A 122,505-nucleotide genomic window follows, 5' to 3' on the forward strand; every position below is an offset into this window, starting at 1 on the left:
GAGTCCCCAACCTCTGACAAATATTTATTGAACTGTCCTTGGCCATGGAAATAGGTGAATCTGCATGCTAAAAAAAGCCTCAAGTTCATGGGACAGATTGAAAGCCACCCACTTCCTTTCAGAATTCCAACGATGGCTGTGATCCTCTGCAATGAGCCTCAGCAAGCCTTGTCCTGAGAATACAAAAGCAGAAAATATGTATCATGCTCTTAAAAGTACCTGCACACCAACAGGTGTCAATGTTGTTGCCTGTATTTTTTTCAATGTACACACAATGGCAACTTTGCCTCTGACCCTCACAGCAGGAGCAGAATTAAATTAGGTAATTCTAAAGTATTTCTTCAATGTTTTTAATTTTTAAGGGGCCTTGAGGCCCTGTAAGGCTCGAAGGGGTTGTTATTGTTGTTGTTGCCCTTTGTACAGCAATCAGAGGTATGTTTTAAATTTGATTTTCTCTGCATCAGGAGTAGTATATCTGTATTGAATTATTCAAGAATATGTAGACTCAGTGCTTTTTATGTACTGAGCTATTACCAGACTGAATATCTGTCTGAACCCTGTTCAGACCAAAAATGGTCTGTATTAGTGTTGGCATGTTGCTTCAGGTAGCAGTGAGATGAGGAAATATGATACAAGAAGTCCAGTTTAAGGGATAGATCCATGTGTTTTGAGACTATTCAGATGCCAAAACACTGCATAGCACTTTATAATACTGCAAGTCAGTATTTTATAACCCTGGCAAGTTTGTAAAGTCTGGAAACATGACCGCAAACATTTTTATATATATAATTCTCAAACACTGGCTTGGGCAACGATGGTTGTTTAAAAAAAAATGTTTTAAAAAAAACAGAACCATCATAATTATATATTTTTTTGGAAATTACATTAGTCGTACTGTTACACTGTTTTGTGCTTGATGTTTGTGTGATGTATAATTAGTTGTGTAATAACCATTCCAGCTGCTCTCAGATGTTCAGGTAAACCAACGACATCATGACATCATGTCTCCTGATGACATCACAGAGTAACTTATATAGATTAAAAAGTAGTGGCCCTAAAATCCATCCTCGGGAAACCCCACAAGTTATTTTTTAGAAGTGCCGGAGAAATTATCATCTTTTGCTACAAAAACTCTCTGGAACTGGTTTAACTGGTTTACATCTTATCTTTCTGGCAGACAGTCCAATGTGATCCCTCAGTCTATTTAAAAGAATGTTGTGATCAACTGTGTTAAAAACAGCGCTCACATTAAGTAGTTCCAAGACTCAAGAATTTATTTTTACTTTCTTTTTTTCTATATGAGTGACAGATGTACATTTAATATTTTTTCAGTGTAAATAAACCAGTGATGTACTGTACTTAACCAGACTGAAGTTACTGCTGTTTGTTTTACAAATCTAAGAAGAATGACACATTTTTGTTAAGTGCACACCAGTTTTTAAATAAAACATCTGATGAGGTTAAAGTGCTGACATTCAGCTTTAATTTAATTGTGTTCACACCATAGAGGCAGAGGAGGTTGCTCCTCTCATGTTTTTGGGGAAGCAAGAGGGAGATCAAAATATAAAAAGAATATTTGGTTTAAATAAACCACTAACAAATCTCAGTATTATTTATAAAATATTTTTTCTCTTTGGAAAAAATCCATTATTGAAATTCTGATTAAAATGCTTCAACAGTGACACCTGCAGGGTGGGAGGGGAAAAGGCAATGTGTGAAGTGGTGGTGGGAAGCAGTGGAGGGGGAGTGGGGGATTTGGCATTGGCAGAGAAGATTTGGCAAATTTTTCATGGGTACAATCCACATACTCAGCTCTGCTGCTCATCCCACAAATGCATGTTCCTTACAAATGTCACACCATTTAAAAGGGAAATAAACAGGCTTTCCAACGGTATAAGGTTTATTGCCAAGAAGTATTGTTACAACAAAGAAATAATCTACCAAACACAAATTTCCTTACTTTTTGTGCTAAGTTTATCATCTTATTATTTATTGTGGACAGAAACAGATACGTTTCAGCCAGAAGTCATCATCAGTGTTGATGTTTCTGTCCACAAAAATATATATGTTTCACACATCTAAACTTGAAAACAGATTAATTTTGACCCAAACACAATAGGAGGGTTACTCTGTTTTAAGTCAGTTCACCTAAATTTAAAGAATCATATCTTCTGTCTTTCTAGTGGTGTCTGTTTTGAGATATTTGTCTCCATCCTGATACGATGCAGGTGAATGAATTTAGTGTCTCTGAGCTGTTTTGATGTGTTGCAGCAGTCTGTGTGTCAGGTGCAATAACAGGATGTGGTCGATGGACAGATGGAAAACTTTAATGTGTCAAAGTCACGACCACATTTCATGGGTGTAGAAACACAACATACTGGTCTACTTTTAACCATTCATGCCCTTTTTCTCTGAAATGAGGAAATGTGAAGGTTTAGTTCCTGTTTGAGGTGTTCATCGCTCTTCATGTTGTGTCTCTCAGCTCTGCTCACCAGCTCATAAACACTCCACAGATTCAGTTCTCTCAGTCTGCAGGAGAATCTACAATCAACAGGACTTCAGTCAGGAAAAAGACAGCTGTTGTTTCTCTGTGAGTGTTAAATACATTTCTATCTCTTCACTGTTTTAGGGAGTGGTCGACCTCATTCAAGCTAACCAACCTGCATGTTGTGGTGCTTTGTTGAGTCCTGTAGTATTAATGTCAGTAACTCTGCTGAGACAGTATGAGACCTTTTGTTTACAAAAATACGGAATCACCAAATGTACTTCTTGGAAATTTTCCTGAAACTTTTCATGAAGAAAACGGAATTGTCATAATGTGTGCTATCGTCTTAATGATTCACCACACATTCATCAAACAATCTGACAAACTTCCTCAAACTGATATCATACAGTCTGAAACAGATTCTGACCAAGACTTTATTGGAACTGTCTCACACAGTGTGACTCACAATAAACAACTGATGTTGTTAAAGAGTCTAAAGGCACCTTTAGTCTCAGTGGCAGCAGGTTAATGTGAGGTGCCGCCCCCGTTCCAATTATCCAGAGAAGAAAGGCTGTAATGTTAAACATAAATTAATAATGTACAAAAAAATAACTATGAAATAAAAAAATGTTTATTCTTAGTCTGTGTCTCGTAGTCATACCAGCATTAATTAAAAATTGTTTTCAAATTTAATTTGGTTAATTTGGTGTGACACTTCCTGTGTGAGGGGTGATCCGGCCAAATGAGGCTGCGTTTCATTAGTTGTGCAACATGCCCTCGTTAACTTCCCCTCAGCACATGACCTCAGGGGAATCCCTGTTGCCATGACGAGTGTTGTTTCAGTAATCTGAAAAATTCAAGTGAACTTTGAGATTGACCCATTTGACCATTGTTTAGTGTTGTTGACACCTTGATTTCACATGAGTCATTTATTTCTGTACTGTTTGTAAATTACATGTGAGATTCATTTTTGATTTTCCAATGTTTCTGGTAGGTGATGTTTGGACTCATAGGCAAGACTCAGCAACATAGGAGGTAAGATAAAAGTAAAAAAAACTGTTTTTTGATTCAAGGCAGAGGTTGATAACAAGGCAGTAGTCAGCAGAATCCAAAAGGAAAGCAGGCAGGATCAGAGACTTAAATACAATGACCATGGGGACACAATAGAACATCTGGCTGTAGACTGTTGTTTGTGCAAATGGCAAGTCCTTCGTGTTGACAATATTCTGTGATTTTAACAGGGAGATATGAAGACGAAGGAGGACCTACTGAACACTCTGGAGGATTTGATAGAGAAGGACTTTGAGCACTTTAAGTGGTTCCTCAAGGATGAAAGTCTGGAGGGCCACCAAGCCATCAAAGCATCCCAGCTGGAGAAGGCAGAGAGACGGGACACTGTGGATCTGATGGTGCAGACCTACCAACTTCCTGGAGCTGTGGAGGTGACCAAGAAGCTTTTAAAGAAGATCAACAGGAATGATCTGCTGCAGAGTTTATCAGACAGCAGCTCAGGACCAGAAGGTCAGTCACAGGAAGAGAGAAACATGATGTCACTGCAGGGTGAGAGGTGCATTTTGATACTGGAACGATCTTATGCAAACAAGATATTTACTTGTTCACACAAGATGCCATCTGTCACATCCAGACTGTGGAGGTCAAACAGAAACGCTACAGATGTTACTCGTTTCATTTATCTGCTAGCTAGTTTTTCCTTTTTTCTATTGGGATTTCCCATTGTATTAATATGTTCTTAGCATCATGCTAAGCATCCTGTCAGCCTGTTCAGTTTGTAACGTTAAATGTCATGTTGTGAAACAACTTTATTAAAGCAAAAGTCCTGCATTCAAAACGTATATAACAGTAAAAATATTTATCAGTTAAATATAATTTAAATATCATCAGGTAAAGTCTTCAACTGTTTCCTACTGTTGGAGGAAAATCTCTGTTAACATACTGTTAAATTTAAATTCAAACTTAGTGGTAAACATCTACTCCTTCTAAAAGATTATTTATGATTTCTCATAAACAGACACTAACTCATTGTGCCAACATTTAACATAATTCGGTATTAATTTTATCTTCATGTAAAGTGAATAAACGTGATGTTTCCCAGATAATGCTCATCTGCTTTAACAACTCAGTTTAAACAGTTTTGTTGACTGCTGATTTATTAAATCGAAGTTCTACTGAGTGAAACATGATGCTGAGACGCAGGAGGTTTTCTGTGAATGATACACATCCAGAGCATTTTGGAGTTCGTTTAGCACTGAATATTGAGGGAACAAATGAAAGACATTTGAAAGACATGCTGTCTTTATTTCTCTTAAATGTCCAACTGAAGCCATTTATGAGAAGACAGCTTGAGCATGAGCCATATTTGAGAAATATGAGAAACAATTAAGAATTTAATTAATTATCTGTAGTAATTACAATCAGAAATACTTTATTGATCCCTAGGGGAAATAAGTTTATGTTACAGTTGCTTACATTCTAGAAGAGAATGATATATAAACAAAGAGAGATTATAAGAAACAAAGACTACAGTGAATGCACAAACTATGATATCCATCTTCCACAAGCACCCAAAACCTGTCCGTTAAACCGTTAGCTGACTGTTTTGCTGGTTGGCTCAGATTCAGTTGTCTCTGTGTTGAGAGCTGAGATGTTTCAGCTTTTATTTGAGCTGTTTACTGTCTCAAATATTTCCATCGCTGCTCTGACGTTCACTTTTTTCTGACTGCTGAGCTCCTGCAAAACTCACAAGCCCGAAAGCGTGTTGTGTTACTATGACAACCTGCAACTGTGAGTTTTCATGTTAGCTGCAACTACCTGCATATGAAAGAGTTTTTAATATGGAGATTTTGATATTTATTGCTTATTTACTCTGTTTTGCTATGTTCAAAAATTACATTTACTAGTTAATGTAAATGTCCCTAATTTTTTTTAATGTGGTGAAATCGCACAATCAAGGGCCAAATCCTTAGTCAGGGGGCGGGGGGACCAAGTGGGTATTGGGTGGTAGGCTTGGACTTTTAGCTACTTAAAATAAAAACGTCCTGACAGCCCTGATGGAGCTCAGTATTCATCCATAAGGCTGCTTTATTACAAGCAGTTCCACTGTATAAAGCTCGAGGCTGTGTAGCAGAACACAGAACATTAATTACTCAGATCCTGACTGATCTGGTGCTAATGAAGTTGCAGCTGCTGTGCCATGTGCATAAATGCACATATCACTCACAATTTAAAGACGCACTTATCATTGTAAACATTGGAGGCAGCTGCAGAACCCACTCCACTCACTGAAAAGTAACAAAAAAAGTAACACCCTCCCACCCCCCCAAAAACAACTCCATATTAGGTTCTGCTCTGTTACATTAAAATATGCTTTTTTTCAGCTTCTGGGAGAATCTGATGTCCAGTCAATTACAAATATTGGAGGGAGGAGATTTCCGTGTTTCATATATTGAGGTCTAAAGTGTTTTGATGGATCGTTGGTTTTGATGTCATTCAGAAATATATAAAAATACATCATAAACAACGTTGCTTCTACAACGTTGATTTGCTTCTTCTTCTGCTCGTGGAGTCAACGAGCGGAAATATGGACAGCGCTACTCTGCCATTGCAACCCACATTGTAATCGGAGTTGGGATTACATCAGTAGTGATAATGACTTAAAGCGTTTGAAAATGTTTAAGAGACTTAATCTCTATTATTGAACTGTGTAATGTTATTGTGAACGAAACTTGGCATGTACGTTAAAGACTTAGCGCTGGATGTCTCAGGCAAGTTCAGAAATATATAAAAATACCTAATTTGCTTCTTCTTCTGCCTGTGGAGTCAATGAGCAGAAATACAGACAGCTCTACTCTGCCATTGCAACCCACATTGTGGTCGGAGATAGGATTACATCCGTAGTGCTAAGAACTACCATAGAGAATGAACTGAAAAAGTTTAGAGAATTAAGCTCTATTCCCATGCTCCAAACATAGTGCAGAATGTCTCAGGCACGTTTTGAAAGGGCACTACAGTTCATCCGATCAACTTCAGCTCAACTCAAAATTGTAGTCTCTGCGTGTATTCTGCGTGTGAGGCATTTAGGGAGCATCGGTAAATTATAGCATCTATTGATAGCCTGCATGTGAGGTGTTTAGGGAACATGGGTAAATTATAGCGTTTGCTGACAGCCTGGGTGTAAGGCGTTTAGGGGACATCGATAAATTGTAGAGTCTACCGGAAGCCTGCATCTCAGGCGTTTAGGGAGCATTGGTAAATTGTAACATCTATCAATAGTCTGCATGAGAGGCATTTAGATGAGGGGCACAACTTTCTCTAGGTACAGATTTGAGACGTGTGACTCTGGAAAAACTACATATATTGAAGTAAGCAGCACATAAATCCTTTCACATTTGGTGATTTTGGTGCAGGGGATTTATCATGGCTCTTTGCTTAGTGACCTCAGTGTGTATTCTGATGACTCCCTGCACACTGTAAGGTGTGCTGTATTAAGCACCACCCTTCAGTCTTGGTGTCAACAATGATCTGAACTGCTCGGAGCAGGTCAACAGCTCAGCGTGCACTATACACCAGAGTTCTGTAATATTTGTTGTGATATTTAGTGAAGACACACTCACATAAACCTCTTTAAAAATCACACCACCTCTTTTTACACTTTTGGCTGTTTAATTTTCATCCTTCATTCTTCCACAAGCTGACAGAGCTCACAAAAATGCATACCATGCTTAAAGGTACTACAAAGGACTTTTAACAGTCTATGAACTAGTCTCATGATGCCTTTGATGCCTCTATCTGACCATCAATGAGAAGATTGGCTATTTCTATATAATTATTCTAAATGCCTGCCACTGGGTCAGTTTCCCTGTGAAATCAGACAAAATGATTTATGTGCGTACAGACCGGAAGACCCCGTGTTTACATTACATGTAGCATTGTAGCATTGGGGAATACAAAGACGTTACGAGAAGAGGTGGACATTTCTTTACGTTTGGTAATGTTAAAAGTAAAGTTAGACTTGTTGTCAGCTCCTTGATTCATTTTTTACAACCAAATATCTGAATATGAATGGAAAATAATTTTGGTCTGTGTGAATTTTTTGCTTGACTAAATGCTGAATTCATCTTATTATAAGCTTTAGTTTTCATATTCAGAAATGAATGGATGTGTTCTTAACAGAACATCATTCTTTGAAAGGCAAAACTTAAGTAAGAAAGCTTTTAACGCTGCTATCAAGGATATAGGCAAATAGATAAATAGACTAAGGTGGTGTTCAGACCGAAAGCAGCCCTGCCTTAAAACAATGCAAGGAACTGTGGTGGTGGGGGTGTGTTGCTTAAGGTACCAGTGAGACGATAAAATACAATTCAGGGGTTGAGTTGAAGCTACAGATTAATGCATTTTAAGACTTATCAGACACCAAAACACTGCACTTGTAAAACTCACAGACAGGATTTTACTACCCAGGAAAGTTAACACAGCGACAACTGTTCTTTTCATGTGACGATCGCAAGGTAAACAGTTGAATACGGTATTCACATTATAAAGGCCACCATGAACGTGTGCTTGCATTTCAGTGATTGGTCCATGCAGCACCTTGCTGGATGACATCGCATTGCAGCAAAAGTTGAGCCCAGTTCAACTTTTTTGCTGAACGACTGCTGCAGTGTGTTGCTGAGCCCTCTGTGATGGCACTGCCCCCATTCAAATGAATAAAAGGTCTGTGTTTTTTCATGCAGAGCTTAAATCAGTCTGAATGCCCCCTAATGCCTTGATTTTTATATTTATGTTTGACACAGATGTGATGGTTCCAGTACCAGAGCGAAAACCAATCACATATTACCAACACATGCTTCAATCAAACCTCCAAGACAGATTTATGTGTGCACAAGAGGGATTGACGGCAGATAAGCATCCTCTGGTTGACATCTACACAGAGCTGTACATCACAGCTGGTGGTGATGTACACATCAACACACAGCATGAGGTCAGACAGATTGAAACAGCAGGAAAACCAGCAGAAACAGATACTGTTAAACCCAGTGACTTGTTCAAACACCCTTCTGGAGAATGCAGACCCATAAGAACAGTTCTGACCAATGGAATTGCAGGAATTGGAAAAACATTCCTTGTACATAAGTTTGTGTTGGACTGGGCTGAAGGAAGAGCCAATCGAGATGTGCATCTCATTTTCCCCTTCACCTTCCGTGAGCTGAATCCACTGAAGGGAGAAAAGTTTCGTTTGGCTGAGCTTATTCATGAATGCATCCCAGAAACTAAAGACATCAAAGAGGAAGCTCTGAATCACATCTTTACAGCTCTGCAGTCATCAGGAAACACCAACTATGACAAGAGTAAATTCAAACTTCTGTTTGTGTTTGATGGACTGGATGAGAGCCGCCTTCAACTGGACCTTAAGGGCAATGACATTCGCTCCATTGATGTAGCAAAGTCAACTAGAGTAGAAGTACTGCTGAGGCAACTCATCAATGGGAAACTGCTACGCTCAACTCGCATCTGGATAACCACACGACCTGCAGCAGCCAATCAGATCCCTCAAGACTTTGTTGACAGCAGGACAGAGGTCCGAGGCTTCACTGACCCACAGAAGGAGGAGTACTTCAAGAAGAGATTCAGACATGAGGAGCAGGCCAGCACAATCATCTCCCACATTGAGACATCACGAAGCCTCCACATCATGTGCCACATCCCAGTCTTCTGCTGGATTATTGCTACAGTTCTGGAGGAGGTGTTGAAAAGCAGAGAGGGAGAAGAGCTGCCCAAGACCTTGACTGAGATGTACACAGAATTCCTGGTATTTCAGATTGATCAGACAAAAGAAAAATATGGCCCAGAAAAGTGTGTTCAGTACATTAAATCATTAGCAAAACTGGCTTTCCACCAGCTGGAAAAGGGCAACCTGATCTTCTGTGAGAAGGACCTGAGAGAGAGTGGCATTGATGTCAGTGGAGCCGCAGTGTGCTCAGGAGTGTTCACACAGATCTTTAAAAAGGAGCGTGGAAAGAAGAAGATGTTCAGTTTTGTCCATCTGAGTGTTCAGGAGTTTCTTGCTGCTCTCCATGTGAAAATGTCACTCATCAACAGCAACAAAAATGTGATGCCTTTTCCTCGACTGACAATCCAAAACCTGCAACTGCTTTTTAGGAAAATCTCTACAAGGAAGATCCACAGGATTGCTGTCATAAATGCCTTACAGAGTCCAGATGGACACCTGGACTTGTTCCTTCGCTTCCTCCTGGGCCTGTCACTGCAGACCAATCAGGACAAACTAGATGACCTGCTGATGAAGAGAGAAGGTAGCTCAGAGACCAATCAGAAAACAGTCAAGTACATCAAGAAGAAGATAAGTGAGGATCTGTCTGCAGAGAGAAGCATCAATCTGTTCCACTGTCTGAATGAACTGAATGATCGTTCTCTAGTGGAGGAGATCCAACAGTACCTGAGATCAGGAAGTCTCTCCACAGATAAACTGTCTCCTGCTCAGTGGTCAGCTCTTGTCTTCATCTTACTGTCATCGGGAAAAGATCTGGATGTGTTTGACCTGAAGAAATACTCTGCTTCAGAGCAGGCTCTTCTGAGGCTGCTGCCAGTGGTCAAAGCCTCCAACAAAGCTCTGTAGGTGCACAGATGACTGCAGATACTAACTGTATCACATGTGTAGAGTTGTTCTCAACTAATGAAAGTAGGGCTTTAGTCAATGAATTGATTAGTTGGTTTAATGGAAACATCCATTATATTGTTTCATCAGTGTTATTATACCTCTTCAAAAGAATGTAGCCACACTCATACAATCTAGTTCTTTTCTTTAAATTTTGGGGCATTTTATGCGTTTTATGCCTGATGTTGTGGTACATAGTTGGCATGGTAATGCATAAACCATGGGGACACCTCACTATCTAGTTGTTATTGATGGTCACAACATATTTGTCTAAATTATTTGATCCAGCAGGTATGACTTTCATTTTTGAAGTAATGACTTATCTTGTGTAATGTTAGTTTCCTTTTTTAAAAAAAATATAAAAAATAATCACTTGATTAAAATTCTATTACTTGACCAAGATCCTAATGACTTATTGATACAGAGAGAGAACTCTAAAATTGTGATTTTTTAAAACTTTGTAAACAACAGAAATAGTGTCAGTGTTTGTCTTTATCACTAACTCTCCTTCAGGTTGAGTGGCTGCAATCTGTCAGAGAGAAGCTGTGCAGCTTTGTCTTCAGTTCTCAGCTTTAAGTCTTCTAGTCTGAGAGAGTTGGATGTGAGTAACAATGACCTGCAGGATTCAGGAGTGAAGCTGCTCTCTGTTGGACTGGAGAGTCCACACTGTACATTGGAGACTCTCAGGTCAGATCACACTGTGACTGTGTCTTACATCAAAGATTAAATGGTCTATGGTTAAGTCTTTGTATTGAAACATACGATATGGCCTCATAATTAGAGAAAAATACATTTTCATGACAACTCTACTCATTACTGTAAGTGCAATAAAACTTTTGTGAATGAGTCATTTATCATATCACCACAAGCATAAATTTGCAATATTTTCATATGTAATGGCTGCAGTCTCCCATCCACCACCAGTATTTTTACACAGCCATAGCATGCTTGTCAGGTTAATAGAAAACTGTTATGAACAAGCTAAAACAGCTGTATGTAGCGATTGAAACTGAATTTATTATTTTTCTTGCACAGCAATAAAAAAGAACTGCTAAGAGTTTTGAAAAGTACTGGACCAATAAGGACTTTTTATGAGAGGATTGTAATTCACATTCACTTTCTGCCATGTGTGTTGGTGATGTATGTAGTCATAATGTCAATATGTGAACATGTCAGCACATTGCAATATTATTAATATCATGATGTAAGAAATATTTTTTATCACCAAAAGATTTGAATCTTAATAATATTATGAATGATATAAATGATACATGGGACCTCCATGTTCTCCAATGATGAAAACACTTCATTTTGCTGTGACAATGACAGTTTTTTTTCTGTGATTTCTACAATGTGCATAACCTTGACCATGTTCACATGTTTCACAAATTTATGAAGCATAGTGTTAATTCAACCGGAGACTCTCAGTTCAGGATTCAGCTTTAGTTAAACAGATGAGCATTTGAATGTTGCTGAACATACAGGTCAATGTCAGTGAAGAATCACAACATCTACCAACCTTCTGTGCTTTCATTTCTGGAAATTACATAATGGCAATGAGTTATTTTCTTATTTTTCTTAATTCTGATGAAAATTTAACACTTGACATATCAATAAGTCAACAGATTCTGTTGATGACAGGCTGTAGTGTCATTTGACTATATTGAACAGCACTGATAAACAAAAACACACAATCTGTGTGTGTGTGTGTGTGTGTGTGTGTGTGTCCAGACTGTCAGGCTGTCAAGTCACAGAAGAAGGCTGTGCTTCTCTGGCCTCAGCTCTGAGATCCAACCCCTACCATCTGAGAGAGCTGGATCTGAGCTACAATCATCCAGGAAACTCAGGAGTGAAGCTGCTGAGGGATCCACACTGCAGACTGGACACTCTAAGGTATGAACAGACAACACAAGCTCACACACTGTTTCTCTGTCACACTGACATGCTGAGGACTGTTGGTTCACAGTCTGTACAAGCAGCACTGCAACAGTGAAGACAATAAGTGATGTGCTGAGAGTCCCTCTCCCCACTGAGACTGAGAGCTGAACTAATATCAGACCAGGATTATGTGCTGATCATGTAGAAGCTCCTACAATACACAACATTCCTGTTTTAGCTGCAAATTAGAGCTTCATGACCTTAACTCATGCCTCTGTCTCATTCAGTCAACGATCTTACTCTTACCTGACAATAATCCTGATGTATATATATGTTAGCAGGGAGATCTGTTGTATCAAACTAAGCGCTCCCAGTCTCTCCCTAAACTGCATCAACAAATGACAAGTGTGTGTTAACATGTGAGAGACAGAGGAGTAAAATAGAGTGGATGAAAAATCTTTGTAGGAAACTCAAACTGAAGGAAACTCAGGGATGGAGAGGAAGAACAAATACATGTGTCCTCCCTCATTTCTGACATAAACACTGTAAAATAAGATCATATTATTTGTTTTGTCTGCATGAAGACAATACAAGTTTGTGTTCTTAAAGGGACAATATGCAATTTGATCACATATCTTAATGTGGAGAGGTGTTGTCAATGACTCCTCTAACCTCAGACTTACTTCCCTTCTAAAGTTTTCTACACAAGCCCTGTATTGACTAACCAATCAGTGAAGGCATTAGCTGCTGAGAGACGTCACTATATGACTGACTCATGGGCTAGCAGGCTCCTGATTCCTGCATTAGCTGAGACGACGTACACCACGAAGAGGGGCAAGAAGAAAAGCACAAAGAAACCAAAGGATTTATTTTGGCCCCCCTTTCACCAGATGGAGGGAGAGAGAAGAGGAATTTCCACACGGACACTGATTTAGCATTATTTCTACTTGAGTGGTAAGTTTTACAGCTTTGTTATAATAACATAATTTCATAATGATCAATAACGTTACTTCCACTGTCTGTGCTTGTAAATCATGCCAGAATATTGCAGTTACACTCGTGGTGTGTTTATGGCAGCAGCAGACTAAGCTAAGCAACGTCACTTTCTTTTTATTTCTAGTAATGAGAATCAACCAGCCACATCTACACAAGCCACCCTGTCTGCTGTCACTGTCCAGTATTAGAGCAGAATCAATTCACGATCAGTGAGTTATATTTTTTCAGGTCCATCAGTTGAATGTATTTTAGTAATGTTATCAACTAATTAGGTGCTTTTCCCCCAGGACTCTGGCTTTTGGTCAGCAGGTTGTGTGGCTTGTGTCGCTCTCTTCAATTTACACAATGATCTAGCCACAGTCAGGAGTAAGTTTTATTCCTTATCAGACATGATTTAAATCAGCAAGTGGTGGTTTTATGAGAGAAAACCCCGCCACCGGTAAAGACCAGTGCACAGCTGCTTCCTGAAACTTTTCACTGGGCTCATGCAGGGCTGTGGGCCATGTGATGGGAGAGACAGACCCGACCTGTGCTGCACAGCCGCCTGCAGCTCAAAAGCCTCTGTAAAAATGATACACATACCTGGACACACTGCTGGTCACAGAGAACACACAGGTTGTAAGTGAAACCAGAACGGCTGTGTTTGTAGTAGACGTTGTAAATCACAGAATAGGGAACCTACATACAGCTGAAATGCTAACTATAAAAACTGCTCATCATATCAGCTGTGAAAAGTGTCATGCTAGCATGTTATGTAGTGGAGTTTGCTATACTGTTGTGTTATTTTGTTTCTTGTTTGTCGATTCTGTTTCTTGTTTGACTAAACTGCAAAGTAATACTTATCTAAAACATAATCATTTGGAAATGCCTACGCATACATAAATACATCTGTCATGCATGTTTGTGTAATCAGGCTGCTAATTCCTAAACTGTTTTATTGTTGTTGTTGTTGTTTTTGACACCACAGGTAGCACACGATAATCTCCAGCAGTTGACCAGAACAGCAGCCTTCCAATCAACCTGGCAAATGAAAAAAAACCTTACAACACTAACCTATAACCTTGATAGGAAATGGACACTACTTTCACAGTATATCTTATTCTTAAAAATTGAAATTGTATTTATCATAATTGTAGTTGGTAAATCTTTCAAGTAGAGAGCTGAAACATTTGGATGTATTTATCTATAATAAGTGTAATAAAATCTAAAGTTTTGTAGCATATTGTCTGTCTCATGATTCAGCTCTGGATTATTTGAGTGCTGTAATAATGTTGTTTTGCACTGCAGGGCCTTTTTTGATGGTGCCTGAAAAAACAAGGTACAATATGAGTTGTTTTTAGCCAAAACAAGTACTATGAAACATTAAATCACTGTTTTAAACAAATTAAGACATCACAAAGACAGGTGCAGTCTTTCATTATAATGCAGTACAAAAAAAGGCAAGGAGGCAACAAGGCAATTCAGAGTAGTCTGCATAAAATATTAAAAGCATCAAGACAAAGTGCAAAAAATACACATTATAAAATTACATTTAAATACAGTTTAAAAAAGTAATTAAAAAACCAAGAGAATAGAAAATAAAAATGTAAAATACAAGAATAAAAGTTACATTGCAGTGTAAGAAATGAAATAAAAGGCAAACAGAAAAGTCTTCAGCCGTGATTTAAAAGTACTGAGAGTTGCAGCAGACCTGCAGTTTACTGGAAGTTTGTTAAGATATGTGGACCATAAAAACTGAACGGTGCTTCTCCATGTTTAGTTTTTACTCTGGGGACAGAAAGCAGACCTGATCCAGACGACCTGAGAGATCAAGATGCTTCATAACGTAGAAGCAGATCAGAAATGTATTTTGGCCCTAAATCATTCAGTGCTTTATAAACCAACAACAGTATTTTAAAATCAATTCCTTGACAGATAGGAAGCCAGTGTAAAGATCTGATAACTGGAGTGATATGATCCACTTTCTTAGTCTTAGTGAGGACGCGAGCAGCAGCGTTCTGAATCAGCTGCAGCTGTCTGATCGATTTTTTAGGGAGACCTGTCAAGACACCTTTACTGTAGTTTAGTCTATTGAAGATAAATGCATGGACAAGTTTTTCCAAATCTTGCTAAGACATAAGTCCTTTAATCCCTGACATATTCTTCAGGTGATAGAAGGCTTACTTTGTAATTGTCTTAATGTGGCTGTTGAAATTCAGGTCTGAGTCCATGACTACCAAAAGATTTCTGGCTTGGTTTGTGGTTTTTAACGTTACTGGTTGAAGCTGAGTACTGACCTGTACAAAGTGAAGACGAATGAGTCAAAATTACAAGTATGGGAGAAGTAAAAATGAATCCAGAGACAAATTTTCACAAAGCTATTTCCATAATGAAACTGTGTAGTGTCTATTGGCATGTCCCTACACCTCTGGCAGATACACCACTGGGATTGCTTGTCTGTCTCCCTCCCTAATGGCGAGGGCATCAGAAATGAGGCTGGGGTCTCGGGTCAGGCAGGTCTGCAGGACTTGGCGACAGCTGTCCAGGTTTTCAATGATGGTCTATTGGCAAAGAACAATGAAAATAAAACTCTATATGGAGAATTTCTCCAGAAAGACAAATTAGGACGCCAGATAGCGGCTCTTGTAAATGACAGCTGAATTACTTGGATGAACAATACAAATAGTAACTGCCATAAATAAGTTCAGTAACCTAGCAAAAACAAATGCAGTAGAATACAACAGTAAATCTTCACTTCATGAAGGTTACAATGTTCAGTTTTTGCAAGTTCCTGCTTGGCCTGTAGACTTAACATTGTGATGACATCATGGATTTTTAAATCGCTTTCTTAGCTCTAGCAAAGTTTTACAAATATAAAACCTCCATGAATCAAAAAATCATAATAGAAAGAGTCATAATTGACCTTGTTTGCAGTTCAAGGTGTCCTGTCAACAGTTTTACAGACGTCTCTTTTATAATGGCGGTCTATGGGGAAAATACTTTTTGGGCCACAGATGTATTTTTCGCTGCAGTGCTGCGAATGACCACTAGGAAAAACTGGCTGCAAGGCTGAGTGGTGGCGTCCTATCCAACGCTTATAATACATCCATGGTTTAAGTGCACAAGTTCTTGTTCTTCTGGTGTTTTGTCAGTTATCAAACAGCCTCAGGTGCATCAGCACCACCCTCTGGACTGAAGGAGAGCCGAGAATAACCAGTGATGCAGTGTCCAGTTGTTCTGAGAGTGAATTTGTTAAATAAATAAGAGAATACGGCAACAGGTAGTGTGATCAGTGATGTTGTGGTCCAGTTTGAACCCTGCAGACCTCTGAGGTCGGTCTGCTCTGATGCTTCTTCACAGAATCCAAACATGCTTAAGCTGCTTTTATGTGTTTTTAAATCCAGCTGTTTTGTCTTAATGTTGGATCTGAATGAAGATTTATGAAGATCATTGATGAGGAAACTTCTGAAGGTTCATTCTGACTTTGTTTCTTCCTCCAGGGTGGAACATTGTGGAGAGCAGAGACTGAAACCTGGTGTGAGGAAGTGTAAGTGTGTGTTCACTTTGATTCATGAAAACAAGGCAGCACATGTTAAAGTATTTTAAATCAAAAGCTTGTTTGCATTCAAATCTCAGTTTGAAAGAAAAAGATGAGTCATTATAAAGTTTAATAAGGTTAAGGTTAATAAAGCAACAAATAAATCATCAGGTGTGTTAGATATAAACTGCTGCTGTATTGTGTCTTGTTCTCTCCATCAGATGCCTGTGAACTCACACTGGACACAAACACAGTAAACAGAAAACTCAAACTGTCTGACAACAACAGGAAGGTGACGCATGTGGAGGAGGATCTGTTATATCCTGATCATCCAGAAAGATTTCATTACTGGCCTCAGCTGCTGTGTAGAAATGGTCTGACTGGTCGCTGTTACTGGGAGGTTGAGTGGAGAGGAGAGGTTTATATATCAGTGACTTACAAAGGAATCAGCAGGAGAGGATGCAGTTATGACTTTTTGTTTGGAAGGAATGATCTGTCCTGGAGTCTGATGTGCTGTGGTGGTGGTTATTTTTACTGTCACAATAACCAAGAGATATTTATCATCTCCTCCTCCTCCTCCTCCTCCTCCTCCTCCTCCTCCTCTGTCTCTAACAGAGTAGCAGTGTATGTGGACTGTCCTGCTGGCACTCTGTCCTTCTACAGAGTCTCCTCTGACACACTGATCCACCTCCACACCTTCAACACCACATTCACTGAACCTCTGTATCCTGGGTTTAGGTTATTGTCTGGTTCTTCAGTGTCTCTGTGTTCACTGTAGGAGGAAGAGTCTCCTCCTGTGTAGAGAAACACTCACACTGATGACAAAATAACATTTATTAGTCATACTAATCTTCTCTGCTCAATCTACTCAAAATATACAAGGAAATGTCTCCAGTTGTTTTGCTTTGGTGAATGCAATGTCTGTCCATGATTTTAAATGCTGTGAGACACCAAATTTGTTTTCAAGATTTTAGTTTTCTCTCTTTTTTCTTTGCAATCTGAAAATGTTCTCATATAAATATGTATATCCGCTAATATGAAGATCCACACATGCGTATGTTTTTTTCAAACAAATGTACCAATAATTTTACTTTGACTCCTCTTCAGAGACGCTATACACTGTCTTATGTCTCCAGCTGCAGGCATTAAACCAGGTAAACATGCTGCTGCATTCACTAGGGAGTATTCTGATTGGCTGGGGGTGAAGGTTGGGGCCACACCTCCAGCCAATCAGAGTAGGTCCATTAATAATGTAGATTTTATGTAAATAGATTCAGAATACAGTGGAATAAAAATGGACGTAAAACATTTGTTAAAATCCAGACTGAAGAGATGAGTTTAAGTTTACGTTTAAAGACTTCAACACTTCCAGCTGCTCTCAGATGTTCAGGTAAACCAACAACATCATGACATCATGTCTCCTGATGACATCACAGAGGGGTAACTTATATATATTAAAAAGTAGTGGCCCTGAAATCCATCCTCAAGGAACCCCACAACTTATTTTTTAGAGGTGCTGGAGAAATGATCATCTTTTGCTACAGAAACTCTCTGGAACTGGTTTACATCTTATCTTTCTGGCAGACAGTCCAATGTGATCCCTCAGTCTGTTTAAAAGAATGTTGTGATCAACTGTGTTAAAAACAGCACTCACATTAAGTAGTTCCAAGTTTCTATATAAGTGATAGATGTACATTTTATATTTTTTCAGTTTAAATAAACCAGTGATATACTGTATTTAACCAGAATGAATTATTGTTGTTTGTATTACAAATCTAAGAAGAATGACACATTTTTATTAAGTGCTTTGAACTCTGACACATCAGCTTTTAAATAAAACATCTTATAAGGTTAAAGTGCTGACATTCAGCTTTAATTTGAGTGTGTTCACAACCATATTTGGTGAACAGTATTTGATTCATTTCCCTTTTTATACACAGTCCTCCAGTTTTAGGGAACAGAAAGTAATTGGACAAGTTAAACATAAAGTTGAAAAGTCATCTTTAATATGTGGTTTTACTGTCCAAGTTTGGACTGAAGACACTTTCACTTCCTGCTTGTTTATTATCTTCAGCAGTGAATCACGTGATAATTGGACTGACCAGTCAAGAACATTGAACTGTTTGACCATAAAAACACTTGGTTGTCTGGTCTGTTTGCTTAAGATCATAGTCCTGCTACTTTGTCCAAACATTGAGGGACTGAGTATAAAAAGAATCAAACTGTTGTGTGAGATTCTAGTTGAGAGGGAAATATAGAACTTTTTAATCCATCCATCCAGATTTTACATTCAGTTATCAGATAAACTCATCAAATCTGTGACATCATCTTTATTATTTTTCATCCAGACACAGAGAAACACACCAACAAAAATAATAACAATAACAATGGTAGTAATAATAGAAATATGACTTGTAATGAAAATAATCTCTTAACTATCAGATCCCTGCATAACTCAAAATACAGGTCGTTTTTGATCCAATGTAAATGTAAACAAGCAACCTACGGCCTAAAAGTATATTTAAAACTCTAATTTAGCTGTCACATACTATCAATCATTGTATCAATAACTTGATCAAATTGAAAATGAAAATTGCCTATCCAATGAAATAATACCTTATTTTAATGTCAGTAGGGCTACCATGGCACCGAAGAGGGTATTAAATTTGCACTTCAGATACACCTTTAACAAGTCAATTCTACTATCAATCCCATGAGCAGCTGTGAAAAATATTTGTCTAATGTCAATTTAAATATTGAGTTTTAGCTGTGCTAAATGTAACAGAACAGGCCAGACCGGTCACTGGACATCCATTCTTGCATCCAGCTCAAAACTATGTGATACAAGCCCAAAATTGAGAGATTCACAGGAGTGGGATGAGATGGGAGTGAAAAAGTCGGAAGCGGGCGAGAGTGAAATGCAGACTATTACAGATAGGACTTGCTCTGTGCACACTATCCAAAGACTATGGCCAATATCAATAGAAAAAAATAAGCTGTCATTGTGACACAGTTACATTGTCACTGTACAGTGATTATTAGATGTAGTTCTTTCAACATTGCTACTTTGTTAGGAAAAAATACGCAGAGATCTCATATTTGTAATTTAACAGTATGTTAACATAGTAGCGAGTACTACGTCAGTGAGCCCCTGCCTCTCTGTACCAGTCAGCTGAATTAATAATATTCAGACGAAGCACAAAGACAAAGTGCATAGACAGACAAAGTGAAAATTTATATTTCAACAAATCATTGTAAAATGTGTGTCCAGCCTATCTGTGGATTTATCCGTCAGTTACCTTTGTGCATGTTCCACTCTTGCCTCTCAGATAAGAAACATAATGAAAATAAAGTTTGCCTTTGCTTTTATAGGAAATATAGGCCCTTAACATTAATAATAAGGTGACAGAGGCAGGAAGTACAACCTGCACTAAACATTTCTTCATTTATGGTAAACATCTGCGAAAATTTTCATGAGAATGTTTCACTCACTCCCTGCAAAAGGGAAGTCAGATCTTTCTCCGCACATTATTAGCATCAGTTGTATATTTTTCACAGTGTGCTGTAGTTGACCTTTTGACCTATCAAATGAGATGGAGGCATAAAAATTAGATAAACTCTCTAACTTTTTGCTTCTATAATTGTAGTAATAACTAAGTTGAAGAAGGTTTATCTTGCTGAAGCAGAAGGAAGCATGTCTCCCACCATACATGTGACTTATGTTATGTTTTGTTTTCTTCTTGTATATCTTTTTGGAGGCGGTCTGATTCTTCATGCCTTTGCTCACGTAGACTGTCCCTGAATGAGGAAACTAAGCAGGTGGGTGGGAGGGGTGGGGGGTGCCTTTACAGAACTGAAAGATGACAAAAAGTGATGGTTTGTGAAAGATAGAAGTAAGCGTTTTAAGGGTGACTGGACATTCAACAGGAAGAAGAAAGAGCGAGAGTTTAGGTCAAAACAACATCTACCTCTCTGTGACTTAAAAGCAGAAACTTCATCTGGAAACTCAAAGGCGACTTTAAGTTGAAGTGTAAGATGGAATAATTTAACTGCATCGTTCATCTTTCCACATTCGAAAAACTTTGAATCCTGAATCTGAATGCTGTTTCTGCTTGGTGAGTTTTATTAAATGTAGCTTAAATTACACATTTGTCTAATATTTATATAAACAGATTGAAATATAAACTCTGTCGATACTGGTGGTCTTAAATTGTATACGTAATTCTCTTTGTCTCTGTATTTTTGTGAGGTTGAATTTGAGAAGATTACTTTTTCCAGTCTTGTCTGACCAGTTCTTGCTGTTCATCCCTTGTGAAGTTTATTTGATATTATTTTTATTTTCCACAAGTTGTTTACATCTGTAGAAATAAAATGTCAAAAGTAAATGGTAAGTACATGAGTGCGTTCCTCTGGTACTAATGATACTTAGGTCATAATTAAATGTTGTAAGCTAAGACTTATTTTTAAAGAAGGAGCGACTTCAAGATGTATTTTTTTATGGCAGGAAAAAAGTATTAAAATCTTTGAAAACTTTTTTGAAAATCAAAACAACAGAAAATGCTTGAGCTTTTGTTGTCTGTCTGATAAAGTCGCAGATGATTTGAGCTGCATTTACCATGCAGGTCTTGAATGGTTGCACTGGTGAGAAGGCATGAGATGAAATTATCATTAAATCCATATCTGTATATTTCACATCTTTATATTAACAAAGAATCTGAGTACTGTACATGTGATGTGAAAGGGGTTGCACATAGTGATGAACTCGCAGTGAATAATCACCAGACACTGCAGTTCCCCTCGGCGCCAATCAGCCTTTTAGAGTGTTTTCACTCATTGTTATGGTTTTACACATTGTTTTGTTATATGTAGGTGAAGAGCATTTTAGCATCTCCTAGTGGTTGCTTTGAAGATTACTGTCAGCTGATTGTACTTGTTCTCTATTGATGATCACAAGGGTAGGGTCGTAGTCTGAGACCGGCCATTTTTATTGAAATTTTGCGCAGCAAGGTGCTTCAGAACTCTCTCTGTGTATTCCTTTGCATCCACCTGTGTTAAACCTTGAAGAAACTTTGTTTGTAAGTTTATGTTACATGTTTTATCTTTATGGATAAGGATTGATGCATGTTTAATTTCATATTTGGGGAGATTTATAGATAATTACCTAAATCCCTTTTTTGGCAACATGTAGTGCAAACATTGGTTTAATTGTGTAGTATTAAGCAAGTATTTACATTTCTACACTTACATTAAGAACATTTTCTTGTGTATTTATTTTTAGTTTCACAGAGTTTGTGGAAAAGCATTGTAAGAAAGCAAGTTGACGAAGATATACAAGTAAACAGACCTCAACTTTACTTCCACGTCTGAGTCATCATTTAAACCTTTCAGTGCCTAGTACACCTATTTAGTTATCTGTCACTTTGTGTAGAGCCAACCACGCAGGGGACTGAACACACATTTAGAGACTTTTTGGTGAATAAAATGGAATAGCGGAGAGCAGTGGAGACAACTGGTGCCAGACACTCACACACTATTAGGATAAAACTTAACATTGCTGATAACCCCACTAATGTGAGTAAATTATAAGGCCTACATATTTAATGTGTCACAGATTTGATGACTTCATCATTATTTAAAAATATCAGGATTGACTGAGCAAGGATTTTTGCTCACATTAAGGGTCAAGCATCACTTAGCTAGCCAATCTGACACCTTGCTCATTGCAGCTGTCATTGGCATTTTGTGTTGTTGTGGCAATTCGCCTCTTGCACTTGACTTCAATGAAGAAAGAAACAATCTCTCATATTGTTGCACTTTCTTTAATGCTCAGAGCATGGCTCACTCATACTCAGTACCGACATACAAGCTGCTGCAGAGGAGTGAGACCTGAAGAGTGGGGTGAATACTCCTTCATCTCTTTCCTACCAACCTCTAGGAGTTGTTGTGACTACTGTATGCATGGTTATACCCATACAGACATGAACAGATGTTCTCTGTTTCTCTTTCACACAGGAACGTATTATTCAGATGCACAAACATGGTTTCTATGACTGTCACAAAGCTTTTTTAACCTTTCACAAGTTCACACAGGTATTTATACATATTCATACAATAATTTCCCTCACAGTACACAGATCAATACATGCGAACATAGATCTGTAAATTATTCAGCTTTGATCAAACACAGGGGGAAGTTTAAGTTACCTCTGTTTTGAGGTTTAAGGTCCTAAATTTATTCAACCACTGTAGCAAAAGTAACTGGTGTAAGTTTTAGCTATCATCCTCAAAATATAAATTTAATTTACTAACTTTCATATTACCTGCTATCATTCACCTGATGTGTTGGCTGACTGTGACAGCATGCAGTCCGGTGCAGGTTGCTAACTGAAAATATAGTTTGACTTGCAGACTGCTGTCACTAACATACAGATCTGTACAGCTTGTTGATAATAACATGTTTGTTTGCCAAACAGTAATTGTGGGTTGAAAAACATTTTTTTTATATTTTCAGACATCACACAAGGCTTCCTATAGGATAGTTACATCATTCAGTAATCAAGCCATTGTCTGTGTCACCTGTATTGAGGGTGATTTGGCACCAGCTTGTCATTAAATCAAAACAAAGCTAAATAATAACAGTTAAACTTAGCTTGTAAGGAAAATCTAGCTCTTCAGACACCAGGCTCCCGAAGGCAAACCCAGACATGGGGCCTCCCCTGTGCCTTATTCTCACCCTTTCCCTAACTGAGAATGTCATTGGTATTAAGGAGGTTGCTGAAGGCTACAGACGCAGGCATTTACCTTGGTTTTCCCTTTTGTTCCTACACATTAACGGTTCACTGGCTGCAGCACCAAGTGGTGTTCCTGAACAACCAGGTTCAAAAAGTGAGAAATCCAGTAGATGCTCTCTGACCCAGAATGTGTACCAGATGCAAGATGTCAGCTTCATTACTAAAACATCCCTCCGTTCAATCCACATCCACTCCGACCTCCACTGAAGAGTCACTGTCCTCAGAAGTGACTGATCTGTCAGCAGCACAGACAACCGTCTTCACCAGGCTGACTGAAGAAATTTCAACTGAAGAGCAGAGTTTTCAAATAAACTAAGCATTCAGGAAGAAAACAGCATTGTTTTCATTTACTGATTCAATTTTTACTGTTTTGCCTCACCTACTGAAAACACATATCTCATCACTACTGGCGGCCTTGCTTGATACAAATATAGTCAGTATTTTCACAACATAGCAGGAAATTTGTGTGCTTTGAATGCTGTCTAATGAGATTATGCTTCACAAAGAGTGTGAGAGAACAAAACAGGCTTGGAGGGTTAAAGAATGTGATGGGTGATGTTTATATTTATTTACATACAATATACCCTCCTGTCAATGATTTTACACTATTGCACTGCAGTAATGCACCAACAAATATAGGAAAGAAGAAGAATGCTAACTAGCTGACCATAGATGTAAACAAGGAATGATTTTAAATTCCTTTAAGAATTGACTTTGCAAGTGTTTTATGAAAAAGGAATTACATTCACTCCAAGGATAAACACAATGCATTTTTGTGAGAAACAATGAATATAAACATAACTTGTGTTTGTTTACAAGAAAACAACAGGGCACCTTTAAGTAAACATGCACTATGCATCACCCTTAAAAATTCCCTTGAAAAATGTAGTTTTCACAATACATAATTGGTTAAATGTTCTCTGATTTTTTCTAGTGAGCCACAATGACGGCGGTGGACCTCCTAGACATTCTGGATGATTTGGGAGAAGAAGAGTTTGAGCGTTTCAGGTGGTCCCTGCTGCAGGTTGAGAGCCCAAAAGGCTTCCCAAACATTAAGAAGGGCCGGCTAGAGAAGGCAAACAAATGTGACACAGTGGATCTGTTGGTGCAGACGTATGAACTTCCTGGAGCTGTGGAGGTGACCAAGAAGGTTTTAAAGAAGATCCCAAGAAATGATCTGGTGCAGCGTTTGTCACTTGCAAGATCTAGATCAAAAGGTCAGTCACAAGAAGAGAAATGTGAAAAATGTGATGCAACACAGTCTGAGAAATATATTTATCATACAGCAACAGAGGAGAAACAGCCAGCTGTTATTGTTTCATGATTTAAGATACATAACTGTATCTTTTCCTTATTAGGCCTTAGGTCTGAAAAGGAGCTGGTGAGCTGGGTTTCTACAGTTTACAGGAACTTTCTGAGGTTAGAAGAGTTAAGAAAAACATAATTCAACCGTAATTACATTTTCTTTCGACATAATGAGAAAATGTTGTTAACTGACGTATCTAGCAAGTTGTGAAAATGTTCATGATGAACGCATCTGACAACAAATTCAATTTGTTTTCCAATACCGTGGTACAATATCCGCTGGTAGTAAAAACAGCATTATTAAACTTTTTATGGTTATGTTTAGACACTGGCAGCACTTGGTTAATGTTAGAGAATGCTCATGGTCTTTAATTCAGAAAAAAGTCTGCAGTGACTTGAATCAGGAGACATGATGTGTTTATTAACATTTAACCAAAAACACAATCTTTCACTAAGCTGAACCAAAATGCTTTTGTTGCCTAAAACAAATCACACACAAGACTCATGATATGATCCGCACCAGTTTCAAGATCCTGCTTTTTGTACAGTACATAAATGTAGCTTCATTCATTCAAAAAATATGTTGCCTGTGAACATAAAACAGGCTGTGATTATGTTTGTCATTGCAACATAATTTGGAAAACAATTTAGGGAAAAGTGTGATAAGCCTATGGTTTTTGGAAGATTTTCCCATTACAAAGTTTTTTAATGATACCCTCAATTTCCCCAACAATGAGACACAATATTAGAAAGTGATCAGATTTTAACTGCTGAATGTTTTATTGGGCTTCTACTTCTAATTGTAAGCTTTAGTTTTAGCTTGAAGCTTGCAGTTAGTGGTGCATGTAAAAATTCTAAACTTGTACGTTTGACTTTTTGTCAAAGAACCAGACATTTTTCAACTCAGTTGTTCATCTTTTGTACTGATGATCTAATTGTCCATCCAAGACTTAAAATCCTGAGTCATCTAATATTTTCTGTGCAGAAAATTAACTTCTACCTCCAGAACCCCAAAGTAACTTCTCACACTGCAACTTCACTCAGTCAAATATGTTCTATTTACAAGAATGGACATCAGCCACTGTTGTAAAAGCAATTATACGATAAAACATAACAGCAACATGAAAATGAAAAATAAGAACTAGCATTAGCCAAACCGATTAACCAAATGATAAACAAAAGCAGTAATGAGTCAAAATATAACACATTATTTCTCTTTGTCTCACTAGATGTCAGTGATGTTGGAGAGACTTCAAAGAACAGCGGACCCTCCTTTTCTCAGACTCCTCCAGCATCTCCTCCTCCTCCTCATCTCTCAACCGACAGCGGTCAGACTGAAAACAAAACTGCTTTATTATCTGGTGCATATGGTAGCACTGAAAGAGGTAGCGTACTTTTAAGTTTAAAATGTTAATTGTAAGTATATTTATTTTTTGTTTGAGATATTATTACTCCAGTCTAGTTAAGTCAGAAAAAGGAGAGCTTGCTGAGATTTAGTCAATGGCAGCATCCACATTATCATCTCTAATCTTAAAATCACTCTACTGATCTTCACTTCAAACTCAAGCTGATAATATTAAGTTTATTAAATCAATATTTACTCTTCACTGCATGCGCACAAGCTCCACCAAACAACCACAGCCATTTTAAACATTTTCTTAATGAAAATTGATCACTGCAATCTAATATTACACCGCCTTACAGCCTGTGTCTCTGTCCCACATTTATGATGCAATCTCTCACACAAAGTCCACCACTTGCGCCCTGGACATTGTTTCTACATACTTTTTAAACAATGTATTGGACACTGTAGGTCCCATAATTTCTCTTATTATAAATAGCAGTCTTGTCAATGGAACAACCCTGTCCTGCTTTAAACATGTAATAATCCAACCTCTTCAAACAATAATAACAATAACAGCATCATTGAGAAACTTCAATCAGGCTTCAGGGCTTCAGGGCTGCTCTTCTCAAAGTCTCAAATGACCTACTGTTATCTTTAGACTGTGGTAAATGTGCCATTTCAATTTGTTAGACCTTAGCGCAGTTTTTGATACAGTTGATCATTGCATTCTATTAAACTTTCTCAAGGACCAGTTTGGCATCCAGGGCAGGACTTTCTCTGTTAAGATTGGCAGCCTCTCCTCCTCTACTGCACCCATCACTTGTGGAGTACCTCAAGGTTTTATTTTAGGGCCCATTTTATTTGCTCTGTATATGCTCCCTTTAGGCTCTGTCTTCTGCAAGCACAATGTTTCTTTTCACTGTTACACCAATGACACTCAAATATGCTTTCCACTGAATCCGGGGGATTCCAACTCTATTACATTCACCCATAATTGCCTCCATGATGTGAAATGCTGGATGGCAAAAAACTGTCTTCAATTGAATGATAGCAAGACAGACGTCATTGTTGGACCGCTCTTCAACACCACAGGGGATATAACTAGCCACTTAGGGCCACTGACATAAAATCTGATAAACAAATCAACTCTATAGTGAAAGATGCTACTTTCAGCTGAGGGACATTGCCAAGCTAAAGTCTATCCTATCTCTTTACGACATGAAGACCGTTACCACCACTTTAATTTCCTCAAGGCTGGACTACTGCAAATAAGTGTACCTTGGTGCTGGCTAGTCTTCTTTGTCTCATCTGCAGCTGGTACAGAATGCTGCAGCAAGACTCCTAAAACATACCAGAAAGAGAGACAGCATAACACCGGTACTAGCATCCTTGCACTGGCTACCTGTCAAATACAGGACTAAATTCAAGGTTCTTTTATTTGTTTTTAAAGCCATACATGGGTTGGCACCTCTGTACATGTCAGAACTTGTCTGCCTCTACTCCATCTCTAGGCCTCTTAGATCCTCAGAACAATTGTTTTGAATTCACAGTCAAGGCTAGTGGGTAAGGGAGATTGTGTCTTTGCAGCAGCTGCAACAAAGCTTTGAAATAGTCCTCTGCTTTCAATCAAGTGTTCCCCCTCCATTGGCACTTTTAAGACAAAACTCAAGACCAACATGTTTTAAATGGCCTTTAGTTGCTCTTAATGGTTTGGTAATGTATTTTTTTTTTTATAATTTTATAATCTTTTATTTATTTATAAATGTTTCATACAATACTAATTCTAAGAGTACTTATTAAATGAACTGTACTCAATTTACCTCATTTTACCTTTTGTCTCATATTCAATGTTTCCTTGGAAACTGTTTATTACTAACTTCATCATATTGTATTTGGTATCTTGGATTTTATAGTTGCTCAACAATGCAGTGCTTAAAAGGTCCATTTTTATTTTTGTTTGTTTGTTTTCTTGATCTTTGATATCATTCTGTAGCTTCCCAGTAGTGTTCCATATATATTTAAATCCAAACATTCAAATTTTGTTCTATGTACATATGTTTAAGTGTCAAAATGCTGTTTTCCCAAGCCCTTCTAAAAACGTTTTTTCATGTGACCTGACGTAGGTTTCTGCTGATGTTACTACATATAAACCCCCTAGACCGCCTAGCCACACAGACAGAGAACTCACTGTTGCTACTGCTCTACTAAATTTGCTCTAACATACAATGTTAGGAAGACACTGTTGGCAAACTGCATGTGTGTGTGTTTTTTTTTGTTTGAAAATCACTCGGCCAAAATAAAGGATGAAAATACCCGTACACATTGTCTAGGACAGCAGATGCAAAAATGAACTGATACAGATAATTTCCACTAAAACAGTACAGACCATTGTTTCCCATATCCAAGATGCAAAATACTACTCCATCATTCTCAACTGTACCCCAGATGTAAGCCATAAAGAGCAGATGTCAATCATTGTGTGCATTGTCTTTTTGGAGCCAAGACCAGATGTCAAGAAATACTTCCTTAGGGATGTGGATGTGGTGGAAACAACTGGCCTCAACCTGTCCAATGTCATTCTTCACAAATTGAAGGCACTCAGCATTCTGTTTGAAAATTGTAGAGGACAAGCCTATGAAAATGGAACTAAAGGAAAGAAGCAAGGTGTCCAGGCCCAACTGTTATAAATAAATTCAAAGCAATTAAGCTTAGGGTACCTAAATGGCCAGCACTGGCCCTGGGTGTTTTTCAGACTGAAAAGTTGATCTCAGTTCAACTTCTTTGCTGAACTGCTGCAGTGTCTTGCCAGGCCCTATGCAATGGCACTATAATGTACTGTGTTTATTTATCCAATCTATTGCATGTATCCAAACCAATGGAGCCTATTCAGATCAGGTGACCTGTCAGGTGACCTGGTGGCCTAGTAGGTAATTGAAGGTGTGTCTGTGTATTCTTCTTTGTCTGAAGAGCTTCACATTCAAAATGTCACTTGGTAGTATACCAATAAATGTTCATGGGAACATTAACTAGTGTGCAGACTCTATTTTTCCATTTTACCGCAATATACTGCCCCAATTTAATTGAATACGAGGGCTGCGTTTTGTCATACAGAGCTTAAATCAGTCTGAACACCCCCTAATGCTTTGATTTTTCTATTTATGTTTGACACAGATGTGATGGTTCCAGTACCAGAGCCAAAACCAATCACATATTACCAACACATGCTTCAATCAAACCTCCGAGACAGATTTATGTGTGCACAAGAGGGGTGGACAGTGGATAAGCAACATCTGGTTGATATCTACACAGAGCTGTACATCACAGCTGGTGGTGATGTACACATCAACACACAGCATGAGGTCAGACAGATTGAAACAGCAGGGAAGCCAGCACAAACAGATAAACCTCTTAAACCCAGTGATATGTTCAAACACCCGTCTGAAGAATACAGACCCATAAGAGGAGTTCTGACCAGTGGAATCGCAGGAGTAGGAAAAACATTCCTTGTGCGTAAATTTGTGTTGGACTGGGCTGAAGGAAGAACCAATCAAAATGTGCATCTCATTTTCCCCTTCACCTTCCGTCAGCTGAATCCACTGAAGGGAGAAAAGTTTTGTTTGGCTAAGCTCATTCATGAATACATCCCAGAAACTAAAGACATCAAAGAGGGAGCTCTGAATCACATCTTTAAAACTCTACAGTCATCAGGAAACATCAACTATGACAAGAGTAAATTCAAACTTCTGTTTGTGTTTGATGGACTGGATGAGAGCCGCCTGGACCTTAATGGCAATGACGTTCGCTCCATTGATGTAACAAAGTCAGCTAGAGTAGAAGTACTGCTGAGGCAACTCATCAATGGGAAACTGCTACGTTCAGCTCGCATCTGGATAACCACACGACCTGCAGCAGCCAATCAGATTCCTCGAGACTTTGTTGACAGCATGACAGAGGTCAGAGGGTTCACTGATCTGCAGAAGGAGGAGTACTTCAGGAAGAGATTCAGAGATGAGCAGCAAGCCAGCACAATCATCTCCCACATTGAGACATCACGAAGCCTCCACATCATGTGCCACATCCCAGTCTTTTGCTGGATCACTGCCACAGTTCTGGAGGATGTGTTAAGCAGAGAGGGAGGAGAGTTGCCCAAGACCCTGACTGAGATGTACAAAGAATTCCTGGTGTTTCAGATTGATCAGACGAAAGACAAATATGGAAGAGAAAAGTGCGTTCAGTACATTAAATCCTTAGCAAAACTGGCTTTCCACCAGCTGGAAAAGGGCAACCTGATCTTCTATGAGAAGGACCTGAGAGAGAGTGGAATTGATATCAGTGAGGCCTCAGTGTGCTCAGGAGTGTTCACACAGATCTTTAAAAATGAGCATGGGAAGAAGAAGGATGACAAAAGGATGTTCAGCTTTGTCCATCTAAGTGTTCAGGAGTTTCTTGCTGCTCTCCATGTGAAAATGGCACTTATCAACAGCAACAAAAATGTGATGCCTTTTCCACGACCAACAGTCAACAACCTGCAACTGCTTTTAAGGAAAACTTCTACAAAGAAGATCCACAGGATTGCTATCATAAATGCCTTACAGAGTCCAAATGGACACCTGGACTTGTTCCTTCGCTTCCTCCTAGGCCTTTCACTGCAGACCAATCAGGACAATCTAGAAGACCTGCTGATGAAGAGAGAAGGTAGCTCACAGGCCAATCAGGAAACGGTCAAGTACATCAAGAAAAAGATCAGTGAGGATCTGTCTGCAGAGAGAATCATCAATCTGTTCCACTGTCTGAATGAACTGAAGGAATGTTCTCTAGTGGAGGAGATCCAACAGTACCTGAGTTCAGGAAGTCTCTCCACAGATAAACTGTCTCCTGCTCAGTGGTCAGCTCTGGCCTACATCTTACTTTCATCAGAAAAAGATCTGGATGTGTTTGACCTGAAGAAGTATTCTGCTTCAGAGCAGGCTCTTCTAAGGCTGCTGCCAGTGGTCAAAGCCTCCAACAAAGCTCTGTAGGTGCACCGATAGCTGCATATATTAACTGTATCACATGTTTTATGCTTGATGTTACGGTACATGGTCGGCATCTTAAACCACAGGGTTGCCTTACTATCTAGTTCTAATTCTATCTAGTTCTTGATGATCAAAGCAAATTTGTCAAAGTTATAGCGATCGAAAAAGTGTGACTTTCATTTTTGAAGTAAGGACTTATCTTGTGTAATGTTAGTTTCCCTTAAAAAATAATCACTTGATTAAAATTCTCTTAACTCTAAAAATGTGATTTTTTACTTTGTAAACAACAGAAACAGTTTCAGTCTTTGTCTTCATCTCTAACTCTTCCTCAGGTTGAGTGGCTGTAATCTGTCAGAGAGAACCTGTGCAGCTTTGTCTTCAGTTCTCAGCTCCCAGTCCTCTAGTCTGAGAGAGCTGGATCTAAGTAACAATGACCTGCAGGATTCAGGAGTGAAGTTGCTCTCTGCTGGACTGGAGAGTCCACACTGTTCACTGGAGACTCTCAGGTCAGATCACACTGTAATGTTTTTGTGTAACACTGTGTCGTACCTCAAACATTAAGGGCCCTATCTTACCCTCGATGCAAGGTTGCACCAAGCGTGATGCAAGTGTCTTTGCTAGTTTAAGACTGACACAGTTGTCATTTTCCCATCCAACACCCATGCTGTTTAAATAGCAAATACACTATCACATGCTATCTTGAGGCAGCATAAAGTGATTGCATGATTGACCAACAAAAACCTGGTCTGAAGTCAGTGGCACAGTGTTTCACTGTTATTTTAAAGGCGCATTCTCAAGATAGTAATATGCGCCTACATAGGTGGGTGCACAAAAAGTGTATACTCTGCTTGTTACACACGGATGTGCAGCAGTGCACAAACATACAAAAAATTACAAATAAAAGGATTATAGTGTGAAAGGTTATTATTGTGCAATACACGTCATAATGGTTAGTCATGATATTTATCAGAATTAGCTAATCACAGTAATCATGGATGAAACTGTCTAATTATTTGACCAAATTGTGGCAATACATGTAGGTATTAAAACAGGCCCATCAGGTTGAGGGTGTCTGTCAAGACCCAGCAAACGGATATCAACAACGGATCAGACATGGATCAACTTTCCTGCTAAATCAATATATGAGGACATGAGGAACACAGGGGGAAATAAATGACATAAAAACAATGATTGAACTAAAGAAAGAAAGAACTCTGGACAGCTCCAAGCGGCTGCCAGCAGGATCAGCACTTTGGAGAGCTGATCAAGTCCTGACAACTGTGTATGATGATTTTTTACATGATTAAAATTAATGATTTACTTTTTGGACAATGTTTAACAAATATTCTTTAAAAGTTTTGAGATTACAGTGATGAGGTTTCCATACTTTCAGGAATTAAAACCCCGCTGATTTTACCTGTTACTCAGGGGAGGGAGGGTACAGGAGCAGTAGGGGTCAGTGTACTTGTAATGGATCGTGCGCTTTCAGTTTGTGCATGAGCAGATCTGTTTCCTCTGCAAAGAAGCATTCCTTCTTACTACTTGGCAAATGCACCATTATAATAGCAATGTGCCAAGGTACAATCACAGTTGGCTTGAGGATTTTTTTCTGTGATCTCTACAGTGGGCTTAACCTTGTTCATCATCATATGTCTGCACTTTGAATCATAAAAACATTTCACAAATTCATGAAGCATAGTTTTGGTTCAACTGGAGACTCTCAGGTCCTTTAACACATAACCATTTAAATGTTGCTGAACATACAGGTAAATGTCAGTGATGAGTCACCACGTCTGTTCACGTTCTGCAAGTAAATTACAGGAAATTACATGATGAAAATTCTTTGTTGTCTTAATTTTTCTTTAATTCTGCAGCAAATGTAACACTCAGCAGATCAGTAACTCAACAGATTCTGTTGATTCAGATTCTGTTCTGTTGTAGTGTAATTTGACTTTATTGAAACAACTGTTGTCGAAACTGATACACAAGGACAAATACATTATCTGTGTGTGTGTGTACATGCTTGTGGGTGTGCATGTACAATTGTGTGTATGTGTGTGTGTGTGTGTGTGTCTACAGGCTGTCAGGCTGTCTGGTCAGAGAAGAAGGCTGTACTTCTCTTGCCTCAGCTCTGAGATCCAACCCCTTCCAACTGAGAGAGCTTGACCTGAGCTACAATCATCCAGGAGACTCAGGAGTGACGCTGCTGTTTGCTGGACTGGAGGATCAACGTTGCAGACTGGACACGCTCAGGTGTGAACAGACAACAAGAGGTCATACACTGTTTCTCTGTTACACTGTTTCTTGCAGGCTTTAGCTATTTCCCACTGAAAATAGTTGGCAACACTGGGTGTTTCAGATTGGTCAGATGAAAGACAAATATGGCTCAGAAAAGTGCATCCAGTATATTAAATCTTTAGCAAAACTGCCTTTCCACAACCTGAAAAAAGGGCAACCTGACCTTCTATGAGAAATACCTGGAAGAGAGAGGCATTGATTTCAATTAGGCCTTAGTATGTTCAGAAGTGTTCACAGAGATCTTTAAAGATGAGGCTGGGAAGAAGAATGATGACAAAAAGATGTTCAGCTTTGTCCATCTGAGTGTTCAAGAGTTTCTTGCTGCTCTCCATGTGAAAATGGCACTCATCAACAGCAACAAAAATGTGATGCCTTTTCCAACTTCTTCTTCTTCTTCTTCTTCTTCTTCTTCTTCTTCTTCTTCTTCTTCTTCTTCTGGCTACTACCATTATGGGTCCTCACAGTAGATCATCCATTTCCATCATGTATCTTTGCTAACAAACTTTTTGGCTTACCATTTGCTATCATCAATCATCAGTTATCATCATTTGTCATTATCTGCTCCACTTACCACTGTCCTGCGTTCTTTTCTCCTCCTCCTCTTTCTTTCTCTTTCTTTCTTCACTCACTGATGGATAAAGTGTGTACATCTGTGACCAGCTCTGTGACTCATGCAATGGTACTGCAGTTAAGGGGGATTCCCACATTTTGAGACAGTGGTAGTCAGCCCTTGGGGCTTCAAAGGTGCTTAGTATGCTTATGCATGGGGTCAGCTCTGTGCCTTGCTCCTCTCCTTCTTCTTTGACGCCTTTTCCATGACCAACAGTTCAAATCCTGTGACTGCTTTTAAAGAACACCTCTACAAATAAAATTCACAAAATTTCCATCAACAAGGCTGTACAAGGTCCAAATGGACACCTGGACTTTTTTGCTTCATCCTGGGCTTTTCACTGCAGACCAATCAGGACAAATTAGAAGATGTGCTGATGAAGAGAGAAAGTAGCTCACAGACAAGTCAGGACACAGTCAAGTGCATCAAGAAAAAGATCATTAAGGATCTGTCTGCAGAAAGAATCATTAATCTGTCCCACTGTCTGAAGGAACTGAGGGAATGTTCTCTGGTGGAGATCCAAACTAAACTGTCTCCTCCTCCATGGTCAGCTCAGCTCTGGGCTTCATCTTACTGTTATTAGAAAAATATCTGGTAGTGTTTGACCTGAAAAAATACTCTGCCTCAGAGGAGACTCTTCACTATCTAATTCTTATTGATGATCAAAGCATATACCGACATGGCCTAAATTATTGGTACCCCTGCATTTTATTAAAATAATGCACCATTCTCCCTGATAAGTCTTGAAATTAAGACATTTTATTATCAGTGCACGTCAAAACAAAAAAGTTGTAAAAATAACTGAATTCATGCTCATTCTACAAAGACATTCAAAGACCATTTAGAAGAAATAATTGATTTGTAGTGATACTTTAAGTAGACTATTGTGTTTTAATTAGTATCACAGGTGTTTTCAATCTTATAATCACTCAGCAGCCAGTTTCAAAGGAAAAGAAATATTCTGCTGTTTTGTGCCACTGTGTACATCACATTGGATATGGAAAACAGAAGGAAAATGAGAGATTGTACTGAGGACATTAGAAAAAAAGTAATAGCTAAGCATGTTCAATGTAAAGGTTACAAGGCCATCTCCAAAGAGCTTGGTGTTCCTCTGACCACTGTTGCCAATATTTTTAAGAAGTTCAAGGGCCATGGAACTGTAGCCAACATCTCTGGACAGAAAGATTGCTCGAATGGTCGAGAAAGAACCAAGGAAAACATCAATACAGATACAAGCTGTTCTTCAAGTTCAAGGTACAATAGTTTCCTGTCACACCATCCATCAATGTCTGAATGAAAATGGGCTCCATGGTGGAAGACCCAGGAAGATGCCACTTCTAAGAGGGAGTCACAAAAAAGCCAGACTGGACCTTGCCAAAATGCATGTTGACAAGCCACAGTCCTTCTGGGAGAATATGCCTTGGACAGATGAAACAAAATGAGAGCTTTTTGGTAAATCTCACCAACCCTATGTTTTCAGAAGAAAAAATTAAGCCTTCAAAGAAAAGAACACCATGCCTACCTTGAAACATGGAGGAGGTTCAGTGATGTTTTGGGGTTGCTTTGCTGCCTTAGGCACTGGGTGCCTTGAATCTGTGCAGGGCACAATGAAATCAGAAGACTATCAAGGCATTTTGGAGTGAAACATGTAGGCCAGTGTCAGAAAGCTGTGTCTTAGTCACAGGTCACGGGTGTTCTAGCAGGATAATGACCCTGAACATACATCAAAAAGCACCCAAGAGTGGATGAGAAGAAAACATTTGAACATTCTGATGTGGCTTGCTATGAGTCCTGATCTGAATCCCACTGAACATCTGTGGAAAGAGCTGAAACTTGCAGTTGAGCTATGGCACCCATCAAACCTGAGAGAACTGGAGTAGTTTGCTCAAGAGGAATGGGCCAAACTACCGGTGGACATGTGTAGAAACCTTATTCAGAGTTACAGAAAGAGCTTCACTGCAGTTATTGTCTCCAAAGGCTGTGCAACAAAATATTAAGTTAAGGGTACCAATATTTTTGGCCATGCCATTTTCATTTGTTTTATTGTATTAAATAATTTGTGTAAGTTGTAAATCAAAAGAAAAGTTTCAGTTATAATTACTATGATTAAAAATATGACTTTAATTTCTGAAGTAATGACTTATCTTATTGGAACTCTCTTACCTGACCAAGATCCTAATGACTTTTAGAGAGATGGAGAAGGTAACACCAAAATTATGATTTTTACTTTGTAAACAACAGAAACAATATCTGTGTTTGTCCTTATCACTAATTCTCCTTCAGGCTGCGGGGCTGTAATCTATCAGAGAGAAGCTGTGCCACTCTGCCCTCAGTTCTCAGCTCCCAGTCCTCTAGTCTGAAGGAGCTGGACTTGAGTAACAACAACTTGCAGGATTCAGGAGTGAAGCTGCTCTCTGCTGGACTGGAGAGTCCACACTGTACACTGAAGACTCTCAGGTCAGATCACACTGCTTTTGTGTCATACCTCAAACATTAAATTGTATATAGTCAAGTTTTTGTGCTGCATGAAACATACAATATGTGATATGACATCTGTACTTGAGTGCAAAATTTTTTTGTGAATGAGTCATCAACTGAAACACTTTATTTTGCTGTGACAATGACAGTTTGATTGAGGATTTTTTTCCTATGATTTAACCATGTTCATCATCATATGTCTGCACTCTGAATCATAAAAACATGTCAAAAATGTATGAAGCATAGTGTTGGTTCAAATGGAGACTCTTAGTTCAGGATTTAACTTAAGTTACACAGATGAGCATTTTATACAAGTTAATGTCAGTGAAGAATCACAATGTCAACAGATTCTGTTGATGACAGTCTGTAGTGTCATTTGACTATACTGAACAGTGTGTGTGTGTGTGTGTGTGTGTGTGTCCAGGCTGTCGGGCTGTCTGGTCAGAGAGGAAGGCTGTGCTTCTCTGGCCTCAGCTCTGAGATCCAACCCCTCCCATCTGAGAGAGCTTGACCTGAGCTACAATCATCCAGGAGACTCAGGAGTGAGGCTGCTGTCTGCTGGACTGGAGGATCCACACTGGAGACTGGATACTCTCAGGTCTGAACAGACAACAACACACTTACAAAGCTTACACACATTTTCTCTGTCACACTAACAAGCTGAGGACTGTTGGTTCACAGTCTGTACCAGCAGCACTGCTGATAACAGTGAAGGCAGTAACTGATGTGCTGCAATACACAACATTCCTGTTTTACTACAAATTAGAGCTTCATGGTCTTTATTCATGCCACTATCTCATTCAGTCTATGATTGTATTCTTACATAATAATAGTAATAATAATAATAATAATAATAACTTTATTTGTATAGCACCTTTCATACAAAAAAATGCAGCTCAAAGTGCTGTACAACAAAAGAAATAACATGCACCAAGTGCTTCACATCAATAAAGACATAAAAGGCACAAAATGAACATAAAAACATGTAAATAGATAAGAGGGAAAATTGTGAAAAACAAAACAAAATGAAAAAACATTTTGATACCAATTGTATTATTATTATTATTATTATTATTATTATTATTATTATTATTATTAAGGCTGTAGTCTGTGGTATTGCTGAACTGTATTTCATTATAGAGAGGTGTTTTGTGTTATTTAGCCTAACCTCACTAATATAATGGGGAGGACACAATAATAGAAATCCCTGTCAGTATAGTACAATACATTTGAAGAGTAGTACAATCTGGATTCTCCTAAATGATCACAGATTTGAAACAACACTGAAAAAGTTTAAACAAAAACTGAACATTATCACCTCCATAAATGGAAGATTTGTTTACAGAACTGTTGTATCAGACTGCATTAGTTTTAGCTAGATGACCTACTATACTGGCAGCAGAGTGTCTAACTTTATTAGATGGTAGATGTACCTGCTCAAACTGAAATCTTTTAGCTCGCAACTGCTGCAGGTGATCCAGGTCCCCTTGGCTGAGGGGAACTGTGCCAGCGCCACAATCGCAGCCTCCTTAGGTCATAGCTAACCCCATCCTCTGGCACAACCACCAGAGGTTGTTGGGGCAATAAATTCCTCATCTGAAGCCTTCGTCTGCAAAATTTCCCTGTGTAAACTCCCTTTGATGAATGATGTTAAAGTTGATTACACTGCCATGCTAAATTAAAATGATTATACTAGCCATTTAGTGATGTTACTGATCAATGAGATGAAATTTGGCAACTCATATTAATCTTACTAGCAACATAGATTGCATTGCTAAACGTAACGCTAACTAGTTTTTTTCAAAATGTATGCCCCACTGCAGTCTATCATTTCATACTGTGGCAACTGTTTGTAAAATATGTTCTTACCTGTGAGGATGATGTTTTGCGGATGTTATAAAACCCAACAGCAGAGCTCCATGGCTTGCATTCCCCAGAGAGAAATCAAAACAGCGGTGTTCACAAGGACAGAGGGTGGGGCACGTTCAGGAGGACATAGGTGAAGGGTTGCGCTTGTTCACGAGGATGCAGGTGAAGGGTGGGGCACATTATGTGGATGGGTGGAGCACAACAGAGCAGAAACAGGGAGGGGAGGGGGGAGCAGAGTTGCTTCCATAGGAGTCTCATGGTACAACTAGCTTGATTTCCAGAAGTTGCATCTTTTACCTTCAAGAATCATGGGAGAAAATCATAATTTCAGTTCAAAGTGAAAAAACCTTTTCTTTTTTGTTTTTAAACCAGAATCATGCAGTCCTGTTACAAACAATTTTAAAACAGGATGTAAAAGAAGATATGAATCATCTTCTACCTCTTTTATCCTGACATCACTGTCATGTATCATCTCAGAACAATGACTTAATTTCCACTCAAGGTGTAATGTGCTGTTGTTGTGTTTATCTGATCCCTGATCAATTCAGACACTGAATGATGTGTGTGAAAGAGGAATGTGAGAGTCCACAAAGACGAGAAACTGTCTCACTCAAATGTCCATCCATGTGTTTGTGTTAGATTAAGTAGTTTTTAACTAGCTGCTAAACTGTTAGAGACAAGTTCCTCTTCTGGTGTTTTGTTTTGTTACCAACAGCCTCAGCTGCATCAGCACCACCTGCTGGACTGGAGGAGAGCTGACCCTGATTTGCACATAGCTGTGAAAACAAGGACTGATTATAATGATATGAGATCTGGTGAACAAAGACAGATATATGTGACTAAATGTAAACAAAAGCTTATTATACCTGATCTAGATTTTATCCAGATATGAGACTTTTGAAATGACGGGTGTCTATGGGACCAGAGTGCAGCTGAGCAGCTAGAATATCAAAAAAGTGCAGAACTGTAAAGAAAGTGCAAGAACTATTTATGTTTTTCACTTAAAAACCCCCAAATGAACCAGAATAACCAGTGATGCAGTACATACAGATACATCCATGGTTTAAGTGCACAAGTTCTTGTTCTTCTGGTGTTTTGTCAGTTATCAAACAGCCTCAGGTGCATCAGCACCACCCTCTGGACTGAAGGAGAGCCGAGAATAACCAGTGATGCAGTGTCCAGTTGTTCTGAGAGCACATTTGTTAAATTAAATAAGAGAATAAGGCAACAGGTAGTGTGATCAGTGATGTTGTGATCCAGTTTGAACCCTGCAGACCTCTGAGGTCGGTCAACTCTGATGCTTCTTCACAGAATCCAAACATGCTGAAGCTGCTTTTATGTTTATAAATCCAGCTTTTTTGTCTTAATGTTAGGTCTGGGTGAAGCTTTATAGAGATCACTGATGAGTAAACTTCTGAATTTTCATTCTGACTTTGTTTCTTCCTCCAGGGTGGAACATGGTGGAGAGCAGAGGCTGAAACCTGGTCTGAGAAAGTGTAAGTGTGTGTTCACTTTGATTCATGAAAACAAGGCAGCACATGTTAAAGTAGTTTAAATCAAAAGCTTGATCATCTGCATTCACTTCTTTCTTTGAAATAATATCCAAAAAATAGTCACTATTAAGTTTTCATCTTTATTAACAGTCGGTCTGTTAATAAAACAACAAATAAATCATCAGATGTGTTAGATGACAAACTGCTGCTGTATTGTGTCTCGTTCTCTCCACCAGATGCCTGTGAACTCACACTTGACACAAACACAGTAAACAGAAAACTCAAACTGTCTGACAACAACAGGAATGTGACACATGTGACAGAGGAGCAGCCATATCCTGATCATCCAGAGAGATTTGATGTGTGGTATCAGCTGCTGTGTAGAAATGGTCTGATTGGTCGCTGTTACTGGGAGGTCGAGTGGAGTGGATGGGTTCATATATCAGTGAGTTACAAAGGAATCAGAAGGAAAGGAAATAGCACTGACTGCAGGTTTGGAGAGAATAATCAATCCTGGAGTCTTAGCTGCTCTGATGATGGTCGTAACTCTGTCTGTCACAATAACACAAGAACAGACCTCACCTCCTCCTCCTCCTCTTTCTCCATTTCCTCCTACCTTGTATCTAACAGAGTAGCAGTGTATGTGGACTGTCCTGATGGCACTCTGTCCTTCTACAGAGTCTCCTCTGACACACTGATCCACCTCCACACCTTCAACACCACATTCACTGAACCTCTGTATCCTGGGTTCTTGGTTGGGTCTGGTTCCTCAGTGTATCTGTGTTCAGTGTAGGAGGAAGAGTCTCCTGTATAGAGAAACACTAATGACAAACACACTTTTTATCAGTCATACTAATCTACTCACAGAAAAATCTATGAGGAAACATCTCCAATTGTTTTGCTTTGGTGAATGCAATGTGTGTCCATGATTTTAACAGCTGCGAGACACCAAATATGTTGTCAAGATTTTAGTTGTCTTTTTTTGTAACCTTGCAATCCAAAACTGTTCTCATTTAAATAAGTATGTATATCCACTAAAATCAGATTCCACACACATGCATATATGTTTTCTTCAAACAAATGTACCAATAATTTTAGTTTGTTGAAATATGATTCCACAGTTTTTGTAAATGAGATGTTATCAGAAAATAAACCAGTCATATATTGAACCAGACAGAGTCACATTTGTTCTTGTTTATCTGTTGTTGATTATTGGAAGGTTGAAATACATTTAATTTCAGTATTTTACCAATCTACTGACCTTATAAGACATCCGTCTCCAGGAATTCAGGTTGAATTGATCAATGTTATTTTTAATTTAAAGGGCTGGTATTGTGGAAGACAATAAAAAATAGCTCTGAGATGGATTAAGGTGATGGTTTCTATCTCCTTATTTGAAATTTTGAAATTCACAGCTCAAGAGCAAGCAGTGTTGAATTGGTACTCGTTACTATGAAAGTCAAATCAAATCTGCAGAAAGCTTTAGCGTGACAAGGTGTGTTTTAAAATATACAGAAGACAATAATCTTATAGTTTGGAGCATCAGTTCAATCAGTTCATTAATGCACACATGGTTTCTTCAGTCCACAGGTGAACACACATTTAGCTAAGCTGTAACCAAACCAAGACCCTGAAAACTAGATTTCAAAGTTTTAATAACATTAAATATTCACAAAAAATGATAACAATCCAAGTTAAAGTTTGGGGGAAAAACATCTTAAGTTATTATTAATGAAGAGGTAAACATTAAATATACATCAATCAAACATCCCCACAACTGATTGAAATGTTGCTTAATTCTTATTGGTATACGGGAGTCTGTCAACCAATCAATCAATCAATCAACCTTTCATACAGGTCAGTGCAATTCAAAGTGCTTTACAGATGACTGACAAGCTGATACAACTAATGCACCCAAGAAATAAAATGATGAAAATGTAATAAAACAAATAAAATAGATTTTAAAAATTAATAAAAGATAATGACAAATAAAATACAAAAGAGGGAAAACATTTGACTGATAACATGAATACAGTGGAATAAAAAATAGAAATGAATTATTAAATTATTAATCAAGGCTGAAGAGATTAGTTTAAGTTTATGTTTAATGAATTCAACACTTTCAGCAGCTCTCAGGTAAACCTACAACATCATGACAACATATATCCTGATGACAGATGGGTAACTAATATAGATTAAAATGTAGTTGCTCTAATCCTCGGGGAACCCCACAAGTTATTTTTTAGAGGTGCTGGAGAAATTATCATCTTTTACAACAAAAACTCTCTTGAACTGTTTTTATGTTATCTTTCTGGCAGACAGTCCAATCTGATCCCTCAGTCTATTTAGAAGAATGTTATGATCAGCTGTGTTAAAAGCAGCACTCAGATCAAGTAGTTCAAAGACTCAAGAGTTTACTTTTTCCATTGGATAGATTTATATTTATTTTCTATATAAGTGATGGATGTACATCTGTCAAACAGCTGTGTGATGTGACTAGTGCACTGGTGAAGTGTTTCACATCCTTTTCAACATTAAGTACTGGGAGCTCTGCTATCATTGACGTTTCTACCATTTGTGTGTTACTGCCACCTTGCAGTTATCACTTCAGACCAGGGTCTGAATAAAGTACTACTGTATATCAAAATTAAAGCATTAATCAATCAATCAATCAATCAATTTTTATTTATATAGCGCCATATCACAACAGAAGTCATCTCAAGGCACTTTTCACATAGAGCAGGTCAAGACCGTACTCTTTAATTTACAGAGACCCAACAATTCCCCCATGAGCAAGCACTTGGCGACAGCGGTAAGGAAAAACTCCCCTTTAACGGGTAGAAACCTCAAGCAGACCCCGGCTCTTGGTGGGCGGCCATCTGCTTTGAGAGAGAGAAAGAGAGAGGGAAAGGGGGAGGGGGGACAGGAGAGCAACAATCACAACAACAACAACAAGCACAAGCATCAATAGACAGGGAAGGATGCCATCAGGACTGTGAAGGACTGCGAAGGTTTGGCCCGGGACTCAGGTTTTCCTGTGAGATGAGAAAGCACAAAAAACTCTGGGGAAGAAGCAAAGTTAGTGACATGCATTGATGTTACATGAATGCATACAGATGGAGAGGAGGAGGAGGAGAGAGGAGCTCAGTGCATCATGGGAAGTCCCCCAGCAGTCTAGGCCTATAGCAGCATAACTAAGGGCTGATCCAAGGTGAGCCTGGTCGGCCCTTACTATAAGCTTTATCAAAAAGGAAAGTTTTAAGCCTACTCTTAAACATAGAGAGGGTGTCTGCACCCCGGACTGAATCCGGTAGATGGTTCCATAGGAGAGGAGCCTGATAGCTGAAGGCTCTGCCTCCCATTCTACTTTTAAAGACTGTAGGGACCACCAGTAAGCCTGCATACTGGGAGCGCAGTGTTCTAGTGGGATAATACGGTACTATAGGCTCTTAAAGATACGATGGTGCCTGACCATTAAGGGCTTTGTAAGTTAGGAGAAGGATTTTAAATTCTATTCTAGATTTTACAGGAAGCCAATGCAGCAAAGCTAAAATGGGAGAAATGTGGGCTCTTTTTCTAGTTTTAGTCAATACACGTGCAGCTGCATTCTGGACCAGCTGGAGAGTCTTTAGAGACTTGTTAGGGCAGCCTGATAATAAGGAATTGCAATAATCCAGCCTAGAAGTAACAAATGCGTGAACTAGTTTTTCTGCATCTTTTAGGGACAGGATGTGCCTGATTTTTGTGATATTACGTAAGTGAAAAAAGGCAGTCCTTGAAATTTGATTTATGTGGGAGTTAAAGGACATATCCTGATCAAAGATAACTCCCAGATTCCTTACGGTGGTGCTGGAGGCCAGGGTAATGCCATCCAGTGTAGCTATATCATTAGATAATGTGTTTCTAAGGTGTTTAGGGCCAAGCACAATAACTTCAGTTTTATCTGAATTTAGTAGTAGAAAATTGCAGGTCATCCAGGTCTTTATGTCGTTAAGGCATGTTTGGAGTTTGTTTAACTGATTGGGTTCATCTGGCTTCACTGATAAATATAATTGGGTGTCATCTGCGAAACAATGAAAATTTATGGAGTGCTTCCTAATAATATTACCTAAAGGAAGCATATATAAGGTGAATAGAATTGGTCCAAGTACAGAACCTTGTGGAACTCCGTGTCTAACTTTTGCCTTCACGGAGGATTCATCATTAACATGTACAAACTGAAATCGGTCTGATAAATAGGACTTAAACCAGCTTAATGCAGTTCCTTTAATGCCAATTAAATGTTCCAGTCTCTGCAAAAGGATTTGATGGTCAATTGTGTCGAATGCAGCACTAAGATCTAACAGGACAAGTATAGAGACAAATCCTTTGTCCGATGCAGTTAAATAAAACAACACTGGAAAATATATATCTGCCAACATCTGTCAGAAGGGTTGACCCATTGACAGAGCATAGTGGAGCTTGAGTTTGATGATGGGGGCCATGGGGGCCTGCATCAGCCAGACCTTGAATACATTCTGTGAGGGCAATCCACTAGTCATTTTTGAGGGTGCACAGTTTGGAATGGAAGGTACTGCAGGCTTCTCAATAGATGTCTTTGGCAGCAAATACATGTTTGTGGCATGTGTGTTTCCTTTCCAGGAGTTGCTGTATTTCCGCGTCTGACTTGTCTAGCCAGTCCTGATATTTCCTGGTTGAGAAGCCTATGAATTCGGCTGAAGCCTCCTGCAGTGCTTTCTTGAGCTGCTATCATTGTTTGACAGGGCTTGCAGCAGGGTCTGACTCTTTTTCCAGCTTCTCCCTGATTTTGGCCTGAAGATTCTTTCACCTCAGGGCTCTGGAGTCACTGAACCTGGAGCTTCTTGATCTTGGTCTTGATCTTGATCTCTATCTTTCCTCTTGTGAGGGGTTTGTAAGTGAAGGAAGCTTTTTACATTATAACAAACATATAATTATAACAAATAATATTCAAAATTCCATGTTTCTACTGTAATTAACATAGCAATTCTAACTCACATATATAAAATAATTAATAGGCTACACAATTACATTTATTTTAAACCACAAAATAGGTATAACAATGTAGGTGAATGAATTTAGTCTCTGTGCTGTTTTGTGTCGCAGAAGTCTCTGTGTCAGCTGCAGTAACAGGATGTGGTCGTTGGACAGATGAGAGACTAAATGTGTCAGTCACAACCACATTTCATGGGAACAGCGACACAACATACTGGTGAAGGTAAAGTTCCTGTTTGAGGTGTTATTACTCTTCATGTTGTGGCTGTCAGTTCTGCTCACTGGCTCATAAAGACTCCACAGATTCAGTTCTGTAAGTCTGCAGGAGAATCTACAATCAACAAGACTTCAGTCTGGATAAAGACAGCTGTTCACTGTGAGTGTTAAATACATTTCTATCTCTTCACTGCTTTAGGGAGTGGCCAACCTCATTAAAGCTAACCAACCTGCAGCATTAATGTCATTAAAATTGCTGAGACAGCGGACAGCGGAATTGAACTGCCGATCTTCCAATTAGTGGATGACTCAATCTACCTATTGAGCCACAGCTGCCCCATATAGTAAGAATGACTATAATTTAGTCATTCATTCATTTATTTTGCCATTTTGTTTGCAAATGCAGAATTCAGATGAACGAACAGTTGAAAGCATCCCAACAGTGTCAACATATGAATGGTTCAATTTATGAATTTTATTAAGGCAATTACTTCCCTGTTTTCTCGATATTTTTTTACTGTGAATCATGTAAAACTACTCTAGTGGAGTCCAAAAATAAAAATTAGAGCTGAAATGAGGTCCTCTTTAATCATTTCTATTGCTTCAGTGATCCAGCTATGTGTGTTGCATTTATAATTTTCCAATGTTTCTGGTAGGTGATGTTTGGACTCAAAAGCAAGACTCAGCAACAGAGCAGGTAAATAAAAGTTTAAATACACAGTTTAAATGTTTTTTGATTCAAGGCAGTCAAGTCAGCAGTCAACAGAATCCAAAAGGGAAGCAGGCTGGATCAGAGACTTAAACACAATGACCATGGGGGCACAAGAGAAAATCTGGCTGTGGACTAGTGTTTGTGGAAATAGCAAGTCCTTCATGTTGACAATATTCTGTGATTTTAACAGGATTATGACAAAGTTGGACCTGTTGAACACTCTGGAGGATTTGATAGAGAAGGAATTTGAGGACTTCAAGTGGTTCCTAAAGGATGAAAGTCTGGAAGGCCACCAAGCCATCAAAGCATCCCGGCTGGAGAAGGCAGAGAGACGGGACACCGTGGATCTGATGGTGCAGACCTACCAACTTCCTGGAGCTGTGGAGGTGACCAAGAATCTTTTAAAGAAGATCAACAGAAATGATCTGCTGCTGAGTTTATCAGAAGGTGAGTCACAGGAAGAGAGAAACATGATGTCACTGCCAGGTGAGAGATGTATTTTAATACTGGACCGATCTTATGCAAACAAGATAATAATTTGTTAGCACAAGATGCCATCTCTCACTGGCAACGTTTATATTTTTACAGTCTATGGTTTTGAACTATAGTAAATGAAATATGAAAAACTGGGAAACAACATTGCAATGGCAATGTACAATCATGGTGCACAGTGTAAAGATAACAGAAGAATCATACAGCTTTAAACTTAACATTTGAATCCGATGAGCCCTTAATGACTACAGCGCAGCTTCATCGCAATCAACTCAACAAGAAACCACATTGAAAGTTTGTGTTATATAATCAAGCATTGATTAACCCAATAATAACAGCAAGAAGTGTGATTGAAAAAATATATAATGTCTCCCTCTATGTCTCAGTGGATGTCAGTGATGCTGGAGAGACTTCAGAGAATAGAGGACCTTCCTCTTCTCAGACTGAAGGTAAAAGTGCTGTGCTCTCTGGTATGTATGGGAGAAAAACTGTTGTTTTTACGTTTACAATAATTAAGTGTAAGTTTTACTTTCTGTGTGAGACTTTATGACTCCATTATAACTGTGTTAAAGCAAAAGCAGGGGAACTTGCTGAGATTTTGTTGATTGTAGCATCCATAGGATATACTAACAAAAAGTGTGTTCAAACTGAACTGGAAGCAAATTTTCAAAGGGACAAAAGACAAAACTGACTCAAAAAAGACAGGACTGACTCACCTAGCTTGCATTAAGCCAACCCCAACACATTAATGGCCAGCACCAATAGGCCACACCAAATGCTCAATCCTAACCTCTGATAGGACAATACACATGTAGTGACAGTACATGTGTTGTTCAGCCTTTCTCTATGGTCTTGTAGCAGACCCATATCTTCGTTGATGAGACAGTGGTCATCAGCAAACAACAGTTTGTTCACAGTCTCAGGTTCTGGTTACGGGTTTGCCTCCTTGGTGATGCTGTCCATGTAGGTTATGAACATCAGTGGGGACAGCGCATATCCATCTGTGACACCTGATGTTACATCAAAGCAGTCAGTGTTCCCCTCTGGAGAGCACATGGCACTTTTGCTGTCTCTGTACATGGCCCTGATTTTGTCCAGTAGTGGGCCTTTGTCCAGTTGGTTATACAGTAGTTCAAACTAGTTCCACCTCAAGCTCCACCAGTATCTACAATCTAATAATGTATAGATCATACAGGATACTATATCAGTCACAAAATATTCCATTACAAGAAAAGTCCTGCATTCAAAATCCTACTAAAGGGACTTACATAAAGTGAGCAGTTTGATGTTTAGTGCCTTGCTGAAGAAGACTTTAATATATGAAACAGGAGAAGTCAGGGATCAAAACTCCAAACTGACAACCAAAGGCCCACTGGCTCTAACACCTGAGCTACAGCTGCCCATGTCTCCTGAATGAACAGGGTACAAGGTAACAAACAATGAACTGATTTGTTGGTTTTCAATTCAATTCAATTCAATTCAATTCCATTCAATTTTATTTATATAGCGCCAAATCATAACAAAAGTTATCTCACAGCACTTTTTACATAGAGCAGGTATAGCCCATACTCTTTATTTTACCTAGACCCAACATTCCCCCATTAGCAAGCACTTGGCGACAGCAGCAAGGAAAAACTCCCCTTTAATGAAAAGAAACCTCGAGCAGAACTGGGCTCTTGGTGGGTGGTCATCTGTCTTGACCGGTTGGGTTGAGACAAGAGGGAGGGAGGGAGAGAGAGCCATAGAGAAGCATAATAACAATAATAACAATAATAACAATAACGACGATAATAATAATAGAAATATGACTAATACTAATAAAAGCAGGTTTGGGCATCAAGCAGGACCGTGTCAGCACAGGTTCCCCATAGCCATGGTCCATCGGACTCTGCCATGCATAACTAGAGGGTCCATGACCATGATCCATAGGAACATGTGAGATGAGAAAGCACAAAAACCAAGAAGAAGCCAAGTTAGTAAGATGCATTAATGGTACATGAATGCATACAGATGGAGAGGAGGAGGAGGAGAGAGGAGCTCAGTGCACCATGAGAAGTCCCCAGGCAGTCTAGGCTGCTATAGCAGCATAACTAGGGACTAATCCAAGGCAAGCCTGACTGGTTCTAACTATAAGCTTTATCAAAAATGAAAGTTTTAGCCTACTTTTAAATGTAGAGAGGGTGTCTGCCCCCCCGACCAAATCTGGAAGATGGTTCCACAGGAGATGAGCCTGATTGCTAAAAGGTCTACCTCCCATTCTATTTTTGGAAACTCTAGAAACCACAAGTAAGCCTGCATTCTGGGAATACAGTGTTCTAGTGGGATAACCGGGTACTATGAGTTCTTTAAGATAAGATGGTGCCTGACCATTAAAGGCTTTGTAGGTGAGGAGAAGTGATAACACATACTAAGTGTTATCAATTCTTAGCTGGACAACAGACACTACAACAATTATAAACTGGAAAAGTCTGCTCCATGAGTCTGAAAAGCAGCATAGTTAGAGCACAGAGTGAGATGTCTGTTCTCCCTCTTTCTCTTTGCTATAAACACATGTAACACTAGCTGTTAGCATGCAGCTGCTCTTATTTCTACCAGGGTCTCAGTGCTTGTTCTCTGCAGAAACTCTGCTGCTCTCTGCCTGCTCAACCTTCTTTCAGTTAGTCAGCGGGTTGCTCTGATAGCTGCAGCCTCGCATTCAAACACACGTGCTCTCTCTCTCAACCACACAGTCGCTATGTACTGAGCCATTCAGTAAAGGGGCTATGTTACTTGTTTGACACATTTTAGTTTAGGAAACATCTTAAAATACTTTTCTTTCATAAAATCCCTGATGTGTAGGCCCGGCAGGGGGTCAACCATGCCTTTACTGCTTTTTGTGAGAAAAAGACATCTAGTATGTTTTTTCTATTTGTCACACAGATGTGATGGTTCCAGTACCAGAGCCACAACCCATCTCCTATTACCAACACATGCTTCAGTCAAACCTCCAGGATAAGTTTATGTGTGCACAAGAGGGGTGGGCACAGAAAAAAGATGAGCAACGTCTGGATGATGTCTACACAGAGCTGTACATCACAGCCGGGGGGGACATACACATCAACACACAGCATGAGGTCAGACAGATTGAAAGGGCAGGGAAGCTAGCAGAAACACTTAAACCCAGTGACATTTTTAGAATCCCCACTGGAAGATATAAACCCATAAGAACAGTTCTGACTAATGGAAATGCAGGAATTGGCAAAACATTTCTTGTGCAAAAGTTTGTGTTGGATTGGGCTGAAGGAAGAGCCAATCAAGATGTGCATCTCATTTTCCCCTTTACCTTCCGTCAGCTGAATTTACTAAAGGGAGAAAAGTTTCGTTTGGCAGAGCTCATTCATGAATGCATCAGGGAGACCAGAGACATCAAGGAGGAGGCTCTTAATCACATCTTTACAACTCTACAGATGTCAGGAAACACCAACTATGACAAGAGTAAATTCAAACTTCTTTTTGTGTTTGATGGGCTGGATGAGAGCCGCCTTCATCTGAACCTTAATGTCAATGATATTGGCTATCTCGACATAACAAAGTCAACTGAAGTGGAAGTCCTGCTGAGGAAACTCATCAACAGAAAAGAGTTTTGCTCAGCACGTATCTGGATAACCACACGACCTGCAGCTGCTTATCAGATCCCTCGAGACTTTGTTGATAGCATGACAGAGGTCAGAGGGTTCACTGACCCACAAAAGGAGGAGTACTTCAGGAAAAGATTCAGAGATGAGGAGCAGGCCAGCACAATCATCTCCCACATCAAGACATCACCTAGTCTCCACATCATGTGCCACATGCCAGTCTTCTGCTGGATCACTGCTACAGTTCTGGAGGATGTGTTGAAAAGCAGAGAGGGAGGAGAGCTGCCCAAAACCCTGACTGAGATGTACACAGAATTCCTGGTGTTTCAGATTGAACAGACAAAACAAAAATATGGCCCAGAAAAGTGCATTCAGTATATTAAGTCATTAGCAAAACTGGCTTTCCACCAGCTGGAAAAGGGCAACCTGATCTTCTATGAGAGAGACCTGAGAGAGAGTGGAATTAATTTCAATGAGGCCTCAGTGTGCTCAGGAGTGTTCACACAGATCTTTAAAGAAGAGCGTGGGAAGAAGGATGACAAAAAGATGTTCAGCTTTGTCCATCTGAGTGTTCAGGAGTTTTTGGCAGCTTTTTATGTAGAGAAGTCTCTCATTAACAGACACAAGAATGTCATGTCTGAGCCAGGGCAAACTTGTGGCAAAAATGTACGAATGATTTTCAGCAAAACATCGATGAGAGAGCTCCACAGGTATGCTATTGACAAGGCCTTACAGAGTCCAAATGGACACCTGGACTTGTTCCTCCGCTTCCTCCTGGGTCTTTCACTACAGACCAATCATAATCTCTTACAAGGGCTACTAAAAAAGAAAAGAAGCTCACAGACAAGTCAGAAAACAGTTGAGTATATTAAGGAGAAGATCAGTGAGAATCTTTCTGCAGACAGAAGCATCAATCTGTTCCACTGTCTGAATGAACTGAATGATCATTCTCTAGTGGAGGAGATCCAACAGTACCTGAGTTCAGGAAGTCTCTCCACAGATGAACTGTCTCCTGCTCAGTGGTCAGCTCTGGTCTTCATTTTACTGTCATCAGAAAAAGATCTGGATGTGTTTGACCTGAAGAAATACTCTGCTTCAGAGGAGGGTCTTCTGAGGCTGCTTCCAGTGGTCAAAGCCTCCAACAAAGCTCTGTAGGTGCACAGAAAACTGCAGATACTAACTGTATCACCTGTAGAGTTGATCCCAGCTAATGAAAGTAGAGCTTTAGTCAATCTGCCTTGGCTGCCTTGCCAAAGTTTTAATCTGCCTTGACTGGTTGAGTTGAGAGAAAAAGAAGGGAGGGCGAGAGGAAAGAGACACAGAAAAGCATAACAACAACAACAACAATAATAATAATAATAACAACAACAATAATAACAATAATAGTGGGAGAAGACAAGTCAAGGAAGTACCCCCATAGGACCATGCTACCATCTCCGCACCATCCCACAACCATGGCCCACAACTCAGATTTTCCTGTGAGACTAGAAAGCACAGAAACTCTGGGTAAGAACATACAATAATGGTACATGAATGCGTACAGATGGAGAGAAGGAGAGAGGAGCTCAGTGCATCATGGAAAGTTCCCTGGCAGTCTAGGTCTATAGCAGCATAACTAAGGGCTGTTTCAAGGCAAGGCTGGCCAGTCCTAACTATAAGCTTTATCAAAAAGAATCATTTTAAGCTTACTCAGCTTAAGCTTAAGCTAAACGTAGAAAGGGTGTCTTCCCCCAGACCGAATCTGGAAGATGGTTCCACAGGAGAGGGCCCTGCTAGCTGAAGGTTCTGCCTCCCATTCTACTTTTGGAGACTCTAGGAACCACAAGTAAGCCTGCATTCTAGAAGCAGAGTGTTCTCGTGGGATAATAGGGTACTATAGGCTCTTAAAGATACGATGGTGCCTGACCATTAAGGGCTTTGTAGGTGTGGAGAAAGATTTTAAATTCTATTCTGGATTTTACAGGAAGCCAATGCAGCAAAGCTAAAATGGGACGCATTTTATCTCTTTTTTTTCAGTACATATGCAGCTGCATTCTGGACCAGCTGGAGAGTCGTTAGAGACTTATTAGGGCAGCCTGATAAAGAATTGCAATAATCCAGCCTAGAAGTAACAAATGCGTGGACTAATTTTTCTGTATCTTTTTGAGACAGGATGTGCCTGTTTTTTGCAATATCATCTAGGTGAAAAGGGCAGTCCTTGAAATTTGTTTTATGTGGGAGTTAAAGGACATATCCTGACCAAAGATAACTCCCAGATTCCTTACGGTGGTGCTGGAGGCCAGGGTAATGCCATTCAGAGTAGCTATATCATTAGATTATGTGTTTCTAAGGTGTTTAGAGCCAAGCACAATAACCTCAGCTTTGTTTGAATTTGGTGGCAAAGAATTGCAGGTCATCCAGGTCTAAATGTCTGGATGATTAGAGGATGTTTAGTTAACTGATAACTGACTCTGTGTCTAACTTTTGCATGCATGGAGGATTCTTTGTTAACATGTACAAACTGAAATCAATCTGATAAATAGGGTTTAAACCAGCTTAATGCAGTTCCTTTAATGCCAATTAAATGTTCCACTCTCTGTAATAAGATGTGATGGTCAATGGTGTCAAATGCAGCACTATGATCTAACAAGACAAGTACAGAAAGAAGTCCTTTGTCTGATGCATTTAGGAGATCATTTGTAAGTTTAACCAATGCTGTCTCTGTGCTATGATGTGCTCTGAATCCTGACTGAAAATCCTCAAATAAACTATTGTTATGTAGAAAGTCAAACAATTGATTGTTGACTGCTTTCTCAAGGATCTTAGACAGAGAGGGAAAATTAGACATAGGTCTATAGTTGGCTAAAACTGAACCTGAAACCTGAATCAAGAGTAGGCTTTTTAAGAAGAAGTTTAATTACAGCTACCTTAAAGGACTGTGGTACATAGCCTGTTGCTAAAGACAGATTGATCATATCTAGTGAGGAAGTGCTAACCAAGGGTAAGACTTCTTTAAGCAGCCTAGCTGGGATGGGGTCTAAGAGACAGGTTGATGGTTTAGATGAAGAAATAATTGAAGTTAGTTTGGGAGGATCAATTACAGAAAAACAGTCCAAATATATTTTACAGCTGATTCTAAGGTTCCTATGTTCGGGGATAAATGGGTGCCTGTTGAGGGCAGGACGTGATGAATTTTGTCTCTAAGGAAAATCCAGAATCCAAATTGTGGCCATGGCTGTGGGGATGGTGGCATGTTCCTGTGAGTGTCCTACCTGGTCACTTTCTCCTGTCATCATTGCTATTATTATTACTAGTCATATATCTATTATTATTATCATCATTGTTATTGTTATTATTGTTGTCATTATGCTTCTCTGTGTCTCTCTCCCCTCCCCCCCACCTTCTTTCTCTCTCAACTCAACCAGTCAAGGCAGATGGCTGCCCACCTAGAGTTCTACTTGAGATTTCTTCACGATAAAGGCAAGTTTTTCCTTGCCACTGTCACCAAGTGCTTGTTCATGTGGGAATTGTTGGGTATATAAATAGAGAGTATGGTCTAGACCATAGACTATATAAAAATATGGACATAGTTACCGTGACGTCACCTGTTGGTTTCTTAAGAGCGGTTTTGAAGCTCAAAGCGAGCTGCTCCGGTCGTCACCATCTTGGCAGCGCATGACGCTGCCTAACTCCCAGCCAATCAAAAATGGGCAAAGAGGCGGGCCGAATGGCTGAAACAAGCTACTGCACTCCGCAACTAGCAGCTGGCGGACCTGTCACTCAAAGCAGCCATGTCCTCCATTATGCATAACTTTATGGCTTAATAAAATGTAAACGGGTGAGTTATAAAAAGATTCACCCCCCGTACAGTTGTCATGAAAGGGGAAATTAGCTATAGAGGCCAAAATGTTTTTTTGTATCAGGCTGTAAACACGTTTATTTCTGCTGTAAAATTGGGCATTTTAACATGGGGGTCTATAGGAAATGACTCGCTTTTGCAGCCAGCCTCAAGTGGCCATTCAATGAACTGCAGTTTTTGGCACTTCCACATTGGCTTCATTTTACAGCCCCAGAGGTTGCTGCTTGGTCTAGACCTGCTCAATGTGAAAAGTGCCATGAGATAACTTTTGTTATGATTTGGTTCTATATAAATAAAATTGAGTTGAATTGAATCTAATAGTTAGAATTTTATCATTAAAGAAGCTCATGAAGTAATTACTACTGAGAGCTATAGGAGACATTCATTATATTGTTTCATTGTATACTGTTGTTATTATACCTCTTCTGATGAATGCATTTTGTTTAAGTTACTGTGATAAAAAAGGTGTGACATTCATTTTTGAAGTAATGACTCAATTTACTTGATTAAAATTCTCTTAATTGACCAAGATCCTTATGACTTATATATAGAGAGAAAGCAACTCTAACGTTGTGTTTTTTTACTTTGTAAACAGCAGAAATGTGTCAGTGTTTGTCTTTATCACTAACTCTCTTTTAGGTTGAGTGGCTGTAATCTGTCAGAGAGAAGCTGTGCAGCTCTGTCCTCAGTTCTCAGCTCCCAGTCCTCTAGTCTGAGAGAGCTGGATCTAAATAACAACGACCTGCAAGATTCAGGGGTGAAGCTGTTGTCTGTTGGACTGGAGAGCCCAAACTGTACACTGGATACTCTCAGGTCAGATCTCACTGTGATGCTTTTGTGTAACACTGTGTACCTCAAACATTAAATGGTGTATAGTCAAGTATTTGTATTGCATGAAACATACAATATGTGATATGGCCTCATAATTAGAGTAAAATTCATTTTCACAACTATAGTCATTACTTTAAGTGCAATAAAACGTTTTTGAATAAGAGACATTTATCAAATCATGCATGCCTTTGCATAAATGCAATATTTTCATCTGTAATAGTGGCCACAGTCTCCCATCCATCGTCAATATTTTTACACAGCCATAGGACACTTGTCAGGTTAATAGCCAATTGTTATGAACAAGCTGAAACAACTGTATGTAGTCCGCGCTCAGACTTATGGATATCTCGTTTTCCCAGGGACAGTAAAAAGAGCACCAAGGACACAACAGTACGGTGTCTGGGACAATTCCGGGACAGTAGAAAAAACATCTAAGTAAATTTTGAAATAGGTGTTATTTGAATAAATTGACCACATATGGGAATGTAAATGGTTACTTTCTTGCCTGAAAATATGTTAACACTTGATAAAGTGACATTTACAGTGAAAATATAACTTTTAGCCTGGTGCAATTTAATCTAACCCATGATGGCATCGCTGCAGGTGTTACACCATATTTGTTGACCCATCACATTCTGTGACCTGCCCTGATATTCATATCACTCCTCATGCCCAAACAAACCTAACCAACACTGCAGGTCACAGAATCTATTGGGTCAGCAAATATGTTGAATCATCTCTAAAGTTAAACTTAGTTATTACGTAGTGTATTACCTTCACTTGAGCTTTAACAGCGGGATGGTGATATCAAAGATGCATTAAGCCTGAGGTGTTAGATCCTTTAGCAGCAACTTCTCTTCAGCAAGTTTTACAAATTGGAGATCCTTCTCTTTGAACAACCCCCTGGCTATTCTTTATGTATCCAAAATGCTTCTTTGATGGGTCCCTCAGCCATTGTCAGAACACTTCTTGTCTCCTTTAGTTAATATAGCGCCCCTCAAATATAAATGAGAGGAGTTGCTCTCATGACAGCATGTGTAACTTTGTGTTCCTGAACTTGTTGCATCACAGAATTTTAAGCTGGTACACCAGGTTCCATCTGCAGTCTGCTGGTTGCACTTATGGACAAATTTTAATTTTGTTTAATTTTCCTCACAGTACAACACACAAAATAACATACCATACTGTCAATTTTTTGTGAAAATGCAATTAATAGTGAAATTGGTTAATCCTGCATTCCTAGTGTGTGAGTGTGTCTGTATGTGTGTGTGTGTCTTCAGACTGTCAGGCTGCCTGGTCACAAAGGAAGGCTGTGCTTCTCTGGCCTCAGCTCTGAGATCCAACCCTTCCTATCTGAGAGTGCTGGATCTGAGCTACAATCATCCAGGAAAGTCAGGAGTGAAGCTGCTTTCTGCTGGACTTAAGTATCCATATTGCAGACTGGACACTCTCAGGTATGAACAGACAACAAGAGCTCACACACTGTTTCTCTGTCACACTGACATGCTGAGGACTGTTGGTTGACAGTCTGTACCAGCAGCACTGCTGATAACAGTTGAGACATAACTGATGTACAGAGAATCCCTGTCCCTACTGAGACTGACATCCAAACTAATATCAGACCAGGATCATGTGCTAATCAAGTACCAGCACCTACCATACACCTCATTCCTGTTTTTACTGCAAATTAGAGCTAAATGATCTTATTGTATGCCTTTATCTCATTCATTCTATGATCTTATTCTTGCCTGACAATAATCCTGATGTATATGTGTGCAGAGAGATCTATTACATCAAACCACGCACTCCCAATCTCTCCCTCAACTGCATCAACAAATGATAAGTGTTTGTTAACAAAAATCAGTGAAACAATAATCTTTGTACGGAACAACAAAAATGAGTTTAATTAAAGATTAATTAATTTTTAATTTAACAGTTCAGCCTGTAATATGAAAAATTAGCCTAATTGGTTCACTAGTTCCTAAACAAGGGATATTTTACCTGTGTTAGTTCAGGTCACGTTGCATGGAACTTCAGATCACTGTCAGCACATTCTGGTTTGAATGTCTGATTGTGTCAAATAGAATCTACGCATTTACCTATCTGTGTTGTCGAGGAAGGCCCCCTCCGACCTTGGTTACCATGGCAATGCTGATTTACCCTTTACCAGAGAGGCCTCTGCTTTTTCCAAAACATCACAGAGGGTTCTGGAGTCTCAAGGAGAGGAAAGAATGTCTCCTTTCTGCTTAAGAATTACAGTGTCACCTCAAGGCCCAGACTTGATCCAATGTAACCCAATTTGTAACCCCTAAAGATGGAAAATTCCATAACAGAGGTGAGACATATACTTCGCCCTGGAGGTGCTGGCGGCAAGGATGTTGTCTAGATAGATGAATAGGAAAGGCAGGTCCCTCAGCATTGTGTCTATGAGGTGCTTTTGAGGCTGAATGGCATTCGCAGGAACTCAAACAGGTGAACTGTGCTCACTGCCGTCTTAGAGACATCCAACAGATCAATGGGCACCTGGTTGTAGCTACAGATGAGGTCCACCTTGGAGAATATAACCCTACCAGCCAGATGGGCAGGAAAGTCCTGAATGTGCGGGCCCAGGTCGTGGTCAGGCGTCATCGCATCATTGAGCCAGTGGTAATCGTGCCATGCGCCTGCTTCCCTGTTCTCAACAATGTGTTGCTATTTACAGCAGTCTCTTTCTCTGTCAGACAGGAGCTGTTACTGCTTCCCTGCTGGAAGAAGCAGCAGCAGTAGCTTCAGCGCAAGCTGGACAAATACTCACAAAACACCAACAGTATGAGTGACGCTGAGGCGGCCAGCTGGGTGGAGAGGAAGAGGAGGCACCTGCACCATGACTTGCTCTCCCCCGCTGCCTCCATTGTCTCTCCCTCTCTCTTAGCTCTCCTCATTTGACTGTGGTACCATGTGGTAACATTTATTTGAATTAATTTTAGTAATTGCTGCCACACAGCACTACATGATAATCTCCAGCAGTCAGCCAAAACAGCAGCCTTCCAATCAACTTGGCAAATGAAAAGAAAAGATAACCTTGATAGGAGGTGGACACTACTTTAACAATATAAGATAGTTTATAGTTTGACATTTTATTTATCATGGTTGTGGTTAGTAATTCTTTCAAGTAAAGAGCTAATACGTTTAGATGTAATTATCTCTATAATAAGTGTAATAAAATATAATGTCTTGTAGCATTTTGTCTGTCATGCTTTCGCATTTATACGTCACACATATATAGCTTTGGTAATGTTATGACACATAGTTACAATTTTAAGCAGTACAGTGTGATACAAACCAGTTAATTGTGAAACAGTTTTTAAAGCTTCAAGACTCCAATCTCTAATATGGTGGACAAAGACACATATATATGATTAAATGTAAACAAAAGTTTATTAACCTGATCCGGATTTTATCCAGATATAAGACTTGAAATGATGAGTGTACATGGGACCAGAGTGCAACTGAGCAGCTAAGCAGAATCAGAAAAGTGGCAATATCATAGTGATGTGCAGAAAAGTTTTTTCAATTGGAAAAAATCCCCAAAATCAACCAGAATAACCAGTGATGCAGCATCCAATTGTTCTGAGAGTGAATTAGTTAAATTAAATAAGAGAATAAGGCAACAGGTAGTGTGATCAGTGATGATGTGATCCAGTTTGAACCCTGCAGACCTCTGAGGTCGGTCAGCTCTGATGCCTCTTTACAGAATCCAAACATGCTGAAGCTGCTTTTATGTGTTTATAAATCCAGCTGAAACTTCTGATGGTTCATCTTTGTTTTTTCCTGCAGGGTGGATCATTGTGGGGAGCAGAGACTGAAACCTGGTGTGAGGAAGTGTAAGTATGTGTTCACTTTGATTCATGAAAACAAGGCAGCACATGTTAAAGTAGTTTAAATCAAAAGCTTGTTTATCTGCATTCAATTCTCAGTTTGAAAGAGAAAGATGAGTTATTATAAAGTTTACTGCTTTATTGTGTCTTGTTCTCTTCATCAGATGCCTGTGAACTCACACTGGACACAAACACAGTAAACAAATACCTCAAACTGTCTGACAACAACAGGAAGGTGACAGCAGTGACAGGGGAGCAGCCATATCCTGATCATCTGGAGAGATTTGACTACTGGGAACAGCTGTTGTGTAGAGATGGTCTGACTGGTCGCTGTTACTGGGAGGTCAAGTGGAGAGGAGAGGTTCTTATATCAATGAGTTACAGAGGAATCAGAAGGAAAGAAAACAGCACTGACTGCAGGTTTGGAGGGAATAATCAGTCCTGGAGTCTGAGGTGCTCTGATGGTGGTCATTACTCTGTCTGGCACAATAACACAAGAACAGACCTCCCCTCCTCCTCCTCCTCTGTCTCTAACAGAGTAGGAGTGTATGTGAACTATCCTGCTGGCACTCTGTCCTTCTACAGAGTCTCCTCCGACACACTGATCCACCTCCACACCTTCAACACCACATTCACTGAACCTCTGTATCCTGGGTTCTGGTTCTGGTCTGGTTCTTCAGTGTGTCTGTGTTCACTGTAGGAGGAAGAGTCTCCTCCTGTGTAGAGAAACACTCACACTGATGATAAACACATTTTTTATCAGTCATATAAATCCACTCAGACAAAAATCTCATACAAAATCTATGAGTCTAAGTCTCCATTTTTTTTGTTTTGGTGAATGCAATGTGTGTCCATGATTTTAAATGCTGAGAGATATGAGAATATGTTTTCAAGATTTTAGTTTTCTTTTTTTAAACTTTGCAGTCTGAAAATGTTTTCATATAATAAAAGAATAAAAAAAAGTATGTATATCCACTAAAATGAGGTTCCACACATGTACATACGTTTTTTTCAAACAAATGTGCCAATAATTTTATGTTGTAGAAATATGATTCCTTAGTTTTTGTAAATGAGATGTTATTAGAAAATAAACCAGTGATATATTGAACCAGACAGTCACATTCTTTCTTGTTTATCTGTATTGGAAGGTTAAAATATTTTTAATTTTTTACTAATCTTCTGATCCTATAAGACATCTGTCCCCAGGAATTTAGGTTGAATTGATTGAGCAATGATATTATTTTGTTTGATCAGATCTGTGTTTACCACATGACCACATGGCCCATACAAACACAAACAAGTCAAGGGACACTGATAAGACAGAGAATTAATGAATGTCATTCTGGCATAATGTAATCATAATGTGAACATTATTGTCAATGTTGGCTGTGATGTGTGTGTGTGTGTGTGTGTGTGTGTGTGTGTGTGTGTGTGTGTGTGTGTGTGTTTGTGTCTACAAGTTTGAATTTTGAAGCTGTACTGCAAGAGGGAAACGGAGAAAAAATGAATATTGTTGCTCCCTGTGCTAATTCTTTTAAAGCTCCATAATATCTGTATACTCCTGTCAGGGTTTTTCATGAGGTGTAAACTTCTCTTCTGCAGGTTTAAATGTGTAGCTGAACATAATGCATGCTTGCTCTGAGCCTTGGTTTTTATATATCAAAGATCATCATCTCTAAGTGGGTTTTTACAATCAGATTTTTCTCTGGAATTCTTTTTTCAAGATCAACAGCGTTTAGTATTGCATCTTTAAGTTTGTACCACGCAGTAATGTTGTTGTTCGGTGAGAACCTTTTCCTGTTGTAATGCTCCTTTTAGCTTATGTAATGGCCCTCACATGATTTGCTACATATTCTCCCTTTCCTAGGCAGACTTCTATTTCTTTTTGGGTAGATAGATCTTTTAGCTGGTTGATGCTTTCTTTGTACTCTGGTGTCACTGCTTTTCCAGTCTCTGTTATATCAAATCCTAGAAATTTCAGTAAATGTTTAGCTATCTCACATATTTTGAAACCTGCTTCAATGAGGCAAATGATAACTTTTTTCAGTAGATCCAAATGTTCCTCTTCACTGTCATTTGTAAAATATACATCATCAATGTAGATCTTAACGGGGAGCCCCTCTAAGATGTCTTTTACTACAGATTAAATGACATTGGGTGCAGAAGACAAACCTTGTACTAGTCTCTTCCATCCATAGCTGTGCCTTTTCCAAGTAAATGCAGTTTTTGCTGTTGAAGCTGGACACATTGGAATGGACCAAAAACTATTTGCCAAATCAAGAGTAGTTTAAAGCAAAAAAAAATATGAACCAATCTCCAGGTTTCATCTGTTTTTTTCACTCCCATAATAGGTGTGTTTGTGTCAGCATTTTCAAGGCGAGTTATTAAATCTAGTTTCCCTAGTTCCTCAATCGTCTTGCTCAACGCTTCTATGCACTCAGGAGGAAGCGGATGTTGTGGTTGTCGAGGGGGGACGCCCCCTCGAATGGTGTGCCAGAGTCATTTTTGAAACAAGAGGGATTCATTAACTCCAAAATTTCTTTTAAGTTATCTTTGAATTGGGTGTTGCTTTCTTCCACTAATTTACATTTTAATGCATCATTATCAATTTCTTTCATCCACTTAAATGGTATAGGTTCGCCATGATCTATATCTTTTAAGGAAACTAAAGCTTTTTCTGCTTGGACTCCTGTGAGTACTCCACGTTAAGCATTTCCTAATCCTATGTGTTTTTGTCTACCAGTTAACTCTTCTTCAGGAAAACAACTGATATGAGCACCTGTGTCCAAAACAAATTCCTCACCGTTAATGTTAGTATTTAACTGTGACTCTGCCTCAAAAGCTTTAGTTGCTATTTTGTACAAGATGGGTCTTTCATCTTTAGAGATGCTCACCGTTCCTAGTTTTTTGAAGATTGTGCCTCTTGTGGAGCTCTAGTGATTTTTTGCGCTTCCTGAATGGCTTTTTTTCTGATCTAGTGGGAGATTTGCCCATTCTATCTTCAGTGTAACTTCTAACTTGCAGAGTTTGTGGGGGTTTTTGAGATTTTTCATCAGTTAATTGTTGATATTTCCCCTGCTTGAATGCTCTAGGCTGATTCCTGCCCTGGCGATATACATCCTGCCTGACTGGATATGCTGCTTTAGACAGATTCTGTCCTCTCTGTCCCGGGTATTGATGTCTCTCATTTCTCTTTTTTCGAGCGATCTCTCACCTGCTGCATCTCGGATTTATCTATCGTGATCATCATCTACTGGGCATTGTGGACGGACGGGAATAATCAATATTCCTGCATTGTCTACGGGAACAAATTGCCCTACTCTCATTGTAGATACTCTGAGGTCATGCTCCGAATTCTCAATATGTTTTTAAATTAGAATAAAGCTTCCTCTTCTTTCTAGTTTTGACACAGTGTGAGCATTTTGAGCTGCAGATGGCTGCTCTGTGTTATCTTTTCTTTGAGTGAGAGAAGGGGCGGTTAACTTCCTCATTTCGGCTTGTGGCTGCTTGGTCTGAGATGGGTGCTGTATCACTGACTGTCTCTCTGGCTTCATGTGAGTTCAACTGAAAATCTGTTAAATCATTTGGTACTATTTGCCATCTAACTGAAGATTTGGTATCTGCAGTTTTAGGTGAATATTCTCTTGATGTCCCATACAATATTATTATTATTATTATTGTTATTATTATTATTATTATTATTATTATTATTATTATTATTATTATTATTATTATTATTGTGTCCTTGGTTTATCTGAAAGGTGCTTAAAATCAAATTTACTATCATTATTGTTTGCTGCCTATGTTTTGACCTGCCTTAGATGTTTGTCTCTTACATTTAGATTTGTTCAGTTTAGACTTCTGTGTTTTCTTTCTAGTGGTGTCGATCCAGACAGATTTGGTTCTATGTGTCCATGGTTTGAGATATTTGTCTCCATCCTGATACGATGCAGGTGAATAAATTTAGTGTCTCTGTGCTGTTTAGATGTGTTGCAGCAGTCTGTGTGTCAGCTACAGTAACAGGATGTGGTCACTGAACAGATGAGAAAAAAAAAACTTAAATAGGCCAAAGTCACACCCACATTTCATGAGTGTAGTGACACAACATACTGGTCGGCTTTTAACCAACCATGCTTTTTTTCTCGTATAAGGAAATGTTAAGGTTTAGTTCCTGTTTGAGGTGTTCATCATTCTTCATGTTGTGTCTCTCAGCTCTGCTCACCGGCTCATAAAGACTCCTCAGATTCAGCTCTCTCAGTCTGCAGGAGAATCAACAATCAACAAGACCTCAGTCAGGAAAAAGACAACTGTTTCTCTGTGAGTGTTAAATACATGTCTTTTTTTTTCTTTTTTTAAATTTTTATGTTTACTTTTTTTTTATTGTGAATAATGGTGGTTACAGAACAGGTGAGTTATGTGATGACCTTCTCCAGACAGACTTAGTCCTCTGTCTTAGTCCTTTGTCTGCCTACCTGGTTACCAATTTGAGTATCACATGAGTTTTATTCTGTTTTTGGGGAGAGCAAATATGTAGTCTTTTGTCCTTTTTTGTTTCATTCGGTTGAAATTTGGTAAGTGCTTATCTATTGTGCATTTTGGTTTAAGATGTCGATTGTTAATGGAGTTTTTCCCACTAAATTTTGGCTCTGGCAGAGTTTGTTTCAGCTTGACCTCTTAAAGTGGCAGTGAAAGTGGGTAGAGCTATATGCTCAGGATCATGTTTGTGGCTTTCTGGAAGTAACTGCATAGCAGGTGCTTATTGGACCCACTGGTTTACAGTGAATAAATACCCCTCATCACTAGCTTCCTGAAGATCAAGGTTGAGCTTAGTTAGTATTAGTTAGTACTTGTATTTATGAGCCTAGAGTGAGGAAGGCCCAGTTTAGTTGTGTGGACTACCTTTTGGTTTTGTTAATGCACATTAAGATTCTGCACTCTAGGTTCATGCTTTGTATCCAGTTTGTTTAATGGAAAGGGTTTGTTACCTTCCTGTTTGTGTGTCATGTAGTCAGGGATTGGGCCTAGATGCTGACACTCACCTAAGTCTTTAGTGCTGTGGAGTCAGGGAGTTGGCCTTGACACACGTTTGTCATTTGCACAGTGCTATCCCATATGGCTTATGCTCTGTCCTCTACCTCGGCTATCCAGTATATTCTTGTCTCCTTATTAGTCTAGTCTTACTTATATGAAAAAAATAGTTTACAAATAAACTGGATCCAGAAAAAAAGAAAGGGAGTAGCAATATCTGCATACACACAACAATTAAATGAATAAATAAACACATCTATTTTAGAGTAATAAACATTTTAAACTTTGAAATAAACAAACAAAGAAGAAGAAATGATAAATGATACTTGATACTTCTTGATTCCATGGCAAGAGGCAGGGAGGAAAAAAAGAGAAAAAAAAGAAAAAAAGAAAAAATAAACCAACAGACATTTATTAATGAAGAGTGATAAGTGAATAAGTGATAGTATCACATTTTTAGTCCATGTAATAGTCCACACAATTATTTTCCAATGTTACATAAGTTATCTACAGTAATCAATATCATAATCATCATTCTATAAACATATTTATTCAGTATAATAATATTTATATATCCTGTCATTCTTAACTTTATATCAATACTGGCCGGTGTACTAACTCACCTAATAACAGTTTCTATAATGGCATAAAGATGATGATAATAATAATATTTATCAACATGGAATGACAGTACATAATGTATGAACAGATAATATAGATATTAATAGTTGTCATATTTTTCAGATAGACAATGCTATAGGACACTATGTTAAAGTAAAAATATAAGCAAACCTGTAGATGAAGGCAAAACAGACTGATCAAGGCAAAATTCAAGGCAAAAAAGAAAAAAAAAAGAAGAAAGTGGGGGTGAAGATAGATTAGAGGGGGGCTTGGAGAGGTCTAATGTGCATGTGTTTGATATGTTTGTTGGGTACGTGTGTGATGCCTGTGTGTGTGCAAGTGCAGATCAGATTAAGAATTTGTAGGGATCACAATTAGAGGGTGACACGGGTGTGGGTTTTCACTCTTGTCAATCAATCAATCAATTTTTATTTATATGGTGCCAAATCACAACAAAAGTCATCTTAGAGCACTTTTCGCATAGAGCAGAGACTCAACAATACCCCCATGAGCAAGCACTTGGCGACAGCGGTAAGGAAAGCTGCCTTTTAATTGTTTAAGTTGATTTTCTCCCTGGAGTGACAGAATGGTTTCTCCATCATCCTACACATATTTTAAGCCTTAGTCTACTTTTAATATGTGGAAATTATTTCTATTGTTTTTACATCTTCTTATCCTGTTGTATGATTACTGGCTATTGTTTACATTTAACTTCATTGAAAAAGAAGTTTACCGCAGGTACTTGACAACCCTGCCTTTTTCACATGAATATGGTCATAGCTGGATAAGGAAGGAGTTGAATGACCAGGTTCATAGCCAGTATCATAGTACTGGTTATCTGGATGGCCAGTGTTAGGTTCGGTGAAGCTAGGTAACAAAAAGATATGCTTCGTGTACAGATCTCTGATCTGAGGGACTAATGATGAGTATACACATCTGAGCTGATCTGATCACGGCAATGTTTGTATATATTTAAGAACCTCTGTTTTACAATAACCTCTGCTCAATTCTGTTTGTTGTAAAGCACTCTGGCACAAACACCCTATTCTGTCTGTCTCGGGCCTGAATAACATCCTGAAAACACTTTTAGAATGTTGCTTTGAGAATGTTATTTCTTTGTTATCATGTAACATTGTGGGAATGTTTTATAAAAGAACATTTTATAATCTGTTACATCAACAATGTCCCTAAAACATCCTCAGAATGTTGTAATTAAAACATTATGTCTTAGTTAGCATTTAAAGTTTGATTATTTGAATTGATAAACATTCTTAAAACGGTATTTGAACATTAGATTAAATCACTTTCTTTAAACCATTATTAGATCTTGTAGGTAATATTAGCCAGTGTTATGGGAATGTTCCATGCTAGCTGGGTGCCTTTTCTAACTTAATCATTTCTATTGCCTCAGTGATCCATCCATGTGCAATACATTTATGATTTTCCAATGTTTCTGGTAGGTGATGTTTAGACTCAAAAGCAAGACTCAGCAACAGAGTAGGTAAGATAAAAGTTGTTTTTTTTTAAATGTGTTTTTATTCAAGGCAGAGGTTGATAACAAGCAGCAGTCAGCAGAATCCAGAAGGGAACTAGGCAGGATCAGAGATTAAACATATAGCGCTCCACCTCCAGCAGCTACAACAGTAACATGCTGCTCTAACACTGATGCTTCAGTATTAATGATCTAATGATGTCATATATAATAATATATCAGTCAGAGGGACCAAACCACTATTTTACTGCAATACTTCAACTACATCAAGCTCATAATACTTATGTACTTTTACTGTAGTAGTGTTTTTCATCAGGACTTTTACTTGTAAAGGTCTTTAGATGTTACCACTTTATTACCATAACACCTGATAGAGGGGGGGGGGCAAAAAGTCTCATTGTCCCCCCTATTCTGGCGCCAGTGTGTTGAGAACTGGACAAGTTCAACTCAGGATTACAAACTTCTGAGGATGAGAAGACACTTAATAAAATAAAACCAAATTTAATATAGACTGACCTATTTTAATACATTTATATTTCTGTAAATGTGGTGATATCAGTACACATAGAGCCCCATAGGCAGCGCTGCTGTTCTCTCCTGAAATAACATGAAGCTTCAGTTTACTTTCATACTAACGAGGCACCTATAATTCATCTGTGACGCCAACATTTATCTTCCAAGAGGAATTACAGTACAGACCAAAAGTTTGGACACACCTTCTCATTCAATGAGTTTCCTTTCTTTTCATGACTATTGACATTGTAGATTCACACTGAAGGCATCAAAACTATGAATTAACACATGTGGAAATATGTACTTAACAAAAAAGTGCAAAACAACCGCAAAACAGCCTTATATTCTAGTTTCTTCAAAGTAGCCACCTTTTGCTCTGATTACTGCTTTGCACACACTCTGCATTCTCTTGATGAGCTTCAAGAGGTAGTCAGCTGAAATGGTTTTCACTTCACAGGTGTGCCCTGTCAGGTTTAATAAGTGGGATTTCTTGCCTTATAAATGGGGTTGGGACCATCAGTTGTGTTGTGCAGAAGTCAGGTGGATACACAGCTGATAGTCCTACTGAATAGACTGTTAGGATTTGTATTATGGCAAGAAAAAAGCAGTTAAGTAAAGAAAAACGAGTGGCCATCATTACTTTAAGAACTGAAGGTCAGTCAGTCCGAAAAATTGGGAAAACTTTGAAAGTGTCCCCAAGTGCAGTTGCAAAAACCATCAAGCGGTACAAAGAAACTGGCTCACATGAGGACCGCCCCAGGAAAGGAAGACCAAGAGTCACCTCTGCTGCGGAGGATAAGTTCATCCGAGTCACCAGCCTCAGACATCGCAGGTTAACAGCAGCTCAGATTAGAGACCAGGTCAATGCCACACAGAGTTCTAGCAGCAGACACATCTCTAGAACAACTGTTAAGAGGAGACTGTGTGAATCAGGCCTTCATGGTAGAATAGCTGCTAGGAAACCATTGCTAAGGACAGGCAACAAGCAGAAGAGACTTGTTTGGGCTAAAGAACACAAGGAATGGACATTAAACCAGTGGAAATCTGTGCTTTGGTCTGATGAGTCCAAATTTGAGATCTTTGGTTCCAACCACCGTGTCTTTGTGCGACGCAGAAAAGGTGAACGGATGGACTCTACATGCCTGGTTCCCACCGTGAAGCATGGAGGAGGAGGTGTGATGGTGTGGGGGTGCTTTGCTGGTGACACTGTTGGGGATTTATTCCAAATTGAAGGCATACTGAACCAGCATGGCTACCACAGCATCTTGCAGCGGCATGCTATTCCATCCGGTTTGCGTTTAGTTGGACCATCATTTATTTTTCAACAGGAAAATGACCCCAAACACACCTCCAGGCTTTGTAAGGGCTATTTGACCAAGAAGGAGAGTGATGGGGTGCTGCGCCAGATGACCTGGCCTCCACAGTCACCAGACCTGAACCCAATCGAGATGGTTCGGGGTGAGCTGGACCACAGAGTGAAGGCAAAAGGGCCAACAAGTGCTAAGCATCTCTGGGAACTCCTTCAAGACTGTTGGAAGACCATTTCAGGTGACTACCTCTTGAAGCTCATCAAGAGAATGCCAAGAGTGTGCGAAGCAGTAATCAAAGCAAAAGGTGGCTACTTTGAAGAAACTAGAATATAAGACATATTTTCAGTTGTTTCACACTTTTTTGTTAAGTATATAATTCCACATGTGTTAATTCATAGTTTTGATGCCTTCAGTGTGAATCTACAATTTTCATAGTCATGAAAATAAAGAAAACTCTTTGAATGAGAAGGTGTGTCCAAACTTTTGGTCTGTACTGTATATCATATATCAAAATGCTGCGGAAACATTAGAACCAGCGGTGAATCACCAAAGAGCTGCACAGATCAGTTCATCCGATCATGTCATCCCCAAGATGACGCAGGACTCGGGCTGCTAGCAGATGAAATGACTGACTTACTGACTTACTTACTTACTGGCTTATTTGGATTAACTGACCACATATTTGGAATCTACATGGTTACTTTCTCACCTGAAAAAAAATTTAATCTTAATAAAGTGAGATATCCATGAGATACCATGATGCCATCACACTTGGGTATCTAATCTTTGTTGCACTGCAAGGCACACTGGGTAACGTAGGCCCAGTAAGGGCCCTCCTCTCTATGTCATAACGGTGACAGAAAGATGAAACTGAAAACCAGTGACACTGAATCTGTCACTGAAAAAAGACAGACATGAAGACAAAATCTGAAGATTGACATTGAAAAACACATCTTTATCCAAAAAATATCAAAATAAAATGAGATAATAATATTTTAAGATTGTAATTTTTTAATGTCTGTATTTTATTTTTCAGTGGAATTTTTTTTCAGTGCCAATACAATGTTTTTCAGTACAAATGTTTCAATGCCAAAGTTTTCTTTTTCAGTTCAGCTTTGTTTTGAATGCTAAATTTTATTTCCGATGCCAAAATGTAAATCTCACTGTTCTGGCCCCATACAAACATACATACAGACAGTATATATATACTTATGTTGAGAGATGACCATGGGGGCACAATAGAAAATATGGCTGTGGACTAGTGTTTGTGGAAATGGAATGTCATTCAAAATATTCTGTGATTTTTACAGGGAGAAATGAAGATGAAGGAGGACCTGTTGAACACTCTGGAGGATTTGATAGAGAAAGAATTTGAGGACTTCAAGTGATTCCTAAAGGATGAGAGTCTGGAAGGCCACCAAGCCATCAAAGCATCCCAGCTGGAGAAGGCAGAGAGACGGGACACTGTGGATCTGATGGTGCAGACCTACCAACTTCCTGGAGCTGTGGAGGTGACCAAGAAGCTTTTAAAGAAGATCAACAGGAATGATCTGCTGCAGAGTTTATCAGACAGCAGCTCAGGACCGGAAGGTCAGTCACAGGAAGAGAGAAACATGATATCACTGCTGGGTGAGACGTGAATTTTGATACTGCAACTATCTTATGCAACAAGATATTAACACACAAGATGCCATCTGTCACATCCAGACTGCAGAGGTTGGACAGAAATGCTACGTTGATGTTATTTATTTGTTTTAATACTGAAGAACTTCCACATTCACACAGACGACCTTCATCTGTCCACCATGATTAATACAAACAGCTCTGCTTTCACTATCAGTAAAAAAGTCTTCACTTCCCCTCTGATGGAGCAATTCTCCATTCGAAGCAGCTTTATTGACAAAAGTGCTGTTACATCATTGTCATAATTAAATTGCACATTATTATATTTTACTGATTACTGATGATCTTTCTCTCAGTAGATGTCAGTGATGATCGGGAGGCTTCAGAGAACAAAGGACCTTTTTCCTCTCAGACTCGTCCTCTTCATCCTCTTCCTGAACTTTCCACTGACAGCAGTCAGAGTGAAGGTAAAGCTGCTGTAATTTGTATTTGTTGGTGTGGTTTTCACATTGTTAACAGGTGAGAACTCCTCTGGAGCTCTCCTAAATATTTTTTGGGATAGGAATAATTTCCTAAGTTAAGAACACCGAAACTGCAGCATATTGAGTGAGGGTTGGGTGGGGTGGGGGGATGGGGGTGGGGCTAATAGCTTAAATGGCTTTAATGGTCCTCAGTTTAATGGCTCGGTGTAATTTGTCTTGCACATTCTGTCTACTTCCCATGGCAGCCAGTCACTCACCTCACCTGTCCTCATAGTCCCTATCATTCTCCACCCACCCATTTAGGTGTGGGAGTCAAGGAAGGAGTGGAGATACAATATGCACACACATAAATAGTGCAGCACACAGCCACCAGTCTTATAATATTATTAACGGAACAGGAATAACTAAATGGGCTTCAATGGAAATGAAAGGAAGATGGAGCAACATAATAAGATGTATCAAAGATGCCCAAAATATACACATGCCTCTGAAACTGAGTGAGAAAGAGCAGCAGGTTCAGCAGCTCTGATCAGAGAAGAAGGTGTTGATATCAAAGATGGCTCACTGGAATACTGAGGCAAATACAATAAGTTAGTAGTTAAATGAGTTTCCCCCGAGATATTTGTGGGGAGCACTCATTCTGTCTGATTTCTGAAGATAAAAGTTGATTTTAAACATTCCTTGTTTGTGATTTTCAAAGTCTTGTAGTCTGCATTTTATTCAACTCAGCATGAAGAGAGTGAGAGAGATGAGGAGGTTCAAGGAAACATTGGGAACAATGTAAACAGCTGAAAGCGCCTTTTTAACCAAAATATCTGAAATGAATGGAGAATAGCTTGATCTGCATAAATCCTTTGCTTGCCTAAATGCTGAAATCATGTTAACACCATAAGCTTTAGTTTTCTTATTCTGAAAGGAATGGATGTGTTGTTCACAGAACATCATTCTTTGAAGAGAAAAACCTTGGTAAGAAAGTTACAGGCAAATAGACAAGTAGACTAAGGTAGCGTTCAGACTGAAAACAGCCCTGAGTTAAAACAATGTAAGGGCTGTGTTGGTGGGAGCATGTCATTTAACACTGGTACCGCCAGCATTTTAGCACTCCCTGCAGGCGCTGCAACAGTAAATGTAATGTAATTGTTCATGTTGTTACAACCCTGCCTGCAGGTGTCTAGGAATAAGGGTAGCAACATGCAGAATTAGTCAGGCAAGCACTGCCATTTATTGTACCTCAAATATTAAAAATTTACGAGCTTTCTGCTCAAAAGGTAAATAAAGAGAAAGGAGTCAAGTGAGGCGAGGATCAAAGGGAGGGGCTGCCGGTGGCACCAAATCATTAAATAAATAAAACAAAACACTTCATAACCCAACAGATTCCCACTGACTCACTAAAGCTGAAAAACAGCTGACAGAAACTAAATAAATACCTAACTGGTGGCACTAATCTTACCTGTCAAAATGTAATACACTCTAGCAGCCACCCATAAGACCAACTAGACATTCAAATTACCGTGTGGTGCCAAAATAATAGACGTATGAAAATAACAAAGTAAACCTACTGTCCAGATCCTGAAACCTCTTATCCAGTGCCTCAGATGAGTTAACATTATTTTACACGCAATGAAAGACCTAATACCTCAGCCAAAGACTGAAGGAGGCCTGGGATTCCCCCTGGAAAAACACGCCACACATCAGGAGGGACTCCCCCCTGCGTGTTGACTGGCTCTAATTGACAGAGGCTGTAAAATCATGACAATATAAAGACTTGTCACCCGAAGACCATAATGTGTTCACAAGTACATCAATAATGCATTTGTTTGATGAAGTTACTGGAAATTTTCAATGTCCTGTGCCAATGTACAATTTTTTGTTTTTCTGCGTAATTTTTTCATAATTCGCATTGATTTATTTACTGCTGCATGTCTCCCGTCCAAATGGACAAATAAGTACAAGAGGGGGAAAAACTTACTTAATTTTGTAATAATGTGATATATAGTAAATGCAGTCAGAGGTATAAATGCTCAGAAATCTTGTAGGTTTTATTTGATCACCTTCTAGGCTTCAAAAAACATCAAAAACACATATTTAGGAAAAGTCGTGGGCTGAAAGGCTTGTAGTTTTCATTTAAACTGAGTTATTTGCATTATGAAAATGCAAATACAACCTAAAATATAGTTTCACATATTCACATAGTATAGTATCACATTATAAAGTCCACTATGAACGTGTGCTTGGATTTAAGTGATTAGTCCATCCAGCACTTCGCTGGATGACATTGCATTGTGACAAAACTTGAGCCCAGTTCAACTTTTTTGCTGAATGACCACAGCAGTGTTTTGCTGAGCTCTTTGTGATGGCACCCTCATTGCACAACATGCCGCCCCATTCAAATGATTGAAAGGGCTGTTTTTTCACATAGAGTTTAAAGCTCTCACAGAAGGAGAGTTAGTGAGAGAAAAAGATACTCTCAGCTCCCAGTCCTCTAGTCTGAGAGAGCTGGATCTGAGTAACAATGACTTGCAGGATTCAGGAGTGAAGCTACTCTCTGCTGGACTTGAGAATCCACACTGTACAATGGAAACTCTCAGGTCTGATTCAATTTCAGTTTAATAAATGGCTTTTTAAAAATTGCTGAACATACAGATTATTGTCAGTGAAGATTCTGAACATCTGAAGGATATACTGTAGTACTGATTCTCTGCAAAAATAAATCTAGAAATGACTGAAGAAATTTCATTATATTCTGTAATTCTGCAGGAATTGATGTGTGTGTGTGTGTGTGTGTGTGTGTGTGTGTGTGTGTGTGTGTGTGTGTGTATGTGTCCGTCTGTCTGTCTGTCTGTCTCTAGGCTGTCAGGCTGTCTGGTCACAGTGGAAGGCTGTACTTCTCTGGCCTCAGCTCTGAGATCCAACCCCACCCATCTGAGAGAGCTGGACCTGAGCTACAATCATCCAGGAGACTCAGGAGTGAAGCTGCTGTCTGCTGGACTGGAGGATCCACACTGGAGACTGGACACTCTCAGGTATGAACAGACAACAAGAGATCACACAGTTTATCTGTCACACTAACTGATGTGCTGAGAGGCCCTGTCCCCACTGAGAGTGACCTGCAAACTAATATCAGACCAGCAGAGTTTCTGCCAATGTATTGCAAGCCCAGCAGTCCATTGGGCCTCAGTTGACCTCCCCACTGGACATAAGCATCAGAGAAGTTTTTCAAATATGTGTTAAGATGTTTTCTAAACTATAATTTGTTATACAAGTTGGAATAGCTCAGTGCATAGTGAGTGTGCGGTCAAGAGAGAGAGCATGTGTGTGACAGTGAGGCTGTGGTGCACAGATGCAGGGACAAACAAGAGCATGACTGCTGCGCTAAGAGAGCTAATATGCAAAAATGAATTGAATGGGTTTTATTTCTATAAAAAAACGCAAAACAATGGCGGGGGCAGTGGGCAAGTTATGTAATCAGTGTATGCCCCAAAACCATGTAACACCCTAACATGTAGTGTGTAGGGATGTGTGGAGAGCCCATTATTTGTATTTGTATCTATATTTGTTGAGGCAGCAAAATTATTTATATTTGTGTTTGTATTTGAATAAAAGTGGAAATAGGTGTAAAAATAAAGTTTTTGTTTCTATTACACCTTTAATTTTAGGATATTAAAGTGTTAAAATAAGTATTTATGAATCTGAAGGTTCATTCTGACTCCTTCCAGGGTAGAACATGGTGGAGAGCAGAGGTTGAAACCTGGTGTGAGGAAGTGTAAGTGTGTGTTCATGAAAACAAGGCAATACATGTTAAAGTAGTTTAAATAAAAAAGCTTGTTTTTCTGCATTCAATTAATGGATTGAAAGAAGATCCAAAAAGATGAGTCATTAAGTTTTTATCTCACTCAGTCAGTCTGTTGATAAAGCAGCAAATAAAGCATCAAGTGTGTTAGGTGATAAACTGCTGCTGTATTGTGTCTTGTTCTCTTCATCAGATGTTTGTGAACTCACACTGGACACAAACACAGTGAACATAAGGCTCAAACTGTCTGACAACAACAGAAAGGTGACACGGGTGAGAGAGAAGCAGCCATACCCTGAGCATCCAGAAAGGTTTGAGTACTGTCAACAGCTGCTGTGTACAACTGGTCTGACTGGTCGCTGTTACTGGGAGGTCGAGTGGGAAGGAGAGGTTGATATAGCTGTGACATACAGAGGATTAAGAAGAAAAGGAGACAGCCCTGCCAGCAAGCTTGGAGGGAATGATCAGTCCTGGAGTCTGAGCTGCTCTCATGATTGTTACTCAATCTGGCATAAAAACAGAAGAACAGTCCTCCCCTCCTCCTCCTCTTTCTCCTCCTCCTCTGTCTCTAACAGAGTAGCAGTGAATGTGGACTGTCCTGCTGGCACTCTGTCTTTCTACAGAATATCCTCTGACACACTGATCCACCTCCACACCTTCAACACCACATTCACTGAACCTCTGTATCCTGGGTTTAGGTTCTGGTGGGCTGGTTCTTCAGTGTCTCTGTGTTCACTGTAGGAGGGAGAGTCTCGTCCTGTGTAGGGAAACACTCACACTGATGACAAACTTAATTAGTCATATTAATCATTCAAAAATCTCATCCAAACTCTAACAGGAATCATCCATCCTCCAACTTTTTTTGCTTTGGTCAATGCAGTGTGTGTCCATACATACGTGTGTCCGTGATTTTAAGTGCTGTGAGACACCAAATATGTTTTTAAGATTTTAGTTTTCTTTTCTTTTTTACTTTGCAATCTGAAATGTATATCCACTACAATCAGGTTCCACACACATGCATGTGTCATGATCCTGTCACAGTTTGGCTCTGTGTTCCTTAGTTGCCATTATTCACCAGCCCACCTCATGCCCTCAGACTTTTTCCCTGTTTGTTAAACTGGACTGAGTGGGAGAAAGCCCTTGTACAGGACATTGATGTTTGCTTTCACACTAGTTGTGTGAAATGTGACTAATGAGTTTAACATTTGTTTCTGTAGATTTCAATAATTTGCATTTACAGCCTCTGTGTGCCATGTTTGAAGAACTGCATCGTCATGAAATTGTAAATAAGAGAGTTTGCAGGTAATAGTGTACTTAGGTGCATTTAGGTTATATTCATGTATATTCTTTGACAGGTTTGTGTAAGTCGGTCAATTATGAGGAGGATTGTTTTCTCTAGATTTTTGGTTTTCTGTTGCTCTGGGTTTTTGCCTCCTGTGTTTCTGTTCTGATTTTCCCTCCATTACTCTGCATCAGCATTGTTAGCCCTGCCCTGTTCCCAGAGTTTTCCCCAGCCAATCAGCTACCTGCCTGTTCTCTGCCTATTCCATATTGTTCCATATTTTTTTCATTAGTTCTGTCTGTATTTAAGTCCTGTTGATCTGTTCAGTCTTGTTGGATCCTTTGTTCTGTCTTGTTTTGTTTGGTGCTCCTGTGCTTGAATGCCTGAATCTTGATTAAAGAGCTATTCTTTTGTTCATACTGGCTGTTTGTCTTGCATGTGGGTCCATCTCTTGCTACTCTCCTGACAGCAGCATCCAACTTGTCATGGACTCAGTGAAAACAAACCCTTTCCTGGAAACCTGTCTCGTACTGGGGGGACCTCAATTTGCCATACAAGCCTTCAAGCCTGTTGGTGAGCATCCCTGCATTTCCTTGGGCCATGTTGCCACTGTGCCAACCAGATCCATGTACAGTTGCTCACATCGATCTCTAATGTCAGCCCATGGGCCCCTCGTGCTAGCTCCATCCAGGCCAGTGCAAGCTCCAGTTTTCACTGTGCTGGTGTCGGCCTGGTGGTGTCTTCCCCATGTCATGGTTCTGTCATTGACTCTAGAGACTCTTGTGAATCTGTCTTTGAATTCCTGGGTTGCCATTATCAACTAGATGCCCTCAGGGCATAAAGGGTTGCCTTTATTGGTTGGACTGTGCTCATTGTGTTTTTGGTTTTCTGGTTTCATCTGGATCCATCTCATGCTATTCTACATGACAAGTTGTGGAGTAAACAATATTTTGTCCAAAGTTGTTTATTGTGTCATCCTCATCCTTTCACTGACCTTTCCAGATGACTTCACCAATTCCTTTACTGCTTCCTGCTTCACAGTGGTTAAGACACTGGTTTTATGTGGCTCATCCGTCCTCCGCACATGCTCAGGAGGAGGAGAATTACCAGTTTTGGCATTTTAATGTGGATGGAGGTATTTGCAGAAAGGAGTTTAAAATCTAGCTGTGGATGTATGTTGTTTTTGCTTTAAATCGGCGTTTTAGAATTTACCCAGCTTCATGAAGATGTAGTCATAGTGTCTGCTTAATGAGACTACACTGTGAAAGATGGAGGACAAAGTCCACTGTCCTCATTCTGTGTAAAATAGTCAGTCTGAGGTTGACAAATTAAGTGAGTATCTTCCAAAATTACAGTCAAATTCCCTGTGGCTCAGTAAGGAAACACAAAGATGACATTTTGTGATTAAAAAAGACAGCTGAAGCCTCATATTATCTTCAGCTGAACTAGAGGCAGTTTTAATGAGATGTGGCTTATAAGCTGGTCTGTGTTCAGAGTCTGAATGTGACCAAATCAAAAGGAAAAAAGGCAAGAACACAGAGGACAAACTGAGTTGCTTCCAGCAGCTCAACAGCAATAACAAACCAGAGTGAGTGAGTTTGACGGGTTTAACTCTGCAGGCTGTCTGTGAAGGTCACAGTGAGTTGATGTCATATATACACCGAACGTATCCTTGAACATATAGAGTGACCTCTGACCCCGTCTGTGCCTATGATAACCAGCTTCTGTGATATCAGATATAGTAGTACTGATTGTGCTGTGCTTTCAGGTACAGAGATGTTTTGCAGCACAAAACAATGTAATAAATGGAAAAGACCTACACATTTAATTGCATGTAGAGGGGTGAAATAACTTAAAATGATTAATGCGGAGAGATAACAAAAATAAACTAAAAGGATAATTTCTAACAGCTAACAAAAAGAAATAAACAATGAATATCTTTGTTTATCCTCCAAATGTAGAGAAGCTTCATTTGACTCTCTGTATCATGTTCTTGGCTGTCAATCATCCGGCATCTCTGGTATCAGCTGGCGTTCAGCCTGCAGAGGAAACAAGCAGCCAATCAGCATCACGTTTCTGTTCTCACACTGAAAACAACTCATCAGCGTCAGAGAGAAATAAAAAGCTGAGTCACTTCATCTGAAAACTCGACAACTACAAGAGCACATTCAAACACATGATGGTGACTCCAACACCTTCAATGAACTTGACAACATGTCACACTGTAGTATTAGAATAGGCACCTGTTAGTTAAAAATACCTACAGTATAAATCATTTTTAAGTTGCCAGATTGTTACCCACCTCACATGTTCTTCTCTTGTTGTCTACATGTATGTATTGGGAAGAATTTCACGGTACGTTGCAGGCTGAAATGTAAAGCGTTACCATGAACTTGATAAAACATTTTCTTCACTGTGTTTTCCTCCAATTTAGATTAGATTCTTTTTTGTGAACATATACAACAGCATAAACTGATAATATAAATGAAACAGATGAGACAGAAGAGATCAAGAAATCACAAGTTTATACAGTGAACTTCAATTCAACTTCAGAAAAAATTACACAAGCTGAGAATTCTAAACTAACAAATACAACATGATTTATCAAAATACACAGAAACTGAAATGAAGAGTTCACTGATGAGCTGACAATAATTATGTAAAAACAAAGAAATACATATATAATAGAAAATGAAATACAGAATTAAACATCATGAATCAAAATGTGATGACAACTTTTCAAAATGTTGAAAATAAAGCAAGTTCTTGATATCTGAGTGAGGAATGGCCATGTTTCATTCTGTCAAATGCAGTTCAAAGACATTCAAGCTGTCTAGTAGTATACCAAAGAATTAGAGAATTACAAGTTGCTTAAAGATGATTGTAGGGAAAATGGTAAGAATGCATTTACATATTAACACACATCTGATTAATATTCATGTTACATACCGAAAGACTTAAGTTTTCTGAACAGGACGACAGAGGTCTTCATGGAGTTTGAGATAGTCAACAATCTTACAAATCTTTTTTGCACCACATAAAACCTTTGGAGATTGGAGGAGTATCCTGTATGAGCCCAGATAATATACCATAAATCAAACAGGAACAAATAATGTAGAGTTAATAAACAAGACACACCAATCAAACTCAACAAAATCAAGTCAAATATCAAGTGTAAGAAACCTAAGAAATATCTATCCATCTGCCGACACAGTGTAAAATACCTTCTGCAAATATGAAATTTAAATTTTTAATATTAGTATTTTCATTTTTTTTTAATGAATAGGTAATGTTATGAAGCCAACCTTCCCGTCTCCTTTCTTTGACCCCTTTTTTATTGTTTTAGTGCGACCGATCACACACCTCAGCTGTTGTCACTAATATAATGCTGTCTCTGTTGTCATGTGAACTACAACAGAAATAATTAAGAAAGAAATTTAAAGCTGGACTGCAGGAATTTTGTCTCCCCCTTCTGGCAGTGAGAGTAAAGGGGGTGCTCGGCTGTGATTATCAAACAAAGAGAAATGTCCTCCCCTCATCCCAGTAACATCTTTGTTCTCAGGCAGTGTTGAAAGTACAGTCAGACCTTGCTGTTGGCTTCCCGACTCATTTTAAAAAAAGACGATAAAAAAAAAGAGAGAGAGAGAAGCTGTGGTTGAGTTAGCTAGAAGGTGAATGAAGAGAGGGAGTGGTGGTAACGAGATAGCTAGTGAATCAGATCAATAAAATGTCATTTTCTGATTGTTTCACAGCAGTTACATTCTAGAGCACAAACATCCCCACCCCTCCGCTTAACCCTGCAGCGGTGCACTGCAATGCCTGATTTGGTCTGAAGCAGCTCTCATGTGCACCCCGAATGACAGGCACACAGTGGGCCAGTAAAAACAGATATGTTTTGACTGTCCACCGGGATTTGTCCCCGTATAGCTGATGGCCAGTACATACTGGCCATAACCTACTGTTACAATTGTAAAAGGGTGGATAAATTGTTTTGAGCATCACAGAACCCCTGCTGAATGACTTGCTCCACTATCAGAACTTCATTCAATCACTCCTATAACATTTAGAAAGTCTAGAAGAGCTGCACGATTAACATCCAAACGGCCAGTATGGGAATGTCGCGCCTGCCATGATTTAAAAACTCTGTATACTTTGAAATACAGAGAGATTTATCTGGCAGTGATAGACATTCATTTATATGTAAATGTTCCGCACTGAAGGTTTAAGAGGCAGTTGTAAGCATTACAAAGACCAGAACACTACAAAACATCTTAACTCCACACACACACACACACACACACATGCTGGGGTAAAAATAAAGGCTATGGAGGAATGTCAGTGGTGATAATCAGTCAGCAGAGATAAACTCTGTCACCTCACTGCTCAAAGCTACTGGGAAACCAATTCACCAGTAAGACTGCTGATTTATCATTAAAGGACAGATTTACAGTTTCACAGCTTTTTTTTCTTAAAACAAGAGACATTAGAAGATCCCTTCATAATGACCTTACAATGGAAGTGATGGAGGACAAAATCCACCGTCCTCCTTCTGTGCAAAAATGTAGTTAAAAGTTAATCTGAAGCTAATATGAAGCATCAGCGTCCAAATGAGTCAAATCAAGTAGATATCTTTCAACGTTACAGTCTTTTTAGTGCCAAAGTCCCTCTTTTTGTTACTATATTTCCACTGCAGCTCAACAGGGAAACACTGTCCGAGGAAACACAAAGAGGGAATTTGATGCTAAAAAGACTGTAAATGTGTCAGATATCCACTTGATATGACTAACTCAGACTGCTGAAGCTGAATAGAAGCTTCACATCAACTTTTAAATGACTGTGTGGACACACTGTGTGTTTTGGCCTCCATCACTTATATTGAAAGCACATTTGAAGGATCTTTTAATATCCAGTATGAACAGGAGAAACAATTACAGCGAGAAAAACTTCTTTCACTGTTAATATGGACACCTGACTGCTGTTTTAACACACACTTGAAAAATTGTGAACCCGTCCTTTCACTCTCCACTAGGGTGGGAAAATTCGTCTTACTGTCAAGCTACCTTCATATTCACTCACTTATGAATCCTTCAACTGTTCTGCTGATCCAAACACACAGACATGAAACACACTGATATTATTAAGTGTGACTTAATACGCTTCCCGATCATCATCATCCTCCTCATCAGTGGTTGTGTTTCGCTGCCAGAAAGCTCTCTCAAAAATTGACCTTTAAACTGACTTTTTTCTGACTTTGAACTACTTTTTACATTTCATGTTTTTAGATATTGGTTGTTTTTAACAATATCTTTTATTGGATAATAGGATTTAGCCATGGGACATCTGGTTTTTAGGCTATTCAGAGGAACAAGCTGAGCAAACACAATGATTCCACTTACCTTGCCTTTTGGCTGTGAGAGCTGTCTCTGTCTCAGCGAGAAGTTCGCTGAGGTGGAGCAAATAATTCACAACCTCTATAAAATCCAAGAGGCTGAAAAACTCTTAGACACAATCATTTTTGGAGGTCCAGCACAGGGCACCATCACCAGTGCTGAAGAGCAGGCTCAAGGCTAAACCAAAATCCCTGATTAGCTGCTCCACTCCATTAAACCCAGAGCACTGGGAGGTGGTTGGTGACCGCAACAAGAAGAGGGAGAGACTCTCCCCTCCCTCCTCTCATGTTCCTGCAACACAGGACATCCAGTTGATGAACCTTTTTGACATCCTGGGTGAAGATTCCCCTTCACTAGCAGTGGGCCAGTGGTCTCTTCCATCTCTCTTACCTCCCAGGGTAAAACCCCAGCATTGGTGTCCAGCCAACTTCACTACACATCCACCTCGCAATGGGGATAAAGTTGTAGCCCCATCTCCACCCTAGCATGTCTCTGCTGGTCTGGAAGCCCTTGAAGAGGAGTCAGCTGCCCTGCCAGGACCAGCTGCCATCCAGCGACAGAGGTCTCAGCGCCAGGCTTCATCCCATCACCGCCATACCAAGCCAGTAACTAGTGAGGGAAAATGCCGAGCTGCTGTCCACTCCCACAGCCCCCATTAGCAGGTGCCATCTCCCCCATCAACTCTCATTATTGGTGACTCGATAATCAGAAATGAGAGTCAGCAGAGCACACATTTTCTGTTTCCCAGGCGCTACTGTACAAGACATTGCTGATAAACTCTCAGGCATCTTAAATCCCTATCCCAAGGTTGACAGGGTCCTCATTCATGTTGTTACAAATGGCATCTGAAATCAGCAGTCTGAGCTGTTATACTGAGACTTCACCCATCTACTTAACATCCTCAAACAGTCCCACAGAAATGTCTGAGGCTGTTCAGCCTCAACATCTGGCTCTCATCTGCCTGTGACACCAACAATGTGAAGTTTGTTGACAATTTCAACCTTTTCTGTAAACAAGGTCACCTCTTTGGTGCAGATGGTTTCCATTTGGGGCAGCTGTGGCTCAGCACGTGAAGCGAGTCGTCCACTAATCGGAAGATAAGCAGTTCGATTCCCGGCTCCTCCAGTCCGCATGTCGAAGTGTCCTTGGGCAAGATACTGAACCCCAAATTTCTCCTGATGGCTGTGCTATCAGTGTGTGAATGGTTAGATTCGTCTGATTGGCAGGTTGGGACCTTGCATGGTAGCCCCTGTACCCATTCAGCGTATGAATGTGTATGAATGGGTGAATGTGACTTGTAGTGTAAAAGCGCTTTGAGTGGTCGGAAAGACTAGAAAGGTGCTATACAAGTACAGTCCATTTACCATTTAAACAGAGCTGGCACACAGCTGCTTTCCGACAATCTGGAATACAGTTTTTTTCATTCCATAACACACCTGCTGCCCATAAAGTCATCACATTCCGTCCAGGGCTGACCTGTCCATCCCACGTGACTGATTACATCTCACACGTCCCTTCCGAAACCTCTATCTCCAGCTATAATAGTACTGAGTAGTAGTGCTGAGTACTGTTAGCTTTCTCCACCAGCCTCAACCGTCATTAACCCTCTCACAGGACTTTTTCTCTATACAGACAGTTAACAGGGACAGGGCATCCCGTTCACACTCCACTTTGTGCAGCAGATCAGACCTGTGGTACCTGTGCCCCTTGGCCTGGGCTGTTGTTAACAATGAGTCTGCGCCCCTCAGATCGCACTGTTCAGTGCTCACTCAATTTTTTCTGAGTGTTTCTGCCTGCGACTTGGCAGAGATGTATGGATTACAGCCCTTTAATCGAGAGCCTTTTATTTCAGAAACAGTCAATGAGAACTGAAGTTTTCTACCCTTTTGAATTGCAGTTAACCAAAGTTGGTCATTCTAATCCGTTTTATTCTATTTTAATTTACTGACCCCCTGATTTTAACATTTCTTTTATATCTGAATTCAGTGATTTTTTTCATCTTCCATCATAAGATTGAGAGTTATTATGGATGGTGATTTTAATATTCATGTGGATGACATCTCTCGCAGCTTGCTGTCTGGTCCCATACACACAAGGGACCTCTGGACCTTGTTTTTACATGTGGTTTAATTATTGAATCCATTTGCTCTGAGGTGCTGCCTGTTACTGACCATAATTGTGTTTTGTTTTGTTGTGTTTCTGCAGCTTTTGGCCCAAGCACAGTCTTGTTTTCCATGCAGCTGTAGATTGTCTAGTTCAATTCTTTGACACTCAGTCCTCCTCCGTTTTGAATAAAGTAGCTTCTTGTAAAATGTGACTTGTCCCCTCTGTAAATTCATCCTCCTGGTTAAATGACACCATTCATTGTTTTTGGTATAAATATTGGAGGGCAGAGCGACTGTGGAAATTCACTGAGCTCCATGTTCACCGTCTTTACTAAAAAGACCTTTTAACCGAGTTATACAACATGGATAAAGATGCGAGGGCTTCTTATTTTGCAATCATATTTCCACCAGTAAAGACAAACCCAAAGTCCTGTCTGACGCTACAAACAACATTGTCACTCCTGCACCTCCTTATGTGCCTGTTTTGTCAAATAAGGATTGCAGTAATTTTCTCTCCTTCTTGGTAGATGAGATTAGAGTGTCAGGAGTTCTGGAGCAGGTGGACCCAAATGCAGAGACCAAAAGCAGGGCTGAAGAAAACCTTCTTTAATTCTGGGAATGGCACACAGAAAGCAAAAGCTGGCTGAGCTTAGCAGGATGAACAGGACAGCGAAAACTTACAGAACAGACTTAACATAACAGGACTGAACTGAAAACTGAACTTAAAAACTGAACTAATCAGACAACAAGGAACAGGTGGGCAGGCCAGGAGCTGATAGGCTGGGGAAAACACAGAGGGGGGCATGGCTAACGAGGGTAATGCAGGGCAGGTGAGAGGAGGAGCACATGAACACAGGAGGAGTGAAGGAACACACAAGGGAAACACAGAGCAAACTGAAACCCAGAACAAACAACACTCAAACCAAAACCCAGCATAAATCGAACCATCTCAGAACACATAAACCTAGGTACACAACACCACAATCCAAGAGAATGCAAGAAAGTCTTACAAAGTCAAACAACATAAACAAGCTTTAACCAAATGACTAGGCAACATAAATGTAACACAGAAAACCCAAAGAACACAAAGAGTCCCAACCCATGAGTTTATGACATAGAGAAGTCAGGGCTTTATCCCCTCTTCTGCTCTCCTCTCCACTTATGCAACGGCTGTCAATTCTGGACTGTTTTTGTCCCATTTCCCCGCAAGACCTCACTGATCTGGTGGACAGTGTGAAAACCTCCTCCAGTCCTGTTGATATTTTACCCACATCCATGCTTAAAAATGCACTTGAGTCTTTTGGTCCATGCCTGGTCTCTATTACATACAGCTCCCTGCAATCTGGCTGTGTTCCAGCTTACTTCAAACATGCAGTTGTTCAGTCCTCCTGATCATCACACAAGCTGTGTGCACTTCAGCAGAATATGGATGCATGACAGCCACCCTCCTACCACACAAAACCAACAAAATTTAATAAGCCTACACATCACACACACACACACATCACAGCATACACACAGCCAACATTAACGACATTTGCATATTAATGACCATTTTTCCAAATAAAGTAACATACACAAAAGTGGCAGCAGCAGCCAGAATAATATCAGTCAGCACGGCGGCCGTTATTAGATTTAAAAAATGTACCCTTTGATGATCACATTAACGAAAGTTACTTGAAAACAAAATCCCGGTGTTGAAAAAAGTCTGCTAACTTGTTATTGGGTCCGCTTCATTTCAATGCGCCAGTGCACCACTGAACACATAACAGCGACGGCCAGGAAAACTGTTTAAACTATGTGTTTAAATGGAGTGTAATCTGCCTGTAATCTGAGTAATCTGTCAACCAGCAGCAGCAACCACATAATTGTCAGCTGACAAAACAAACAACAATGTTGGCCTATAGGGAAAAAGCCATGGTAGCTTTCCTAGCTGACAAATAACTGCCAGCATGGACAGTAATGTTCACAATAAGATTTTATGTCAGCCAGAATGACATTCATCTGTTCTCTGTTTTACCAGTCCCCCTTGACTTGTTTGTGTTTGTATGGGCCATGTAGTCATGGTGACGTAAACACCACTCTCATTGCTGAAATTTATTAGGCAGGTTTGAATGATTTATTTCCTCAGAAACGTTTTCTGAGTCCCATCACCAGACAGCAGTAAAACACGTATTTTGAAAAGAAAAAACAAATTTAAAATAAATACAAAATGCAACCATTTAAAGTTGTATGTCCCTCCTCTTATTCAAAATAAAAAACATAAGTCCCTCCCCAGTGCTTAAAAAATAATGTGATGTGCCTCCTCCGTTTTGCACCAACCCCCTCCCTCTCATAAATAGTGAACAGTCCCTTAGTGCAGCTTTTGACTCTGTTTGACAATTTTATATTATTCCCTATTTGATTGATGGTAATATTGTTAGAGCAAATACATACCCCTCCAATCTTCATAAACTTGATTTGCTGCTAAAACTGTTTGTAAGATTGGCAACTTTCTCAAACTCTAACGAGGCGTCTGTCCTGCTGTCCGGCCAGTAGCTGCCAGTAGTTCCTCATAGGACGCTGATTGGTCCAAACTACAGTTGGCCTGATGAGATGGATTCTCATGTGATCTCGCAAATCCAGCTGCCTTGCAAGGTAACCAAAAAGTAATCTTGGAAAAAAAAAAGAAACTGAACCTCTTTTCAGTATATGACATTAATATTCATCAGATGTGTGTGTATATATATAAATATATGTTCTTGCTTTTTTCTCAACCATCATTGTTTAGCAATTCTTCAAATTTAATTCCAAAATTCATTCATGTAATATGATATAATATTAGAAAGGTTGGTCATCTCTCTAAGCACCTTCCTTTTTACAAAACCAAACATGGCCAGTACTCCCTCAGATATTGTGGTGTACAGATACAGGAAGCCAAAGTATACGTTATCAAGAGCTTATTATCTTTAGAAAATTTTAAAAGGAAATTGGCATCACATTTAATCCATGATGTTTAATTATTTCTTGACATGTATACAGTATATAGTTTTTTTTTTTGTTTGCTTCTTTTTCCCCGTATTGTTTTTCATGCATTTCTTTGTTTTAAAAAATAAAAAAAATTATTAGCTTGATTTTTTTCTTCCTTTTTTGTTATTTTGTGTTTTTCTCTTTAAGTTGAGGGGAACTCTGTTGTATCAGCCTGTGGCTTTTTGACCTCTCCTGACAAATCTCATATTTTTCATCACCTGGATTTTACACAGTCTTATGTGTGTGCAAATAAAATAATTTTTAAAAAAGTAAAATAAAAAAAAATCATGGCTGTAGTACAAACAAGAGCTGCTAAAAGTTGATTCAGCAGACTTTTAATAGAGACTATGTCAAAATGTGAACAAATGTTTTTGTTTGTCTTTTTTTGCTTTTTACTGTTTGTTGTGCTGTTGTATGTTTTTTGTCGGGGACTACAGCTGCAAATTAGCTTCAAGCTAACTCTGGTGCAGTGCATCTTTAATGTTTGAAACTGCACACTGTCCCATTCAATAAATAAATAAATAAATAATATGGTGTAAAAACGTGTCTGACAGAGAGCAGCAGCACCTACCTGTAGCTGATGTTACAACCGCACATCTGATGAGGCTTTATGGGGGTTTACATGAATTATGTTTTCAGACACTTGTGTTTCGTCTCATATCTGTTCATTCAGAGGATGCACAGACACAATGTAACTGCTGCACCAGGACTGACTGTACTGTACGTGTGTGTGTGTGTGTGTGTGTGTGTGTGTGTGTGTGAGAGAGAGAGAGAGAGAGAGAGTGAGTGAGTGAGTGAGTGAGAAGGACTTTGGCAACATCAAGCTGGAATCTGTTTCTCATCCAGCAGCTGAAGATAGAACCATTCAGTTCACACTGAGGAGTCTGTAGTTTGTTTGTGAGTTCATGTTTTCACTGACGGGAAATAAAACTGTGTTGTGTTGAATCCTCTGCTGCAATAACCCTCCTGAGATTTACATGTTTTTATTTCAACCGGAGGTTTACACATTCTTTATTTCAAGTTCAAAAACTGTTCAGTGTGCACAGATGCATGTGAGTGTTATTTTAAGACATTTGTTTAGTAAGAAAAATGTGAACAAACCCTTGTGTCATGCATCTCTTAAAATGGAAGACCAGGCCAGTGAGAGACGTCAGAAACACTGCTGGCGCTGATCACTGTTAGCAGCAGGAGTAGACCTGGGCCACCATGTCACATTTTACCACAATTAAGTAAAGTAAGTAAAGTAATTAAAGTAAGTAAACATTTGATTTCTTAAATAAAACTGTCTTCATTTGTAGAGAAATGCATAGTATAGAACCCCGCATAAAATGTTATATAATGTTGGTATGGAAATTATTTTAAAAAATTATAATTGTTATTTATGCTGTATGAGATCAGATTCACAGAGCAAGGTCACAAACTGCTTCACAAGGGTAAAACTGTCAAAAAATAAGACCCTAAAACAGTAAAACACAAACAAACAATAAAACATAAGCGACAAAAGACCTTAAAAACACACAAAATACAAATACTGGACAGTACAGAATAAATGAGTCTTCAGCTGCTTTTTACGGGCGTCAACAGAGACCGCAGATTGTATGTTTATAGGAAGAGTGTTGAAGCCACCACTTCAAAGATCACCTTTTGCTCTCAGTAGAGAGTGAGGGACAGCCAGTAGGCCCTGGTCAGAAGACCTAAGTGACCTACTGGTGATGTAAGGATGGAGCAGGTCAGAGATGTACACAGCTGCCTGACCATGCAGGGCTCTATATGTGAAAACAAGAACCTTAAAACGAATCCTAAACTTGATGGGAAGCAAATGTAAAGATGATAAGATCTTGCTGGACCTGTTCAACAGCCTGCAGCAGCGTTCTGGACCATGTGTAGACGGTCCAGGAATCACTTGCTGAGGCAGCTGAAAAGGGAACTGCAGTAGTCCAGCCGGGATGATATGAAAGCATGAATAATCATCTCTAGCTCAGGTTGTGATACAACAGAGTTGAGTTTGGCAATGTTTCTTAAATGGAAGAAACATGAACAGCTTAATGATTTAATATATTTGAAGATTTCTAAGATTAGACTGACAGCTGAAGAAAGGGACCCAATACACAGAGCCACCTTGGAAGCTATGCTGCCTGAAGCAATGATAAGGCCCTCAGTCTTATCTGCGTTTGGCTGTAAAAAGTTGTTAGCCATCCAGTTTTTAATGGCAGTCAGACAATTGTGCAAAACAGACAGCATGTTGAGCTTCATGTCAAAAGTGCAGACAGCTAGCTATGTTGTGTAATGTCTAATATGTTAATTAACAAAATTTGTCATAACGTTGAGAGAAAATGTAATCCAGCAGCATTAAGTTTCCAGCAAAACATATTTGCTGTTCCATTTTAGTCGTATATGAACATAATTTTTTACTTCTTTTCTCTGAGTTTTTCATCTCCACCCTTTTTGTTTTGTTATTCATGTGAAATGAGTCAGCAACAGTTTGCAGCTGGGTTGGTTTGTGTTAAAACAATGTTAAAGTTACGTCCACAGAGCAGAGCTGCAGAACCAGACAGGAAACCGAACATGGAAAAAACAGGAAGTCAGATGAGAGGAGGCTACAGTCACCACAGCTCACCTCTCTTTAGGGGTTTTATTCCACTGCATCAGCTCAGTTTGTGCCCAAGAGGAAACTTGCTGGTTCTCCTGATGGCTTTATCTACCAAAAACAAAAGGTTTTGTTACAAACCGGCCTTCACCTTGTAATAAAAACCATTAATGCTTAAAGGATTGTAGAAACGGACTCACATTGACAGTTTTCATGATAGACATCTGTCATCAAGAGTGATTGTGAGCAGAGTCTTCTCTTGACTCTCTTGACTTTCTGTCAACAGTTTGATCTTTTTCCATCTTCCTGTTTTCTTTCTCTCTTTGTTTTAACTCTTCTTCCACCTCCCTCTTTGCTCTCTGTGTCTTTTCATCTCTCTCTCACAGACATTAACTACAGTAATGCAGTCAGTATGAAAATGCTGCCACACCTGATCTTCAGGTTTAGTTTTGGGGGTTTCAGGTGAATTTGTTTTTTGCGATTGTCATAAATGTTTCACCTTTATTACTGCAACAAGTCTGTCTGGTTGAGTCCCTCCTTCTGTCAGATGAACAACATTTATCTTTGAACATGTTTATTACAGACTGAGCTGTGCAAACACCTCGGGACCCTCTGGGGGCCTGCAGGTTTTTGGATACCTCCTCCTTGGGGTGGAAGTGGAAAATCGCTGCTGTGAAGGTTGCACAGATGTCATGTGTCGGGTGAGGAGGACACTTATCCCAGCATTCCTGCCTGTTAGGCTGCCACTAGCTGTTTGCTGTTATCTCCCCCACGTGTCGGTGGAGACGAGGAGCTGCTGGATGGCCCCGGGCCCCGCAGAGCCTTGTATGGCCATGGCCCGCTGGGAGAGGGACGATAAGCAGCGCACAGGCTGCTATGCGGCCATGTTTAGAACAATGTCTGTTTCTGTTAAATTTAGAGCAGTTATCGGACGCAGCTCTCCCTCCTGAACGCACTCTCTTCTCTTGCTGCTGCGGCGTCAGGACCAGCGGTGAGTACAGGCTCATAGTTGGGACAAAAAAGACCTGTTTCCTCTGAGTTTATGCGTAATGAGCAGATTTTCCTCCAGATGTGAAGGAGATGATCGATCTCTGATGCTGCTGTGATGTAATGTTAAAGTGAGGTGATGTAGTGCTGCAGCGGTCCCGTTGTAATGATGTGATGATGATGGCCGAGTAAATGATACCGTACTGTTGTAATAATGTTGAAATAATGTTTTTTCGTTGTCTTAATGTGCAGTGATGGTAATATATTGATGTCACTGTATTTAATGTTATATTGATTTTGCAATGATCTGATATTGACACATGACTGCAGTATTGTTGGAATAATGTTGGTCATTGTGATTTTGTATTGATGTAGAAAAGGTGTAATAATACTGTTCACTGATGGAGTTGTGTTGTAGTATTGTGGAAGTAGTAGTAGTGTTGTAGTAATGTCAGAATAATGTGAAAATGCAGTTTTGCAGTCACTTATAATGTAAATGCTATAAATTTATATTCATGAAGAAAGGTGGTAATGCCGCAAGTTTGTGGGGGTTATGTAACAGTATGGTGGTAGTAGAAGTAGTGTAATAATATTGTATTATTGTAGTTTTGCAGTGATGTGGTTATGGTCACATTGTTTCTGTATTGATATACAGGAGAAATAATGTAGGAGTTTATGTAGTAGTACGGTGATAGTAATAGTAGTTGTGATGTAATAGGTTTAAAGAGAGTAGCGGTATTGTACTGATGGTAGTAGTAGTAGTAGTGGAAGTTGTGATGTAATATTGTAATAATGTGGTGATGTAATGTGATAGGTTTAAAGGGAGTAGAGGTTTTTCACTGATGTATTTATGGTTTAGTGGTAGTAGTGTTAAGGTAGTAATTTCATAATAATGAGATAATGCAGTTAGTGTTAGTTGTTATGTTGTAGTACAGTGTATGGTAGTAGTAATGATGCTGTGTAGTACTGTGCAGGTACTGGTACTTCAGACATTATTGCTTCGATTGAACCTCCTCAGTTTATCAGATAATCAGTAACTTTCTGTCTGGAGTCAACGGTGAGCTGAGGCAGATATGACATCATTTAAATGTTTTTACACAAGATCACATTAGTTTGATGCTTATCTTCCTGTTGTCTTAACATGGTGAAAGATTTAAACTTTTAGAAGTTAATCAAATTATTTGAGCGGTAAGAATCTGCCTTTAGAGTGAGCTCTGTGACCTTAAGCCTCATTTAAAAGCAGGTCTGCACAGATTGATGTTAAACCTCCGATACAGCGACCTCTAGTGGTGTTCAGTGATTTCAGCTGACTTTAGACGGAGACGCAGGTGCAGATGAAACCACAGTGAGGTTTAAGAGACCAGCAGATGTTGGTTTAAACTTTAAACTGCAGCTGAACTGATGACAGAAGCAGCACCAAACTGTTAGTAGCGTTGTTTTGATGTTGAAATGACATCTTAATCTGACTTGTGATGTTGTCCAGTGGTGTATAGTTTTAGTGATGTGATATGACAGATCACAGGTTATCTCAGCTGGAGTGGGGTTTGGAGGTGTTGAGGGAGATGTTTTATGGTCGTGTTTGTGATATCGACTCTCAGCCTTCCTGACGCCTTCACTCTTCACTCTATCAGGGTATTTTTAACCTTCTGGATCTGCATATCAAACACACACCACCTTCTGGATGAGCTGCAGCAGCATTATTCTCAAACCTACACACAGTTTAATATCATTTCCAGTGTGAACAGTCTCAGCGTCAAAGTGCTGTTGACTCAATCTTTGGTCATATAGTTCTTGATTTAAATCAAAATTTTGTCATTTATGATGTAAATGACCGGCTCCAACACGACTCCATTAAAACGTCTGCAGGAAACGTTTCAGAAGTAGAGCGTTGGTTCTTCAACTGACACATTTTTAATAGAGTTCAGAGTTGTTTTTCTTCTTCATTTTTCTTGTTTTATAGCAGATTTAAAACACATTTGTAGCTCATTCAGATGTGATGACAGAAGCTTTCTCCTCTAATTTTCTCTGTGATCATTTTAAATGTCAATACAGTCGACCTGCTGTCATTAACCCGGATATTTATTTATTTGTCAGATGTTGCGATCATAAAATAATGAAGTGATCGGCTTGAGGATGACTCCCTGGTTAATACGTAGTGTACGATGAGATTTATTCATTTTATTCACGTTCATTGGGACGATATTCATAATGAACGGGTATATGTACTGTATTTAAATTGTTTTTATCTGTTTGTATATTGGGAACTACATGACACTGTGCACCTTGCCTGTGGTGTAGTAATCATTTAGATTAGCGGAGTGATACGCTGTAAAACAGTGAAGTGATGTATCATGTCTGTTGTCGGTAGACAATTTCGACAAATTCCATTGAAGAAGATGTTGCTGTGCTTTAACTTTATCCAAAACCAGCGGAGGAAAGTTACTAAGTACATTTACTCAAGTACTGTACTTAAGTACAGTTTTGAGGTACTTGTACTTTACTTGAGTATTTACATGTGATGCTACTTTCTACATTTCAGAGGGAAATATTGTACTTTCTACTCCACTACATTTATTTGACAGCTTTAGTTACTTTTCAGATGAAGATTTGACACAATGGATAATATAACAAGCTTTTAAAATACAACACACTGTTAAAGATGAAACCAGTGGTTTCCAACCTTTTTGGCTTTTGACGTCTTACAAAAAGCAGTGTGTAGTCAGGGTCACATTTCACATGTCTATGAGTTGTTAACAGCTCCACCAAATAGTGATTTTTCCCTCTAAACTTCTCACATGCTTTCATTTCAATAAATGTTCAAATGATCCAATATTTCAGCAAAAATCAAAGATTAGAGAAAAAGTCCAGAAACTGAAAACAGATTTGTGTATCAGAACTTTGTTTTTTCTTCTTTCCTCTCCCATTAATCATCTCACCACCCCTCAGATTTATCTGCTGACCCTTTGGAGGGGCCCGACCCCTAGGTTAAGAACCACTGGACTAAACTAGCTAACTGTATATAAAGTAGTTGAAACTAGTAGATTCATATAAGCTTCACATCAACCTTTAAATGACTGTGTAGACACACTGTGGATTTTGGTCCCCATCACTTACAGTTCTCTGTTGGACAGAAGCTCTGTTATAAATTGATATTTTATTCAGTTTTATGCCAGAATGTTATGACACACTTTTTTAGAATATTGTAATTTTAGGTCCAATATGGATATGAAAAATCGCTCCATATTAGTATTACTTCACTTAAGCGCAGCCTTTAATACAGTAGACCACACAATTCTTTTAGACAGACTTCAAAGTCTGATTGGCCTCTCTGGTGCTGTTTTTAACTGGTTTAAATCTTATATTACTGATAAGGAATTTTTTGTAAGCATTGATGAATGTTCATCTAAAAGTTATAAAATGAATTGTGGTGTTCCTCAAGGTTCAATTTTAGGTCCTACTCTTTTTAATCCTTACATGCTGCCACTTGGAAACATCATCAGGAGGCTCGGCATCAATTTCTAGCTAGCTATGCTGATGACACACAGCTTTACACTGTCATGTCTCCTGATGACTCAGGGCCAATCGATGCCCTTTTTAACTCTATTTTGATATCAAATTATGGATGACGGAAACTTTTTTACAGCTCAACCAGGACAAAACTGAAGTCTTGGTCATTGATACTGAAGCTCAGAGAGAGAAACTCAATGTGAAGCTAGAAGCACTGGCACTAAATTCTTGTCAACAGGTGAAAAACTTAGGAGTCAATTTTGACTCAGATCTCAGTTTTGAACCTCACATTAGAAATATAACTAAGAATGCATTTTATCATTTGAAAAAAATACTATTGTAAAGCACTTTGTGTTACATTGTATTTGTATGGAAAGTGCTATACAAATAAAGTCTGATTGATAGATTGATCTATTGAAATAACACTTATTGACGCATCGATATGTTTATTTATTTCATGACACATTTTGGTAACACTTTAGACACTTTACATCATTACTAACTTCCAAGAAAAATTTCTAATAATTTCCTGAAATGAGCTGCTATGTGATTCATTCCTGGAAAAGGTTAATGTTGATAAATATGTACTCGTTATGGAGTCGTTAAGAAAGAACCAAACATGGTTACCAGCAATTCAACACACAAAACTAAAACGTTTGATTGTGTTTTTAAATTACAGGTGAGCACATAATTAAGCAACATGAAGCTTGACGTCAGTACAAATGAAGACTGTTTACCAAATGGATCTCAGTCTTTAAGAATGTTTGTATATAAACAGTTTCTTATGAAACTTTACCAACCAACAGTGTCTCCTTTGTCTAATTTATTATCATTGAATAAAGCTTTATGCTTACCAAACACTATTTCCATTTCCCTTATCATTGGTGCCAAATCTCAACACACTTTCTACAAATTTACATATTAAGTTACCATAAATTACTATGAAACCTTCCAGGAAATTACTATGAAATTTAGGGACCTGTAATAAAGAATTAACTTTTTTTTTTTTAATGAAATATCATATCAGATTTTATAGTTGGAGTATCTTTGCAGTGTGTGCCTTTTAGACACTTTTTTAACAACACACTCTGACATCAAAAACATCAAATCCTCACATTCAAGTAGCTGGAATACACAATTCCAGCTATTATATTTGGCATTTTAGTTGAAAAATTAGGAAAATGAGAGATTTTAGCTGAAACAACTAATTTATTAATTGACTATACGTTGCAGCTCTAGTTCTGTATTTTTATCAGTAGGATTTTGAGTGAAGGACTTGTAATTAAGTATTTTTACACTGTTGCACTGGTCCCTTTATTTCAGAAAGGAATGTGAATACTTCTTCCACCCTGAGAGAGAGAGAGAGAGACACAGGGGAGAGATGAGGGAGGCAGGGTTGGATCATCACAGTCAGACAGTCGAACAGACAGCAGTGTGCTGCTTCAGTGGTGACACTGTTTCTCTCTCACCGTGTTGTTTCTGCTTCTCGTCACCTTCAGATCACCTAACAGATCGTCTGACGGGGTTTTTGTTGTTTTACTGGACATTTTATTGTCTTCTTCAGTTCTTCAGTGTTTCTACCTCCAGGATGAAAACTCTGCTCATGTCCTGAAAAACTTCAGTGATTGTTTTGTTTTTCTGTCAAAGATCCTGAAACAGTTTGAGTGACGGTATGTTTCATATTTTCTACTGACGCTTCAGGATAGTATAAGATACATTAATGTAGTCTAAAGTATACATGGTACACAAAAATGAGCTTTATATATAGTTTGATGTATAGGAGTGAGTCATTGTGAGGCATGACACTGTAGTAGAGCATGTAGTATAGCTGTACAGATATACTGTATTATGGCAGTATATTTGGTGTTGTATACAGATGTAATGTGTTACTGGTTTCTCATGTCCTTCGAGCTTTCAGGTTCATGTTAGTTTAATGAATAACTTTTAAATGATCGCTTATAAAAAAACTATATATAGTTTATATTTCTGATAATAATGTCAAGTCTGATTTGAGAGCGGTGCACATTAATGTGAGCGATGCACGCTCTAAACAAAACAAAATTAAATGAATTAATAAAACATATGATATAATAGCTCTTTAATGTCAATGAATGTCATGTAAAAAAGAAAAAAAAATCTATTGATCTGGTTCTAAAATAAAGTATCTTTGCCATTATCACTTAACCTATTGATTATCTATCAGTTAGGCAATTATTGTTGGATGAGTTCCCATCCAAAGAGTCCAAAGTGATTTTACAGTTTATGTTCATGATTAACAGTCTGAACACCTGAAATGATCTAATTAACAATGACTGTAACTCTGACGAGTATGTGACTTTTATTTGTACTTAATTATTCATGACTTAAATTATTGATTGAATGATTGATCTTTTTGACTAATCAACTAAAGATAATAATAATAATCACATAATAATCACAAATTAATAATAAAATAAGTATTAAAATAAACACTAAGCTTAATATAGTGCATGTTATGTCAAATACATTTATTTAAGATATATCATTTGGACTTTGTTGCTCAGCTAAGTTTGTTTACTATGTGTCTTTTAGAGTTAATCACCCCTGAACGTGTTCAGTTAGTTCAGGTTAACCTACGAGTCTACACAGGAGGTGTAGCATGAGCAGCATCAATACATTCAGAGTAAAGCCTTTAGCATACTGTGCTGTGAGCTGGATTGATTCAAGTAGATGCGTATCTGTTCGGTTAGACGCACAAGATGGAGACTGAAAAACGTGGCTGAAACACACAGTAACATGTTTTTATGCCATAGAGGAAATAAATTCCTCATGAGTGAAAATGAGAGCAAAGAATTACCAGTGAAACTAAATGTCATGATGCTTCCAAGAGCCCAACAGGAGAGTGCCAGTATGTGACTAATTAGAAGTTGGATTTTTTTGATCATCAATTAATCTGCCGATTATTTTTCGATTAATCAATGAATTATTTTGTCTATAAAATGTCAAAAAATTGTGAAAAATGCCTTTTATAATTTCCTAATACCCAAGATGACATCTTCACGTCTCTTTTTGTCAGATCAACAGTCTAAAACCCAAAGATATTCCGTTTTCTATCATGTATGACACAGAGAAGCTTCCGATCTTCACATTTGAGAAGCTGAAGCCACCGAATATTTGGCATTTTGATTATCAAAATAGTTGCTGGTTAATTTTCCAACTATCGACTAATCGATTAATCGCTCTAATAAGGAAAACAGAAGTAGATGCACCTGAAAACATACTTGGACAAGCTCCACAAATGTGGGATTTACTGCTTATCAAAGTACTTAATGTTTCATTTTTAGGAACTAAAAGTTTTCAATGATCAGGACTATTTTTGGTCTTATAGTATCTCAGGGAAGCTTTCCCAACCCAGTGACTCTGAAAATCTTCCTTATCTTAAAAAAGTCTGTCTCAGACACTCTGGAACGTAAGCTTGTAGAACTGAAGGAAGTCTTGACTCCTTACATGTTCATGTCAGCCCAGTTTCAACCATGGACATAAACTTAAACTCCTTCTGTGTCTTGCAGGGTAAAGGGAGCTCAAGCATCACCATGAGCCGAGCCAGGACCTTGTCGCTGTTTTCCAACTATCAGCTGCTTTTCTTGTTGACCATCATCTCAATTGAACTTCCATATTCAGCAGCAGGAGGATCTACTTTGACCCTCACATCCAACAGCACACTCAGCAACAATACCAAATGTGGTGGGAGTACCGAATGCGAAGTGGGCGTTATCCTGCCGATCTGGAAGCCAGACAATCCGGCCTTCACCGACCGCCTCGCCAGAGCTACCATTTACTTTGTGGGGTTGGCGTACATGTTCCTGGGTGTTTCCATCATCGCTGACCGCTTCATGTCATCCATCGAGGTCATTACCTCGCAGGAGAGACAGATCACCATCAAGAAGCCGAACGGTGAGAAGATCACCACGACGGTACGCATCTGGAATGAGACGGTGTCCAACTTGACCCTAATGGCGCTGGGTTCCTCCGCTCCTGAGATCCTCCTGTCAGTCGTGGAGGTTTGTGGTCATAACTTCAATGCTGGTCAGCTGGGCCCAAACACCATCGTAGGAAGTGCTGCCTTCAACATGTTCGTCATCATCGGCCTTTGTGTTTATGTCATCCCTGATGGACAGACCAGAAAGGTGAAGCACCTCCGGGTGTTCTTCATCACCGCCACCTGGAGCGTCTTTGCATACACCTGGCTTTACCTGATCCTGGCAGTCCTTTCTCCAGGGGTTGTTGAGATATGGGAGGGGCTCCTCACACTCTTCTTCTTCCCCATTTGTGTTGGATTAGCTTACGTGGCCGACCGAAGACTTCTTTTCTACAAATACATGTACAAGCGATACCGAGCAGGAAAGCAGAAAGGAATGATCATTGAGACTCAGGGAGAGCCGGAGCTTCCCTCGAAGGTCGACATCGAAATGGACGGCAAAATGCACAACTCCCATGGTGAGGAGTTCATCGACGGAGAGACGGGTTTTGATGTGAAGGAGCTGGAGGAGGATGAGGCCCGCAGAGAGGTGGCCAGGATCCTGAAGGAGTTGAAACAGAAACATCCCGAGAAGGAGATGGAGCAGCTGATGGAGCTAGCCAATTACCAAGTTTTAACCCAGCAGCAGAAGAGTCGTGCTTTCTATCGCTGTCAGGCAACCAGGATCATGACAGGAGCCGGAAACATCCTGAAGAAACATGCTGCCGATCAAGCCAAAAGAGCTGCACAGCATGATATCTGCACCGAGGTTTCAGGGAACGATTTTTCCTCCAAGCTTTTCTTCGACCCTGGCTCCTACCAGTGTCTGGAGAATTGCGGCAGTGTAGCACTGAACGTGGTGCGTCGTGGTGGAGACCTAACGAGCACAGTCTCAGTGGATTACCGGACTGAAGATGGCACCGCAAACGCCGGCTCAGACTACCAGTTCACTGAAGGAACTATTGTGTTCAAACCAGGTGAAACAGAAAAGGAAATCCGTATTGACATCATTGATGATGACATCTTTGAGGAAGACGAGCATTTCCTGGTTCACCTCAGCAATGTGAAGGTCATATCAGAAGGCGCTGGCTCAGATGAGGCTAACCACGTGGATGCCCTCGCCGGTTTGGGTCTGCCATGCACGGCCACTGTCACCATCTTCGATGATGACCACGCAGGGATCTTTACATTCGAGGAGCCCGTGGTGACCGTGAGTGAGAGCATCGGGATGATGGAGGTGAAGGTGATCCGGACATCAGGAGCTCGAGGTGTTGTGGTGCTGCCGTACAAAACCATGCAGGGGACAGCTAAAGGAGGCGGCGAGGACTTTGAGGATACGCATGGAGTCCTGGAGTTTGAGAACGATGAGATCTTGTAAGTACAAATCTTTTAACTTTAAGGTATACAGTGCTGAATGATGATGAGTTTTGAATGGGCTGAGAGCAATGCACGGTTCCCTGATAGTTCTAACAGGCATTCTGGGTATTAGAGTCTTTGTTAGTGTCAATACATATAAATTAAAATATCAGTATTTTCTACACATTTCAATATATCAACAGTAGACTAGGTGGGCATCATTTTATTATAGAAACAGATGGATGTATGAATATATTGGACCTCTCATGGATTGTGTGTGAAGTGACATTTTGACAAACGGTCCCAAATTTCATATATGTATATATAATGATGAAGGTTTTCACTCATATGAACAGATGTTACAAGTGTCTTATCACAATAATAATGATTTGTGTTCATGAGAAGGTGCTGCTTGTTGGACCAACAAACAAACTGAACCATCACAAGAAACCACAAAACTCTACAAAATATGTGATGTTTGTATCTCTGCACAGCTGTCTTCTCTCAGCTGTCTGTCTGTCTGTCTGTCCTTTTCTCTCATCTGTATCTGCTGCTTGCTCGCTGTTTGACATAATACTCACCATGGTGGTGATGGGACTCACCATTTTATACATAATGTATCTTTAAATTGAGATTTTTTCACACAGATATACAAACACACTTTATGACTGACAGCTCCTCTGCATTGGACACAGAGGCGAAAGTGTCTGATTGGGTTCAACGATCAATATAATATTTAAGGTACATTAAACTCATTAAAAAAATGTGAATTTGTGGCTAAATAAGTGTTAACTGTGGTTGTTGTTTTCTTGCCATCAGCTCATGAAGGTTTTAAGCCATGTCAGCTCCGGAAAACAGAAAAATGTATGTATGGAGCACAACAAGGTGTCTCCTCTGAAGTGTGATTAACATTCATCAGTCTAATTAATGTTGACAGGATGTGACTTCACGACTTCAGTGTTGTCAGATTGTTACAGGTGAAACATTTGGTAGATTTTTCACCATAAAACTTCTCAGTGCTCGGGTGGACATTATTGATACTCTGTTAGGGTTCAGCACAGAAAACTGTGATTCATCTGTTACCTTAAAGCTTCAGTCACACCAGCATTTAAAATGACAACATTTTTGCTGCAAATGCCATACATTTCATGGAATCGCTGTGAACAGTGGATTTTCCCACAGGGGGTAAACAAATCCACAAATTTTTTGTCATGTTCAACTTTGATGAAGCACAAATTTGTGCTGTTGACCGATAGCAAACCGTCTTTACAGAGCTGACCTCTGAGTGCACTGCGAGCTGGAGAGTCCAAAATGGAGGAAGCTATCGTGGCTTATTAGCTGGGTTGTTAACATTGAATTTTATTGACGCTCCTCTGTCAGACTGAAAACTGTTCCACAACAGAGAAATGGTTTACACACAGGCTGATACTAATACGTCTTTTTAGGGAACAATGTGAACATATTGTCCCATTAGTGACGGATGCAAAGCTAACAAGCTAATGAGTTTTCAAACTGACTGTTAGCAATCTTGTTAGCATTATTTTCCCTCATCAACAGCTTTTTATTGAATGAAATGGTGAGCACAGAGTGTCAGTAAACAGAATAGGACAGAAAAAATAGAAGATTGGAGAGTCGTTGTGACTGATTAGCTGGCTAGCTATTTGGCAATGAGCTTGCAGTTCACCATGTAGCCCTGCAAGGACTGACTACATTACTATGCTTCTACAACTAAATATTTCTCAAAAACTTGCAGATTCATTTTGCTGTACCACTTTCAGGTGTGACCTGGCAGGTATTGAACAGGGGTTTATTAAAAGAGAACTGTTCCTATTCTTGGTGCTACAATTGCTCCTCCTCCACAAGGTGATGTGACTGCTAGCTTCACATGCTTCACATACTGGCAGACTCTTTCCATGTCTGCGGGCAGCAGGAATGAAATGACAAGGGATTTATTTCCAGAGCATAAACACGGCCAGTCGGTGTGAAGGAAGAGGACGTATGTTGAAATGGAAAAGGTGCCAGGCTCATTCTTTGGTTTTAGTTTATTAATGAGGACGCTGCCCTACATTTACACACAATGAGCTGCTGGAGAGCCTTATATAGACCGCTGAAGTTTATCAGCCAGGTACCACTAATACATCAGCTGAACTTTATTTTGTCTGATATTGGATTACTATTATCAGTATCTCCATTTACTGTATATTCAGGGTGTTTATTTGGAACAGGTTTGTTCTCTTGTTTTATACATATATTTATAAATATATTTGATCATATTTTAGTAAGAACCCTCCCTGTTTTCTGATCTGCTCATATTTTAATCTGCTGTTGATAGAAATTCAACTGTTCATCCAAGAAAAATCTCAATTTAAAGGCAACAAACTTTAATAAAATATGTAAAAACATATATTTTTAACTTTTGTGGTAACACTATCATTTATAAGTACATAGACAGTTACTTTATAACACAAATGTAGTTATAAGCAGATATATGGACATTTTAAGTATTTATTATGTGCAATATTTATTATACCTTCTCCTATGAACACATGTTTTATATTATTACAGCTGTGTTTGACTATATTGTCATTCATTATCTGTTTGTACAGCAGTAAACACTTCTGGGTGTCCACAGGAGGAGTTATAGTCATTTATAAACACTTATATCTGTTGACAGCTATATTATATTGAGTTATAAAACATTTATTAACTGTATATATACTGATTATTATTGATAAATAGGAGGATTTACATCATTACCACTTTGGTTAACTTACTCTAAGTTAATTAAATCTGTATATGATGTTCTCACTTGGAATTTTCACTTGACTTAATTCTCTAAACAAGGATAAGAAATAGATTGTTTGTCCACAGACAACTTCAACTCAAATATCCTGCATCAGTGCATCTTTCTTTAATGATCAGAAGATTGGAGGATCACAGCAGGGATGTGAACGTCCGGTTCAGACAGCAGGATGAGGCCTGCAGACATGCTGAGGAGGCAGGGACGCCATCTGCTGCCCCTCCTCCAACATGTCGCCTTCTCGCCAACAGACACGAAACCAGCATCTAAAACTGAACCAGCCAAAGTTTCTGAGGCTCTTTTTATTCTGACAAGCGTGCGAGCCTCAGGGGTCAAACTGTGACCTGTTTCTGCATGCTGGGATGAACTGTAAAGACAGCAGAGCAAGCTATAAACACACTGATACATAATCACGTCAGAGAGTAGCAAACAGCAAACATTAGCTACTGCCACATCCAGCAGACACAGTTCGATATTCTCTCTTCTTTTGGCTCTGGTTTGGTTTTAACCAATTCCTGAGAAACATATCTGTCTATTTAGCTGCCAATTGTTCCATTTTTATGAACATTAAAACATTAAAGTCCAAATGTAGAGTCCACAAGTTACTTCTTGTCCCTCTCTGCATCATCTTTGTTGGACATTATGGAACAGCAGCAGAATTCACTAATAAATTGATGAATTAAATTTTAACTGAATTTCCACAGGAAAATGTAGTGATTTCTTGTTTCCATCCACTGCCGTTGTGTGAATATTAGCAGATAAACAGCAAGTGGCGCTAATTCTCCAGTCGGTGTAGAAGAAGAGGACACAACGAGATGACGTCATTAGAAGAGTGGCAGTCAAAGCTCAAACAATGGAAAACCATGTAGAAAACGTGATGGAAATATGACATTTCAAGTCATGTCTGTAAGATCTGAAATCAGCTGGAACTGGAAACCAGATTATTTTGAGTTGAATTAACTTGAAATCAATCAAACTGCAAAATTTGCAGATACGTTAATGAACAAAGGGCTTTCAAGTGCAGGGACACAGCATGAAAATGAAACAAATAAAACAGTTGAAAAACAAGACAAGACAACAGATCTGTACTATGTGGACAGACTGTTCCAAAGCATCAGGACAACAGAAGAGGAAACCGTCCAAATAATGTTTTTGACCCGTTGTGAATTTTTATTCATTCGTCTCATTTGTTTCTCTGCCTTTTAGTGGAATAAAAGTCTCTGTGTCTTCAGTCAGATCAACATCCTGCTGTATTCAAAATCATCATCACATGATGTGATTTCAGTCACATTTCCCTCCTTTAACTCAGCCGAACGTGTTTGGTATCTTTGGAAACTTCCCATTGAGGATCTGTGGGCTTGAACAGAGCTGCTGTGTGTGACCGGTGCTTCACTCCGCTGCTGTTTATGTGGACCAGAGTGTCTGAGTGTGATCAGGTTACAGAGCTGTGTTCTCTCAGCTGTTTGTGCAACATGACAGACGCTGCTGCTTCCATCAAACCTCCAGCATTTAACTAACCATCTGTTACATCTGATTGGTCAGGAACTAATGGACACAGGTGTTTCTCGTTAATTTCATGGAAAGCAGAGGTTTGTTCAGCGTGAATGATTCCAAAAGTTCAAAAATACACCTGCCAACATCTCTAAAGAGCACTAAGTAACACATTGACTCATATTTCTTTAATCCAGCTACAGACTGAAACATAAAAAAAAAAAAGTTTTTGTTTTACAGAGAGTTACATGCTGGAACTCCATCCGCCTGGCACTTCTTTACAGTGTACAAGTCCTCCTAAAACCACAAATTTATGTTTTCACATTTCAGTTTGTGTACATTTTAAACAAATGAGATATAATGTGTTAATCAGTGAGCTTTACAGGTGATGTTTGGTGTATTTTTTAACTTTAGACAGAGTCAGATTAGCTGTTTTCCCTGCTTCCAGTATTTATGCAAAGCTAAACTAACCATTTCCTGACTTCAGCTCTGTCCTGAACACACAGGCATGAGACTGATATAAATTTCAAATTCTTCTGAAAAAAGACAGAAAGCATGTTTTGAACATGCATGACCCCAGTGAACATGCATCCATGTTCTTTCACCTGTCGAGGTATATCACAACTTTTCAGAAAGGTGTTGTGTGGAGATCCTTTCAAGGGAAACTCCACCAGTTTTACACATCAGGCATACGTGTGCTTGTTGCTGAAATTTTGCCAGTGAAACATGAAACAGACTAAATACTGAAATAGTAGTTAGACAGGAAGTGCTAAAAGTAGTTTTAGTTTGGGTGTAAACATGGAATGACGTCAGGAAAGCAGTTGAAATGTCATTTGGAAAACAAGAGGTGTAAAAAGTTTGAAAGACACCGCTGTTTACCTGCAGGGAGGCTTTAATGAAAGACACTTTCCAGGTGCATTATGGGAAATTAAACTCAAACTAGGGACTGTAAGTCATATATCTCCACCTCTGCTGCACAAAGTGTGGCCATTCTTTTTTAAATCTGTTTCTTGTGATTCCCCCAACTTTATGGAGGTGACACTGAATCAGTGAAGTTCTATTTTAATGAGTTTCCTTCTTTTTTCCTGAAGTGGCCTGAAGGCTCTCTTCATTCTATCTTTTCCCAAACCTTGGGGCAGTGACTTGGAGTTTCAGATGGCTTTTGTCGTGCTGTTAGTCTGAACTGACCGAGCTGCTGGTGTGTCGGGCAGATAAACATCACGCAGCAGCCGATGTTCCTCTCTTCCTTATTAGGGCAGCCTCTGCTGAGCAGCAGCAGGATCCTGCTCATCGTCAGCCGGCCGCCGTGTTCCAGGATCAGCACATAAAACAGACAGATGACTGCAGCCTGTTCTTCTCAGGCCTCTGAGCCAACGACAGGGGAGGTCGCTGCTGGCCGGCAGCCACATCACCAACCTGACGACACTTTTTATTTCAACTTGTGTCTGTTTCCCTCCGCAGAAAACTGATCGGACTCTTGTGAAACTGCAGAGATAATAAGCAGACTGCACTGTCCTACTGTACCTGCAGCTCAGTATTTTATATTAATATTAAATCACATGACTGGTAGTTACGGGCGCACAGAGAAACAAAGTCAAAGAGAAGTTTTATTAACTTTCAGCTTCTTTTAGCTCCTAGTTTAAGTTTTCTGGCACATTGTCTATCTGATTCAGTTTTCTTGGAAACAAACTAAGTTTCTGTTTATCTTCAGTGTTTCTCATCATGACTCATGATGTGTCCCTGAAGTCAAACAAATGTATTCAATCAGTTTCATTTTCTGTCTCATAAAATATTTGCAAAATCTTGCATTGTTTACATTTGCGTTGCAGTCTTCTTCTCTCACTTTGTTGGCGCATTGCCATTGGGGCTGTGTATTGCGCAGCAAAACAGTGAATCACTCATACAAAAACTGTTCCAGTGAGGTACTATGCTACCAGAAGCCAGAAACTTCACGGGGAATCTTTAATTTGCTGTAGAGTTGAATGATATAATGATATTTACCATCGAAAATGTTGGCATACAGTTTACTCATCAAGGTAAAGATTGATCTTAACGTCTCCAGAAGGTGAACATTCTCTCAGACTGAAGGAATTGTTGCATAAAAACTGACGTGTCACAAGGTTTTAAATAACAACACACTTCTTCAAAAGGTGATGTACAATAAACCTGAAGCACAAACATTCTGCTTAAAGGCAGCTTCTTGTGGTTTTCACAATCAGCTTTTTGTGATTTTCTGGTATTTATATCCTGTTCTGATGTTGGATGTTAAATACGGTCAAAGTTTCAAAACTTGAGGTTAACGTATGTAGAAATGCTGCCTGCTAGTCAAAAATCAGGGCTTCAACCCGCTCTGATTCAGCTCCAACATGTACGGATGTATTAGAGAAGTTGACATTTGGAGTAAAGAAGGAGAAAAAGAAGCTACTATAGTTTGTTTACGTAGCCTCCAGAGCCAGAGGAATCTTCCTGAAGCTGACCAATCAGAACAGAGCGGGCTCATCAGGAGTCGGGCCTTAAAGAGACAGGAGCTAAAACGGCCTGTTTCAGACAGAGGCTGAACTGAGGGGCTGCGTAAAGGACCAGTATAAGCTAAATAAGGAGGTTTTAACTGGAAATCATGCAGAGATATTCCAGTAGAGCCCCAGAGTATAAATAAATAATATGTGTCCTTTAAGGTTTCTAAAACTACTTAACAATTGAGAACATTTGTGTCCTGAAATCATAGAGACTAAACCTTCAAACCATCATCTGCTGACATTAAAAAAACATGGCAATGGATGAAGGCGACATTCTGTTTCCACGCTGCTGGCACTGACACACACACACACACACACACACACACACACACACACACACACACACACACACACACACATACACACAGTCCTTGGATATGTCCAATCAGGGCTGCTGTAGCCTGCAGCCCAGTGAAGCCTCCAACACTTGAAGGCAGAACAAAATTCATGACAGTCTGTAACTGTGTCACCAGGTTTCTGAAGTCTGTTTCTGTTGGATCGTTAAATCATCTGTGATTCAAACTAATCTGACCTCAGACGTCCTTGTGTGTTCATTTCAGTGAGAATCAACTTGCTGCAGAGAGATAATCCATCTACATGAAATGATTTGTTATGTAATCATTTGTCATTTTTTTATTGTCGTATTGTGGTAATGCAGTTGAAACCTCTCCTGTACGTGCATTCTTGGATGCTTATCAGTAAACTGTATGAGAAAAAAACAGTGATGGAAAGTAACTAAGTACATTTCCTCAAGTATTTTACTTGAGTATAATTCTGAGGTACTTTTGGTGTTGCAACTGGCCAATCACAGCCCACCCTGAAACAATAGACAAACCTTGGTTTGTAGTGCATTTAACTGTCTGTACATACATCTTTGTTTATTTGTGAATATACTGTATGATCATTCTGTGTTAAAGACTGAGTGTATGTTGAGTATTTTAGAGCAACAGCTATTTTTGTTTTCAGATACTCATAGAAGAATCCTGGAGATCAGAATCACTGCTTACAGCTGAATGTTCACTTTGTTTTATTTCCTTTGTCTCGCCTGCACACTTCACTTCTCTCTCTGCAACCTCTTTCTGTTTTTTTCTGTTTCAGTAAAACTATTCAGATCAATATAATCGATGATGAAGAATACGAGAAAAACAAGAACTTCTTCCTAGAGATTGGAGAGCCTCGGCTGCTGGAGATGAGTGAGAGGAAAGGTGGGGGTGTCACCTTCCCAGTGCTGTAGCCCCACCCCTAACCCCACCCCTAATCATTAATAACCTTTGACCTCTGGGCCTCACAGGGAGGTCATCAGTCTGTTGTAGAAGTTTACACTAACTGTTAAAGTCACAATGAATGTCAGATGGCTATAAGAACAAAATATGTGGCCATGATTATGATTTCTACTCTTTAGTTTCTGCGGCAAAAATCAGAATCAGAAGCTCTGTGATTGGATGTTTGTTACTGAAATGCACCATGGGAGTCATAGTTTATTTACTGTCCCTCAGTTTTTATGATGTCCACAGGCTTGTTATACCTTTGTCTGTTTATCAAAGAACCAGATGTTTTGTGACTGAAGGACAACACAGGAGCACAGGAGCACAACAGGCAGCCTTATATAGAAATTTAAACAAATCTCACAAACACATGAACAGTTTGCATTCATCAAGTTGAGCTCAAGCAATTCAAGACAGGTTTGTGCAGTTAAGAGGGTTTACTGAATCTGATTTGGAACATTTGCACAAGCAAACCTGATGGGAGAAAGTCAGAGCAGTTTGGGAGAAGATGAAAATGTTCTTGCATGAGGCCAGTGTCTATGAGAATATGAACCGGACTACCGAACTACTACAAAGTGTTGAAGTTGTATTTTTGTCAATAAACCTAGTGGGAAAAGTTGTTTGTTTTGGTAATTTGGTTGAATAATCCTTTATAAGGTGTGTATTATGACAGAAAATTGGCCAATAAGGTGTGAAAGTCTATTTCTTTCATTGTGACTTTAACCTCAGAGCTCCTTCCTCCCTGCAGGCCAGAAGAGGTGAAGTCATCACATGTTGCCATGGTGACTCAGAGTCTTGTCAGATTGCATCTGGCAGCGTCTACAAGTGTGTTTGAATGTGTGAACTAATGCATGACCCCTGACCTCTGACCTCCCCTCCCACTGTTGTTGTCTGCACTCTTTCATCTGCAGGAAGACCATAACGGTTAGAATAATTGACCATGAGGAGTACGATAAGCAGGCCAGCTTCTACATAGAGCTGCAGGAGCCATATTGGAACAGCAGGAGATGGACAGGTGTGGGCGTGGCACCTTGACCTCTCCGATGACTTTTGAGCTTTCCTTCATCTACCTAAAGGCGCTATTTGTCTGCTTGTTCAGTTTACTCCTTCTGCTGTCTCTCTGCTGCCTCCTCCTTCACAACGCCCTCAGCTGTCTTCATATTGGTCAGAGCTATTACTGGAGGGATTATAGAAACAGTTGTGATTGGTTAAGACTGTTAAGGGCTGGTCAGTACTAGTTTGGACTAGTTAAAACAGATTATGATGGGTAAGAACCAGTCAAAAGACGCTAAGACTGGTGAGGACTGTTTAAAATAATTTAGGACAGATTAAGACTGGTTAGAACTGGTCAGGACCAGCTTGGGCCAGTTGGGACTACTTTGATACTTGTTTGGAGTGATTGGGACTACTTTGGACACATCAGGACTAATTTAGATTGGTCATAACTAGTTTGGACACATTGGGACACATTGGTTGAGACTGTTTAGGACATGTTGGGACAACTGGTTAGAGTAGGTAAGGACAGATTAGGACTGGGTAGAACAAGTTTGGACTGGTTGGGATGGACTAGGACTCTTTAGGAAAGGTTAGTTCAATTCAGGATGTGTTCGCACTAATTTGGATTTGTTGGGAGATGTCAGGACAGGGTGAGTCTGTCTAGATATGTTAGGACAGGATGGGACTGCTTTTGACTGGTAGGGACATGGTGGAATGGATGTTATGGTTATGATATGATGGGACAGGTTAGGACACATGCGAATGGTAAGAACTAGTCATGACTGGTTGGGATATGGTGTGACTGGTTAGGGCAGGAAGGGCCATGTCTGGAGAGGTTTAGAAAAGTTGGTCCTGTTGGAAGAGAGAAGAGCACTAGTTAGCTTGGGGCAACTTGGATTTGTTGGGACAGGTTAGAAAAGGTCTGAACATATTTGGTCAGATTGGGACTGTCTGGACAGTTTTGGACAGGTTGGGACTAGTTAGGAATGGTTGGTACAAGTTGGGACTGGTTGAGACTGGTTAGGAATGGTTGGGACAGGTTGGGACTGGTTAGGAATGGTTGGGATAGGTTGGGGCAGGTAGGAACTAGTTAGGAATGGTTGGCACAGGTTGGGACTGGTTGAGACTGGTTAGGAATGATTGGAACAGGTTGGGACTGGTTAGGAATGGTTGGGATAGGTTGGGGCAGGTAGGAACTAGTTAGGAATGGTTGGGACAGGTTGTGACTGGTTAGGAATGGTTGGGGCAGGTAGGGAATGGTTAGAAATGGTTGGGACAGGTTGGGGCAGGTCAGGAATGGTTGTGACATGGTGGGACACATGAGAGGAAGACGACTGCCACTAAACACACAAGTGTCTTTGATGATCTGAGCTCCTCTTTCTTTATCTACTTCCCTATTTCCATCCTTGTTTTTTTCCTGCATAGCTTTTCTGATTTCTCTCTCGTCTGTTTCTTCTCTTCAGCTCTGTTGCTTCAGGAAATCGGTAAGCACGTCTCATTTCCCCCTTTTTCTGTCCTGCTGACTGTTTGTCATCCTTTCTTATTCATTTATTACTGTGTCTGTTGGCCTAAAAACTTAAGCTTGTGTTTCCTCTGGACAGAAAGATTGGACTTTGAGAATTAAGCTTTTGAAAAGTTTAGTTTATGTCATATTGTATTTTATGGCAGTTTTTATGACTCATTGTTTCATATTTTCTGACCTTTTAGGTGGATTCGTCAAAACAGGTATGCAAACCCAAACACTTTGATTCTACACTCTCTCTTTTTTAATTATGTAATATGAGAATAGTCAGAGTTGGACCTGAGTTAATTCATACTTTTCCTGTGGCTTCTGACTAGACAAACAGCTGTATGGTAAGACCCCTCTCTGAGGTGTAAACGTTTGCTTTCAAGTGTTTCAACACTTAAAGCAACAACATGTACGATAACAGAGATGCAGCACTTTAATGACACAGTAACCTCTCAGCCGGCTCTCATTGATCACTCTGTGGTGGCAGCAGGTACCTGCCCCAAAATGTTCCCCCATAAAATCATGGCTGGATCAGTGCCAGTTTCTCATTTTCAGGAGAAGTTATAATAAATACTAAACATTAATAATCAAGCATACAAACATTCAAATCACATTCACCAGTCCATAGATAACTACTCATTTAATGTTGTTGTTTAACTAACTTGTGGAATTAATTGGCTCCAGCTGATAAATTCTATGAAGACATACTTTATATTATTACAACTGTGTTTTAATATATTGTCATTCATTATCTGTTCATACAGCAGTGATAAAAAAAAATCCCCTTCAGTACTCTATACAGCTCGGTTTAATGAGATAGGACCAACATCTGCGTCCTGACCGCATGTACTAACACTGCACGTCAACCACTGCTGACCTCACTGACCCTGTGGTGTGATGATGCTCTTCTCTTCGCTAACTGACTCAGCCTCTGACCTCCTCAACCGCTGAGGCAGATGGGAAATCATCTCTCGTGTGAGGTCGTCTCTCACTGAGCATGCTCTGTTTTACAGCTGGGGGGTTATGTTCATCGGTTCAGACATGATTCCTGTTGGTCATGTCAACGTTTTACTCACTGTATAATGTCATATTATACATGTTATTCACCATTCATTGTGGCTGTTTTCAGTTTGTTGCAGCTTCACCACCTCATGGCTGAGTGAAAACTCATCTGGGGCCAGTTTCACAAAGACAGACTTTGACTATAACTTAGATATAACAAATAGTCAGACTTCAGATAGATCTGTTGTACAAAGCAGTTAGTTCTTGACTATCTTAAACAGGAATACAGTACAACGAATTCTGGTTAAATTAAGACTTTTTCCAAAGTAAAAGAAAAAAGGCCAACCAAGTAACCGCATCCAATCCATGGATGTATTATAAGATCTTTTTATACATCTATGATCCAACTACACAGCTCTGTTTACCCCAGTAGAAAACGTTTTTGGAAGAATTCAGTTAGTCAACAGTTACAAGCTCATTTTACTTGGAAAACTGGGCAAAGAGTTTAACAATAAAAAAAAAAAAACCTAATATGGAAAAAAAATGCTGCAAGAATAAACAGTTAGTCCCATCAGACGTGCAAAAAAGATATAAAAATATGGTACAAGACTCAAAGAAAGAAATCTTCAAAAGGAGAAATCCTAAAACAGGAGGAGGACTACAGGGAAAGCTTAAAGATACTACAGATATGGTGCTGAAGATATCGCCTCTGGTTTGGGGGATAAACGGTGGACGGGAAAGTTGAGTATGTGGGGTCAACAGCTGCGTGACTACCCCCCCTCCCACACACACACACACACACCACCCGGTGCTGACACCGATAGCAGCCTAGCAAGGTAAGAGGGAGAGACAGGTAACATTAGGCCAATAAGAAAAAAAAGTTTTACTTTGTGATGGTGGTTTTGGTATGCTAATGTTGTAGATAGCTAGCAAACAATTTAACGATACAGTCTATGAGGAAGCTACCAGCAAATTACATGTCAACAAACCCTAACAAACAGACAGGCTTCAGAATAAGTAGTGCTTTCAGTATTTATTTTCCTTGGCGACCCTGTCTTTGAGTGGTCTGAATGAGACAGCAGAGGAGGAGAGGCAGGGAGCAGGAGAAAGAGAGCCAGCTGATAAGAGAGGGGAGAGGTCTGCCCTTCACTGCAACTCTGTCCATATCGCTAAACAAACAATACCAAAATATCCAACTTGAAGAAAGAAAATTTCTGCTTGAAATGGAAGTCTTAAAGCTTCAGCAAGAGAAACTGAACATGGAGGTAAATGGACTGTACTTGTATAGCGCCTTTCTAGTCTTCCGACGACACTTTTACACTACGAATCACATTCATACACTGAATGGGTACAGGGGCTACCATGCAAGGCCCCAACCTGCCCATCAGAGGAAATCTAATGATTCACACACTGATGGCACAGCCATCAGGGGCAATTTGGGGTTAAGTATCTTGCACATTGACATGTGGACTGGAGGAGCCAATCTTCCGATTAGTGGACGACCCGCTTTACCTCCTGAGCCACAGCCGCCAGGTGCAGTTAATGGAGGAGTAAAAATGTTGTGTACTTTGGGTTTTCATTGAGTAATTATTAATTAATTCATCAGAACAATCTATTGAATGAACATTATGTATATATGTTAATTGTCTTGTGAGAAAGTCAAAATGTTTTCTTTTTAAAAAGTAAACTGAAACAATATTATTTGTTATATTGTTTGTTAATTATTTAATTTCTTTATGTAACTGAATGGACAGGGGAGGCAGGCAACACAGTCGCTCAGTTTCATGTGATTTTTAGTTGTGATTTCAGGCAGAGAGAAGTATGTCAACATTCATCTGTCGTATATATCAATTAGTTCCATTCGGCTCCTCTGAATGTTCTCTGTCCTCCATAGTTTCATTACGATATTCATCTCTGATATCTTCGCCTTCTGGGTCAGGAAGCTGGAGATCCATAATGATTAATGAAGTAAACAATCTTAATTATAGTTGTAGCCTATATATGAAAAAAGTGATAATCAAGTATTTAATATTTGAAATAGCTTGCAATTAAAATGTTTTGGTCAGATACCTTACCAACTTATGCAGCGCAACAGTCGCACAGATGATGTCGCAGACCCTGTCAGGTGCCATCTGTAGTTCTCCATGGAAACAGTGAAAACACCTCTCCAGGACTCCAAAGGCCCTCTCTACTGGGTTATGAGTCGAACCGTGAACTGCATTGTAGTTCCTCTGTTCATGTGTGGTAGGCTTCAGGAAGGGAGTAAGGAGCCATGGTTTCAGAGGGTAACCCAAGTCCCCCAACAGGGCTCCATCAATGATGCCTTGCTCAAAGGTGAGGTAAAGTGGAGAGTTTTGCAATATTTGCAAGTCATGAACTGATCCAGGCCAACGGGCAACAGAGTTGAGGAACTGGAGATCGGGATCACAGACAGCCTGAATGTTTAGGCTGTGATATGCTGTCCTGCTTACAAACATGTTCATCAGCTGAGGAACCCACTTTTGATTTTGTTCAGCTCAGCAGGTTGGTTTGGAAACTGAGGGAACTATTTTGAAGGTGCCCTGTGTACAACCAGTGACACTGAAGATTTGCTGAGACCCACAGAATCACCTGTTGCATAAAATCTCAAACGCAGTGCAAACCTGTAAAAGAGCTGGGATGCTGTGGCTCCTTAATGTGGCAGTAATTCTTCAGTCAAGCTCAGGATAGTTTCCTTGGGCAAATGAAAACTGGCGATATCCCCACTGCTGTATATTTCCAGTGGGTTACTGCGGTCTCTTTCCCTTCTCATTGCTCTCTCCACAATTTAATAGCCATGTTTTCCTCTTTTTGTTGTTGGGTGCTACTGGTCAGTTGGTGTCACTGAATGTTGCCATGGTAATATGGTTCTTAGATCTTAGTTAGCCAGGGGGTGAGGCTTAAAATTAGTCAGTCTTTATTTTTGTGAAACAGTCTAACTTGTATTAGACTTATCTATGAGCAAAATGAAGGCTGGCCTAACTCTACAGACCAGTCTAAAATATCTTTGTGAAACTGGCCCCTGAAGTTAATATTCACTTGACTCAGCAGATATTCTTTCATCCAGTCAAAAACAGATTTTATACTGTCTGTGATCTTTCGGGATTTTCTCTTTGCTCTCGTTAAATTGCTGTTTTTGACTGTCAGGAATATCAGGTGTCTGGTTTCAGTAGAATGTTTCTGTTCATCTGTTTCCCACCTGCTCATATGTTAAATATTCACCTGTTTAGGCAGAGACATCTACAGGAAGGTCCAGGGACGAGACTACCCCGCCCCCTCTACCATCATCAACATCACAGGTACATCCATCTGTCTCCACCATTAGTCCATCCATCTACCTATACCTCCAGCTGTCCATACATCCATTCGTCATTCGTAAATCCTCCGTTCATTTGTCCATCAATCCATCTGTCCACCATCTATCTAGTCGTCCATTTATCTTTGCATACCTGTCTGTTCATCCATACATTCTTCCATTCTTCAGTCTGTCGATCCAATCATCCATCATTGGTCCATCCATCCATCTATCATCCAACCATCCTTCTATCTGTCTGTCCATTTGTCATTCATCCATCAATCCATCTGCCAATTCATTCTATTCATCCTCAAATTCAAATGTCCATTCTTCTGTCTGGAAATTTATCCATCCATCCAGCCAACCATTTGTCAACCCTGTCATCTGTCAATCAGTCATCTATCCATCCATCTCACACTTGTTTATTGATTCCTTGGTGATTGTGAAACATCAGTGATGAGTCCTACAAAGTCTCTCTCTGCCTCTTTCAGAGGAGGGGGGTGAGGAGGTTTTGACTAAGAAGGAGGAGGAGGAGAGGCGGATCGCAGAGATGGGCAGACCGATGCTCGGTGAACACGTCAAACTGGAGGTCATCATAGAGGAGTCATACGAGTTCAAGGTGGGATCAGTTTCAATTTAATTTATCTGTTTGCACAATTTAAACAGTCAAATCCATAGATGATCTAGTCTGGGAACAGGTGGGGGCCACACAAGCTCCTCCACAATACTGGAAAAAAGTCAATACCACCAGGTGAGGTGTACAGTAACTCTCCAGCAGTTATCACAGGATCCTACCAGAGATTTTTCTCTTTCTTCCCCTCTTCTTCTTGAGCTGGTGGTCAGTTTTCAGAAACAGTGATCACTACCGGATATCATCAATCAAATTTTATTTGTATAGCACCTTTCATACAGGTTATTGCATTTCAAAGTCCTTCACAGATGACTGACAAACCAATATAATAAGACAGAACAAATGTAAAACATTTTGAAACTAATGCAGATGAGAAATAAAAATCTATGAAAATGTAATAAAATAAAATAGATTTCAAAGCTATAATAATAATAATAAAATAGAACAAAATAAAAACGATATAAAATAGATTAAAAACACAACAAACAAAAACAAAATTGAAAAGTAAAAACTTCCTCCACACTGGATGTTTTCTTTGCTAAATATTTGTTGGATTAAATAGTGCCAAGATGTCATCAACAAGAAGAAAAACTTCTTCCATTCTTGTTGTTGCATCACTTGGATGTAGTCAAGGAGGGTAAGAAGCCCAGAGCCTCAAACTCAACAGAATCATTTAGATAGAGAAGCCGTCCACTGTTAAACATCTCAAACATCCACATTGTACCACTTCTTATTGACATTTTCCAAAGCATACCATCTTTTTCTAGCTTCAGAGAGGTGATAAAGCACTAAACTGATGGCATGAAATAGAAAATGATCATCAGGAACTTACAACTTGTTTGTAGGCCTCCAAAATCTTGTCATCTGGACTTGTTAGTGATTGACTGTTTGGTTTCTTGTGACCGGCTGTGTTTCAGAGCACTGTGGATAAACTCATCAAGAAGACCAACCTGGCTGTGCTGATCGGAACAAACAGCTGGAGGGAGCAGTTTGTGGAGGCCATCACAGTCAGCTCTGGTACAAACTCAGAAACTACACGGAAATGAAAATGTGAAGTTCTTGGAGAAACCCAACCAAGCTTTGAATATAAATCAGCGTTGCCTCCTTCTCCTCTCCAGGTGATGATGACGATGACGAGTGCGGTGAGGAGAAGGTGCCCTCCTGCTTCGACTACGTCATGCACTTCCTCACCGTCTTCTGGAAACTTCTGTTTGCCTTTGTTCCTCCCACCGACTACTGGAACGGCTGGGCCTGCTTCGTCGTCTCCATCTCCGTCATTGGCCTCCTGACGGCGGTGATCGGTGACCTGGCGTCGCATTTCGGCTGCACTGTCGGCCTCAAAGACTCCGTCACTGCTGTGGTGTTTGTAGCTTTGGGCACATCTGTCCCAGGTCTGACACAAATCCTGTTTCACACCTAACGGGGACTTTCAATCACACTACAGTACATTACATTAATTTGGCAGATGCTGTTCAAACTCCATGACAACAACAGATAAATGTCATCAAAAAGCTAAAAAGCTAAATCAGTGACTGACTACATTAATTCCCTAAACCATAAACCAAAATGCTGGGCAGACACTGTACAGATTAAGCACAATTTGAACCCCAAATTGTGTCCCCGACCAAAATCAGAATTGGGCTGAACTGAGGGAGGTTGCAACATCTGATAAACGTCCCCAACGATCAGTGATGAGATTTTCATCAGCTGTCTTGTAAACTTTATTGGGATGCCAATGGACACCAATTAGAAGTTCCATGTTTATGATCAGTGTGTGTGACCACATCATAATTGGTTGATCAAACTGCACAGTGTGAAGATATACAGATGGCAGTGAAAGTAGGATTATTAATCTGGGTGTAGTTACTTTATAAAGGGAAACTTGATTCAATGATTCAGTGTCTCTTCGATAAAGTAGTTTGACTTGTGCAAGAAGGAAAAAAAAAAAGAATCTGTGCAGCAGAGGAGATATTGTGGCATGACATCACTATGACATCATCAGTGTTATCTTGTCAGACTTGACAATGTTCTTCCGGAGACACAGACGACTTTAGGAAACAGTTTTCACAGGCTGAGGAGGACTAACCAGGACCAGTAAACTGACCCGTGTGTGTAAAATCAAGTAACCTGTTTTACTTTAATCATTTTACTTCCTTCCTCTTTTAAATGTATTTCACTATTTTAATTTGTTTAAATTATCTGCTCTTTTCTTTTTTTATTGAAGTACTTTTTTGTCTATTTAAATTAAGTTTATTTTATATTATTAAGGTAACACTACACGAGTTTTATCTAAATAAATGTAGCAGCTACATTCGTTAAGTTTGCAGCAACACAGCATTTCTCTTTACTTTCTCTGTCAGACACCTTCGCCAGTAAGGTGGCTGCCATCCAGGACCAATACGCCGACGCCTCCATTGGCAACGTGACAGGAAGTAATGCCGTCAACGTCTTCCTGGGTATTGGCGTGGCCTGGTCCATTGCTGCCATCTACCACTCCTCCAAGAACCAGCAATTCAAGGTCGACCCGGGCACACTGGCCTTCTCCGTCACACTCTTCACCATCTTCGCCTTCATCTGCATCGCTGTCCTCATCTACCGTCGCCGGCCCGAGATTGGCGGGGAGCTTGGCGGGCCCAGAATCCCAAAGATCCTCACCTCCTGCCTATTCTTCAGCCTGTGGTTAATGTACATCGTCTTCTCCTCGCTGGAGGCCTACTGCCACATACAGGGCTTCTAAAAGTTCTGTTCCTGACGGATCTAAACAGGTTCTTCATGAACAATTCTGATGGATTTCTAAAGGTTCCAACAGGTTCCTGCATATTGTGACAGGCTCCTGGCATTTCAGGTTTCTATACTTTCTGTTATTTGTGTTAAGAATTGGATAGATGTCTAAAGGTTGTACCAGGTTCCTGACAGTTGATCTCTAAAGGTTCTAATAGGTTCCTGCATATTCTGACAGGCTCCTGTCTATTCAGGTTTCTATACTTTTTGTTATTTGTCTAAAGATTCAGATAGACGTCTAAGGTTGTAAGAGCTTTCTGACAGTTGATTTCTAAAGGTTCTGATGGACATGTGTCAGTTTAAACAGGTGTCTGAATATTCTGACAGGTTTATGACATTTCTGAAGGCTTGGATGTACTTCTGATATGTTTTTGATATGTTTTATCAGACATGTTTCTAAAACCTTTGATGGATAAATAAATATTCTGATGGACTGTATAGTTCTGTTAGGTTTATTTTTCAACACTTTGTGATACAGTAAATTAAATTGTGAGTAGTTTGTAAGGAACAAGCAAGGAACAAGTCAGGAGCAACCTGATAATTGATTAATCATTCATTTGTGGTTCCTGAGTAGATCTGAATTGAGGAGCAGATAATGATGACTTACTAGAGAAAAGACTATATTAATCAATCATTAGATAATGATTAGTTCATGAATATCTGAGTCGATCATATACTTTCTTCATGAGTCGTTCCTGATTAACTTTGAATCAGACGCTGATCAGAACAAAACTAGTAATGACTCATCAATTACTAATTATCTAACAGTACTAATTAACAATTGTCAATTGAATTATCCTCAATTCCTCACTCATACCTGAGTAACTACTTATAGTTTTGTGCACCGTAGCGCAAAGTGTTACAGGTTTATTGAAGGATCATAACAACTTTGACGGGTCGCTAGAGTTTCTTATGGAACCTGAAGACTGCTGAAACTTCTTGGCTCACTCTGGTGTCCATATTGGACTGTTCTCTGGCTACTGAGTGCTGGTGTCCTCTATGGCAATAGTATCTTCATCAATACATACCTCCAGAACATCTGAACACATTTACTTCTATCATAAATCCTTAAACTGTACCTTAAAGCCATTTTTATTTAGATGTGTTTGGACTTTGAACCACAACCAGAGTGGAGTCACAAACAGCCATGGTGATGAAGAAGACAGTTCATGCTGTTGACCTCTGAAAAGCTGCAGGACTTTTGATGTCAAGGGCGACTGCAGCCAGGGCGTTGCACCTATATGAATATCTGCACTGAATATATTTGAAATAAATTTAATTTTGAAAAATAAATTAAACAAAGACGTGAAGGAGGATCCTGAGTTTGGTGTTTGTCGTTGCTGTACCACAAACTCTTTCAAACAGACGGACCTGAACTGCTACAGCAGTGGAATCTAACAGTTTGATAAAAAATAACAGTGTGTGTGTTTGTGTGTGAGTGTAACCTCAGAGATGGATGAAAAAATGGCTCCAGCTGGCGTCCATTACTGAACACTGAGAAGCAGAGACATCTGTCATGATTTCCTGTGTTGTGATTGATCATTTGGAAACAGCAGGTCTCTGTAAAATGGATGCTTATTGGATGATGTACACAAAAGAGCAGTTGCTTATTATCTGACTACAGAATGCAGTGTCTTTCCTTCAAATATTAAACTACAGTGAGTGACGTGTTGTGTTTCCTTTTAAAAGTTCATAAATCTTTTGTAGCTTTTCTTTTTTTTGTATAAAAACAATAGTGGGTCACGTGCCAGGAAGTTCATGAATCTTTCACCAGATGAGAAGTCAGAAGATCACCAAAGTAATTACAGTTCATCCTGAGGTGGACATGGATGTTTGAACTGAATTTCATGACAAGCCATCCAACAGTTGTAACACCAACAGTTAAAACATTTTCATTGTGAAATTTCAAAATAAAGCCAAAGTATTTTGATCCCTTCCTACTTCCAGTTGTACTGATGGTCCGGTTTCAATGCAGAGTTTGAAAAAATCCAAAGTATCTGTGATCTGATGGTCAGCAGATCCAACGGCTGCAAAGGGAAATTAGTTTGCTGTTGTCTGTCATTCACCCTTCATTGGTCTCTGCTAAGCTGACAAATCATCAAGTTGTGCAGCCAGAAGAATCCCTGCTGCTGTAGGGACCAAAACTAATATTCTAAAGTGCTGCTATGAAGCTGCAGTGTTCATCACAGACCAGTGGTGGAAAGGTACCAAGTACATGTACTCAACTTCTGTACTTAAATACAATTTTGAGGTACTTGTACTTTACTTGAGTATTTCCATGTGATGCTACTTTCTACATTTCAGAGGGAAATATTGTACTTTCTACTCCACTACATTTATTTGACAGCTTTAGTTACTTTTCAGATGAAGATTTGACACAATGGATAATATAACAAGCTTTTAAAATACAACACATTGTTAAAGATGAAACCAGTGGTTTCCAACCTTTTTGGCTTTTGACGTCTTACAAAAAACAGTGTGTAGTCGGGGTCACATTTCACATGTCTATGAGTTGTTAACAGCTCCACCAAATAGTGATTTTTCCCTCTAAACTTCTCACATGCTTTCATTTCAATAAATGTTCAAATGATCCAATATTTCAGCAAAAATCAAAGATTAGAGAAAAAGTCCAGAAATGGAAACAAATTTTTCTTCTTTCCTCTCTCATTAATCATCTCACGACCCCTCAGATTTATCTGCTGACCCTTTGGAGGGGCCCGACCCCTAGGTTGGGAACCAGTGGACTAAACTAGCTAACTGTAAATAAAGTAGTTGAAACTAGCTCCACCTCCAGCAGCTACAACAGTAACATGCTGCTCTAACACTGATGCTTCACTATTAATAATCTAATGATGTCATATATAATAATATATCAGTCAGAGGGACTAAATCACTACTTTTACTGCAATACTTTAACTACATCAAGCTCATAATACTTATGTACTTTTACTGCAATACTTTAACTACGTCAAGCTCATAATACTTATGTACTTTTACAGTAGTAGGATTGTTCATGCGGGACTTTTACTTGTAATGGAGTATTTTTACATTGTTGTATTGGTATTTGTCCTGCAGTAAAGGATCTGAGTACTTCTTCCACCACGGCCCCAGACACAACATGGAAGTGTTGGACAGAACACACTACATCCTGATGATTTAACTATTTTTAGGTTGTTTTTTTTTGTAAAGTTTGTCATTAAAATCTAAAGGGTTGTTCCTCTGGAGAGCAGGAATGTGATCAATACATTTACAGACAATCTGATCAGGAGGTGTGGACATTATCAGCCTCTGGACCAAAGTGTTGGACAGTCAACACCATCCTTCATCCTATAACTGTTTGGAACTTTTGAGTGGTCATGTGCTGGACTGTTCCTTATTTATCTCCGGAAGCAGTGCCTTCTGGAGTCTTGTCCAGGATTCAACTTGTCATTTTTGTATACTAATGAGATATCATGTGTTAATCAGTGAGTTTTAGAGGTGCTGGTAGGTGCAGTTTTAGACAGAGCCTGGCTAGCTGTCTCCCCATTGCCAGTCTTTATGTTAAACTGAGCTATATTGCTATAAGCTACACTGAAGGGACAGATGGTATCAATCTAATCTCAGTGAATAAGTGTTTCCCTCAAAATGTTTTGTTTTGTTAAATTTTTCTTTTAAAAGATTAACAAAAAACTACAAATAGAGTGAACTTAAAATCTGTTCTTTACTTATTTAAGAGCCTCCAAACTGTAAAAACTAAAGTTTCAGCAGATCAAATCAAGACAGTAATACAAGAGCTGGGAAGAATATGGAAATAACACTTTAAAACAGTAAAACAAAGAGACTTCAATTTTTAGTTTTGTTTATTGTTTCAAACACTCTAAAACTTTTCCACATATTTTACACAACCTGCTAACTGCCTTTTTAAAGGGTTGAAGCTCTGCAGCATGCAGCACTGAGCACTGACAGGCAGCGTGATGGTTAATAAACACAAACATAAGATGACAATATTACACAACAGATGATCTGATGTGAAGTTGTAGAACTTTGTTCCATAAATTCAGAGATGTTAATCTTTTCACTTCTAGATGAATTCAGCAGGTTGTCCTGTGTTGTTCCCGACTACAGTGATGACGCATCTCGAATATGACAACTCTGATTCCACAGAGTCTTCTCCATAGCATCAGACAGTGAGGCTCATGGGTAATGTAGTGTTAAGTGCCATACCACATTCCAAACTGGGACTACTTACACGTACCTGACACCACTCTGAGGGTAAATAACTTTCTGTTGATTCATGTCTTTCTAAAATTGGATAAACTCTTTCAGGACTTTATCCTCCACTTAAAGGCCCGCTGACACCAGCTAATTGACAGTTAGCAAGCTAGCTTTTCTCCTTCCTCAATAACTCCTTATTGAATGAAATGATGAACAACTGGACAAGTACAGAGAAAATAGAAGCTCAGAGAGCTGTTGTAACTGTTGTAATTAGTAATAGCATGTCCCAGTTAGTTCTATAGCTACAGTAATAGCGACTAAACACTGAACACTGTGCCACTTTCTAATGTGACCATTATAGCTTTGATTTGTTGACTTAGGATGAAGTTATCGTTAATAACATTGTGCTCTTATTTGTCTTATTTGTGCTCTTGTATATAAGTGGTAATCACATGACTGTACTCATGATTGGCTGACTTACTTTACAGAAGCGAGGTCCCTCCCCTTCCACTGTCCCTCATGGGATCTTATTTCTGAAAAAATATGTACAGTAGTCAACAGCAAGAGATAAATAATTTTTTGAATCTGTTTGAATTGTGCCATGAAGCGTAATAATAGTAAAGTGAAACCGCTGAGTGAACTACATCTCTCGTCTCGCACAATAGGCCTATACAAACATCAACATGGCTGTCACCTTGGACACTTCACCTCGTTCTTCCAAAACAAAGGTGAAAATAACTAGAAGTCAGTATGAAACACACAGGCATCGCGTTAACGTTAGCTTCAGCGGCTCTGGGCAACTTGTGGAAAGAGAAAATGATGTCACTCATGCAACTTTTGGGTGTGTAGTTCTAATTACATATTTTCACAGTATTTCAACAGTTTAACGACAATCTGCGACTTTCTTGACTTGCAAAATTATCTTTTAAAGTGACAGATATCATATGTGTAATTAATGGCTGTTGACCATTCATATATTTTGCAAAATAAGGTCCCATGGTGGTCCAGTGGAAGGGGAGGCTCTCTATTAATACAGACACAATAGGAGTTCATTTAAAGCTGAAGAACCACATTAAACATGTTCCAACCTCTCACAAATGTAATTAAACTTTAGAGATTTAATGTGAGATGTAGTTCCAGAAAACTGAGTTCAGTAATCAATCTTACTTAAATAATTTGCCAACAATTTAAAGGTGCAATAAATCATATTGAGCCTCACTGGACGTCAGCAAACAACTGTTTGTTATGTACAGATATAGTGGAGTAATGGTGACCTGAGCAGTGAATGAAGTCACACTCCCTCTGTGTGTGTTGTTTTCTGAGCTTCTCTGTTCTTTGTTTTGGTAGCTGCACCGGCCGCACAAACATGACAGTGCATGTGAGCGTGCATGTGAGTCCCTCCGTGTCCTCTATGTCCGTTTTCAACATGGCAGCTGCATCACAAACTTTCTCAAATTACTGCTAAACAATACACTAAAATATATTTCCAAAAACAGTTGAGGCAGAAATAGGCAACGCAGTAACAGTATGTTGATCCATATTTGTTCAGCACTGCCTGGTTTGACAGTTTGATCTGAGTTTCATGAGCTGTCTGCTTCCTTTTTTTCCCACAACTTTATTGAGTAAACGATGATGTTGGTGCTATAGTGCGACATCTAGTGGCTGAATGTCGTGTATTGCAACTTTAAGAAACGTATTCAAATTTAAACGCACAATATGTAATTTCAGCCTCTAGGGGTCTCAATCAAAACAATAACAAAAGACGACGGAGTGTGATAACAGTGTGAAGTAGCAAGGGATCATGGGAGTTGTTGTCTTCATTGTTAAATAACCAGCTTCACTGGGATAGGATTACTCCAGTGTTCATCAAATTTGGGATGTTTTTACCGGGAGTCGAATAACCCCCAGAGGTCTCCTCCTCTCCAGAACAAACGGACCCGGAGATTACAGGTAAAAACACTGAATAAAGCTGTTTTACCTAAAAAATCAGTGTTTCTCCAACGATGTACGGTGACCACCGGAGGTCCGGTACAGGCTGTTAGCCGAGCTGCTGCTAACACTTGTTCGGTTTATTTCTCTTATAACTTTGGATCCAGACGTTCGGCCGGTTTCTCCCGGGAGCCGAATTTTCCGCAGAGGTCTCCTCCTCTCCAGAAACAAACGTACACGCAGATTAAAATCATTAAAATACTAATTAAAGCTGTTTCAACTAAAAAATCAATATTTCTCAGCCGAGCTGCTGCTAACGTTTGTCCAGTTTATTTCTCTGATAACTTAAGATCCAGACGTCCAATGACTAAAATTCTTCTTCCGGCTAAAAGATATAGTTAAAAACCACCTAAATTTATCATGAAAATGTGTCTTAAAACTGAATAAAAGTCCATTTATAACAGTTTGTGTGGAACAACCACAACGCCGATGTATTATCTTGTATGTGTGTAAGTTACTCTTTGGTAGACGCCATTGTAGTGTGTAGTGCGTGTTTACTCTTTGGTAGAGGAGGTATGACGCCATCGACAGGCGACCACATGAAACGGTCCGTTACTTTGATTAAATTACAGATTTCTCTGGGTTTGAACATTGT

General features: G+C 39.4%; 6 protein-coding genes and 1 long non-coding RNA gene across 16 annotated transcripts in view; 6 read left to right on the top strand and 1 right to left on the bottom strand.

Moving 5' to 3' along the window:
* The first annotated feature begins 2,479 nt into the window (after window positions 1–2,479).
* On the top strand, window positions 2,480–18,230 carry LOC137180416 (NLR family CARD domain-containing protein 3-like). Of its 6 annotated transcripts, XR_010927968.1 has the most exons (10): window positions 2,480–2,590; window positions 3,480–3,520; window positions 3,727–4,006; window positions 8,296–10,132; window positions 10,689–10,862; window positions 11,907–12,068; window positions 12,841–13,007; window positions 13,174–13,258; window positions 13,337–16,575; window positions 16,788–16,887. XR_010927968.1 is itself a non-coding variant. In XM_067585769.1 (8 exons), the coding sequence occupies exons 3-8, from the start codon at window positions 3,733–3,735 to the stop codon at window positions 17,342–17,344; spliced, it is 3,051 nt and encodes a 1,016-aa protein (XP_067441870.1). In that variant the 5' UTR covers window positions 2,480–2,590; window positions 3,480–3,520; window positions 3,727–3,732; the 3' UTR covers window positions 17,345–18,230. The 6 variants fall into 6 exon arrangements, 1 of the variants encoding a protein (XP_067441870.1); XR_010927969.1 differs by having other exon boundaries at window positions 12,841–13,667; window positions 14,017–16,575; XR_010927970.1 differs by having other exon boundaries at window positions 12,841–13,415; window positions 13,541–16,575.
* A 2,275-nt stretch (window positions 18,231–20,505) lies between these two features.
* LOC137180415 (NACHT, LRR and PYD domains-containing protein 12-like) lies at window positions 20,506–40,923 on the top strand. Its single transcript, XM_067585768.1, has 10 exons — window positions 20,506–20,681; window positions 24,292–24,574; window positions 25,892–26,047; window positions 29,179–31,021; window positions 31,355–31,528; window positions 33,102–33,275; window positions 36,214–36,387; window positions 36,833–37,006; window positions 39,727–39,773; window positions 40,007–40,923. Exons 2-10 carry the CDS (start codon window positions 24,301–24,303, stop codon window positions 40,561–40,563), a joined length of 3,573 nt encoding a protein of 1,190 aa, XP_067441869.1. The 5' UTR covers window positions 20,506–20,681; window positions 24,292–24,300; the 3' UTR covers window positions 40,564–40,923.
* A 4,982-nt stretch (window positions 40,924–45,905) lies between these two features.
* Window positions 45,906–74,104, top strand: LOC137180506 (NLR family CARD domain-containing protein 3-like). The gene is made up of 7 exons (XM_067585894.1): window positions 45,906–46,158; window positions 46,590–46,652; window positions 49,123–50,968; window positions 54,295–54,468; window positions 72,262–72,435; window positions 73,129–73,175; window positions 73,396–74,104. The coding sequence occupies exons 1-7, from the start codon at window positions 45,906–45,908 to the stop codon at window positions 73,941–73,943; spliced, it is 3,105 nt and encodes a 1,034-aa protein (XP_067441995.1). The 3' UTR covers window positions 73,944–74,104.
* On the top strand, window positions 56,801–59,233 carry LOC137180639 (stonustoxin subunit beta-like). The gene is made up of 5 exons (XM_067585999.1): window positions 56,801–56,821; window positions 56,947–57,132; window positions 57,398–57,426; window positions 58,303–58,349; window positions 58,508–59,233. The coding sequence occupies exons 1-5, from the start codon at window positions 56,801–56,803 to the stop codon at window positions 59,041–59,043; spliced, it is 819 nt and encodes a 272-aa protein (XP_067442100.1). The 3' UTR covers window positions 59,044–59,233.
* A 14,302-nt stretch (window positions 74,105–88,406) lies between the features above and the next one.
* slc8a1a (solute carrier family 8 member 1a) lies at window positions 88,407–117,393 on the top strand. Of its 5 annotated transcripts, none has more exons than XM_067585770.1 (11): window positions 88,407–88,566; window positions 95,618–97,440; window positions 105,328–105,434; window positions 107,954–107,974; window positions 108,198–108,215; window positions 108,330–108,344; window positions 112,251–112,319; window positions 112,807–112,934; window positions 113,864–113,963; window positions 114,065–114,337; window positions 115,307–117,393. In XM_067585770.1, exons 2-11 carry the CDS (start codon window positions 95,642–95,644, stop codon window positions 115,681–115,683), a joined length of 2,907 nt encoding a protein of 968 aa, XP_067441871.1. In that variant the 5' UTR covers window positions 88,407–88,566; window positions 95,618–95,641; the 3' UTR covers window positions 115,684–117,393. The 5 variants fall into 5 exon arrangements, with proteins under 5 accessions (XP_067441871.1, XP_067441873.1, XP_067441874.1 ...); XM_067585771.1 differs by lacking the exon at window positions 88,407–88,566 and adding an exon at window positions 93,591–93,739; XM_067585772.1 differs by lacking the exon at window positions 108,330–108,344.
* On the top strand, window positions 106,516–107,773 carry LOC137180420 (uncharacterized). The gene is made up of 2 exons (XR_010927971.1): window positions 106,516–107,679; window positions 107,740–107,773. It is a non-coding gene; the product is annotated as an uncharacterized lncRNA (long non-coding RNA).
* Window positions 117,394–122,468: 5,075 nt separating the features above from the next.
* LOC137180419 (phosphofurin acidic cluster sorting protein 1-like) overlaps window positions 122,469–122,505 on the bottom strand; it is a 28,461-nt gene continuing 28,424 nt past the window's right edge. The window contains exon 24 of the mRNA XM_067585775.1: window positions 122,469–122,505. This exon is cut by the window's right edge and continues 1,452 nt beyond it. The gene's annotated coding sequence lies outside the window, so the exon portion shown is untranslated.

This window comes from Thunnus thynnus, chromosome 3, assembly GCF_963924715.1.
Source record: "Thunnus thynnus chromosome 3, fThuThy2.1, whole genome shotgun sequence".
Lineage (NCBI taxonomy): Eukaryota > Metazoa > Chordata > Actinopteri > Scombriformes > Scombridae > Thunnus > Thunnus thynnus.

Coding starts and splice junctions, on each gene's coding strand:
- slc8a1a (XM_067585770.1), top strand. CDS start 95,642: ATGAGCCGAGCCAGGACCTTGTCGCTGTTTTCCAACTATCAGCTGCTT. Junction 97,441..105,327: donor TTTGAGAACGATGAGATCTT/GTAAGTACAAAT, acceptor TTTCTGTTTCAG/TAAAACTATTCAGATCAATA. Junction 112,320..112,806: donor TACCATCATCAACATCACAG/GTACATCCATCT, acceptor TGCCTCTTTCAG/AGGAGGGGGGTGAGGAGGTT.
- LOC137180506 (XM_067585894.1), top strand. CDS start 45,906: ATGACAAAGTTGGACCTGTTGAACACTCTGGAGGATTTGATAGAGAAG. Junction 46,653..49,122: donor TTCCTCTTCTCAGACTGAAG/GTAAAAGTGCTG, acceptor TTTGTCACACAG/ATGTGATGGTTCCAGTACCA. Junction 72,436..73,128: donor TGGAGACTGGACACTCTCAG/GTATGAACAGAC, acceptor GACTCCTTCCAG/GGTAGAACATGGTGGAGAGC.
- LOC137180416 (XM_067585769.1), top strand. CDS start 3,733: ATGAAGACGAAGGAGGACCTACTGAACACTCTGGAGGATTTGATAGAG. Junction 12,069..16,528: donor TGCAGACTGGACACTCTAAG/GTATGAACAGAC, acceptor TTCTTCCTCCAG/GGTGGAACATTGTGGAGAGC. Junction 16,576..16,787: donor GAAACCTGGTGTGAGGAAGT/GTAAGTGTGTGT, acceptor TCTCTCCATCAG/ATGCCTGTGAACTCACACTG.
- LOC137180639 (XM_067585999.1), top strand. CDS start 56,801: ATGGAAAATTCCATAACAGAG. Junction 57,427..58,302: donor TTTGACTGTGGTACCATGTG/GTAACATTTATT, acceptor TTTTTCCTGCAG/GGTGGATCATTGTGGGGAGC. Junction 58,350..58,507: donor GAAACCTGGTGTGAGGAAGT/GTAAGTATGTGT, acceptor TCTCTTCATCAG/ATGCCTGTGAACTCACACTG.
- LOC137180415 (XM_067585768.1), top strand. CDS start 24,301: ATGACGGCGGTGGACCTCCTAGACATTCTGGATGATTTGGGAGAAGAA. Junction 31,529..33,101: donor TGTTCACTGGAGACTCTCAG/GTCAGATCACAC, acceptor GTGTGTCTACAG/GCTGTCAGGCTGTCTGGTCA. Junction 39,774..40,006: donor GAAACCTGGTCTGAGAAAGT/GTAAGTGTGTGT, acceptor TCTCTCCACCAG/ATGCCTGTGAACTCACACTT.